Source organism: Pyrus communis, chromosome 7 (genome assembly GCF_963583255.1).
Source record: "Pyrus communis chromosome 7, drPyrComm1.1, whole genome shotgun sequence".
In the NCBI taxonomy this organism is placed as follows: Eukaryota; Viridiplantae; Streptophyta; class Magnoliopsida; order Rosales; family Rosaceae; genus Pyrus; species Pyrus communis.
Genome location: NC_084809.1, coordinates 27850253 through 27994240, shown reverse-complemented (window position 1 = coordinate 27994240; position 143988 = coordinate 27850253). Strand labels below are relative to the sequence as shown.

The 143988-nt window shown below is 37.3% G+C and overlaps 10 protein-coding genes and 2 pseudogenes across 11 annotated transcripts; 4 read left to right on the top strand and 8 right to left on the bottom strand.

The window, feature by feature from the left end:
- The first annotated feature begins 2710 nt into the window (after positions 1–2710).
- LOC137739475 (proline-rich receptor-like protein kinase PERK3) lies at positions 2711–8522 on the top strand. Its single transcript, XM_068479049.1, has 8 exons — positions 2711–3073; positions 3531–3974; positions 5106–5477; positions 5842–6051; positions 6583–6954; positions 7134–7377; positions 7459–7606; positions 7838–8522. Exons 1-8 carry the CDS (start codon positions 3058–3060, stop codon positions 8213–8215), a joined length of 2184 nt encoding a protein of 727 aa, XP_068335150.1. The 5' UTR covers positions 2711–3057; the 3' UTR covers positions 8216–8522.
- An 18096-nt stretch (positions 8523–26618) lies between these two features.
- LOC137740804 (2-methylpropanoate--CoA ligase CCL4-like) lies at positions 26619–28711 on the bottom strand. The gene is made up of 2 exons (XM_068480606.1): positions 26984–28711; positions 26619–26888 (listed from the first exon to the last, which is right to left on the bottom strand). The coding sequence occupies exons 1-2, from the start codon at positions 28672–28674 to the stop codon at positions 26876–26878; spliced, it is 1704 nt and encodes a 567-aa protein (XP_068336707.1). The 5' UTR covers positions 28675–28711; the 3' UTR covers positions 26619–26875.
- A 23201-nt stretch (positions 28712–51912) lies between these two features.
- LOC137739515 (2-methylpropanoate--CoA ligase CCL4-like) lies at positions 51913–53723 on the bottom strand. The gene has a single exon (XM_068479109.1). The coding sequence runs from the start codon at positions 53641–53643 to the stop codon at positions 51985–51987; it is 1659 nt and encodes a 552-aa protein (XP_068335210.1). The 5' UTR covers positions 53644–53723; the 3' UTR covers positions 51913–51984.
- Positions 53724–68719: 14996 nt separating this feature from the next.
- Positions 68720–77143, top strand: LOC137740078 (protein LEAD-SENSITIVE 1-like). The gene is made up of 2 exons (XM_068479878.1): positions 68720–68969; positions 76296–77143. Exons 1-2 carry the CDS (start codon positions 68876–68878, stop codon positions 76964–76966), a joined length of 765 nt encoding a protein of 254 aa, XP_068335979.1. The 5' UTR covers positions 68720–68875; the 3' UTR covers positions 76967–77143.
- A 156-nt stretch (positions 77144–77299) lies between these two features.
- On the bottom strand, positions 77300–79545 carry LOC137740079 (uncharacterized). Its single transcript, XM_068479879.1, has 2 exons — positions 79313–79545; positions 77300–77536 (listed from the first exon to the last, which is right to left on the bottom strand). Exons 1-2 carry the CDS (start codon positions 79535–79537, stop codon positions 77468–77470), a joined length of 294 nt encoding a protein of 97 aa, XP_068335980.1. The 5' UTR covers positions 79538–79545; the 3' UTR covers positions 77300–77467.
- A 1445-nt stretch (positions 79546–80990) lies between these two features.
- LOC137739715 (uncharacterized) lies at positions 80991–81936 on the top strand. The gene has a single exon (XM_068479394.1). It carries the CDS (start codon positions 81072–81074, stop codon positions 81672–81674), a length of 603 nt encoding a protein of 200 aa, XP_068335495.1. The 5' UTR covers positions 80991–81071; the 3' UTR covers positions 81675–81936.
- A 3799-nt stretch (positions 81937–85735) lies between these two features.
- LOC137739061 (geraniol 8-hydroxylase-like) lies at positions 85736–88122 on the bottom strand. The gene is made up of 3 exons (XM_068478540.1): positions 87655–88122; positions 86525–86980; positions 85736–86350 (listed from the first exon to the last, which is right to left on the bottom strand). Exons 1-3 carry the CDS (start codon positions 88120–88122, stop codon positions 85736–85738), a joined length of 1539 nt encoding a protein of 512 aa, XP_068334641.1.
- Positions 88123–88705: 583 nt separating this feature from the next.
- Positions 88706–89293, bottom strand: LOC137740779 (lipid phosphate phosphatase 2-like; annotated as a pseudogene).
- Positions 89294–94479: 5186 nt separating this feature from the next.
- Positions 94480–98061, bottom strand: LOC137739039 (7-ethoxycoumarin O-deethylase-like; annotated as a pseudogene).
- Positions 98062–106670: 8609 nt separating this feature from the next.
- LOC137740778 (ferruginol synthase-like) lies at positions 106671–108798 on the bottom strand. Its single transcript, XM_068480585.1, has 2 exons — positions 108439–108798; positions 106671–106952 (listed from the first exon to the last, which is right to left on the bottom strand). Exons 1-2 carry the CDS (start codon positions 108796–108798, stop codon positions 106671–106673), a joined length of 642 nt encoding a protein of 213 aa, XP_068336686.1.
- A 1186-nt stretch (positions 108799–109984) lies between these two features.
- Positions 109985–121289, bottom strand: LOC137739093 (auxin response factor 8-like). 2 transcript variants are annotated; one of them, XM_068478580.1, is made up of 13 exons: positions 120769–121289; positions 120378–120610; positions 120191–120247; positions 119935–120090; positions 119741–119825; positions 116319–116409; positions 116069–116233; positions 115870–115992; positions 115412–115487; positions 114425–114572; positions 111205–112196; positions 110918–111108; positions 109985–110517 (listed from the first exon to the last, which is right to left on the bottom strand). In XM_068478580.1, the coding sequence occupies exons 1-13, from the start codon at positions 120809–120811 to the stop codon at positions 110343–110345; spliced, it is 2535 nt and encodes an 844-aa protein (XP_068334681.1). In that variant the 5' UTR covers positions 120812–121289; the 3' UTR covers positions 109985–110342. The 2 variants fall into 2 exon arrangements, with proteins under 2 accessions (XP_068334681.1, XP_068334682.1); XM_068478581.1 differs by having other exon boundaries at positions 120378–120601.
- Positions 121290–125064: 3775 nt separating this feature from the next.
- LOC137738813 (psbQ-like protein 3, chloroplastic) lies at positions 125065–126030 on the top strand. The gene is made up of 2 exons (XM_068478284.1): positions 125065–125549; positions 125796–126030. Exons 1-2 carry the CDS (start codon positions 125085–125087, stop codon positions 125889–125891), a joined length of 561 nt encoding a protein of 186 aa, XP_068334385.1. The 5' UTR covers positions 125065–125084; the 3' UTR covers positions 125892–126030.
- Positions 126031–143988: the final 17958 nt, after the last annotated feature.

The window sequence follows — 143988 nt, the reverse complement described above, 5'->3', positions numbered from 1 at the left end:
TAGAAGAGGCTCAAATGTCTCAATCTGAAACACTCTCCTTATCTTACAAAATTACTTTATTGTGTGGTGAACAACTGACTAACAACGTTTAGCTCTGGTATGGTATCGTCCTTATCATTCTATTCCTTAAACCAAACCCTAAGCCTCTCTAAATTTCTTCCTCTCTTCCTCCGCTAATCCCCAAACGAAAGTTCTCCTCATAGTTCACAAACAATGGATTGTCTGAACTCCATAAAAAAGACCATGATTGTCCTTAAAAGTAGATTTATTCCTCTATGGAATCTCATAACGACCCATAATAGCTCTTCTTTCGCAAAAATACCCTCAACTCATAAGCTTTGCACTGAAAAATATCGAGGACATCTGGACAGCCCTCGTTTTAGTTTTGCTGCCCCTCTCGCTCTCTCAACTCTCCTTATGTATGTATGCTCTGTCAAATTAGGGCTACAAAAGCCCACAAATCATCATATATCTTAAATATAAATGTGTTGTTCCTCTTTTACATGGATTAAATTCTTGTATGTATCTCAGTGCTCACCGATGAGAATGTCGATGTTCTCTTGAATCAAAGTCAATCAAGTTATTGGTTGGACATTTTATAGTCTCTCTTTATGCGGTGTTTATTTTGTATTGACAACATTGGTTATTGTAAAATATATTTGGTTTCTCCATTGGTATTATTTTAATATCTTCGTGCCATTTTGGTGTCGGTAGTTTCATCAATGGCTCAACATGGCATCGATATACCATCCATATTATTCACACTAAGTTTATATTCTGTTGTCACAAGATGTTAATATCATTTTTATTTTTTGTCAATATGGTGTCGATATTCGATGTATTGTTGATTTGAGTTTTAACTTCAATTAGCAATCAAAACCCATAATACCCAAGTGAAGCAATCTTTAATAGTTCCCCACAAGTGAAAAATAGAGACAATAATGCATAAACCTAGAAAAAAAAATAGCACCGACATTTACACAAATTGACACTAATGGGACTAGTGGTGGAGGGGTTGCGGTGGGTTGGTTGTGTATGTGGAAAACAGGGTGAATTTATTTATAGTAGAGAGTGCAGCGAAGAGGAAGAGAACCAGTCGATACGACGGAAAGGGGTTCAAAGAGAAATGGTCAACAAATATGATATGGGGACTATTGATCTCCTCAATATTTTTCATCATGACAGTGTTTTAGTCATAATGGACTGGTAGTGATTGTATTTCGAGAGCAAGGCTGTTTCTACGTGTTTCCTCTAGATAACACAACCAACCATATAAGATTACGTTCTTATCTATGGTAAAAACACATTTTGTTGTGAAATATAGTGTGAATGCTGCACATACAAATGCATGAAGAAGCAAACCAACGTACCACTAAAATTGACTTTGGTGACAATAATTAAAAGCTTTGGGTGGAAAAGTGATGACTTTTCACTCATGCTATTGTTTCCTACGAGTGCAAGGCTTCCCTATATGAAGGGCGTTTGCAATGTAAAGATCGGACTAGAATTCTCTCATCTTCTCTTTCCATCCACTTCCATCCCCTCCTCTCACATTCTTTTATTTTGTCTTTTTTTTGTTATAAAAAAATTAATATAAGATGTTGACGTGGTTTAATTGTGACCGTTCAAATAGGAGAGGAGGGAAGGGAAGGGAAAAAAGAGAGGAGAAAATCCTACTCCGTAAAGATCATCCCGTCTTTCTATCTGCCTATCTCAGTAAACAATTTGTAACAATACTTTCTCTTACACAAAGATCAAAAGTAAAAAGTAATATAACCAATCTTCCTCCCCTCACTTTATCGGCATTTATTGTCTAGTATAGTTACACAAATAAATAATGTAATACATTATTCTCTCTTTCAACTTCGGTTTCGTTCTCCCTTACTTTAGCCTATTTATAACATATAGGCCTATTTTTAGCTAAGCCTCTTAGAATTTGATTTCACTTTGCTCCATGTAACTCAAAAGTCACCACTTTTACTCCATGAAACTCAAAGTTCGCCTCACTTTGCCTCTTGTAACTCGATTTTGATCCCATTTTGACCCTAAAACTTGAAAGTCGTCTCCATAAAACTCAAAATTCGCTCAACGTTACCTTAAATCTCTTAATTTCTTATGTGAGTTTGATTTGGGTGCGCCAGACTAATTAATTTTTTTTTTCTTTTCATCTCTTCAATTTCTTTAAAATTTAATATTTTTGATGGTTGAATGTTTTTACTAGAAGATTATAATAAAATTAATTGTAAATGTGACATAGTCTTATTGAGTGTTGGTTCGTAAATATGTTTTAAGATGCGACCGTTCTGGGAGAAGAGAGACTCCACAAGTAAAAGTGGAACGAACTCTGAGCTTCAGATAATAAAATGATAACTTTTAAATGATAAAAGATAAAGTAAAATTAAAATAATGTTCCATAAAACTCGACTAAAAATAAGCTTAACGTATACACATTTGTCTAATTTTGCGAGTCCCTTCTCATAACATCACAAGGTTCATACTCGATGGGCGTGCATTCCCGCCACCCAATATCCCAATCAACTTCTTCCTGCCCAGAGGAGACAACAACCCAGACGACCTTTTTTTCACCGTTAATTTTGTTTGTTAACACTTTTTCCCCTAACAGTCAGCAGCCCACGTTAATACTGGATCAAAAGCAGGTGCGCCTCCCCATACCCAAAATATATAAAAAGAATGAAAAAAGAAAAGCAAAAAGCTTATGCAGCACTGATAACAGAGTGAACTCAACGACTCCTCCACCAAACAGTTAACCACTCTCTCTCTCTCCTCTCTCTCTCTCTCTCTCTCTCTCTCTCGTGAACTCAGCTCACTCTGTCCCAACGATTCAACTCGGCGATGGCGATTACGACTGCTCCGAGTTCACTTCTCCGAGTTCCCATCTTCACGACTTCTCCGCCGTTGGATCATCCTCGTTTGAGCTCTTTTAGGGATTGTTTCACCTCCTAGTATTGCTTCGTGTTCAAGGCTGTGCTCGTCAAGGGTGTGATCTCGCTTTTGGTTTCAGATCTGAATCGTTTCCTAGTAATCGAGGCGTCGGTGATGTCTGAGCTCACAGGTACTATCCCAACTGCTAATTCTATTTCTTTTAGGTCATTTTCGATTATCTCGGTGATTAGGTCAAGTGCTGAAGTGAGGACTCAGTTGAATAATTGATTAGTTGAAGCTTAATTGTTTTTTATTATTTTATATAATTGTCGTATATTTTATCGAATTTTCCATTACATTTTAGTAGTAGAAGGCGACGAGGGTATTCCTAGAGTGTAACTTTTGTAATTCTTTGTTTGGATGCCGAGAAAAGTAATGAAAACAAGGCTTAGTGTGCGTTTGCCCCTTCATAGAAAAGACATTCAATTAGGGCTCAGTTAGTGAGGGATGTTTTAATCTCTTCGTTCATTCCATTCTCAGTAAAATTTGCGTTAGTCAATTACAAGTTTAGAGCTTTTCGTATTCTGCGAGCATGAGTTGTTTATTGATAGGTGCATTTAAACTCTATTTTGGAATGAACAATGCAGGAATATTGAACAAGGTTCAATGGTTGGTGATGAATCAATTGCTTTTGTTCTGTTATGTGATATCCGTCACTGAAGCCAGTGAAACCTATGGTTTACTCAAAGCACCATCAGTATCTCTATCGAGTGCACCTTTGGCTGCACCAGCTATGCCAAATCTTCCCCTGCCAGCCACTTTGCCAGTGTCCCACTACCATAGACGCTGGCAAAAACATTTCTTGCCACATGCTGCGTCAGTTGCTCTATCTCCCGCACACCCTCCTTTTTATGGACCCTTGATAACTGCTGGTCACCCCCCTACAGCTTCTCGATTGTCAAAGCCATCAATGAAGAGGAGTGGCTTGGCACCTCCACTTGCTAGCTTTAAGAATATCGCCCCAACACAGTCGAGTGCTGGTACAATTCCTTCTGGTTTAGCACAGCCCCCGCTCACTCCTTCCATTTCCAGTAAGTTACACTCTGGACTGCAATCTTATACCCCCCCCCCCTCCCTCTCTCTCTCTCCCTCTCTCTGTCTGCAAATTCAGTCATTTTAGATCACTACTTTACCATGAAGAAGTGATATAATCACTAATATGCTTGACACGCACACATACAGACATATAGTGCCCTTCTCATAAGGGATCCATAGTTCTAAGAACAGTAAGGGACCACATTCAATCTGCTGCAATTATTCCATGATTTCAGCTGTCCATATGTTTTATGGCTTCCTTCAATGATCATCCATACTAAAATGAGCAAAATAAAAAATGATTGGACGACTGATTACCATCATGATAATTTTGGTTTGTGTATTTTTTTTTTTTTTTAAATCACTGTAAACATGGCTTAAATGGTATCTGATTTGGCTAATTTTTTTGTAAGAATGATCCTTAAATGAGGCCTTAAAAAAATAGACCAGGTTATTAAATTGAATTACAGGATCACATTGAGAGTGTGCCGCACATGTGGTCCTTTTCTTTTCTTAGAAATGGGGATGTGCTTGCGTGTGTAGAGTAGACTGTTTCAAGTGTTTTGGAGTGGTGTGGAATCTGGCCAAGAAACTATGACAGTGTCACTCTTTGTTGATTGCGAACATATTTGGAATGGGGGAAAAGAAGAAGGCTATTACACTTTGATGATGTGCAGTTTTGGCTTCTATTTAATCTATTTGGATAGAAAGGAATAAATTGATATTTGAAAAGAGGATGGACAATACGGTTCTATTTGGTAGAGTCAAATATATGGTCTCTTTGAACCTCTTTGTCCAAGCATTTTCGGGTGATTCCTATTGGTGTAATACATCTTAATTGGTTGGGAGTCTTGATTTGATGTAATAAAATTTTATTAGGCACTGGTTGTTGTGTTTCCTTGATGGATTTCTTTTCCATCTTTCGTAGTATTATTTACTTTCTTTTTTTTCCCAAAAATTTAAATGTATGTTTTGAAGTTATGTACCTGTGATGATGCACTAAAATTCTTACTTAATTTCATATTAAAATTTAATGTATTAACTACCCAGTTCTTGTTTATACTGTGCAATGTTGTGTAATGTAAGAGTGCTGAGACTGACAAGGGTGTTTTTTTCACTCCTTCCAGACTGTTGCAAACCAGACATGGTACTGAGACGAGGAAGTCAGGGTTGCCACTGTGCTTATCCCATAAAGCTTGATATTCTTCTCCTAAATGTTTCACAAAATCCTAACTGGAATATTTTTCTTGAAGAACTAGCTTCCGAGCTTCATTTGCAAGTTTCTCAAATAGAGCTGATTAACTTTTATGTACTCGGATTATCAAGATTAAATATTTCGATGGATATTACTCCCAATTCAGGATCCAGTTTCTCAGTGAGTGATGCGTCCGCAATAAACTCTTCTCTTGTCATGCACAAGGTTAAATTGAACCCTGCATTAGTGGGCGATTACAAACTCCTCAATATAACTTGGTTTAAGCCTCCACCTCCTTCTCATGGTAATTCTGACTTGTTACCCTAATGTTTTAGAATCATCTATACTTGTATATGGTTGCAATATGATGTCAATCTTTATATTGATATGACTGTAATGTTTTACGTCCTAAATAGGTATATCTTCATTCTTTTAATTGATGGTAACAGTTTCGAAATAGTTAATTTGGCAATCTGCATCAAGGTAGATGTCTGCTTGCTTTTACCATACAATATATTGGGTGTGTGTTCGTGTGTTGTTCAAACTGTGAAAGGGTAGAGCAATAATTTATTTGCACTACCGAAAATGTTGCATGCTTGATTTTGATGGTTGGAAGTTAAATCTCTTATATGAATTTTAACATGGTCTTCTTTCTTTTCTTTTTTAAGCTCCTATTGCTGCATCACCAGTGGAAGGCCAAGCAAATCCACCCCCTACTCTTACATCCTTAAGTGCTTCAGATAAAGGGAGGCATTCAAATTGGAGTCTTATTATTGGTATTGGCGTCGGCATATTGTTCATTGCCATTATATCTGTGCTCATACTTTGTTTGGGCACATTCCGTCGAGAGAAGACTAAAGCATCTCTTATAGAAACAGGTATGTGTTTCAATTGTCAGATTTGTACATTTTCTTGTTTTTTTTTCCTCCCCATTTGCCCATAATCTATGGTATTATCCTGTTCATAACTTACTGCTGGGAAACATTTTACAGACCAACTTTTAGTTACACTTTCATAGTATGCAATCATCAAGATGATGAAGATATTGTCACCTAGATAATATTCCTATAAATTCTTGCTGCTTAAAAATAAAAGTATATGTAAATCATGCCTAAAAATATGAGTAAATGGTTGCATTTGTGCGAGTATGTCTGTATAAATTAAGTTAAAGCTTGTAACTAGTTGTATTTCCAATGATCTAAATCCAGTTAACCAGCTGAAGTACATTTGGGATCTGATGAAAAACGTTGCTTGAAACACCAAAGCAGAAAGTTGAAATAGATTTTATCCCAAAAACAAAGAACTTATATAAATTTGAATATGACCGTTCTGCATGATACAGTATAGGTTTCCTTTTGCACGTTGTTTATCTCATGCCTTTTGCCTTCCTTTTTCCTTGACTTTTTCAGCCCCTGAAAAGCAGAGGACTGTTGATACAGTGCAAGCGGTAGGATCTTTACCTCACCCAAGCAGCACTCGATTTCTGGCATATGAAGAACTTAAACAAGCAACAAACAACTTTGAAAGCATACTCGGAGAGGGTGGTTTTGGCAGGGTGTTCAAGGGTGTCTTAAGTGATGGTACAGCTGTAGCAATTAAAAGACTTACCAATGGAGGCCAACAGGGGGATAAGGAGTTCTTGGTTGAGGTTGAAATGCTGAGCAGGCTGCATCATCGTAATCTGGTGAAACTTGTGGGGTACTATAGCAATCGTGACTCCTCACAAAACTTACTTTGCTATGAGCTTGTACCAAATGGAAGCTTGGAGGCCTGGCTCCATGGTAATTTCTTGAATCACGTACTGCCATGTTCCATCTAAAAAATAACTGTTTCTATTAAATTTATGCATTTAATTGTTTAGTTTGGGTGTAGCAGTTGAAAATGGAAAACATTTTACATCATAATTATACTTTTTCTTTTTGATGTGCCTTACTGACACCTCTCTCTCTCCCCGTCTCAGGTCCCCTGGGAGTAAATTGTCCTTTGGATTGGGACACCCGAATGAAAATTGCACTTGATGCTGCCAGAGGACTCGCTTACCTGCATGAAGACTCACAACCTTGTGTCATCCACAGAGATTTTAAAGCATCCAATATATTGCTTGAGAATAACTTTCATGCTAAAGTTGCTGATTTTGGCCTGGCCAAACAGGCACCTGAAGGCAGAGCAAATTATCTTTCTACCCGTGTGATGGGAACATTTGGGTTGGTCTCGATTTCTCCCCTCCTTAAGTTTTTCACTTCCACGATTTGGAATGCACTAAGACGTAACTATTTGATTTGCAGGTATGTGGCTCCAGAGTACGCCATGACTGGACACCTACTTGTTAAAAGTGATGTTTACAGTTATGGAGTTGTCCTTCTTGAGTTACTCACTGGAAGAAAGCCTGTAGATATGTCACAGCCAGCCGGACAGGAGAATCTAGTAACTTGGGTTAGTATTATTCATACATTGCTCCCCTCATTCTTCTGTTTCAAAATGACCATTTTCTCTTGAAAAGATTTAACGTAAGAAGCATGGTATTCTTTAGGGGAAAAAAGAACAAAAAAAACAAGCGATAAATGTATAACCTTTTTTTTCATATTAAAAATGATACTTGATTGGTATTTTGCCATTATAATTTTGGATTGGAAAGTGATACATGTGGGTTTTTCTATTATCCAGTCGAGGCCAATTCTTAGAGACAAGGATAGACTGGATGAGCTCGCTGACCCTAGTCTTGAAGGAAAGTACCCGACGGAGGATTTTGTACGAGTTTGCACAATTGCAGCGGCTTGTGTTGCTTCTGAGGCAAGCCAACGCCCTACAATGGGTGAAGTGGTACAATCACTGAAGATGGTGCAACGAATCACAGAATATCAGGATTCCATGTTAACCTCTTCCACTGCCAGACCCAATAACAGGGAGTCTTCAATAACCTTTGAATCCGATGTGTCATCTTCGATGTTCTCTTCTGGTCCTTACTCTGGTCTAAGTGCCTTTGATAATGACAACGTCTCTCGAGCAGCTGTTTTCTCTGAAGATCTTCACGAAGGACGATGATTACTTGTTCTGTTCAAAGGATCCCTGATATAGCAACTTAGGAGCAGTCCCCTTTTGTGATGGGGAGATACAAGTTGATTTTTGAGTCTGGGTCAGGTGTTGTGATTGTGATTTTTGTTGGGGGGAAAGGGGCGAGTGTCCTTTTGTAGTCCCTTGTGTGGGGGAACCGCTGTTTAGTATTCCTCCACAGTGCCCCGCTGTTTAATATTCCTCCGGGCAGTGGTTCTCGGCACTGTGGATGAAATTTTGTATATTACTTGTAAGCTTGGTTCATGAAATTGGCGTTCAAGGGTTTCGTGTTTATTTATTTTCCTCGTTCTTTCAAATCCATGTTATCGAGTAGGTACTGAAATTGGAATGAGAAATGATGGCTAAACGACTGTAGCTAGCAGTTGCTGCCTTACTGCCTTCTACGTGTTTGGATGGCCAAACAGAAGTCTTTAGCCTTCCTCTTCCTCTTTCCCCTTACCCTTTCTCTCCACCCTCACAAGCATGGCGGCCGAATCCGTGGAGGTACAATGACACAGCAGACGGTGCCTCGGATTGTAATGCAGAAAACATTTCACAAATGCCTAATATAAGCTGGTTAAAAGGAAAGGGAAGGAAAAGAAGACGGCAAGGCTTAGAGCAGGAAGACCACGGATCAAGAGAATATAAAAAAAGGAAAATTAATGAAAAAGGTTTAAAAACTTTGAGCTTTAACGATAAGGATAAAATAAAGGGTAAAGTGAATAGTACCAAGATCACTAGCGGATCCATATAGGGACCCGGGACCCTTCGGAAGCCCAAAGAAACACTTGTGATCGACCTTCAGGACCTTCCAACAATTTGGGTAGGTGCAGTGGAGAGGCTTGTTGCCTCCATGGATGTGCAGGCAACAATGCTGATAACAAAGAAGAAGAATAAGTTTTTAATTTTTGTTTTAAAAGACCTAGTCAAATCGACAGCGTTTTTGAGTCAGGTCGTTATAAAAAATTTAAAAACTAAAATATCTTTGTTTTCTTTATAGAGCCCGAGAACCCCGGTCTTTCCTAGTATCTCCAAATTATATTTAAGAACTCTCAGCCCCAATCGTCGCGACCTTCCAACTTTAAACCCAGGTTACCCTATTCCCCACCACCATTTGCCCTTCCACCGCCTTTAGGTGCCTAATTTTATTTCTTCCAAATTCATATAAGTTTTTTAATCCTAGACTCTAGTCGTAACTCCCAATTAATAATGTATATGTTACATTAACAAATTTTATCTTTGTAGAGTCACTAATTTGCGTTATGTGGCTGAGGAGAATTTGTTCGTTGTATTACCTTTGAGATTAATCTTGATTTATTCAATGAACCAAATTCAGTAGAAAATAGTGATACGGAACCAAATTAGTCTAATTCTTTTTTTTTCTTTTTTTGAGCTTTTATGTTTGGACCCCCCGAGTTTGAAATCCTAAATCCGCCACTGATCAAGATTGACATTTTAGTGTAAAAATATGGTTTTTCATTAAAATGAACAGTTAAGAAACTTTTTGTTAAAGTTCCCATATAAAAAAAGTGGGAAATGAGATAATTAAAATCTTGATTACTGACGTTTTTCAAGGCCTGAACCTCATCTCCCTCGCTTATTACAAGTTCGAATTTGAGACCTACTTTATAAGGACAAGGATTGTCTGTCCTCCCACTTTCGGTGCCCTCCCATGCCTTCCTATTTTTGTGGTCACGGTTAAGCCACGTCAACATTTTATATTGTTTTTTTATAGAGATAATAAGACAAAAATGAATAGTAATATAAAATGTTGATATGGCTTAACCGTAACCACACAAACAGAAGGACACGAGAGGGCAGCGGAAGTAAGAGGGCAAACAATCCTTGTCCACTTTATAATTCGAAAAGAATACTATTAGACTGCACTGAGTACAGTGACCTTAAAATACAGAAAAATTGAAATACAAGAAAGAGGGTAAATATTAGTCTGTCTTTGCATGGCTCCTACCAAGCATTTTGCATCGAAATATACGACGCTAGTGCTTAACAAAATGGGGCTACAATGGTTTTATTTTTTTATTTTTTTTTAATATTAATTAATAGATTTAGCCCCATTTTTTTTAAATATTAATTATAATAGATTTAGCATGGGAAAATATATTTTGAAGAACATGAATATGATAGTTTGTACTTATGGTAAGAGAAATAAAAAAAATAAAAAAATTGAAAAGACGGGGATCGGTATGAAACTAGAGACTTTATTTCAGTTAAATTGCTAGTTAGCTAGCGACCTTGCTTCTATTTGATCGCTAGCTTACTAGCAACTCCCTTCAAGGACAGTAGGAAGAAAAGTACCGATCGTAACATTTTTACCCCTCCTTTTTTTCTTTTTCTTTTTCCATTGAATTTCTTTTCCATTGAATTTTTTTTTCCTAAAACTATTTTTTATTGATTTTTAAAGTTGAAAATATGAGAATATCTTTAAATTTAGGTTTTAAATCGTTAATTTCAATTGTTTAAATATTAATTATAATAGATTTAGCATGGGAAAATATATTTTGAAGAACATGAATATGATAGTTTGTAGTTATGGTAAGAGAAATAAAAAAAATAAAAAAATTAAAAAGAGAGGGATCGGTATGAAATTAGCGACTTTATTTCAGTTAAATTGCTAGTCAGCTAACGATCGTAATTCTATATGATCGCTATCTGACTAGCAACTCTCTTCAAGGACAATAGGAAGAAAAGTACCGATCGTAACATTTTTACCCCTCCTTTTTTTCTTTTTCTTTTTTCATTGAATTTCTTTTCCATTGAATTTTTTTTCCTAAAACTATTTTTTATTGATTTTTAAAGTTGAAAATATGAGAATATCTTTAAATTTAGGTTTTAAATCATTCATTTCAATTTTTTTAAATATTAATTATAATAGATTTAGCATGGGAAAATATATTTTGAAGAACATGAATATGATAGTTTGTAGTTATGGTAAGAGAAATAAAAAAAATAAAAAAATTGAAAAGACGGGGATCGGTATGAAACTAGAGACTTTATTTCAGTTAAATTGCTAGTTAGCTAGCAACCTTGCTTCTATATGATCGCTAGCTTACCAGCAACTCCCTTCAAGGACAATAGGAAGAAAAGTACCGATCATAACATTTTTACCCCACCTTTTTTTCTTTTTCTTTTTCCATTGAATTTCTTCTCCAATGAATTTTTTTTCCTAAAACTATTTTTTATTGATTTTTAAAGTTTAAAATATGAGAATATCTTTAAATTTAGGTTTTAAATCATTAATTTCAATTGTTTAAATATTAATTATAAAAGATTTAGCATGGGAAAATATATTTTGAAGAACATGAATATGATAGTTTGTAGTTATGGAAAGAGAAATAAAAAAAATAATAAAATTGAAAAGAGGGGGATCGGTATGAAATTAGCGACTTTATATCTGTTAAATTGCTAGTTAGCTAGCGACCTTACTTCTATTAGATAGCTAACATACTAGCAACTCTCTTCAACGACAATAGGAAGAAAAGTACCGATCGTAACATTTTTACCCCTCCTTTTTTTCTTTTTCTTTTTCCATTGAATTTCTTTTCCATTGAATTTTTTTTCCTAAAACTATTTTTTATTGATTTTTAAAATTGAAAATATGAGAATATCTTTAAACTTAGGTTTTAAATCATTAATTTCAATTGTTTAAATATTAATTATAATAGATTTAGCATGGGAAAATATATTTTGAAGAACATGAATATGATAGTTCGTAGTTATGGTAAGAGAAATAAAAAAAATAAAAAAATTGAAAAGAGGGGGATCGGTATGAAATTAGCGACTTTATGTCAGTTAAATTGCTAGTTAGCTAGCGATCGTAATTCAATATGATCGCTATCTTACTAGCAACTCTCTTCAAGGACAATAGGAAAAGTACCTATCGTAACATTTTTACCCCTCCTTTTTTTCTTTTTCTTTTTTCATTGAATTTCTTTTCCATTGAATTTTTTTTCCTAAAACTATTTTTTATTGATTTTTAAAGTTGAAAATATGAGAATATCTTTAAATTTAGGTTTTAAATCATTAATTTCAATTGTTTAAATATTAATTATAATAGATTTAGCATGGGAAAATATATTTTGAAGAACATGAATATGATAGTTCGTAGTTATGGTAAGAGAAATAAAAAAAATAAAAAAATTGAAAAGAGGGGGATCGGTATGAACCTAGCGACTTTATTTCAGCTAAATTGCTAGTTAGCTAGCGATCGTATTTCAATATGATCGCTATCTTACTAGCAACTCTCTTCAAGGACAATAGGAAGAAAAGTACCGATCGTAACATTTTTACCCCTCCTTTTTTTCTTTTTCTTTTTTCATTGAATTTCTTTTCCTAAAACTATTTTTTATTGATTTTTAAAGTTGAAAATATGAGAATATCTTTAAATTTAGGTTTTAAATCATTAATTTCAATTGTTTAAATATTAATTATAATAGATTTAGCATGGGAAAATATATTTTGAAGAACATGAATATGATAGTTCGTAGTTATGGTAAGAGAAATAAAAAAAATAAAAAAATTGAAAAGACGGGGATCAGTATGAAACTAGAGACTTTATTTCAGTTAAATTGCTAGTTAGCTAGCGACCTTGCTTCTATTCGATCGCTAGCTTACTAGCAACTCCCTTCAAGGACAATAGGAAGAAAAGTACCGATCGTAACATTTTTACCCCTCCTTTTTTTCTTTTTCTTTTTCCATTGAATTTCTTTTCCATTGAATTTTTTTTCCTAAAACTATTTTTATTGATTTTTAAAGTTGAAAATATGAGAATATCTTTAAATTTAGGTTTTAGGAAAAAAAATCAATAAGAAAATATTCTCATATTTTCAACTTTAAAAATCAATAAAAAATAGTTTTGGGAAAAAAAAATTCAATGGAAAAGAAATTCAATGGAAAAAGAAAAAGAAAAAAAAGGAGGGGTAAAAATGTTACGATCGGTACTTTCTTCCTATTGTCCTTGAAAAGAGTTGCTAGTAAGCTAGCGATCCAATAGAAGCAAGGTCGCTAGCTAACTAGCAATTTAACTCAAATAAAGTCACTAGCTTCATACCGATCCCCGTCTTTTCAATTTTTTTATTTCTCTTACCATAACTACGAACTATCATATTCATGTTCTTCAAAATATATTTTCCCATGCTAAATCTATTATAATTAATATTTAAACAATTGAAATTAATGATTTAAAACCTAAATTTAAAGATATTCTCATATTTTCAACTTTCAAAATCAATAAAAAATAGTTTTAGGAAAAAAAATTCAATGGAAACGAAATTCAATGAAAAAAGAAAAAGAAAAAAAGGAGGGGTAAAAATGTTACGATCGGTACTTTTCTTCCTATTGTCCTTGAAGAGAGTTGCTAGCAAGATAGCGATCGTATAGAATTACGATCGCTAGCTCACTAGCAATTTAACTGACATAAAGTCGCTAATTTCATACCCATCCTTCTCATTTCAATTTTTTTATTTTTTTTATTTCTCTTACCATAACTACAAACTATCATATTCATGTTCTTCAAAATATATTTTCCCATGCTAAATCTATTATAATTAATATTTAAACAATTGAAATGAATGATTTAAAACCTAAATTTAAAGATATTCTCATATTTTCAACTTTAAAAATCAATAAAAAATAGTTTTAGGAAAAAAAATTCAATGAAAAAAGAAAAAGAAAAAAAGGAGGGGTAAAAATGTTACGATCGGTACTTTTCTTCCTATTGTCCTTGAAGAGAGTTGCTAGTCAGATAGCGATCATATAGAATTACGATCGCTAGGTGACTAGCAATTTAACTGAAATAAAGTCGCTAATATCATACTGATCCCTCTCTTTTCAATTTTTTTTATTTTTTTATTTCTCTTACCATAACTACAAACTATCATATTCATGTTCTTCAAAATATATTTTCCCATGCTAAATCTATTATAATTAATATTTAAACAATTGAAATTAACGATTTAAAACCTAAATTTAAAGATATTCTCATATTTTCAACTTTAAAAATCAATAAAAAATAGTTTTAGGAAAAAAAATTCAATGGAAAAGAAATTCAATGGAAAAAGAAAAAGAAAAAAAGGAGGGGTAAAAATATTACGATCGGTACTTTTCTTCCTATTGTCCTTGAAAAGAATTGCTAGTAACCTAGCGATCGATTATAACCAAGGTCGCTAGCTAACTAGCAATTTAACAGAAATAAGGTCGGTAATTTCGTACCGATCCCCCTCTTTTCAATTTTTTTATTTTTTTTATTTCTCTTACCATAACTACAAACTATCATATTCATGTTCTTCAAAATATATTTTCCCATGCTAAATCTATTATAATTAATATTTAAACAATTGAAATGAATGATTTAAAACCTAAATTTAAAGATATTCTCATATTTTAAACTTTAAAAATCAATAAAAAATAGTTTTAGGAAAAAAGATTCAATGGAAAAGAAATTCAATGGAAAAAGAAAAAGAAAAAAAGGTGGGGTAAAAATGTTATGATCGGTACTTTTCTTCCTATTGTCCTTGAAGGGAGTTGCTAGTAAGCTAGCGATCATATAGAAGCAAGGTCGCTAGCTAACTAGCAATTTAACTAAAATAAAGTCTCTAGTTTCATACCGATCCCCGTCTTTTCAATTTTTTTATTTTTTTTATTTCTCTTACCATAACTACAAACTATCATATTCATGTTCTTCAAAATATATTTTCCCATGCTAAATCTATTATAATTAATATTTAAACAATTGAAATGAATGATTTAAAACCTAAATTTAAAGATATTCTCATATTTTCAACTTTAAAAATCAATAAAAAATAGTTTTAGGAAAAAAAATTCAATGGAAAAGAAATTCAATGGAAAAAGAAAAAGAAAAAAAGGTGGGGTAAAAATGTTATGATCGGTACTTTTCTTCCTATTGTCCTTGAAGGGAGTTGCTAGTAAGCTAGCGATCATATAGAAGCAAGGTCGCTAGCTAACTAGCAATTTAACTAAAATAAAGTCTCTAGTTTCATACCGATCCCCGTCTTTTCAATTTTTTTTATTTTTTTTATTTCTCTTACCATAACTACAAACTATCATATTCATGTTCTTCAAAATATATTTTCCCATGCTAAATCTATTATAATTAATATTTAAACAATTGAAATGAATGATTTAAAACCTAAATTTAAAGATATTCTCATATTTTCAACTTTAAAAATCAATAAAAAATAGTTTTTGGAAAAAAAATTCAATGGAAAAGAAATTCAATGGAAAAAGAAAAAGAAAAAAAGGTGGGGTAAAAATGTTATGATCGGTACTTTTCTTCCTATTGTCCTTGAAGGGAGTTGCTAGTAAGCTAGCGATCATATAGAAGCAAGGTCGCTAGCTAACTAGCAATTTAACTGAAATAAAGTCTCTAGTTTCATACCGATCCCCGTCTTGTCAATTTTTTTATTTTGTTTATTTCTCTTACCATAACTACAAACTATTATATTCATGTTCTTCAAAATATATTTTCCCATGCTAAATCTATTATAATTAATATTTAAACAATTGAAATTAACGATTTAAAACCTAAATTTAAAGATATTCTCATATTTTAAACTTTAAAAATCAATAAAAAATAGTTTTAGGAAAAAAAATTCAATGGAAAAGAAATTCAATGGAAAAAGAAAAAGAAAAAAAGGTGGGGTAAAAATGTTATGATCGGTACTTTTCTTCCTATTGTCCATGAAGGGAGTTGCTAGTAAGCTAGCGATCATATAGAAGCAAGGTCGCTAGCTAACTAGCAATTTAACTGAAATAAAGTCTCTAGTTTCATACCGATCCCCGTCTTTTCAATTTTTTTATTTTTTTTATTTCTCTTACCATAACTACAAACTATTATATTCATGTTCTTCAAAATATATTTTCCCATGCTAAATCTATTATAATTAATATTTAAACAATTGAAATGAATGATTTAAAACCTAAATTTAAAGATATTCTCATATTTTCAACTTTAAAAATCAATAAAAAATAGTTTTAGGAAAAAAAATTCAATGGAAAAGAAATTCAATGAAAAAAGAAAAAGAAAAAAAGGAGGGGTAAAAATGTTATGATCGGTACTTTTCTTCCTATTGTCCATGAAGGGAGTTGCTAGTAAGCTAGCGATCATATAGAAGCAAGGTCGGTAGCTAACTAGCAATTTAACTGAAGTAAAGTCGCTAATTTCATATCGATCCCTCTCTTTTCAATTTTTTTATTTTTTTTATTTCTCTTACCATAACTACAAACTATCATATTAATGTTCTTCAAAATATATTTTCCCATGCTAAATCTATTTTAATTAATATTTAAACAATTGAAATGAATGATTTAAAACCTAAATTTAAAGATATTCTCATATTTTCAATTCTAGTAGCATAGCGATCGAATAGAAGCAAAGCCGCTAGCTAACTAGCAATTTATCTGAGATATAGTCGCTAATTTCATACCGATCCCCCTCTTTTCAATTTTTTTATTTTTTTAATTTCTCTTACCATAACTACAAACTATCATATTCATGTTCTTCAAAATATATTTTCCCATGCTAAATCTATTATAATTAATATTTAAACAATTGAAATGAATGATTTAAAACCTAAATTTAAAGATATTCTCATATTTTAAACTTTAAAAATCAATAAAAAATAGTTTTAGGAAAAAAGATTCAATGGAAAAGAAATTCAATGGAAAAAGAAAAAGAAAAAAAGGTGGGGTAAAAATGTTATGATCGGTACTTTTCTTCCTATTGTCCTTGAAGGGAGTTGCTAGTAAGCTAGCGATCATATAGAAGCAAGGTCGCTAGCTAACTAGCAATTTAACTAAAATAAAGTCTCTAGTTTCATACCGATCCCCGTCTTTTCAATTTTTTTATTTTTTTTATTTCTCTTACCATAACTACAAACTATCATATTCATGTTCTTCAAAATATATTTTCCCATGCTAAATCTATTATAATTAATATTTAAACAATTGAAATGAATGATTTAAAACCTAAATTTAAAGATATTCTCATATTTTCAACTTTAAAAATCAATAAAAAATAGTTTTAGGAAAAAAAATTCAATGGAAAAGAAATTCAATGGAAAAAGAAAAAGAAAAAAAGGTGGGGTAAAAATGTTATGATCGGTACTTTTCTTCCTATTGTCCTTGAAGGGAGTTGCTAGTAAGCTAGCGATCATATAGAAGCAAGGTCGCTAGCTAACTAGCAATTTAACTAAAATAAAGTCTCTAGTTTCATACCGATCCCCGTCTTTTCAATTTTTTTTATTTTTTTTATTTCTCTTACCATAACTACAAACTATCATATTCATGTTCTTCAAAATATATTTTCCCATGCTAAATCTATTATAATTAATATTTAAACAATTGAAATGAATGATTTAAAACCTAAATTTAAAGATATTCTCATATTTTCAACTTTAAAAATCAATAAAAAATAGTTTTTGGAAAAAAAATTCAATGGAAAAGAAATTCAATGGAAAAAGAAAAAGAAAAAAAGGTGGGGTAAAAATGTTATGATCGGTACTTTTCTTCCTATTGTCCTTGAAGGGAGTTGCTAGTAAGCTAGCGATCATATAGAAGCAAGGTCGCTAGCTAACTAGCAATTTAACTGAAATAAAGTCTCTAGTTTCATACCGATCCCCGTCTTGTCAATTTTTTTATTTTGTTTATTTCTCTTACCATAACTACAAACTATTATATTCATGTTCTTCAAAATATATTTTCCCATGCTAAATCTATTATAATTAATATTTAAACAATTGAAATTAACGATTTAAAACCTAAATTTAAAGATATTCTCATATTTTAAACTTTAAAAATCAATAAAAAATAGTTTTAGGAAAAAAAATTCAATGGAAAAGAAATTCAATGGAAAAAGAAAAAGAAAAAAAGGTGGGGTAAAAATGTTATGATCGGTACTTTTCTTCCTATTGTCCATGAAGGGAGTTGCTAGTAAGCTAGCGATCATATAGAAGCAAGGTCGCTAGCTAACTAGCAATTTAACTGAAATAAAGTCTCTAGTTTCATACCGATCCCCGTCTTTTCAATTTTTTTATTTTTTTTATTTCTCTTACCATAACTACAAACTATTATATTCATGTTCTTCAAAATATATTTTCCCATGCTAAATCTATTATAATTAATATTTAAACAATTGAAATGAATGATTTAAAACCTAAATTTAAAGATATTCTCATATTTTCAACTTTAAAAATCAATAAAAAATAGTTTTAGGAAAAAAAATTCAATGGAAAAGAAATTCAATGAAAAAAGAAAAAGAAAAAAAGGAGGGGTAAAAATGTTATGATCGGTACTTTTCTTCCTATTGTCCATGAAGGGAGTTGCTAGTAAGCTAGCGATCATATAGAAGCAAGGTCGGTAGCTAACTAGCAATTTAACTGAAGTAAAGTCGCTAATTTCATATCGATCCCTCTCTTTTCAATTTTTTTATTTTTTTTATTTCTCTTACCATAACTACAAACTATCATATTAATGTTCTTCAAAATATATTTTCCCATGCTAAATCTATTTTAATTAATATTTAAACAATTGAAATGAATGATTTAAAACCTAAATTTAAAGATATTCTCATATTTTCAATTCTAGTAGCATAGCGATCGAATAGAAGCAAAGCCGCTAGCTAACTAGCAATTTATCTGAGATATAGTCGCTAATTTCATACCGATCCCCCTCTTTTCAATTTTTTTATTTTTTTAATTTCTCTTACCATAACTACAAACTATCATATTCATGTTCTTCAAAATATATTTTCCCATGCTAAATCTATTATAATTAATATTTAAACAATTGAAATTAACGATTTAAAACCTAAATTTAAAGATATTCTCATATTTTCAACTTGAAAAATCAATAAAAAATAGTTTTAGGAAAAAAAATTCAATGGAAAAAGAAAAAGAAAAAAAGGAGGGGTAAAAATGTTACGATCGGTACTTTTCTTCCTATCGTCCTTGAAAGGCGTTGCTAGTAAGCTAGCGATCGAGTGGAATTAAGGTCGGTCGTTAACTAGCAATTTAACTGAGATAGAGTCGCTAATTTCATACCGATCCCCCTCTTTTCAATTTTTTTATTTTTTTTATTTCTCTTACCATAACTACAAACTATCATATTCATGTTCTTCAAAATATATTTTCCCATGCTAAATCTATTTTAATTAATATTTAAACAATTGAAATGAATGATTTAAAACCTAAATTTAAAGATATTATCATATTTTCAATTTTGAAAATCAATAAAAAATAGTTTTAGGAAAAGAATTTCAATGGAAAAAGAAAAAGAAAAAAAGGAGGGGTAAAAATGTTACGATCGGTACTTTTCTTCCTATTGTCCTTGAAAGGAGTTGCTAGTAAGCTAGCGATCGATTAGAATCAAGGTCGCTAGCTAACTAGCAATTTAGCAGAAATAAGGTTGCTAATTTCATACCGATCCCCCTCTTTTCAATTTTTTTATTTTTTTTAGTTCTCTTACCATAACTACAAACTATCATATTCATGTTCTTCAAAATATATTTTCCCATGCTAAATCTATTATAATTAATATTTAAACAATTGAAATTAATGATTTAAAACCTAAATTTAAAGATATTCTCATATTTTAAACTTTAAAAATCAATAAAAAATAGTTTTAGGAAAAAAAATTCAATGGAAAAGAAATTCAATGGAAAAAGAAAAAGAAAAAAAGGTGGGGTAAAAATGTTACGATCGGTACTTTTCTACCTATTGTCCTTGAAGGGAGTTGGTAGTAAGCTAGCGATCATATAGAAGTAAGGTCGCTAGCTAACTAGCAATTTAACTGAAATAAAGTCTCTAGTTTCATACCGATCCCCGTCTTTTCAATTTTTTTATTTTTTTTATTTCTCTTACCATAACTACAAACTATTATATTCATGTTCTTCAAAATATATTTTCCCATGCTAAATCTATTATAATTAATATTTAAACAATTGAAATGAATGATTTAAAACCTAAATTTAAAGATATTCTCATATTTTCAACTTTAAAAATCAATAAAAAATAGTTTTAGGAAAAAAAATTCAATGAAAAAAGAAAAAGAAAAAAAGGAGGGGTAAAAATGTTACGATCGGTACTTTTCTTCCTATTGTCTGTGAAGAGAGTTGCTAGTCAGATAGCGATCATATAGCATTACGATCGCTAGCTGACTAGCAATTTAACTGAAATAAAGTCGCTAATTTCATACCGATCCCTCTCTTTTCAATTTTGTTACTTTTTTTATTTCTCTTACCATAACTACAAACTATCATATTCATGTTCTTCAAAATATATTTTCCCATGCTAAATCTATTATAATTAATATTTAAACAATTGAAATTAACGATTTAAAACCCAAATTTAAAGATATTCTCATATTTTCAACTTTAAAAATCAATAAAAAATAGTTTTAGGAAAAAAAATTCAATGGAAAAGAAATTCAATGGAAAAAGAAAAAGAAAAAAAGGAGGGGTAAAAATGTTACAATCGGTACTTTTCTTCCTATTGTCCTTGAAGGGAGTTGCTAGTAAGCTAGTGATCAAATAGAAGCAAGGTCGCTAGCTAACTAGCAATTTAACTAAAATAAAGTCTCTAGTTTCATACCGATCCCCGTCTTTTCAATTTTTTTATTTTTTTTATTTCTCTTACCATAACTACAAACTATCATATTCATGTTCTTCAAAATATATGTTCCCATGCTAAATCTATTATAATTAATATTGAAAAAAAATGGGGCTAGATCTATTATTTTTTTTGAAAACTTTGAATTTTAACGAAAATGACAAAATAAAGGGTAAATGAATAGTACCGTGATTGACATTTTAGTGTAAAAATGTGATTTTTCGTTAAAATGAACAGTACCATGAGCTTTTCCTTAAAGTTCTCTTTTTTTATTTACTCGATTAGTTTTTGTTATCTCTAATATACATGTTATATTTACCGTTTGCTCATAGTTTGTGCAATTTGTACTTCAACTTGTATTAACAAGGATGGCCTTAAGGGTAGCTTGAGTAGGCGGGCGGTCTAGAGTTCCTGCTTCGGAGGGGCTTTCAATTTTTATTTTGTTATATATATATTCTTACTATTATAAATTTTGTGTTTGTTCAAATAATAAGTTTAGACTTTGCGGCTTTGTCTAAATACAATAATTTTTTGGGTTGAGCTGCTCACCCAACATTTGTAAGATTTAATTGTTTTATATAAGTAATTGAATAAAAACAACAAAATTATTTTGTACGTGAAATGTTAAACGTCAAACGACTCAAACTTGTTCTTATTAACTTGAAAAACAAACCTGTTTACTTCTTTTGTCGCATTTCTCGAACAAACACCAAATTCTATATACCCTCGTTTATTCTAGGCAGGGGCGAAGGAACCATAGGACCGCAGTAGTCCTAGGTCCACACTGCTTTTGTTTATAAAAAAAAAAAAAAATTAGTACTACTTATTTTTTTATTTTTTTTATCACTTGTCCGTGACTCTTTCACTTAAACCATTCCAATTTGCTAGACAAAAGATCCGGCCCTCTTTAAATATTTTAAGGATATTTATGTACTCTAGTCTAACCCTAAAGCCTACCTATTCCAACTTCCAACACTTCTATTCCCTTTCCCAGTACTACAAATTAGTATTTTATTATTCTCCAAGTTTCTAGCCGATTGCAGTCTGGATTAGGGTAGATATCTGTGTATTGTTTTTTTATCAGTCTTCAATTTCCATGATCCTCAAAGGTATGAACTTCAAATCTCCAAAGTTGTTATTTTCAAGTTTTTTGCAATTTGCTAATTCATATATGTTGTCATCTACAATTGTAAATTAATTTAACAAAAAAAAGTATATATATATATTTTTTTTTTTTGCAGTTTAAAGAATTCCATTATTCCATCATTCCATCAAAGAAAAGACATTGAAGTTTAGTTAATTGGTCAGCAACCCAAAGTATGTATTTTACTCTCAATTCCTCTTACAATTTTTTGTTTATAAATTATGATTAAATTGATGTCTTGCAATTTCTCTTAACTATTGCCTAATTTGTTTTAGTTTGTAATATTAGCATATATACACTATGCAACGGTTTCAAAATATGAAAACTCGCCGAGGACAATTATTTTAATTATTGGGAATATGTAATATCATCAATGCTATGTTATTTTGAATTTTGGTTACTTTTCATATATATACCATGATGTTTTCGTTAACTATTTTGTAACTACTATTGATTTTTTTTTTTTAATATTTGTGAGATGCCCCTCCTAACCCGAAATCCTGGCTCCACCACTGATTCTAGGGCCTCATTTGCTCCCAAGTTCTGACGGCTGGCCTGTGTATTAATGTTGTTTGCATAGACTAACCTCTGTTGGGGTTTCATTTTTAAGAAAACTAATAAAAATGGTTTGAAAATTTTGAGTTTTAACGATAAAGACAAAATAAAGGGTAAAAAGAATAGTACCATAATTGATTTTTTAGTATAAAAATATGATTTTTTGTTAAAATGAACAGTACTAGAAGTTTTTCGTTAAAACTCTCTTGATTTTTCTAACCAAAGCCTGTATTTGGCTCCTCATCTGTTACAAAAATTCCCCTTTTTCACACACAAATATTATTTTTTTTCCCAAAAAAAAAAGGAAAAAGGGTCAAACGACTCAAATTTGTACTTATTAGCTTGAAAAACAAATCTATTTACTTCTTTTGTCGCATTTCCCGAGCACGCACCAAATTCTGAGGGGCCGCCTGTATATTAATGTTGCTTGCATAGACCGACCTCTGTTGGGGTTTGATTTTTCTACCCACAGCCTGTATCTAGCCCCTTATCCGTTACAAAAGTTTCCCTTTTAACAAATATTTTTTTTTTCCAAAAAAAAAAAATAATAAGTTCACACACAAATGAAATTTCCCTTTTTCACACACAGAAAAAAAAAAAAAAAAAAACGGTGCTATTAGTTATAAACTTTTAGGCTATGTGTTGGATGAGATATTTATAAGTATCAAGGGTCGAGGCTAAACTATTAAAAAATATATATGCTACAAATTGTTGGAAGAGGAGGATTAAAAAGCATTGCAAAAACATGTAAGAGCGATTTATAAATCACTACTTGAAAAATGACATTTACAATCTACATGCATTTACAATGCTCATGAATGACATTTCTAATTCACCCTATCTAACATTTTGCAGTTAGTTCTTTATTAATTTGATCTCAAATTCATTGTGACTCGGAAATCCCTCACTTAAACATAGCCCTAATGAATTCCTTATTGTAAAAGCGTTTCTTTTTCACACAATTCCTCCCCAAAAAAGAAAATTCTTTTATTTGTTACAATGTTTTATATCTTTATTTTCTACGCTTAACTTACTATCTACAAAGACATTCTGTTTGATTTATCTATAATTATCTCCGTATACTGAAAATTATTTTTTGACTACCCTCTCATATGAAAATCCTACCCAATGTTTTAAACTTCTTTTTACACCCACCTAAATCAATTAATGATAAATAATAAAAAAAATAAATAAATAAATAAAACCTAAGTAGAACACTAAGAAATAAAAAACAAAATCTAAAGGTCGCTATACCTCACATTGTAACACTAAAGAATTTTCGTGTTCTCTCTCAAACTATTCTCCTCCATATATAACAAAATTTAACTTTTCTAAAAACACCACCTTTGTTACCAAATTGACCTTAACACCCACCAACCCACTTATAAAATATATAAATTGGTACTTTATTAGCAAAGAGTTGAATCTCACGTTTCATCTTGTTGACAACTTCCTTCACTCACTTACTTCTGTAGTAATGTTAGAAAAATTAAATTTATAGACCAAATTTAGAAACTAAATTATGTGTCATCAATATGAAATAATCACGTTAATTAATAGGTAAGTAATAATTCAATCATCAACTTTCATATCATTTAGTTTATAAAATTTAGTGTACGAATTTAGTTCATGGCATGGGGATATTTTTTAACGGATAATGCTATAAGGAGACTAATTTTTTAAGGGTAATGTTAGGGAGCCTAAATTTTGGAAAGTAACAGATATGAAAGCTGATGATTGATTTATTACTTAAACGTTGATTAATGTGCTCAATTCTATTAGTGATACATCGTTTAGTTTGCAAATTTATTTTTCCTAGCATTACCTTTATAATGTAAATGTTGATGATTAAATTATTGCATAAGTGTTGTTCAACGTATTTATTCATTACTTATAACATATCATTTGATTTGCAAATTTAATTTAAAATTTTGATCCCGTTAAAAAATATCCCCATGCCATGAAGCAAAATCTCTCATACGGTCTTATACGTTTCTTTTATTAAATTCAAGTTTGACATTTCAATTCACAAATTATTGAAATGAAGTGACAGTGCAAAGTGACTGCGACAAGAAATCTACTTCAAATGAAATAGTCGTGACCGTCATGCTTGACGACGACTCGTACAAGTTACAACTACCAACCCAGGTATATTCAAACTGCTCGCCGGTCATCAAACGTCGACGTTCGATGCCGGGAGACGGATTTTCTATTTTTCTAGTCAAGATGTCAAACAATAATCAAACTTAAATTATATTTAAATTTATTGAAAATATGACTTTGTCCCTAAAACTCAAAATTTTCCACATAATATCCTACATAAACCGACATAAGTGTTTTTTACTACAATAAAACTTATAGACTAGACTCCACATAAGTAATTCATTAATTATGTTTGACTTTACATATTTAAAATTTTCAAATGTCTAAAATAACCCTTATTTTTGTTTGATGTACACAATTAATTCCATGCTGATTGTACTTTGTAAGGGAGAATTAATGATTTTACAAAATCAATATTTACACACACACACATATATATATGTAGGGACTTGTTGGTTTGGATCAATTAATATCAATTTGATAATCATTTTTTTAAACAAACGATATTATCTACATTGGGGGAGGGGTGGACTTAGCCTTACAATGGGCTGGTAATAATATGGTTCAAACTCGCCTTTGGCAACAATCTGACCTAAGACCTCTCACTTACAAGTGAAGAAGAATACAACTAAACCGTAGTGCTAAATGGTAACTTGATAATCATTTCTCAATTGGCACACTTTGAGGGATTTGTTGGTTCAATCTTTCCTTTTCTTACCCAATTTAAAAAGGAGAAAAGCCTAAAGTTTTGGCACACTTCGAACTCCAATTTACCATTACAATGTGTCCATGTTATATATAGGTAAACTATTGTACCTTAAATATAATATAAATTAATGGACATAAAAATATACAAAATGTAGGTAAATTGGTAATTACGTACAGAATTTACCTCCTTTCTCTTAATGTACCTACTATTATATTATAGGTAAATTACCAGCAAAATATGAGAATATTATTAGAATATATCATAGGTAAATGTTCAAAGAAGAAATTATCATAGGTAAATTGCCAAAAGAAATATTATTTCTTTGTATATACGCCAATATTGTTTATATACATAAATTAGTAGAGACGTTTTACTATTATATATAAGGAGAATAATTTATCCTGAAAAATAATGTAGTCAAGATTTAGGGTTGGTTTGGTATTGTTGTGCTTTAAAAAAAAAAAACTATTTCTGCTGTGCTGTGATAATAAACAGCTGTAAAATAAAGTTGTTAAGTGTTTGGTAAACTTTTTTTTTTTGTAAAAGTGCTTTTAATAAAAAAAAAAATTACAAAAAAAAAAAAGCAGTGTTTGGTAAACTTTTATATATTGTTTTGAATATGTTAAATGACTAAAAATGATATAGTATTTATTGTGATCTAATAATTGTCAAAGACAGTAATGTAGGGGCAAAGGTTGTACTTTTGTAAAACATATGAGGGTATATTTGTCATTTGAAAAGTTATTAAATGAGCATTGATTACTATGCTTTGAAGAAGAAAAAAAAGCACTTTTTTTAGAAACATGATAGACCATGCTTCTGCTTTTCTATGCTTTTCTACTTTCATTGATAGCAATTTTTTTTTAAGTTTTTTTTTTTGTTTTATCAAACACATTTAATGTTCTAGATTTTTTAGTAAGCTACTTTTTTTTTAAAGCACCACAATCTCAAACCAACTCTTAAGGTAATGCATTAGATTGTATAGAGATTAAAAAAATTATTAAAAAAACATTAGGATGATTAATAAGATTTTAATGCCCTTGATTGAAGCTAAAATTCAAGTGCGTGAGAAAAGGATAAAGGGGTTGTGGTAAAAATTGTAAATAATTTGTAATAGTAGGTTATTCTTAGTGGCAATTTATTTGACATTTGGGTTTTTGTTGGATGTTTAATTATATGCGGGTTTATGTTTAGAAAACATAAGTTGTGAGGATCAATATTTAAAGAACCCTTAAATTTATTAAAAAATGAGATTCGTACTTGAAATTTATTTTAACAACAGATATAAAATTAAAAAACAAAAATTATATATACATACATATGTATGTATATGTATAAGGTTACATAGTCAGAGATGGCAAACTACAACTGATATGACCATTTCCGCCGCCAAAAGCATGCACGTAATTTTCCTAGCAAATATCATAAGCATGTACGTAGTCCAAACTTCCCGCCATCTCAAATCCGGCAAACCAAAATGCTTCCAACGTCCAACGTCATCATGCGATGCACCTGCAAAATAAATTAACCACCATAATTTAGAATCTTTGCTAATTTTAGTCAACTTTATAAAACAAAATACGAAACTCGTCCGAGGTTTCCCTTACATCCTATTTGTCGTCCGCGACGCCGCCACTGCCGCCAGCGGCGGAAATAACGAAGACAGCGCAATACCTCTGGCAATCTCCCTCAGCAAAAACTTCTGAATCTTCCCGGTGGAAGTCTTGGGAAGCTCGTCCTTAATCACTACCGTCTTTGGCACCATGAAGCTCGGCAGCTTCCCCCTGCAATACTCAATGATCTCCTTCTCCGTTGGCTTTGGGCTGACGCCACTCTTGAAGCTCACGAATGCGCACGGCGTCTCCCCCCAAAACTCGTCGGGCCTTGCCACGACCGCCGCCTCGTTGACAGCTGGGTTCCCATACAGCACGGACTCGACCTCTATGCTGCTCATGTTCTCACCCCCGCTTATAATAACGTCCTTGGATCTGTCCTTGATTTCCAAATAGCCATCCGGATGCATCACCCCCACGTCACCTGTATAAAACCAGCCGTCTTTCATACAGCTGGCAGTTCCCGCTGCATCCTTCAGATACCCGAGCATCAGGCACCCGCCTCTCAAAACTATCTCCCCGATTTCCGACCCGTCCCGATTCACACTCAAACCCGAATCCGGATTCACCACATCCGCCTCCGTCATGCCGATCGTCATCACCCCCTGCCTCGCTTTCAGCCTCGCCTGCTCCATCGCCGGGAGTTTGTTCCACTCCGGCTTCCATGCGCATGACAGCACAACCCCCGCTGTCTCGGTCATCCCGTACCCGTGACCCACTACGAACCCGATCGACTCGGCCTTGAGCAAGACGCTCGAAGGCGGCGGAGCCCCACCGGTAAGAATGTTAACTGGATTTCGGAGCGGGTCGGACCTCCGGGTGTTGATGAGCATGTTGAGCACGACGGGCGCGGCGCACATGTGGGTGACGCCGTTAGCTTCGATTAACTCGTAGATTTTTGGGCCATCGAATTTGCGGACGCAAATGTTGGTCCCGCCGACGGCGGCCATGGCCCACGGGAAGCACCACCCGTTTGCGTGGAACATCGGTAGAGTCCACAGGTAGACGCAGTTTTTGGGCACGGACCAGTCCGTGAGGGAACTCAGGGCCACGTTGTAAACGGCTCTGTGGCAATGCACAACCCCCTTCGGAGCCGACGTCGTTCCGGACGTGTAGTTTAAAACGATTGGGTCCCACTCGGAAACCGGCCGGACCCACTTAAACAGCGGATCCCCCTTTCCCACTAGACTCTCGTAAGTGTCGATGAAATGATCGACGGTTGGGATTGATCCGTCCCTTGGATGATCAGTGATGAGGACGAGTTGGGGACGAGGGAGCTGAGGTGGGAAGAGCGAGAGGGCTTCCAGTACGAGAGAGGCAAAGAGGTGGTCGACGAAGATGAGTTTTGATTCGCTGTGGCGGAGGATGACGGAGACGGTGCGGGCGTCGAGGCGGGTGTTGATGGTGTTGAGGATGGCTCCTGCCATGGGGACGGCGAAGTGGAGCTCGTACATGGCAAGGGTGTTGGGGGAGAATACAGAGACGACTTGGGATTTTTTGATGCCGAGGTGGGATGAGAGGGAGGAGGCCAGCTGGAGGCATCGGCGGTGTGTTTGGGACCACGTGTAGGTGGTGGTGGTGTAGACGATGGAGGGGCAATTGCCGTAGACGATGGCTGCCCTTTCTAGCAGGGTGAGAGGAGTGAGAGGGCAGAGATTTGCAGGGTTTGGTTTGAGCTGCTCCATTGCGAGTTTAACGTAACTGACAATGAGAGAGAGAGAGAGAGAGGAAGCAAGGAAGTGGTTTTGGTGTTGCGGTTGGGGTTCGTTATATAACATATATATATACATTCGGATTACAGAAAAGGACAATAAGTGTATACTCGGTGTTTGACAAGTGGACCATGTTGCGATGACTTTTGGCCCAACAACAGATATTTTTCAGTGAAAGAGGACGAGATACATCAAAGATTTCCCCAACAAAAAAAAATTATCACCGATATCATGATACTTGATGTATAAAATAGTATTTGGGCACATTAAACAATTTTCCCAACAAAAACACTTGTGGACAAGATAATCAACTATTTAAATCAGTTCAAAGAGAGTTTTTTTCAATATGTTCGGAACATCAGGTAAAACATTATATGTCATTATACAATCGGAATTTTTTTTAAGTCTCCATTCAATTGTGTAACATTATGTGGTGTTCCGAGCCTACCAAAAATCTCTCAAGTTGAAAACATCATATTAATACAAGGAATTTTTTTTTTTTTCAATTAACATGAGTAAAAGATGTTGGAGCTTTCCAACGAAGAGACATAAATTTAGGGATGTGCTATCCATACACCTTATTTTACTTCTCATACTCCTCTTGATAATTTATGTCCGTTAATTTTCTTCAATTCATTTAATCAAACGACTAAAAATTAAAAAGGTGTGTGAGAAATAAAATTAGGTGTGTGGATATCACACCCCTAAATTTAAAATATAATTTATAATTCATTTTATATATTTGGAAGATGTAAAAATCAAAGATGTGATTTGAAATTTCGTTTACTTTTCTTTTCTTTCTTTTTTTCTTTTATATTTTTATTTAATTAGGATAATGTTATTTACCCTTCTCTTTTTACATTTCATACACCATGTTAATTTTTATCCACTAATCTTCATCAATTTATTTGATCGGATAACCAAAAATTTAGAGAGGTGTGTAAAAAAAAAAAATTGGGTTCGTGGATAAGCTACCATTTACTTATATCCTTTTTGTTAGAACTGTCCAACCAATGAGAAATGTAAAATGCATATTTAAAGTAGGTTTTTTAGCTAAAATGGTTCCTGAGATTTGCATAACTCCTCACTTTAGTTCATGAGATTTGAAATCGATAGTATTGGTCATTAAGTTTGTCCACCATCAATCATTTTGGTTCTTTGATGAAAAATCTCCATTAAATAAGAATAAAATGACAAAATACCCTCAATTTTTGTCAAATCATTTTGGCCTATTGTTTACCAAAATGAGGGTAGTTTTGTTATTTAAATTTTTATTTAACATAACTATTCATGGAAGGACCAAAATGATTGATGATGGACAATCTCAGGGACCAGTTATATTGATTTCAAATCTTAGGAACCAAAATAAGGAGTTAAGCAAATTTCATGGACCATTTTGGCTAAAAAGCCTCTAAAATATTTTGTATCTTCCATTGAAGACGCTCTAATTTACAGTTGACGAATACTAAACCAAATTAAGCAAATCTCATAAACCATTTTAACTAAAAAATCTCTAAAATATTTTGTATCTTCTATTAAAAATGCTCTAATTTACGATCGACGAATACTAAACCAAGCTTCATTTTTCTTCTTTTTTTTCACTGTTGATTAATACTAAATCATTTATTCTGTGGGCCCCATCTCTTTTTGATAGACGAGTTAGATGTGAAATGTGATTCTCATAACATCACTCATTTTTTGGTAATTAAGAATCTTACCAACAACTACGGGCACTTTATAAACAAAAATATTATTTTTATCACATTTTTTATATCATACTTGTATCATTTTTCTAATAAAGATAAGATTCACATGTGTTGATGATCCCTATATCTATTATATCAATTCCCATGGTTGGGTTAAAACTCAAAATTCAAGTGTTAAACTCGCCTAAAGCTTCTTCAATAATTGAGCTAAAAAAATGTTTTGGATAAAAAAATTTTGGGCTAAATTTAGCTAAAAAATGAGGTAAGATTAGTGTCTGGACCAAGCGCTGAGACCTAGTTGCCGACTCTGTCGTCCAATTGTGGAAAGACCAAAGATTATTTTTTTATCGAATGACCCACGTGGTTGAAAGTTGTTGAGATCGAATATGAGCAAATCTAATGGTAAAAGAAAAAAAAATTCAACAACCAAAAGTTAAATCCAAAGGCTAAAACAATTAAAACAATTGTTCGATCAAAATTCACCTAAAAACTCTATAAATACATATGTATTTGTTCAAACATACATACAAAATTCACTTTTTCATCAAACAATTCTTACTTTTTTTTTTCCTACCCATCTATGTATTTGTTTTTAAAATATTCATAAAAATAAATTAGGATAATCTACAAAAATTTTATTTTTAAAGAAGTTACCCAAAAAAAAAAAGGCTAAAATCATTTTTTAATAATTTTATGTTAAATCTTTAAGCCAAAACCATTGGAAGAGAAAAACTGTTTATAAGTTAAAACCTAAGGGCATATTTGGTATCCTACTTGAGTTCAACTTTTTAAATTCAAAAACACATTTTGAGTTTTAGACTTTGAATTTTTGTTTAGAAGGACTCCTTTTAAAAATTGTATTCAAAACAAATTTAAAAACATTAAAAGTGAGCTTTTAGAGTTTTTATGTCTTTTTCTGCTCCCTCTCCTCAACATTTTTTTCTTGCTCTTTCTCTCTCCTAACCCTCGTTGTCTTATCTCTCTCCTCACATCATCACCCTTTGTGTAATCTCTCTCCTCACCCTCTGTCTTATCTCTCTCTACTGTATTTTGGGGTGTGATATACACACACTCATTTTTATTTCTCACACACCCTTTGCTAATTTTTGTCAATTAATCTTCTTCAATTTAACCGATCCAACGGTCAAAAATTAAAAATTTGTTTGAGAAGTAAAAAGGGATGTGTGGATATCACACCCCTATTTTTATGCTCTCTCATCACCCTCTCTTTCTTCCCTCCCCTCACCTCCTCGCGTACTTCCTATCTTTCTCTTTGCTTGCCAACCGTTTCCTTTCTTCTCTCTTTCCCACTTGTGTCTCTCCTCCAATTTCTATAAGGTAGTTTGAATTTAAATTAAGAAAAACTTTTTTTTTTTTAAATTTAACCAAGTAGATTTTTTTAATTTTGAGATTTAAAAGGAAAATTGATCTTAAGGGATGTCTTTTGAAAAAAATTTTAGGAACAATCAAAGTTTTTGGATAAAATACTAAACAAGTCTTGAATTTTTTGAGCTAAAATTAAGATTTTAACCTCGATTATTGGAGTTGGTTTTAGAAAAATAGTACCAATAGGGTATAAAAAAATATGACAAGTATATCATTACTCCTTTATAATTGTTATTGATGAAATGTGCTATCTGATAAATTATTTAATCATAAGGGTCGTATTGTTACGTTTTCATTTGTTTAAACGAAGTTGAGAAAATTGATTGATATTAGGGAAAGACCGAATCGCTAACCTGGCCCCAAGGGGTAGGACTGGGACGATAAACAACTGATTTCCTAGATGGGGCCATTGGAGGCTACTTGCTATAGCCCATCGTCATATCTATTTAGTTTGTTGTCTGGAAAATTGAATTTTCCTTTTTCAAGTTACATTAGAGGTCTCCGGTTACAATGGAGGTCCTTCTTTTGCTTCTGTGGTTTATGTATTTGGGTCTCTGTTATGTAATTTTGTTGTGTTTTAGTAATAAGGTAACCCGTTTTTCAAAATCAATAAATAAGTTACTCATTTTTTTTTCCTCCGTATTTTACTCAAATTAAGAGTTAAAAGAGAGAAGTCCTGAATACAATCAATACCGCTCTAGTCACATAAGAAAGCGGGATAGGTAACAACGGGAAGGGATCTAAGAGCATCCTCAATGGGGGCTCTATCCTCCATGAGGCTACTACATTTCAAGTCTTATCGAGAAATTTCATCCCCAATGAGATAGAAAACAGGGCTAGATCCACCACTGAGGTTAGCAACTAAAATCGGGCTACATCCAGCCCCAAAAAACAGTGGATCCCACAAAAAAAGTAGCAACTCATGTGAGCAAAACTCTATCACTCTTCCTCCACTTGCGAATACACTTATACTCTCCTTTTATTATTATTTTTTAATTCTTTTTTCTTACTTATTTTTCTTGCAATTTAGGTAAGTAATAATTCTTTTAAATTCCATAAGAATTAAAATTTCAAATTGATTTAACGTTCATGGGCATTGGTGGGTGAAATTTTCAAATAATTTTTTTTTCAAAATTGTATGATCCTAATTTACCAATTGGTCCTAGGTAAATTGTTGTGTTATATGTGAAAATCAAATAATTTTGGAGGGCGAAATTGGGGTTTGTTTGTTTCAACGGATGAGATTGAGATAAGAGAATCTAATCTAACATAACACTAATGGCGTCAATTCAAAATTTTGTCTTTAAAAACATGCTTGTTTCCAAGCGGAAAATTCTCCATTGTCACCTTCAAACGCCGTGATGTTATTTGAAATATGTCAATGAACTTAAGCTACTCTTACCCACAGCACTCAATCTACTGTGAACAAATTTACCAACAAATGATTTACTTGTGACCAAATGTAAAGGACCAATGGTTTTTGTCTATCTTTCAAAATTTCCATGTATAACGTGAGCAGCAAGATTTTGTGAAACATCCTGAAACACCTAAGATGCCCTTCTATAAAAAAAAATCCCGCAAAAAAGGCCAAATAGATTAGGGATAGCTTAGTAAATGACACAAATCAGAAAATAAAGAAATTAAATAAAAGAATCTGAAGTCACTCACCTACAGATCATGTTTGTGCAAGTCTTTAGATGGACTATTTTAGTCGGTCGGATGAAAAACATCCGCAGTTGAGATAAACCCTAAACGTCATGTCGCCTTGTTCAAGAACCCTCACACAATCCAAAAACGATTATTTTAAGGATAATATTAGAGAGATCAAAATTTTTTAATTAAATTTACAAGCCAAATGATGTGGTTATTGATGATTGAATTATTACTTAGCATTCATTAACATGCTTATTTTCTATGGATGACACGTCATTTGGTTTGCAAAATTATTTTTTAAAATTTTGATATCCCTAACATTACTGTAATTTTAAAGTCCTTGTTCAATAAAACGATTATTTTTAGGATAATGATGAGGATACCAAATTATGTAAACCAAATGATGTAGTTGTTGGTGATTAGATTATTATCTAAGTGTTCATTAACGTGATTATTTTTTATTTTTTATTAGTCACACACATGCAAATTTGATTTAAAAATTTAGTTTACCCAATATTATCTTCTTTTTTTTTTTTAACAGTTAAAAGGAAAACAATTTTGAGCTGAGGAGGGGCAGGTAGGTAAATTCCAAACGAAACACCACCACCAGTCTGGAGTGTTGTGAGGAAATATTGATCATCACCACTTCCACTGCCCAGAAAATCCGGGGATATGAACATTGCAGATCGCCTGAAATTTGACAGTGCAACCATTAAATAATTAAATTTATTGATATTCCCCAATAAAAATTACATCCGCCGCATCCTCGACCAACCCAAAACGACGACAATATAGACCCACCAACCCAAGTCTAATAAAATCAAACTGATCGTCGCCGGCATCGCAGGGTGATGACGCATTTTCTATTTTCCAGTCAAGATGGCGAACAGTAATCAAACTTAAACTATGTATAAAATTATTTTGGAGAAAGAATATCGGACTGAAACTTATTTTAACAATAGATATGAAAATGACAAGAATAAATAGTCAGAGATGGCAAACGACAACTCATCTGGCAATTTCGGTCAGCAACACATGCATGCAATTTTCCTAATATCATAAGCATGTAGTCCAAACGTCCCGCCATTTCAAGCCCGGCAACCCAAAAGCTTCCAACGTCCAACGTCATCATGCGATGCACCTGTACAATAAATTAACCACCAAAATTTACAATCTTTTTAATTGTCAAAGGAGTAGTGCTACATCACTATATATTTGTGCAATCATTTATATTATCTCTTTAATAGAGATAAGACTCACCATCACATGTTGGTTCATCTGTATTAGAGATGTTCGACCTTGGATGCACTCCATCAAAACTAGATGAATGCTAAGCGTGCCACTGTTGGCCAAGACCAACATATTGTGAGTTAGTCGGGCATAACTAAATTGATTACTTGCGCCACAAGTAAAATGACTTCTTTTATCAAGGGATTGTTTATAGAAAGGTTAAGTCTATAAAAGGTCATTTTTACTGCCTTGAGATCAAGGACTATGTTAATGTTATTTAGCAAGTTTTAATTAGGTCAAGATTACCAAGTTTAGTCCATGATTGCATTAGAATTGATAGGGAACAACCAAAAGTAGAGTGATAGCGAAGGTTTCAAGTAATAAATGAGCATAACAGTCCATGTTAGAACTTAATAAATTAACTCAAGAGTAAACATGAAGTAAATAAAGACAGTTTTTAATGCATCAAAAGGTAAACAAGTGAATTCGGGCATGTTATAAACCTTGTCGGGCTTGAGTCCCTGCCTCTCGGGCACTTCTTTTGCAAACTTACAGAGTATGGGCCAGCTTTTGGAAATGAAAAAGGGTGTAGTAGTGGCTACAAATTAAATCGATAATGTGAAAAGGCTGCAACAGAGCTATAACTTAAAGGGAATGAATGGGGGTGCAAAGAGAATATAAAGAAAGCGTCAAAGCTTTTAAGTGTTTTTTTTTAGAGTTAAGTTGAGTGTCATTTTCTTTGTGTTCTCTCGTAGCTTTTATAAGACTTTCATCCTTTTGGGTTAAACCCCCTTGGATTGATGTGACATGCAACTGGTGATTTCACATTTAACCCTCTCCAAATTAAGGGGGTTTTACCCCTGAAAGGGTGCTTTTGCCTTATGCAAAACCCTTTGTTAATGACCCTTATGCCTGCCCAGTTGCATGCGTTTGCCGTCCAGTTTTGTCACGTTAGCCAATATCTTGAATTCTGGGTCGAACTTTCGTCCTCATCCTTCTTTGCTTTGATGGTGTAGTGTTTTCCTAGGGCTTTGTGTGCAATTGGGCCGCACTCTAGGCCTAATGTCCAATTTGGGTCTAAATAAGAGAAATGTACAAATGATGGTACAAATAGATAGTAAGAATAAGATTTTTGTTATCAAAGAATCTTTCCAAGTTTTAGTCAACTTCGTAAAACACAATACGAAACTCAGCCGAGCTGATTAAACTCCTAATTTTTTTCTCTAGTTTTTTTCTTTCTTTGTTGTCTAGTTTCTCTTACATCCTATATGTTGTTTGCGATGCCACCGCTGCAGAAAAACTAACGAGGGCAATGCGATCCCTTATCAATCTCCCTCAGCAAAAACTTTTGAATCTTCCCGGTGGAAGTCTTAGGAAGCTCGTCCTTAATCACCACCGTCGTGGGTACCATGTGTTGATGAATAAGCATTGTTACTATAATCATTGATGCAGAAGTTCAATGAAAAATTGAAGCTCGGATTGCTGGATTTCTTCTAAAGTTGAAGTGGTATAGCTTATGTAATCAACGATTGCGATTATAATAAGTGATAAATTATTTAATCGTAAAGGTCGTTTGGTTATGTCATTTGTGTTTTTCTTTATGGTAAAAGGTAAAATTTATTACCAACCCAACGACGAATGTCCAATCACAAATAAAGCACAAAGCAAAATAATGAACCTCCAAAATAACACAAAAACAGCCCAACACAAGAGTTGGAGCCCAAAGCAGAAAAACCAAAACAAAGAAACCAAAGCAAAATTGATTTTTCTTTTCTTTCTATGAGTCAGGTGTAAAATGCTTCGACTTCGTGTGCCCCAACTTTAAGACTCAACGTTTTGGGCGGTTGCTTAGGGACAGTGCTCTACTGTGGTGGAACCCAGGACCATGATGTGTCATGCAAGTGCGGGTGCACTCAACCTTAAGACTCAATGTTGACATTAGCCTATTAGGGAAAGACTGATTCGGTAACCCGGCCCGAAAGGGTTGGACCGGGACGGTCCACAAATAATTTCCTAGATGGGGGGCTACTTGTTAGCCCATAGTCTTATCTATTTCGTTTTTTTTTTTTTTTTTTTTTAATTTTAATTTTAAATGAGACAACTGATGGTAAGCCACGGTTATCTTTGGCTGGGTTCGGTTGGAAAATTGTGCCAAATTCCTTGTGCCACCTGCCTGCCACATACACATAATTACCGAAAATCAATTACTGTTGGCCAACCGTCTTTTTACGGTTGCCAAAAATTGGTTCAGCCGAAATTATTGGCTGGTTCGGTTGGTAAATGGCACAACCGATGGTTTGCAAATAAGCTAAAAAAAAAAAAACAACTCAAGACCATGCACCGACCCATAAATAGCAAACCAGAAAAGAGAAGAAGAAGTTGTTGCTGCATTTTTCAATTGATGATACGCCAACATAATCATGACTTAACAAATTAAAATGAAAATCAAATCAAAACTTAACAAGCCAGCATCAATGTCAGCAAATATAATCCAAATAGTCATAAGTTCACAAACTCAAAAGTTTAACTAATATAGTTGTCTAAATTCAATTGTAGCAACTAATGCATAAACAAAAAACTCAAAACTCAAAAGTATGGTTCTGGTTATAAGATCCCCTTATTATAATCCCAAAACAAATAACTTGTTGTTTTGATAATGCAATATCACTTAAGTAGTAGCAACCAATGCATGTGAAATCTTCCATGAATCAATTCTTTGAAGCACTTGGAATTGATGTTCCTGCTTGAGATGTAGAACCATCAACTATTTCAATTCAAATGTTACATAAAAATATATATATATATGATTAGAACAAAAGTAATATTGAATAATAATTAAATTAAAAATATCAATAAACATTGGATTGAAGTACTATAATTAAAATTAGAAAAAAATATAGCAATACTTACATTTTTCCAAATCTTCACACACACACACACACACATATATATATATATTGGTAGGTATGGAATACTGCTAGTATACAAAATCCAATACCAAAGCCAAACCATTAATTGTTAGTTCGGTATAATGCCAACCGATTATGAAAAAAATGCCAAAACTATACCATACCATTATGAACCGACTGGTATGGTTCAGTCGGTAAATCGGTTTATGGAAAAATTTCCCACCTGATGTAAAACGTTTAGTGGAGGAATTTGAAGCACATCTTGATAGGTGCAAGGTGAAGACGAATAGGTCATGAGTATTGAGCCGTGATTTAAATAGCATTCAATATGTATAATTAATCATGCGAATTACAAATAGAATAAATAGGCAATGTCAGCGTTGCCTTAAGGATCAACTTTGTATTTCAGAGTAATCAATATAGTCTTTAAGAATTCTCTCACTTTTCCAGTGGATTCTAGATGAATCATTAAGGGTGAACGTGAGGATCCCTATGTGTATCTTCTTGCTTCGACACACACCTACGGTTATCCACCCATTTCGGGATCAATGAGGTTATGAAAAATTTTACCCTGCTCATAATTTTATCTTTTTAGTTGAAATTGAAATTCTTTTTCCAAGTTACATTAGAGGTCTCCAACCCTAAACTTAAGCTACTATTTTTTTTCACCCGTATTTTATTCAAATTAAGAGTTAAAAAGGAGAAGCCCCAAATACAATCAATATCAGCCCGGTCACAAAGAAAAGCGGGATAGATAACAACGGGCAATGATCTATCTCAAATATGAGTATATGTGACCTAATGACCAACACTAGTGATGGTTGTAACAACCCGTCCAGGAATTTACGTAAGAAAATAGGTATTTTTGTATTTTCACTAAGTTTGGGGATACCTTCCTTTTAAAAGTGAGCCCAAGGGGCCCACCCCCTTGTTTTTGTTCCCCGGTTCTTTCCCTATCCCTTTCTTTTATTTTTTTTTCTGAAAAGTCTTCTCTTCTCTCTTTTCTCTTTCTTCCTCTGTGCTCTCTCTTTCCCCCCTCCTCTCGGTGCTCTTTCCTCCGACAAGAACACACACACACACACACACACCCATGCCCACACCTATAGCTCTTTTCTAACCCCGTGGTTGTCTTTTGGACGTCAAACCATGAAGAAACCACATCGGAGACATTTCCCAGTTTTCCGGCGAGCACCGCCCCTTTCGAGGACATTTCCGGCCAAAACACGGCGATTTGGCCGGCGTGTGAGGTATCAATCTCTTCGTCTCGCTGAGTACTACAACTTTCCTTTTTGTTTCACCCAATTTCATTGAGTATTGAAGAAGTTATACTCATTTAAATCTTACCCAGTTTCCGGCGACCTCAGTGACTTTCGAGGCAATTTCTGGCCAAACCACGGCGATTTGGCCGGTGTGCGATGTATCAATCTCTTCGTCTCGCTGAGTACTACAACTTTCCTTTTTGTTTCACCTAATTTCATTGAGTATTGAAGAAGTTATACTCATTTGAATCTTACCCAGTTTCCGGCGGACACCCGTGGCTTCCAGGCTGTTTTCCGGCCAACTCCGACCACGATGACGGGAACCAAGGGTATATTTCGATTCCTTACCTTTGGGGCTTCAATTTGGTATATTGAATGACATGTTTTGGTTGAGTTTTGAGCTCCAACGGAGCTTGGGAATTCTCCGACCGAAAACCGGCCTTCCCCCCTCCTTGGAATCCGGCGACCACCAAACCCAAAGGCCTTAGGGCCCTGGTTGCAAGCCCAAACCCATTACCCTTTTAATTGGGCCATTGGGCCATGAGGTTTCAAACCCAAACCCACTTTCCTTCTAACCCAAACCCAACCCACCTAACACCTAAACCCAATTACCCTAACCCAAAACCCTAAAGCCCAAAACCCGTGACCCGTTGACCCGTGACCCGTTGATCGTTGACCCGGTCAACGGTCAACGTTGACTTCGAGCGTTGACTTTTTGGGTTTTCGTGCGGGACCCCTCCTAGGCTAATTTCGACGTCCTGAACCTGTTTCCGATGTCTGTTTTCCCAAATTCAATCATTTGAGTAGAGTTTGACTAAGTGTACCCTTTATGTGCTTAGGGGTGTTTATCTGCAGCGTTTCCTTCTTCGCTAGATGACGTGGCTTTTCGAAGGCAAAGTACTGTGAGTGGACCCCTTCTGAAAATACATGTTTTGATAGTAGAAATGCATACATGAAAGCATGATTTGATGATTATGATTTATGAACGTTTTACGAGATAACATGCTTACTGAGGTTAGTTTGAATTATTACTATTTTTCCTATAACCCATGTTCTTATAGAATATCTGATGGATGACGATATGATATTTAGAACATGTTTAGAACACTTCTTTATAGTATAGATGATGGATGACTTTATACTATGAAGTTGATTTTCAATATATGTATGTTCATTGATTTTGTACTTACCTAGTGGTCCTTTCCGCTACGGGACGTAGGGATAGATCCGGTCCGTCCCGGGCGACGGTTTGGTGTTGGCATAGGGCCTGGAGTGTGTTTTCCTCTGACTGTCTGCTCAGAGACGGGGAGCCGACAAGGGGCCTGAAGTGTATTTTCCTCTGACTGTCTACTCAGAGGCGGGGAGCCGGCATGGGGCCTGAAGTGTTATATCGGACATTCACTAGTGTTTATTATTTATGCGAATTATGATTTGAGACATTGCACGACATGCTAGGTTTCGGAAAACCTATGTTTATCATTATATATATGTGTTTTCATAAAACCTAGGGGTTAGTATGTTGATAACTGTTTTATTATATATATATATATATATGTCAACTTGGTCCACTCATGTTTGTTTTGCGCCCCCTTCAGGACTTAGAATCGAGGCATACAATCCCGACGTCCAGGCACTTCCGCATCGGCATCTTCGAGTCCTCGTGGTGTAGGACCCACTCCTTTGTCTCATTTAATTTTATATTATTTTCTTTTAGTGTTCTAGATTAGTGGTGTGCTCTGAACACGGTCCTTATTTGCATATTCATTATTCTTTTATATTTATAAGCCTTATTTATCATTTGTTTTCAGCATTTACACTCAATAAATGGCTTTCGTCACCTTCGGGTGTCGGCCAGCACGTGCCTATCCTGGTATTCGGGGAATATCGGGGTCGGGCCGTGTCAGATTGGTACAGAGCGTGGTTTTGTTCAGAGCATACTTAGGACCTTCTGCTATTGTAGTAGTATGTCTGTTATGACATCATTTGGATGTCATGACTTCCGGATTTAGTGTCTTTCGGCCTAGTTGTTCGAATCTTTCTCTGTTTGAATTGTCACCTTCTGGTTGAAATACAAGAATTCGTGTCGGGATTGTGCCTCAGTGGTGATGAAGTGGATTGTTGAATGACTTTCAACATCGGATCGATACTCTACATCGTGCATTCCCTGGGAATTTCGGACATAATTGGATTTACCTAGGAGCGTTGGGAAACGGAAAAACCCTAAGTGAGTTGAATTTGGAAGATATGAAGCAGTTTTGTACTTTACGACGTGCATTCTCAGGGAATGGCGGGCATAGTTAGTGTTACTTGGAAGCGACGTGTTCTAGAAATCTTAGTTTGAGGAAGTCTGGTTGAGACCAGCTGTAGATACGAAATGGCGATGCCACTCTGCGACATGCGTTCCCTAGGAATTGCGGGCAGAGTCGGCTCTACATCGAAATCTTGGGAAACAGAAAAATCTTGACGGTACGAGTTGGTTGAGATCAACTAGAACCCTGAAACGATGGCATCATTCTGTGACATGCGTACCCTAGGAATGGCGGGCAGAGTCATATTGCAGTGGCAACTACTTGAAATATTCGAAGTGCGTGTTTGAGAAAGCAAGTAAGCGCTAGTGGTGACGACGATTAGTAAATGGTAGTTGACGAGAGCAAATCAATGTTCTCAGGCTCATTACCACTGAAGAAACTCGTGTGAATCGGTAGAATGAATCTTCAATGATTGTTCTATCAGTAACCTTCTTGCTTACCTTAACAACGAAGTCAAGTTCTTTAACCTTTGACCGTTAGCTCTACACCAAATTCTTCGGGTGTTGCCTTCATTCAAATTAGATAATTTCTTAAGTGACTCTTTGGTAGCAGACGCTATTCCCACCAATTTTCCAAAAGGAGTTGCGATTCTTTTTCTTGTTGTAGTTGGTTTTGGTTGATGAAGATCCATACATGTTTGGATAAACAGACTTCTTGAACTTCACTGGGTTTGGCACTAGGCGGTAAATCCTAGCACCTTGTCCACATACTTTTCAGTAGAAGTGAACTTAGCCTCTTGCGTGTAGCCCAACTGACCAATGCTCTTATCCACTAATTGTTCAGCTTTGTAACTTTTCAATGTAATGGCTTGAGACTTCTATAGTCATCATTATACGAAGATCGAGCTTTACTTTGAACTTCTCTGGACTCATTGAGCTTTGGTTTGCTCAAGAGCATCACTTTGAGTTAGCCAATCGTGTCACTGCATGCTTACACAGACTGCTTTGTATCTTTCTTCTTCGTCATTCTGTTGGTTCAGAGGTTCTATGTTTAATTTTTCAACTTTGAAACAGCTTACAACGTATTGTGAATTTCGAAATGTCTTTGGCCTCGTCAAATCTTATTAACAGTTCTTAACCATTCTTGAGCTTATACCTATTTCCTTTTTGGCTAAGGAACCAGTCAACCTTACCGTGTTGATTAACCAAATAATCATAAACAGTGATTTCTATTTTTGCATCTTTACCTTCTTTCGCTCGTTTGTTCTTGGCATGATTTCTCACTCATCCAGATATCTTGTACTCTAGTTTTAATAAACTTGTTTTGATCCTCAAATTCTTGAGTGTTCTTTTAGCCTTATCTACATGGTTTCTCGCTCAATCAGTGAAGAATTCACGATCGATCAATTCGGCGGAAGTATGCGCCCAATTCTTATCTTTTCAGACAGAAATGTTGGGAGCATAATCTTTTCACAAGCTTACCCTACTTACCAGAAAGAGTTCCACGTGGGTGTGAGGTTGGAGTCGTCTTGTGGTAAGAGGCTGGTGAAGATTATGGTGCAGGTGAGTAGTAGATTGCATCATTATCTTCACGCTGAATTGAATGGTCACCACTCATTATCTTACTACAATTCATAACCATCATATCGCACTTTGGTAGACCTTTTCGATGATGTGATGTGTTCGCCTCAACGCAGCTTTCCATTACTTGGCACTAAGATCCTTTGGTTTGTGAGCACGTGAGCGTGATGTTTGTGCGATCTTTTAGTAAGAGTTGGATGAAGGTCTGAGTACAGAAGGTCAGCGGATTGTATCACCATCTTACTATAATTCATAGGCATCACATCGGTTCTTTTCCAATTTTATGTGCCGTCTCAACTCATCTTTTCACTGTTTCACTTCAAGACTCTTTTGTTGTGAGTACGTGGTTATTGAAACACTTCTAGTAGATCTGTTTAGTGCACTCTGGGTTGGCACCCCAGCGCGGTCGAGGCGAGAATCGAAAAATCTTTACACTTCTCTCGAAAGGTGTGTACTCTCATTTATTTTTTTTGGTCGATCACTTGAGAGTCCTTCTTTCCATCAACGTTGACCTTGTTTTACTAGAAATCTGCAACTAAGCAAAATTGGAGAGGTGGTTTGAGCACTACAATGATTCCCAAGAGATACTGCTTGTTGGGAAAGGTGACTTTTCGTTTTCTGCTTGCTTGGCTGGTGCTTTTGGGTCTACTATTAACATGGTAGCCACTTCCTTTGAATCCCAAGGTACAGTTTTCAAATGGGTTCTTTGTTGGCAAAACACTGGTGTAGTTGGTCACTTTTGGAAGAATTGAGGAGGTTAGTATGCTTGATACTAGATAGAGTTTTATGACGACAATTTCTGTTTTGTTCGGTTTGAGTACGCCATTTTTGCGACATGGTACGAGAGTTCTACAGGGAATACTGGTTAGCTGAGGAGTATTGTGAACTAGTATTCGAAAGATTGAATTTACGATGCGTGAAATTGTGCACCCTCAGCATATTACTGCTTGCTTATCAAGACAACAAATGTGTGATCGATATCACGGGCGGCCGACTGTGGTATTGAAAACTTATTCGTTGGGTTCGTTAAGCAAGTGGGCAGGAAGATTCGTCTTCAGCAGTTGGTACGGATTTGCTATTGTTAGGACTTAACTTAGAGACGCATCTTTTCTTGGAGTACGTGACGTTTCGTATGCTTAGGCGAGACCCACTCTTATTTTTCAGTTTTGAGTTTCAGTTTTGATTTTCAGTGTAAGTATTTTAACTTCCTTTTCTTTAATTATTTGTTTTTGTCGTTAAAATGTTTTGGGGGAGGTATTCTCGTTTTCAGTTTTAAGTTTAGCACGAATTTTTGACCTATATGTTAGTACATATCTATTTTGACGCTATAGTATTTTGCGTACTTATTTTTGAACTTACGTCTATATATGTTTTCGACTTTATATCTTATTAAAGTATGTTTCTACTTTTACACTGATGGGGAAGAAAGTAAGAGCTTGGAGGCATGATAGAGGATTTGGCAACCGCTCGCGACGGTGTGGCATATTCTCTTTGATGCACCCACTCTGACTTGAATTCTCTTTATACATATATTCTTTTTCCTATTTTCGAGTATTTCGTTTTAAGTTGTGATTTTAAATTTCGGGACGAAATTCTTTTAAGGGGGGTAGATTGTAACAACCCGTCCCGGAATTTATGTAAGAAAATGGGTATTTTTGTATTTTCACTATGTTTGGGGGATACATTCCTTTTAAAAATTGTTTTTGAGTCTTAATTGGTGAGCCCAAGGGGCCCACCCCCCTGTTTTTGTTCCCCGGTTCTTTCCCTTTCCTTTTCTTTTATTTTTTTTTCTGAAAAGTCTTCTCTTCTCTCTTCTCTCTTTCTTCCTCTGTGCTCTCTCTTTCCCCCCTCCTCTCGGTGCTCTTTCCTCCGACAAGAACACACACACACACACACACACACACACACACACCCATGCCCACACCTATAGCTCTTTTCTAACCCCGTGGTTGTCTTTTGGACGTCAAACCATGAAGAAACCACATCGGAGACATTTCCCAGTTTTCCGGCGAGCACCGCCCCTTTCGAGGCAATTTCTGGCCAAACCAAGGCGAGTTGGCCGGCGTGTGAGGTATCAATCTCTTCGTCTCGCTGAGTACTACAACTTTCCTTTTTGTTTCACCCAATTTCATTGAGTATTGAAGAAGTTATACTCATTTGAATCTTACCCAGTTTCCGGCGACCTCAGTGACTTTCGAGGCAATTTCTGGCCCAACCACGGTGAGTTGGCCGGCGTGCGAGGTATCAATCTCTTCGTCTCGCTGAGTACTACAACTTTCCGTTTTGTTTCACCTAATTTCATTGAGTATTGAAGAAGTTATACTCATTTGAATCTTACCCAGTTTCCGGCGGACACCCGTGGCTTCCAGGCTGTTTTCCGGCCAACTCCGACCATGATGACGGGAACCAAGGGTATATTTCGATTCCTTACCTTTGGAGCTTCAATTTGGTATATTGAATGACATGTTTTGGTTGAGTTTTGAGCTCCAACGGAGCATGGGAATTCTCCGGCCGAAAACCGGCCTTCCCCCTTCCTTGGAATCCGGCGACCACCAAACCCAAAGGCCTTAGGGCCCTGGTTGCAAGCCCAAACCCATTACCCTTTTAATTGGGCCATTGGGCCATGAGGTTTCAAACCCAAACTCACTTTCCTTCTAACCCAAACCCAACCCACCTAACACCTAAACCCAATTACCCTAACCCAAAACCCGTGACCCGTGACCCTTGACCCGTTGACCGTTGACCCGGTCAACGGTCAACGTTGACTTTGAGCGTTGACTTTTTGGGTTTTCGTGCGGGACCGCTCCTAGGCTAATTTCGACGTCCTGAACTTGTTTTCCAATGTTCGTTTTCCCAAATGCAATCATTTGAGTAGAGTTTGACTAAGTGTACCCTTTATGTGCTTAGGGGTGTTTATCTGCGGCGTTTCCTTCTTCGCTAGATGGCATGGCTTTTCGAAGGCAAAATACTGTGAGTGGACCCCTTCTGAAAATACATGTTTTGATAGTAGAAATGCATACATGAAAGCATGATTTGATGATTATGATTTATGAACGTTTTACGAGATAACATGCTTACTGAGGCTAGTTTGAATTATCACTATTTTTCCTATAACCCATGTTCTTATAGAATATCTGATGGATGACGATATGATATTTAGAACATGTTTAGAACACTTCTTTATAGTATAGATGATGGATGACTTTATACTATGAAGTTGATTTTCAATATATGTATGTTCACTGATTTTGTACTTACCTAGTGGTCATTTCCGCTACGGGACGTAGGGATAGATCCGGTCCGTCCCGGGCGACGATTTGGTGTTGGCATAGGGCCTGAAGTGTGTTTTCCTCTGACTTTCTGCTCAGAGACGGGGAGCCGGCAAGGGGCCTGAAGTGTATTTTCCTCTGACTGTCTGCTCAGAGATGGGGAGCCGGCATGGGGCCTGAAGTGTTATATCGGACATTCACTAGTGTTTATTATTTATGCGAATTATGATTTGAGACATTGCACGACATGCTAGGTTTCAGAAAACCTATGTTTATCATTATATATATGTGTTTTCATAAAACCTGGGGGTTAGTATGTTGATAACTGTTTTATTATATTTATATATATATATATGTCAACTTGGTCCACTCATGTTTGTTTTGCGCCCCCTTCAGGACTTAGAATCGAGGCATACAATCCCGACGTCCAGGCACTTCCGCATCGGCATCTTCGAGTCCTCGTGGTATAGGACCCACTCCTTTGTCTCATTCAATTTTATATTATTTTCTTTTAGTGTTCTAGATTAGTGGTGTGCTCTGAACACGGTCCTTATTTGCATATTCATTATTCTTTTATATTTATAAGCCTTATTTATCATTTGTTTTCAGCATTTGCACTCAATAAATGGCTTTCGTCACCTTCGGGTGTCGGCCAGCACGTGCCTATCCTGGTATTCGGGGAATATCGGGGTCGGGCCGTGTCAATGGTTGTCAATTAGAAAATTTATCTCTGTAAAAACATGTTTCCAAGTAGAAAATTCCCTATAATCGCCTTCAACGCCATTGTGTTGTTTAGAATAACGTCGATGAACTTAACTACTCTTACCCACAGACTTAATCTATTGTGATATTTACAAAAAATGATGTAAAGGGCCGACGGTTTTTATCTGTATCTTTTAGATTCTCTATATGTAAAGTGAGCACCTACATTTGGTAAAACATTCTGAAATACCTAAAATACCCTTCTCTAAGAAAAAAATTCAACAAAAAATAGCCAAATATATTACGGATAGCTTAGTAAGATGACACAAATAAGAGAATAAAGAAATTAAGTAAAAAAAAATCGGCGTCACTCACGTACAGACCATGTTTGGGGGAATGTTTAGAATGATTATCCATTGGATAAAACACACCCGCAGTTGAGATAAATAATGGGAATAAAAGTCATAGACTCAACTTGGGAATATACGAAGGAGGACTACTCGAAATATTTGAAGGAGGATTTAAGCATTGTTTCTTATTATATCATTTCATTACGTAACTATATAATGGGAATAAAAGTCTTAGACTCAGTAATCCTAGAGTAGAGTCTAGTATGACTAACAACTAAGTAAACCAACTATTCAATTAATCATATCAATAACTATATAAATTATTCAACAATCAACAATTCAATTATTCAGTAATTAACAATTTCATTCATCAATAATCAACAATTTCATTCATTAATAATCATATTGTGGATGCAAATTTCCACCTTCCTTTGATTGACGAATCTCTTGACATAGTCCCGGAGTGACTCATTTGGATTCTTCTTGATGTTGAAGAGATGATCAGACTTCTCCTTGATCGAGTGGTCGGATGAGTACTCTTTAGTGAAAACTACGGAAAACTCATCAAAACTCCGAATGGACTATAGAGGCAGGGTATGAAACTAATCATGTGCCTCGTCCTGCAAAGTAGTGGCGAATATCTTGCACATTAAGGCGCGTTGGCACTGTAAAGGATCATCATGTTGCGATAGTGCTTCAAGTGCCTTTTCGAGTCTCCATCTCCCTTGAATAGGTGAAATACGGCGTATTGAACTTACGTGGAGGTTCTGTCTGCTCGACCTTGTCCGTGAGAGGTGATTTACCCATGTGTGCCACATCCCTGTGAAGGGCTTTGTCTGTGGTCTCGATGTGCTGGAATCCGTGCAATCGCTCAGTCAGGAGCTTCTCTACTTCTTCTTGAATTTTCTTCTATCGAGACATCAGGGCTTCCGATTGCCCCAATCATGACCTGCTAGTCTCGGATATTCTTCCTTATGCTTGGCTTATCTATGTCGTGGCTGCTGTGCATATAGTACATTCATGGCAGGCTAGCAGATTACTCGTAGGCTGCTGGTTGAACTTGAGTCGGATTGTGTGACTGCTTCTCCCTGTCTGCCAAGCTGCCTACTCTGATGTGAGGTGGAAAATTCTCATTGCGGGCCTAGCCGTGTATGAATACTTTGCCTGGAAGGTTGCCCATGTCGATTATTGGAGTGTGGCCCCAACCGTAAATGTTTACTCGTCCAGTGGCCTAACTGAGAGTGCACGATCCTCCGCTCGCTAAGACGAGAGTCTAAGCTATCTCGGGGGCCGAGGTGGAAGTGTACACTGCCATAACGCTCGGTTTGTGGTTGGTCGAAGGGTTGTTTGTCAGGACGTCGGTTGAGAGAAATGTCATCGTCTACCCTTATCCTACTTCTAGACACCTTATTCGGGGTACAATGTATCTCGGTACGCTGCAAGAACTGACTTACTAAGGTAGTTTGCTGCACGAGGGCGTTTGTCAGCTTGCGGGACTTGTCGGGATAGGTGTTATTTGCCATTTAGAGTGGAAAAGTCGGGACGGTAGACGTCTGCTTGAGTTGTGGAAGTGTAAGGGAGTCCAGGTGCAAAGCTTGACCCATCATGAATCAAATCTATAGTAAAGTAGGGTGAAAATACCATTGGTTCAATCGTTGGCCTTGGGATATAGATCTATGGTGGTTGAACTGATTTGAGACCATGCTGAACCTTTTAAAGGGTTGTGGGAACAGGTTAGGCGCATGGGCGTTGGGCCACCTCGGTTGGCGTGGCTTGGGCTGCCTCGGTGTGGGCAGCTCACATCCAAGTAAAGGTGGCAGACGCTAAAGGCTGTTGGCGAGGGCAAGAAACCTTTAAACATAACATTTACATTGCCTGCTGGCTGCTTGCGTCGTGGGCCTCCTGCACTAGGATTTCTTTGCATTGAGCGGAGGTTACCCCTTGGGCAACTACAGCGGCGGTTACCGCTGCTGGTATAACCACGGTACCTTATGGTGGTAAATGTGCAGTCTTTACCATGGCAAGCCTCAATGAGCAATGGCGTAGAGCCACGTCACGATCTCCATCGGTTAGTCCATGTCCTTCAACGTATAGGGTCCCATTGGTTGTAGTTTTTGAATTTTCTGCCATCATAGTCGTGGATCTATGAACGAAAGAAATTGAAAACGGGAGTTTTCTTCGAGTTTTCGGATCAGAGCTCTCAATAAAAGTACCAATTTGTGGATGCAAATTTTCGTCTTCATTTGATTGACGAATCTGCACCTGCAAAATAATAACACCTAAGAGCAACTCCACCGAGAACATTAGCTCGATGGACTGGTGATTTCCCCATCCCAATAGCCCTAGCTGCAAGCTCCAACCCATGCGGACGTGTGGGCTGAGGGGGGCCCGAGCGAGAGGCCCAGCTCGAATTGGTGGCCTGAGAGCCTAAGGGTTGTGTGATGTGTGGCTGACGTCAGGGTGGCCCGGCTCGAATTCATCTGTTTTCCTTTGTTGAAATCTGGAAAAAGAATGGGATGCATGTAGGGAATTAAGCCCTCAAATTAAACCACAAGAATTGCAACACAACAAGATTTAAAGCTCAAGAACAAAAGATAGTGATAGAAACATCACCTGGGTTCGAGATTGAGAGCTCAAGCTCTCGGCTTCAATGGTAAGACCTCGCACCATGCACCGATGCCGCATGCAATGCCATGGTTGGGTTCCTTGAGTTCTAAGGATTCCAAAAATATTATTTTTGAGCTTGATTTGTTGAAGGTTTGAAGGGGAAGGAGGAAAAGAGTTCACGAGAGTGAGCTGGAAAAGAGGGAGAGAAAGAAAGAAAAAAGGAAGAGAGAGATAGAAAGAAGAGAGAGAGAGAGAGAGAGAGAGAGGAAGAACCAGTCAAATGAGGGTAAAAAGGGAAAATGTGATAGGGATGCCTGATGGATTGGGTGAGGAAAAAATACTAATATTTTATTGCTTATTGCATGGCTATTCAGTTTAGAGGTGGAGATGCAAAAGACAATTACTGTTCATTAAAGACAGTTACTGTTCATTGAGTGGATTCAATAGTGAGTTACTCTAAGGGGCCTTTGCAACGCTGGAGTTGCTCTAAGATTAAGGGCAAAAGTCTCACGCGCCCACGATGAATAGAGAGGCTTTGGCTGAAGAATCTTCAATGTCAAAGTTAGAATTTTAAGAAGAATGTGTTCGAGTGTTTGTGGGAAGCAAAGAACCTCTTTAGGGGTAGCTAAAGCTTATTGGATTTTGGAGATAAAGTGTGTATTTATAGGAGAAATGGAGGAAATGGGCCGGCCTTCTAGGGTTTAAGGGTGGCCAGGCCTTGGGTCGATGTTGGATGAGAATATTCAAAGATATTTGTGTAAATAAATATCTTAAAGTAATTATGTAAATATTCTAAATAAATGAGATTAAGATTACTTACTTGAAAGATGTTTTCTTTGATAAGGATTACTTAAGCAGTCGTTGATCTCTGTCTACTCTACCTTAGCTGCGCGTGGTGAATGAGGTTGCTCCGGTTCATTTAATAAGGACTGTTTTGTCTTTCTTAAGAAATAATTCACGTGTCAACAAAATGATTTTTGAAATTATTTTTAACTCTACGCATATAATTCATATCAATAATCAATAAGCATATAACGCTATAATTCCTTATTAACATCACAAAATTTCATATTAAATTATCAATTAAGTTTAGAGATTTAAATTTGAAAATTAGGTACTTACCTTGTTATAGGCTTGGCTTGGAACTTTGATGTTGTTGGCTTGAAAGCTAGAAAGTGAAGGTTGTATGTGACGGAAGGGGCCTAATGGCAAAAGTGTTGTCTCCTCTGTCTTCTTCTGCTCTCTTCGTCGGTGGCCGTGTGTGCGAGCTGGGTGGGAGGATTGGGGGACGCGTGGTTCCCCTAATGATATTTTTTTTTTGGGTTTTTAATCAACCAAAACCACGCCGTTTGGCGTCTGATACGGTTAATTATCAAAACACCGCCGCGCGCAGTGCCGGCTGCGCAGCAGCAGAACCGTTCCAGATTTTCGGACGAAACCAGAGGGGCGACTACTCGCTCCTGAGCGATATTTCCGGCAAGAGGAGGAGTGGCCCTATGTAGTTTCGCTTCTGCCCTGTTTAGTATGATTTTGAACCGCATTCAAGTCAGTGCCTTGTCCGTGTTCTCTGATGTGATTTCATAATAATATAAAATTTGTAAAACTATATTCAATTTAGAATTTAAGATATTTTAAATGGATTTACAAATTTATAGATTTTTATAGAGTTTAATTGATTTGTAGAGATTTTATGTAAAATGTTGATTGAATTCTCTCGAAATCTCATGAAAAAATGGGACATTTGTGGATGCTTAAAATAAATTACAAGATCTCTCCAATTCCTTCTAATTCTTTAACATTTTCAATTTTTTTAAAATTAAATTCTAATTAAATATATCTGGATGTCTAAGGATTTTAATAAACTATCTTAAAATCTTGATTGAATACATATTGAATTTTAGTGAATCACTTAAAATCCTGATTAAATACACTAGATTTATTAAAAAAATTAAAATTCATCAAAATTCCAATTAAATACACTTCCTTACGGGTAATAGAAAGCAACAACATTACTAGCCGTTCAAATTATTCCCATTTTCTACATAAATTCCACTCGAATAATTTTGAAATATGCTTAAAAAGGCACTGTCCAATGAAACGTATACATTCATAATGAAATGCCACTTCCACTACGCATTACTATCCGTTCAAATTATTCCCATTTTCTACATAAATTCCACTCGAATAATTTTTGAAATATGCTTAAAAAGGCACTGTCCAATGAAACGTATACATTCATAATGAAATGCCACTTCCACTACGCAGTGTCGCGAGCAAACATTGATCATCACCACTGCCCAGAAAAATCACATACATGAACATCATAAATGGGCTGAAATTTGACAATGCAATCATTATTTAATTATTTGATTGATATTTAAAATTACATCCGACTCAGCCTCGACGAACCCAAACCCTTAGCCATCTGTCTGAGCACAAACTTCTGAATCTTCCCGGTCGAAGTCTTGGGAAGCTCGTCCTTAAACACCACCGTTTTTGGCACCATGTATTTCGGCAGCTTCTTCCTGCAATACTCCATGATCTCATTCTCGGTCGGCTTCGCCGTCACATCACTCTTCAAGCTCACAAACGCGCACGGCGTCTCCCCCCAAAACTCGTCAGGCCTCGCCACAACCGCCGCCTCGTCGACAGCCGGGTTAGTATACAGCACTGACTCCACCTCCACGCTGCTCAGGTTCTCGCCCCCGCTTATAATAACGTCCTTGGATCTGTCCTTGATTTCCAAATAGCCATCGGGATGAATTACCCCCACGTCACCAGTATAAAACCTCCCGTCTTTCATGCACTTGGCCGTTCCCGATGGGTCCTTCAGATACCCGAGCATCACGCACCCGCCTCTCAGAACGATCTCGCCGAGCGACATTCCGTCGTGTTTTACGCTGAGTCCCGAGTCCGGGTCAACCACGTCGACTCGGGTCATTCCGACCGTCCTCACTCCTTGCCTCGACTTCAGCCTCGCTCTCTCCGTCGCCGGCAACAAATTCCACTTCCCCTTCCACGCGCACGACACCACCACCCCTGCCGTTTCGGTCAGCCCGTACCCGTGACTCACCACGAAACCCATGGACTCGGTCCGGATGAGAACCTGTGCCGGCGGCGGCGCTCCGCCGGTTAGGATGTGTACCGGGTACTCGAGTTTCTCGGTTCCGGACCGGACGTTTGTGAGCATGTTCAGCACCACGGGCGCACCGCACATGTGGGTGACATGGTGTCGTTTGATCAAGGCGTAGATGATTTGGCCGTCGAACTTACGGACGCAGATGTTCGTCCCACCGACGGCTGCCATCCCGTATGGGAAGTTCCACCCGTTAGAGTGGAACATTGGTAGGGTCCACAGGTACACGGGTTGTTTGGGTACGCCCCAGTCGATCAGGGAATCGACGGTGATGATGAAAGCCCCTCTGTGGCAGTGAACTACTCCCTTGGGAGACGATGTGGTACCCGACGTGTAATTCAGCGTTATTGGGTCCCACTCGTTCGACGGCGGGACCCACTCGAACCCCTCGTCGCCTTTCTCCACGAGGTTCTCGTACGTGCAGAGGAAGTGGTCGAGTTGTGCTGCGCGTGACGGCTCGCCGGAATCGTTGGCAATGAGGACGAGTCTAGGGGAGGGGGTGTTTGGCGGGAAGAGAGAGATGGCTTCAAGGATTAGGGATTGCAATTCGTAGTCGACGAAGACTAGTTTTGATTCGCTGTGGCGCAGGAGTAGGGAGACGGTGCGGGTGTCGAGGCGGATGTTGATGGTGTTGAGGATGGCGCCGGACATGGGCACGGCGAAGTGTAGCTCGTACATGGCGGGGACGTTTGGGGAGAGGACAGACACCACGTGGCCTCTGTCGATGCCAAGGGATGATATGGAGGAAGCGACGCGGAGACAGCGACGGTGGGTCTGCGTCCACGTGTAGGTGGTGTCTTCGTAGACAACGGAGGGGCAGTCGCCGTAAACGGTGGCTGCTCTTTCCAGAAATCCCAAGGGGGTTAGAGGAGATGAGTTGACTGACGTGGGCTTCAGGTCTTCCATTATTTCTGTATGGAGTTGTTCACGGATGGTCTGAGCTAGCTGTGTTGTTCTGATGTGGGTTCTGTCAACGGAGAGTGCCTTCTTTAATATATAGAACGGAATAGATACTCTTCGGATGGAATCTGGAACATCAATTAATCATATTCGTTTATTATAAATATAAAAAATTATTTTAAATTTAAAATTAAATATAAATAATATTTAACAAAAACTTACTATATGATAAAATTTTCACAAAAAAATCCGAAGAGAATTCTTGTTCACATAGAACGACCTACTTTGGCCATAGAACGACCTACTTTGGCCATAGAACGACCTACTTTGGCCAAGGACAAAAATAATAACAAAAGAAGGACCACAAAGTACTGACAAATTTTGGTAAATTTTTTTTTAAAATTAATCATTTCGTCGTGCACGTTGTGTGTACATGGCGGAACTTGTTTTGTTCTTATAAAGAGTTGAAGTATTGCTAAAATATTCAGTGTCAATTGTTTTTTTACAACTGTTAGATTAAAAGGTCTTTCTTGAGTTTTAGTTCGTCTGCGGTGTCTTCATCCCTCTATTCTTTTTTTTTTTTTTTTTTTTTCCAAGATACTGGCCACTTGAAAAGTTTTCTTTGTTATGAGTTATAACCTAAATTACATATTAATAAAATTTTGTTCGTCATTAAAAATTCTATCAAATTACCACTTTAACTCTCTTATCAGAATTGAACAAAAATAAAAAAAACATAGACAATTTAGCAATTACGCCAAACTCAAATTTTACTGTTATTTATACTAACATCACAGCTATGTAAATATAACATATCCTATTTAAAATTTAAAAAGTAAATAAATAAAGGGTAAATTACATTTTCATACATCAGGTTTGGGGCTTATTTCAATTCCTTACAGCATCTTCAAAACATTTCACTTTTATACCTGAAGTACTATTTTATTTCAAAATAATACATCCGTTACATTTTCCATCCATGGATCCGTTAAGTGCTGACGTAGCTGCTAAATGTGTGCCACGTGGCAAATTTTTTTTTTTTAATTTTATTTTAAAATCTGACTTTTCTTAAAAAAAAAAAAAAAAAAAAATTAAAACCCATCCCATCTCCCCGCAACCACCCCCCACATCCCTAAACCTGCAACATCAACAACAAGAAGGAATAAGGAAACACAGATCCCATTTGAATCTTCAACCAGGAAAGAACAAATAAAAAAAAAAAACTTACAAAACCCAAAACCACCCCCCACCACCCCCCCCCCCCCCCCCCCCCACCATGTTTCCCATCTGTAACCCATAAAAGAAGGGGAACAAAAAAATAAAAAAAACCCATCCCATCCGCAACCCAGAAAAGAAGGGGAACCAGAAAAAAAGAAGGAAAAAAAAACAAAAAAAACCCATCTCCTTTTCCCTGCAATCCAGATCCCGTCTTCCTAATGAGTGTGAATTTAAGGAGTGGGGTGTGTAGAGGAGGTGCGAGGGTGGGTGCGGAACAAGATGGCTTTTTTTTTTTTTTTTTCCTAATTCTTCTTCTTCTGGGGTGGGGTGGGGTGGGGGTGGGGGAAGGAAGATAAAGTGGGGGTTGCGTTTGTTTTTGGTTTTTTTTTTTTATTATTATTTATTTTTATAAGAAGATTTAGGTTTTAAAAAAAAAAAAATTATTTTTTTACCACGTGGCATGTATGTAGCAGCCACGTTAGCACTTAACGGATTCATGGATGGAAAATGTAACGCATGTACTATTTTGAAATAAAATAGTACTTAAGGTATGAAAGTGAAATGTTTTAAAAATGTTGTAAGGAATTGAAATATACCTCAAACCTAAGGTATGAAAATGTAATTTACTCATAAATAAACCTCACCTTTCTCCCTCTCTTCCTCACTCTTCCGTTTTTGTATTTATTTATTTTTTTTTTTTGAGTTGTCATCCGTTCACTAATAATAAGTTGTAATAAAATAAAAAACAAATTTAGTTGAACATGTGAAGTGTGTGTGCCAATTGCTAGTAATTATGAGGTGAATAGACACTAATAACTTAAAAAGTAAAAGACTATATTTAGCATTCAATATTTAATTATTTTGTAGGGATAGAAAAATGGGATAGAAAATACTCTTCTGAGTAATGATATTCATACTATATTTTTATACTACATTTCTATGCCACCTTAGGTGGCATCTGATATGAATAGCCACATCATTTGAAAAATTTGTAAAACCCAAGAAAAGGAAGAAGAAAGACTCATCGTATATCACAATTATCATTTAATTAACTAGTTTTTCTTAATTATTAGTTTATTAAATAATGAACTAAATTTAAAAATCTGATTAATTCAAATTATGTAGTTGTCCACATCAAATACCACCTAAGATGATATGAAAATATGGTACAAAAATATGGATGAATAGCATTATTCAAATTTTTTTTTTAAGACAGAAGATGGCGCCTGGTAGGGCCAAATTAAGTAAAAGGTGGATAGAGAAAAGGGCAAGCATGATACACGAACACAATCCATCTTCTTCATTTTGACGGCAGCGCTGCAACTCAAAATTCCAGACTCCAGCAAATAAAACCTTACTGGGATAATAGTGGGGATACTTGTTTATTCGGTATCAGGCCATCCCCCTGACTCGTCTAGCGCCCCCCACCCATATACCCCAAAAAAAAAAATGTGAGGCGACCAGACGGACCTCCCCCCCAACCCCCCAAAAAAACACAAAAAAAGAAATGTGAAGTGACCAGCACCCACCCCCCCCCCCCCCCCTAATATACCCAAAAAAAAAAAAAAAAATGTGAGGTGACCAGACCTCCCCCAACCCCCCAAAAAAATGTTTTAGGACACATATTTGGGCTCTTAATCATGTTTTAGGAAAGAATTCTTGATATGATTAATGGTTATCCACCCCACCCTCAAATCACAAACATACACACCTTCCCCACCCCAAACTTAGTCCCCACACACCACATATCTTCTAGACTGATTAGTTATAAGATCCTTACAATAAGCAACAAGAATAGTTGAAATTGTTATTCTACAAGGAGCATCATAATGCAGCTACAAAACAGTAGATAAAATATCAACCAAATAAATCACGAACAAAAAGTCATCTTTGTCAAGATATCAACCAATTAGCAACCCTGATATACATAACGATCGATATATCTCAACCAAATAAATCACAAACAAAAAGTCATCTTCATCTGTCAATCATGTTTCTCTTTAACAAAATGTATATTAACAGCCTTAATATACATAACAATATCGTTGAAATCACCAAGAAAATGAAAACATAGAAAATTTTATGTCATGTGAAGCCTTCAAACATACATTTTTTTATCAACGTGTTTTCTACTTTTATTAGTTAAAGTTTTGTTCTACGATAGTAGATAAGAGTGACATGGAAAACTTGAAAAAAGAAATCATCTTAGTTCATAGCTCTTTTGATGGATTTAAAGGGTTTGTAGAGTTCGTATTTAGGAATATATTTTATTTTTGAATAGTGCTATATTTACCATTTATTTGTATTATCTATCTAATAGAGGTAGGACCTACTAACGTATATAAGTCTCATCTCTCTTAATGAGATGATACAAATGATGGTACAAAAATTAAAAATGAGTTATATTATATAGGAATTATAAGGTAATGCTAGAGAGACCAAAATTTTAAACAAAAATTGCAAACCAAATGATGTGTCACAAATAGGAAATAAGCATGTTAATCAACGCTTAAGTAATAATCCAATCATCAACAACAACATCATTTAGTTTGCAATTTTGGTTTCAAAAAATTTGATCTTTCTAGCATTATCAAAATCATGTGACTTTGGCAAGTCATTTTATCTCAAACCACAGGGAAAAAAAAAACACAAGCTCTAAAACCGAAAGATCTACAAAATTGTAGTTTAGACAATCTCTAAAGGAAATGTCAAATTATAAGAGTTAAATTACAATTGATGACTGATATAGTTGTCACATCCCCGCCCGGGGCGGATCACTTCCCAGGCCCGCTCCACCATCGTAGCACGATATTGTCCGCTTTGGGCTTATCATTCCCTCACGATTTTGTTTTTGGGAACTCACGAGCAACTTCCCAATGGGTCACCCATCATGGGATTGCTCTCGCACGCTACTCGCTTAACTTCGGAGTTCCCATGGAACCCGAAGTCAAATGAGCTCCCAAAAGGCCTCGTGCTAGGTAGGGATGAGAATATACATATAAGGATCACTCCCCTGGGCGATGTGGGATGTCACAATCCACCCCCCTTAGGGGCCCGACGTCCTCATCGGCACACCACGACCAGGGTTAGGCTTTGATACCAAATTGTCACATCCCGTCCCGGGGCAGATCACTTCCTGGGCCCGCTCCACCATCGTAGCACGATATTGTCCGCTTTGGGCTTACCATTCCCTCACGGTTTTGTTTTTGAGAACTCACGAGCAACTTCCCAGTGGATCACCCATCATGAGATTGCTCTCGCACGCTACTCGCTTAACTTCGGAGTTCCCATGGAACCCAAAGCCAAATGAGCTCCCAAAAGGCCTCGTGCTAGGTAGGGATGGGAATATACATATAAGGATCACTCCCCTGGGCGATGTGGGATGTCACATAGTAACTGAAGCCTTATGTCAAATTTGTATTTCTCCAACTGAAAATGTTATTTTATTATTTAACTAGAGCTTTAAATGGTTGTAGTTATTAAAAAAATGCTAAAACAAATTTTTTATTGGTTGATATGTTAGTAGAACAAGGGACTCACCATTAAAATGAATTAAAAATAAATTTGACATTGATGTCAAATTTGACTCTAAATCACAAAGCCTTCAAATCCAGTTAGCAAATAACAATTCGGTTGGAGAGACTTTTGATGTCAAATATGCACAATGACATTCCACCTAAGATTTTGATATCTCCTTTAGAGATGCTCTTACAAGTGACCAAACTCAAATTATAAGTTATTCAGTCAGTCAAACCTCCCTCAATTTCATTTGTTTCCTACAAACTGCATCGAAACGTACTTCCAAATTCAATTGATCAAGAAATTCACATGTTTTATAATAATAAATTATATCCTTAATCAGCATCCCTACATGAAAATAAGTCCAACAAATCCATATATTTCACTCATAAAAGTTAAAACATCCAAATCATTTAATGTAGAGATGCTCTTACAAGTGACTAAACTCATTTGCTTTAGAGATGCTCAACCCTCCCTCGATTTCATTTGTTTCCTCCAAACTGCATCAAAACGTACTTCCAAATTCAATCGATCAAGAAATTCACATGTTTTATAATGATAAATTATGTCCTTAATCAGCGTCCCTACATGAAAATAAGTCCAACAAATCCATATATTTCACTCATAAAAGTTAAAACATCCAAATCATTTAATGTTTTGGAGCATTTTTAATACAGAAATACAAATATAAAGAGAATTGGTATTAACACTTCAAAAATTTCATCTTGTAATCTAAATTTTCTATAATTAAAAAAAATACACTTACAAAAAATGTTAAATGAAAACTTGAAAGTTTTAATAATAGTTTTCAATATAAAAAATAAAAATTAAATTTCTTTATGTATCGAAAGTGGCACAGTAATAAAAAGCAAAGGGAAAACTTTAATAAATCAGATCAATTCCTTTATACGTACAAGTCATCATTCAGTTTCAGGAGGGGTCAATTTTCCGTTACTTCTTGTTATCTGTTATTGTAATTACTCAATAAAATATTAACCGAATCAGTTGCTACCATATCTTATAACAGGATTTGGATTCCATTTGGGTTTAAATTGTGAAAATCTTAAGAATCCTCAAATCCTAATCATTCATCGTAAATCATGCGGTTAGAAATTATTTTAATTTTTTTATTTAAAATTAAACACAAATAGTACCAAACGAAAACTGATCATACGATATATGATGAACAATTAAGATATAAGGATCCTTAGGATCCTCACAAAGAGGATCCGGAAAGGATCCTCATCCCTTATTACATATCTAAACTGTTACAACGTGACAATATGATTTTTACAGTAAAATATTTATCGTCAATATGGTTCCCACGTATTATTTTTCCTACAAATGTAATAGATAATATTAGGTTGACCAAAATTTTAGATCAAAATTACAAATCATGTGATGCATCATCAATAAAAAAAAATACGTTAATTAATATTTAAATAATAATTTAATTGTTCAAAAAAAAATTTAATTCAATCATCAACAACAATTACGTGATTCATAAAATTTAGTCTTTAGCATTACCAATAATAAATGATTTGACAGATGTGGCCTGTGGATCGCATTTGGTGAGATAAAGATGGACTAAATAAATAGAAGCATGCAATAGGAAAGAAACATGTTATCCACGCTTTAGAACTTGGACACAGTTGTTGACTGTCAAATTGTTTGAATTCGATCACTGATTGGTTGTTAACTAATTATAACAACATATTGTTTGTCTTTTATTCACATAAATTTTGAAGGTGGTGCATATAACTTTTTTCTTTTCTAAAAGGAGATTTTTTTTGGAGATTAGGAAGACCCATAAAGATATTTCAAAATCATAAATCGAATCTAGAATATGCCGTATGAAATATAGGTCTGAAATTCGCCTTTAACTATTAAGTGTAATAGTTTGGTGATGCATATTACTTAATTAAACTTTATTTTTCATAATACAATTGTATAACATATAAACTCACCATGATATTGTAGATCTTCTAGTCCATGATGGGACTATGTTATTTTTTGGTACGGGACATTTTTTTTGCTTTCTATCAGATTGAAATCTTCGGAAACAATTTTATGGAAGCTCAAATAAAAGAACTCCTTTGTACTCATTTAATAACCTCATCAATGAATATTATGCTGGTTCAAAAAATCAATGTTATTATTTTATAATACATTAAGAAGAGGATGATTATTTAAATACGAGACACCATAGGTAAAAAAGAAAGATCATATTCAACGAAGCAATCAACCAATTGCAAATCCCTCATCCTTGCATGACTTTTGATTTAGTACTCTATTTTGCGTGATCGTGTAGTTGGTGTCTGTGTTGCGAAAACTAGATAATCAAAATTAGCCTCATTAAGCTTTGAATTTTTGTGCTTACAAGTATATGAATGAGGTGATCTTATGGCATATAAGCACGGATATTGTCTCACAAAGATTGAATTGATTCTAAAAATATTAAGGTAAATTACACAAAACTACCTAAAATATGGGTCGAACTACAATCTCATACCTCATGTTTTAAACATTGCAATATCATACCTCAACTTATGATTTCGTTACAATGTTAGACCTTCGTTAAATTTTCTGTCAATTTTGTTGTTAAATGATGATGTGGCAGGAGTAAAACCCGCTCATTTGCCAACTGGAATAAAAATTAATTAATTATTGATTTATTTATTAATTTTTTATTTAACCATTAAAATTAATTTAAAAAAAACTTTCTCATCAAGACCGTCTGTTTTCTCTTGCCCTTTTTTCTCGATCGATTCTTGGCCCTCTGATTCCTCTTGAGAACCGACGACGATGATGAGGAAAGAAGACATAAACAGGGCCTCAAGGCTCTCTTCGCCGCACTCTGTCGCATGCAGACCAACGCCCTTGCCTGGGTTGACTCTACCTATAATACATTCTCAGGTCCAGAAGGTCAGCGGCGAGAACCCGACGAGGAACGATCGGTTCATCTTCAATGTCCCGTATGATTTCTCTCAAGCAAGATCTCCCAGGTCTCCGTCCAGATCTACGCCGTGGGCTGCTTCAGCGATCACCTCGTCGGCACCGTTCGATTTCTTATCAACGACTTTCTCGACGTCGCGTCCAAAAGTTCCGTCGTTTACCGATATCTAGATTCGGAGACCTTCTGGAAGATTCCGTTAGTTCTACTTAATTCCATTGAAATTACTCTAGATACTTGAAATTGTCATTTTCTTCTCAATTTTCATGTAATTCCCCTATCGGATGCCTAAAGATCAAAACAATATTATTTAGTACATTTAACCTCATCAAATATACAAAATTCAAATGAAATATATGATAAAAATATGTGAAATATGACCAGACCAGTTTGCATGCCTGTTGCTTTAAAAAAAAAAAAAAAGGAGTCTGCATGCTCCCTTTTTTTTTTTTTTAAATTTTTTTTTGTTGTAGTAGCTAGCTGTGTTTTTTTATATTTAAAAGTGCTTTCAATCTTTTAAAATTTCATACCAAACGAACTATTTACATACTTGTCAATTAAAGGCCTCCTAGTCCACGATAAGGCCACCGATAAAAATATTGGCAAACTGTCACAAAAATGAAATAAAATACTGGAACCTTGACAGCGAGGAAGATTCCATTATTGGACTTTTGACTTCTTCCAAGTCATATATTAAGTAGGTCTCAACTGATCTAGGTGTTATTTTGGAAGTTAATACTTTATTTACACTAGAAAGAAGGGAGAAAGGTTTCAACTTTGGTTGAAGAAAACCCCTTACCTACCGAGAAGAGGATGATGCTTGCATCTCCTTTTAGGGGATGAGCTTATTTTCCTATTTACTAGTAATGTATTTTTACCGTAAATTTTTTTATAATTAAAATTGTCAATCTTCTAATTTTTATATGAAGATCATTCTTATAATGTATCTTCACCGTAAAACTTTTATAAGAAAAACTGTTCAATCTTCTAATCTTGATGTATGAAATAATAAGAGATTGATGACTAAACGATCTCCGATTAGATTTTTTTTTTTTTTGTTTGCAGGAATGATCTTCAAATGAAGAATAAGAAATTGAACAGTTCCGATTATGAATATTAGTTTTTCTTTTATACTTTACTTGGATCGTTCAATTCAACTGCTGCTCACTCTTTGACAAAGATATGTTATTTACAAGTGGCATGGGAGTGAGCTCATCTCACCAAAAGAATGCAAGTATTATTTCGAAAAGAAAAAAAAATTGTGTAGGGCTCATCTTGTCATCAAACTTTGTTGAATGACATTTAAAACTCGCATTGTGATAAGTTTTCAATATAATTTATTATCATTTTTCTATATTTTAAATTATCTTAATTTTTCTAATAATTAATACACCTCAGGGATGGACACTTAGAACTGAAAACCGAAGTACGAACCAAATCAACCGCACCGAGCGGTTCGTTTTTTGCAATTTGGAAACAGTTCCAGTTTTAAACCGAACTGTAGTGTAGAGAAACCATTTGATTTTAGTTTCGAACATCGAAAACCGCACCAAAACGCAAACCATTAACATTAGGATTCCGAGCTGCATGTGATGGGAACTTCTACAGTCTACTTGTGTGAGAAATTATTAAGCGACGATTGACATACCTACTTGTGTGATGACAACTTTTACAGTCTATTCGTTATCCCAACAAATCCAATTTTTTTGGGGATGCAGGGTCCCTTTTTAAATTATTAAGAGGTCATTCAAGCTTTCATATACTTCCAAAGGTGTCGATTTAATTTCTTAGCTTTTAAGAACGTAAAAAATGGCAACTTTTTGGAGAAAATGAAAGCTGCCCAATAAATGGCAAAAAGAACTAAAGAAGGAAAGATCCAGGAAATGGGAAGTGAGAAATACCAAGACCACTTTCCTATGTAATATACTAATGTTGTTGAGAGAGGAAGACAGATAATTTTTTTCATGTTGTATGTAAATGATTTGAAATCAAACCAAAATCGTTTGAAATGGTACCAAATAAAAACCAAATGGTTTGGTTCTATTTCGGTTTTAACTTCAAAATTGTACCGGACCGAACGACAAAAATTTCAAGCTTTAATTTCATTCAAAACCGCATCAAACCTAACCGTACCTATACACAATGATATTATCTAATGGTTCATTTTTTTTCTCTTTCTCCTCCCTCCATTTTATCTTACCAAATTGTCTCTGTCGTGTGCAGTCTTCTTCCCCACCCTGTCTTTCCTTTCTTCATAATTTTGTTAGATAGATATTAGAGAAGTTGTAATTGTTTGCTTCTGGATTCTTTGTGATAAACCAGCACAGACTTCATTGCATTTCCAATCCATATTTTCATCAATTACATCTTCCCGTTAAATTTTCCAATGACTCTTAGAATTCCCTATACATGAAACTCTACCTATTATCACCAAGCTTAAAACGCCCATGAACGAATGTCGCGTCTAAGAAGAACAAAAACTGGATGAAAAGAGGGAAAAAACAGGGGTCATTAGATGAATATGTGTATATTATTTACGTGAAAAATTAATTATAATGATTTTAAAAATAAAAAGGTGATAAAAATTACACCAAGTTTATCACGTGGCAAATTTTATGTGGTTTTTAGTGCTGTTCCGTAAAACACAGCCACATGTTGAACTCTGCATAAGTTTTTCTCAATGACTATGACAATCCAACACTTCCTATAAATAATTATGTTAATTAACTTAAGCCTTAACTTAATTTTTTTTCTCTATTTACCCCCAATCTATCCTCTTTACTAATTCACTTTTTTTCTTTGGTCAAGATAACTAATCACATTAACACTATATTATGCGGGAATTGGATCCTCTCATGAACAAAGGTCTGAGATCCTCTTGATCCAATAATACGTGCTGTTGAATTTTGATCCAACGACTATAATTATTATAATTTAAAAAAAATCCAATGTTTATAATCATTTGATTAAAATCCAACAGTCCGTTCTATTGGGTCAGAGAATTATGAGCCTTTTCTTATGAGGGGATCCAATTCCTATTACGCGGAGTAAGACATCACCTACACATTATAATAGTGTGACATCGCAAGTCGCAATCCCACTCACAAGAATGGTCTAACTTGTCTTTTCAAATATTTAAATAAATAATTTCCAATACATGGCTCCACCTTTCAATCGCTTTCTCCCGAGTTGTTGAAGAGATGATGGTGGATTAAATATCAAAAATCATTAAATGGTTGTTAAAGTAGTGATAAAGTTTAAAGGATTTTTTATCGTTAAAGAGGCTGTTTTTGGGTTAGTATCCATCACCAAAAATTTATTGTATTATATAAAAAAAAAATGTAAAAGAAAATGAGGATAATTGATATGATTGCTTGGTGGTAAAGCTTTATAAAAAAAAGTAAAATTATTTTGTGTTTGACAATTAATTTTCTATGTTGCCTATGACTTTTATTTTGATTATTTTTTTTAAGTTTTGTTGACAGAGTTTATTTGATTTTCTCACTTGGTTTTTGTTCATAAAGGAGATTTTATTAATAGATAGTTTAGATAATATGAGTTCAACTCTATTATATAGCAATTTAGTCCGATAATATGTTGGTATATGAAAGAATAATTAAATAATAATAGTGTGTGATTAAACTGAAATACCATATTTAATCATAAATCAGTTTTATGTAAATTTTTCTCTAATATAGAAAATCTCCTTTATAAAAACTTGAAAACCAAAATGTTTGAATGCGGTCCATGGTTGTTAGCAACAATATTTTGTTTGTCCTTTTTATTCGCATTTTGCAGTTGGTAAAATTAACTAAAGGACTAAACACCCATCTCTTTCTTTCAAGCATGTACATTTCCGTAGAATATTCTCAATTAGATAAGTTCACACAAACTTGTCAGGGAGTTACAAATACTTGTCTTTGAATTGAAAAATATTCAAACAATGATAGCATAGTCTTATTCCATTAAGTAGGGGTCGTTGTATGAATTTTAGAATGCCACTGCACTCAATTTTCCTCTTATCTAATTTGACTTCTTCCAGCCCATCCTCTAATTCGTGTACCTGCAAAATTTAGTTAGAGAGAGCTTAAAAAGCTCAGTACAGATTTTAGGCCATCACAATAAGTAATTGACAAAATTCGATTATCAAGGAAACAATTAAAAACACATAGGACTTTTGGATGCAACGTAAAACACCTCGTCTATTCCTGTTGGTTCTTTTGATAGAACACGAAGACATGTATGTTTCATACCATACATTTACCACTACAGTGGTGGTATGGAAGTTCTATTATATAAACCAACTCCTGTAAAGGCATGCGCACTTTGGGCTAATCTGAAACTTTGTTAGTCGTCTTGCTTGACACTTTGTTGCTAGTATTGAATTATTTGATAAAGATCCTGTACATATTCGACTGACCTGAGACTTGGTGCCACCAAGAGTCGAATCCGGATCTTCTCTGGATCCTCTTTATAAGGATTCCAGAGATTTGCGAATTGTGTCCTTTCATCGTTTATTCATACATCATGCGGTCAGAAATCATTTTAATTTTTTATTATTTAAAATTGAACACAAACAGTACCTGACGAAAACTAACCGTATGATGTACGATAAACGAACACGATTCGCATATTCCCGAAATCCTAATAAAGAGGAATAGGAGAGGATCCTAATAGCCAAGGGTCAAGCTTAACTACACAAAAGTTCCTATCCACTACCCCAAATTTCATGATTTTTCTTAATAAGCCAACTCATTTTCACACACCTTTCTTTTTCCACAAAGCATCGACAATCAGAAATGAATTCTCAAAACCAAACCATATACAGAAACACAATCATATTCAATTAACATTCATAATCATTAGCGACGGCGGCGCCGGATTCTGACGAGATGGGAGATACACAATCGGTGAGAAGGAAACCTCAGACAGAGAGAAAAAAAGGGTCTAATATAACTAAACTTTGTTTTAAATGAGAATCCCCTTTGCATAAAGGGCTTGTCACAAAAAAAAATTCTTATCTATTTCATTTAGCTGGAGGTGGCCTAAACTTTAACTCCCTATGATTGAGTTTGCATGAGCTGTTGAGTTGTGGGAAACAATGATCTGAATTTGTAGTGTCCAACTTCAATTTTACGTAACACTTAATGTCACATTTTCGTCCGGGGTCCCATCACATCCTGGGCTCGACTCTACCGTAGCAAGATATTGTCCGCTTTGGGCCCCGACCACACCCTCACGGTTTTATTTTTGGGAACTCACACGAGAACTTCCCAGTGGGTTACCCATCCTGGGATTGCTCTCGTGCGAACTCGCTTAACTTCGGAGTTCCGATGAACTTCGAAGCCAATGAGCTCCCTAAAGGCCTCGTGCTAGGTAGAGATGAGAATATACATATAAGGCTTACAGGATCCACTTCCCTGGGCGATGTGGGATGTTACAATCCCCCACTTTTGAGGCCTGACGTCCTAGTCGGCACATATCCGGCCAGGGATTGGCTCTGATACCAAATTGTCACATCCCAGCTCGAGCCCCCACCACATCCTGGGCTCGACTTCACCGTAGCACGATATTGTCCGCTTTGGGCCCCGACCATGCCCTCACAGTTTTGTTTTTGGGAACTCAGACAAGAACTTCCCAGTGGATCACCCATCATGGGATTGCTTTCGCGCAAACTCGCTTAACTTCGGAGTTTCAAGCCAGTGAGCTCCCAAAAGGCCTTGTGCTAGGTAGAGATGAGAATATACATATAAGACTTATAGGATCCACTCCCCTAGACGATGTGAGATGTTACACTCAATGCCACGTGCGTTTTAATTTCTAAATTGATATATATATATATATATATAGGGAATTGTTATTGGCACTCCAAAAATCTCATTCTACACTTGTAAGAAGTGTAGAATGAGATTTTTGGAGTGCTAATAATATTTCCCTGTATTATTAATTTTTTTTTAAATATTTCCCTATATATAATAATACTTCCCTATATATATAATTGTTAAATCCTTTATTTTAAAATTTTTTTTTTGTATCTTTTAGCGTCTGCCAAGCTACTACTATTGAAAATATTATTGATTTTTTTTTATTATTTTATAAATAAGGAGATATTGTTTTATTCATAACTTTTTTGGTTGTACAAAACATATTATCTACACTAAGGGGTGAGAGTAGACTAAATCTCACACTAGGCTAACCATTGTAAAATGGTTCAAATTCGTCTTTAGTGAAAACCGAACTTAAGACCTTTCACATTACAAAAAAGGGATCTTTTGATATAGACGTCTCAATTTTGAATTTTCTAGATCAAACATCCATGCCTTTTAGTGATTTGATTAAATTTTTTTTTTTTTTTTGTCATAATTTTGGTGCTATATGCACATTATATTGTAACAAATTTCCTATAATCTAACCTTTTGATTACACTCTCCTCTATTAGAGATAATTGTAAAAAAAAAAAAAAAAGTTGGTTAGATTCAATTTATTTTCACAATAATGCTACAATTTAACAATAATTATCTACGATTGAAGATATTTTATTTCCAAAATAGTTTAAAATATTTTTAAATCCCCCAAAATCAAGCGTACCGAAATGAGTTTTTCTTTTCGTACGTTAAGAGAAAATAGGATTGAAAATAGTATAAATGTACCAATGCACAATGTGTACAAAATAAAACATACCAAAATAAAAATAATGTACCAATATTAATAATATATATCAAATCAAACGTAGCAAAATTGCAAATAAACGTACCAATTAATGATTTTTGTAAATTCAAACGTACCCGCAAATAATATATACGTAATATATTATATCTAATAATAATTCGTCAACAACTATACTTAAAAAAACAACAAAAAAAATATATACATAATTTCACAAAAAAATTGAAAAATTACATGAGCTTTTATGTTGATCACCAACTATTTGAAAAAGAAAAAACCATTTGAAAAAAAAATAATATTAAATGTTTGCATAAAAAAAGCATATTTTTAAGAAGAGAAAAAATAGTTTAACTACTAAAATCTCCACTAAATAAAGAAAAGTGCATCCTGCAGATAAAATGATAAATTCAAAATTTATTTTAATTTTAAAAAATAAATGTGACTATTGGTTAAAACACTTTAATCAAAATTTAAAAAGACACAAATGTTTAATTTAAATGATATAGAAAAAACGTAAAAAATTCCAATTTTCTTAAAAAAAAATATCGATAAACTGTAGTATAAAGCGGCGTATTCATGACTTAAACATACTAAAGGATATCGAAATCTAGAAAAACCGAAAAAACCGAAAACAAAAAAGTTTGGAAAAAAAAAAAAAAAGAACTGAAAAATAACGCAACGTTGCCTTTATGATTACGTCGGGAGAATTAAATCAACGGAAAAAGAAAGGGAATTGTTAATAGGCCAATAACAGTTCCCAAAAAAAAGACTGGGGTTTTCGCCGTTTCAGTTTTCTTCTTCCGAATTGGGGATAAATTGAGTTTTCGCCATTTCGTATCCAGTTCCAGATCTTTACAGTATCGATCGATCCAGAGAGAAGGAATGGGAGTGCTGTCGAACAAGATTGAGAGGGATCTTCTGAAACCTGGAGATCACATCTATTCATGGCGCCACGCGTACCTCTATTCCCACCACGGTTCTCCTTTTCTCCTTTCCCTCCTTTTAATTATTTTAATTTTTATGTGTTTATTCATTTATTTGCATATCAGGAATTACTTGTTGATGCTTTTCCGCTTTTTATTTCTGGGTCTGTTTTCCTTCACTTAAGTATCAAAAGATTGGATTTTTATTGTTAGTTTCTGGGTCTGTTTTTCGTACTAGATCTTTCTGTCTGATCAGTGATCACAGTAAGATTAGTTCCTGAATCCACAGTTCAATAGCCTACTAGTACTATCTGAAAATTTCAATCATTTCTACTGCTTTTTGTTGTTGTTAATTAGTGGGATCGTATAATTTGCGGAAACTGTTGTGTGCGTGTGGACATGGCTGCAGGCGACAATGGGTTGCTGTTTATATATATTTGTATGTGAATGTTGCTAGTAAGTATTGTTCAAGTAGGGGTATTGGTTTTTTTTTTTTTGAAACCAAGAACCATATCATAAAAAGGCCTACAGAGAGGCAAACATAATAACAATACAAATCAGTGTCAAGGGAAACCACAACGACCCCTCCACCAAGTAGAGGCGTCATCCCCATCATCACCATAACCCATTAATGAGGGCACGGTAATCCGTCATTGTTCAATACATAGACCAACGAAGATGGGGGCCTAACGACCCAAACGACATCACTCATCTCCGAAAAACCAATCGATGCAATCTTGTGAGCCACACCATTAGCAGACCGTGGCACCCAAGACCATCGGCAATCAATGAATTCCCCCCCCCCCCCCAACTGTTTAACCCGAGCCAGCACCGGGTATGCCTCCCAACTTCCCATAGACAGCGAGCTAGAAAGACAATTAATCGCATCCAAGGAGTCCGATTCCAGAATTACATACCTTACACCCAACTCTGCACCTAGCCTGCACCCGTGCAACAACGCATAAGCCTCCGCTGCTGCAGCAGAAGGAGCAGTAATAGGATGCCGCGCAGCAGCCACGAACTTACTCTCCAAGTCCCTCACAATCAATCCAACAAAACCCATCTTTGATGCCTTGGACCAGCTAGCATCCACATTAATCTTCACAAAAGGGTAGGCCGGAGCACACCATCTCGTAACCTGAAAGTTCCTCCTGCCGTCGCCCCCTCCTCTATCCCCAGTCTTTGCCTTTGCACCAAAAAACGAGCTCACCGCCGCAGAGACAGCAGCCAGGACCTTTAACGGGTTAATGGGCACCCCTTTGAAAACAAAATCACAACGAGCCTTCCATATGCACCAACATGTAAAAACAATATAAGATTGTCTCCACATTATATCTCCAGAGTTGCATAAATTCGGAGAGAAAACCCCCTGAATCCAGTCCGACCAAGAAGGGAGAGAAAGACGATCCATTTTATAACCCAATGCCCCTCCAAACCAAATTGGCTCAACCCAAGAGCAGGAAAGGAAAATGTGCACAATGGTTTCATCATGGCAGCAGCAAATAGGACAAGTAGAGGTTTGAGAGGACCTTCGTCGGAACAGTGCATCCCGAGTAGGAAGACAATTGTGAACAGTAAGCCACAAGAAATGCCGCAACTTGGGGGGCACCTCCAGCTTCCAAATCCCCTTCCAAAACGCTTTGGGAACCCCACGAACAGAAGGCCGACGCAAATCCCTTCTCGCCAGCGATCTTTCTTGCAGCCATCTGTATCCCGACTTGACCGAATAAGAACCGTTCTTACTCATATCCCATATAAGCCTATCTTTACGACTTAACTCTCCAAGAGGCGTCTCCTCAATAGCCTGCATAGCCTCCCCCGATATGAAAGGCTGTAAAAAGCTAATATTCCATCGCCCCGACTCTGGACAGATAAGTGCACTGACCCTTAAACTGGGAGTAACCGCAACCTGGCCAACCGGCACCGGGTGTCCAAGGGGCAAGGATGGAAGCCACCTATCCTGCCACACCCGCACCTCCTGACCGCCCAAAATCTGCCAATGGGAGCCCTCCCTAATCAAGTCCTTGCCACAGATGAGGCTGCTCCACGCCCAAGAGGCTCGCCCACCCTTCTTCGCATCCCAGATCGAGCTATGTGGAAAATACCGAGCCTTAATCACCTTAGCCCACAGCGAATCCGGATCCGTGATTAAACGCCAGCACTGTTTAGCAAGCAGAGCATCATTAAATTCCTGAAAATTTCTGAAGCCTAAACCACCCATGTCTTTTGGCAAACCCAAAACCTCCTTTGAAACCCAGTGAATCTTGTGGGCTCCCTCCTTGCATCCCCACCAAAACCCAGCCACCAACGCATCTAATTCCTTACAAACAGCGGCTGGGAATTTGAAAATGCACATTGGGTATGCCGGGATAGCTTGGATAACAGCCTTAATTAAAACCTCTTTACCGGCACGGGAAAAAGTATTTTGTTTCCACCCTTGTAGCTTTTCCATAACTCTTCCTTTCACATAAGCAAGACCACGCTTTTTCGACCGACCCCATATGGTAGGGACCCCCAAATATGTTCCCGGATTGATTACTACCTTCATACCAAGGGCGTTCCCCATCTGATCAGCATTTACCTTCGGAACGTTAGCCCCAAAAAATACACTGGATTTCTCCAAATTTACCTTCTGTCCCGACGCCACACAAAAATTGTCCAGCAGATTTCTCAAATTCCGGCAGTTTTTCATATCAGCCCGCAAAAACAGGAGGGTATCATCCGCAAAGAAGAGGTGAGAAATCACGGGTCCTGATCCACCAATCTTAACACCCTCCAACCTACCTTGGTCCACCGCACCCTGAATCAGTTTGGATAGAACTTCCCCCACCAAAATAAATAAATAAGGAGAAAGAGGATCCCCCTGACGGAGACCCCGCGAGGGAGCAAAAGACTTTCCAGCCTGCCCATTTAGGAGAACAACGAACTTCACAGACGAAACACAACCACTAATTAACGATCTCCAGCTACTGCAAAAACCCATTCTTTCCATTACCGCATCCAGAAAATCCCATTCAACCCTATCATACGCCTTCTGCATATCAAGTTTAATCCCCATTTCAAATCTATTCCGAGCTTTCCTTCCTTTCAGATAATGAAACATCTCATGGGCTATGCCAATACAATCCTGAATTTGTCTACCTACCACAAAAGCATTCTGAGAAGGAGAGATGAGTTTAGGTAATAATACCTTCAACCGGTTAGCAAGAATCTTTGACAGAATTTTGTACGAGTAGTTGCACAGGCTAATCGGTCTGAATTGCGACACAACTTCCGGATTCGAGACTTTGGGAATCAGCACCACATGAGTCTGATTTATCAAACTCGAACCCGCAGCATCCTGAATCAAATCTCTAACCAAAGCAGAAACACCCTCCCTCACAATCTCCCAGTATGTCTGATAAAAGATCCCCTGGAAACCATCGGGGCCAGGAGCCTTAAGCCCTCCCATATTCCCAGCCGCCGCCTTTATCTCCTCCTCCGTGACTGGTGCAATTAGCGCCTCATTCATTTCTGGCGAAACCGAGGGATTAATGCAATCTAGCAGCGACCCCCAGTTACGATCCCCTGCCGAGCTAAAAACTGATGTGAAATGATTATCCACCAATTGGCGCACCTGAGACGGACTCTCCACCCAGTTCCCATTCTCATCCCTAAGCTTCACTATCTTATTTCTCCTCCGCCTCTGAAGGGTTGAAGAATGAAAAAACTGAGTGTTAGCATCCCCCTCCCTCAACCATTTTACCCTCGATCGCTGGCACCAATAACTCTCCTCTTGGAGTCTTAACTCATCAATCCGCCTAGATATCTCCCTTATCTCATCATAGTTTGGACCCCAGTCCCGCTGGAGCAAATCTAACTGGGAAAGAAGATCATGGATCCTGCTACCTCGCCCCATAAACTTAGTGCGATTCCACCTGCTTAAACGATAACGGCAATCGTTTAGAGATCTCACCCACCTATTCACAGGGCTGCCATTATGCCGTCGATCCCAGCACTTTGCCACCAAATTCTTACACTCTTCCTCCGAGACCCAATACGCCTCAAACCTGAACATCTTCCTTCCTTTCTGCATAACTTGGGAGTTCGGCCAGAGTTGCTGCCACTTCTCATTCGCCATGACCCTGTCTAACCTCTCCTCCACCCAATCCCCTTTTCTCATCCCTCTCCACGTAAAGGCCGGCCCATTGAAACCAAAGTCCATCAACTGAGAGGAAGACAGAAACTCTTCTAAGAACCTTGGCCTGTTGTACAAAACCTCAACTCCACCAGACTTCTCATGATCCCACAGGAATTCGTTGAAGTCCCCGCCACAAATCCAAGGAATGTCCGTGGGGGTAAAGTGGTTAACCATCCATTCCCAAAACAGATGTTTCTCAACTCTATACGGCGTTCCGTACACACCCGTAATCCGACTCCAAAGCGTTTGCCCTTTAATTCTCATCACAACATCAATAATATGCTTGGACGAAAAGATAATATTAACCTCCAGATTGTCCTCCCACCACAAGCTCAATCCTCCAGCGCTTCTAACTAGCGAAACATCAAAGCCATGAACATAACCCAATCTCCTCCTCACCCCTAGAATTCTATGATCTTTCATCTTAGTCTCTGATAAAAAGATCATAGAGGGTCTCTTTTTGCGAATAAGCCCATGGAGAGCCCTGACTGTCGTGTTCGACCCTAGCCCACGACAGTTCCAGAAGATATAACTCATGGCTGGCCTGCGGCTGTTGAAGGCCAGCCGCCACCGCCCCGAGCCCCCTTGCCCACCTTCCGTGTCGCCATCCTACCTTTATCAAAGTCCGACCCCCCTTCCATTACATCCTGTCTTCCAGTATTCTCCCTTATTTCTTCCTTTTTTTCCTCCGCCGTACGGTTTGCGCTTTCCATCATTAGCCCTCCATCCTTGCTGTTTAACCTCCTTCCTATCTCGGCCGCCCTACCTTGGCAGTTCTCCTCCGTAACCGGGCCCTTGAGTTTCTTCTGTGGAGCTTGAGCTAGCACCAAATCCTGTGCTTCCCCACTTCTTTTGCTGCCCCAGAGTGAGTCATCACCCTGGGCGGCCAGAATATCATTGCCCCCCTGGACATCGCCCGATTGTCCTTCGCCCACTGTTTTGATGCTTTCCATTTCAGAGCAAGAAGACGAATCCTCTCCCTCCACCCACATTCTTCTACGCCATTTTTTATTACCTGTGCCACGACTCTTAGATGCTCCCCCAATCTCAATGGTTTGATTACGCTCCATTCTTTGTAAATTTGACATCCGTAATCTACCTTGATTTTGTGCAGACGTGAAGCCCGGTCCGCGCACCGCCCCGGCCTGCCGGCGTTCCCCCCTGCCGGCGTTCCCCCCTGCCCACACACTCCACTCTCGTTGGCATCACCACCTCTCTTATCGGCGGCGCCTTAATCCACTCTCCATACGCTACCTCCCCTTCTCCAGACATCTCAGCGGAGCATTCTGTATTGATATGCCCAATCCGTCCACACTTGTAGCAGAAATCTTGAAGCCGTTCATACCGAAATTCCACCCAGGTTTCCTTATTTGACTCCCTTCAAATCCAGCATCCCTTGAATAATGGCTTCTCCGTATCAACTAAGATTCTTACTCGTACAAATCCACGAGCGTGTCCGGTATCCTCCATGGCTATAAATTGCCCAGCCTCTTTGATTACACGCTGAACGTTCTCAACAGAGGCTAAGCCCAGCGGAATTCCCCTTATTTGAGTCCAAAATGGAACAGCATTTAACTCCAACTCCTCTAAGGCGAGCTCCGGAGGCCATTTCACGACTGAGAACACCTTCTTCATCACTGCCCAGGGGACCTGCTCAATGATCTTTGAAGCCACATTTTCATCTTTGACCGAAATAATAAAGACATTCTCCCTTACCCATTTTATTTCCACCTCACCCAATTCTTTCCAAGCCGCTCTAAGAATATTCCTGACTCCCCATTTGTTTACTGGTTTCTGCGTAAAGACTTTCCCAACCAATTTAACTCCCTGCTCCATAGATGATATCTCCAATGCTTGGTTCAGTTGAACCACCAGTTCATCCACCCCACTAGTCGCCATCACCCTGTAACACCGCTGCCCCACTCGCCCAGCCTGAGACGTAGAGAAACCTTTACTTTCTGTAAACAACCTCAGCCCACACTTCTAAGCCACCCAGTATACCAGCTGATTTCTTTCTTTCACTCGGCCAATTAGTCATCACATCGTTAGTATCCTCATAAATGCAACCAATCGACCAAACTTAATGCTGGTACACCACTCCTCCCCATCGCTGAAGCCCCCACCCCCCAAACAGAGTGGATCGGAGTTATCACCCCCGCTATAATCAAAAGTCTCAAAAGATCGATGGCATCGAAAGTCTCAAAAGCATTGTATAACCTTTCTACCGAACCTACTCTTCCCTCGGCCTCATTCTTCTCTCCGAGGCTTAGCCCTCATCCATACGCCGGAGAACCCAGCACTCTTTTTAGACCCCAAAACCAAAAACCACCCACGCACACACACCCTCAAATGGACCACCCAGGTATTGGTTTAAATTCAGCTTAAGTGGAAGAGGAAAATTCGAATAGCAAGTCAGGCGAAAATGAAGGACATAAAAAAAATAATGATTCTTTAACCTTGAGGAAGTTAAGTTTTGTTATCAGACTGAAATGGTTTGAGACAACATTGAGTTTACAGTCAAGCAATTTGCACGGTTAGTCACTGGATCAGCATATTCACCACTACTTAGAAATTGTGATTAGAAGAATGTCGACTGAAATAATTTTTCTTTAACTTTGAAGCAGTTATTTTGGTTATTGGTGACTGCAATGAGTTTACAGTAGAGCAATTTGTATAGTTATTCAATTGTCAGTGGATCAGCGGCTTTTACAGATTATGAAATCCCTAGTTCTAATCGTCAATTGATTGCATTGCTGGTATGAGTCGTGATTAAAAGAATGTTATTGATCAATGTGGACGTATGGTATGCATTATTTTTTTTGGGTCAGTCTCCCTCTGGCACACTTATACACAAGAATACTCTGGGGTTGGACTTTTGGAATATGATTCCATTATTTAGATTGAGATGGCGAATTAGGAGAATTGAGTGGTTTTGTTGAAGTTATATATTCCATTTGGAGCATGTACTGGAGGAGTCCTCACATCTTAGTTCTCTACCTATGTGTCTGTATTTTTGATGATTTTTTTGAAAACTTGCGCAGTTTAGTTTTCTTTCATCCATAGTTTTTCTTCTTTGTACTTCCATCAGTTTTCGTTATTGTGTGAGGACAACTTTTGTGTATTTTACTTTTAAATCCTGCATTTAATTCACCTTGGAAGGCATGGCATTGCTGATCGTTTATCTGCTATGTGATCTCAGGGATATACGTTGGTGAAGGAAAGGTTATTCACTTCACTCGAGGAGCTGGCCAGGAAACTGGCACCGGAACTGTGTTAGATCGCTTCCTTCTAAGCAGCTCTCCATCCCATTCTTCGGACAATCCCTGCCCAAACTGCGGAGACCAATCGACACTTGATGGTGTCATCTCTTCTTGCATAGATTGTTTTCTATCAGGCGGTGATCTTTACCTCTTTGAATATGGTGTCAATCCAGTTTTCTTTATTGCCAAAGCTAGAGGGGGTACCTGTACCCTTGCCCGGTCTGACCCACCCGAAGATGTCCTTCATCGCGCTTCTTTCCTTCTGCAGAATGGTTTTGGTAGTTATGACATTTTCAAAAACAACTGTGAAGACTTTGCTATATATTGCAAAACAGGTTTGCTCGTGTTCACAAGCATTAGTGTGGGCAGGAGTGGACAGACAGCCTCCATTGTAGCTGCCGCAACAGCTGTTGTTTCTTCACCGCTTCGCTTTTTGACTACCAGTTTTACTGGTCTGGGTGTTGTAGGCTGTGGCATGTATTGCATTAGTAGATTTGTTTCTGATATCGGAATACGCCGAGATGTTAAGAAAGTACCGGTGGAGAGACTGATTACCCCCTGTGCCCTAGATGAGTCAGTGGTTGCAACTGAATTGCTCAAGAAAGAATAATTTGTGTGCATAAACCGAATTCGTATGGCTTCAAAAGTTGAATATTTTGGTTGTATTATACATTGATTGTTGAGTGTTGGTATTAGTAGTTTATAATTGCTTTGTATTTTTCGCGGTTGTGACGATAACGGTGAATGATATATTCATTCGTTGGTTTATGTATTTTGCTTTGATTTGTTCACTTGGTGTACTTTGTTCATCCCTCTGTTTTTTGCTACATTTATATCATGCCCATGAAATGCCCTGTAAATTTGGTGCGAAAATCACTGATGCGAGAAACGAAACAAGTTCGCTACTCTTGCAGCAAACTTAAGAACTTTCACAACCAACCTCTTACCGTCGACAAATATTGTAAGCTGTTAATTAATCATATAATTACATGTACAGATACAAATACAGGGATGACAAGAAAATCTGTTGTGTTACAAGAAAGTACACAATCAATCAACATCCAAAAACTGAATGATATACCAAATGTTAATCCAACAATGAAATGTCCAGCTAGTAAGGCCAAATACTACCGCCGCCTGGCTTTTTCACGAGAATCTGACTGTATTCCGGCCTCGATGTCTGCAGTTTACACATTCAAATGTTAAGATCTAAAACTTTTAACCATTTAAATTGAACATTTACCAGGCCCTCTTGAAATGTGTAATATAGAAGAGATTAAGGAATGAACTCCAAGATCATTACATAGGTACATAAGAAGGATTTGCAAGTGACACTTTCCAAGTAGGGATTTCAAATCCCTCTCACATGCCTTTGTAATGGTCATGGAGGGTTTTTTGTAATGCTGTCATCCCTCCTATTCAACTTTTTTGATCAATTAATAAATTCCCATCAATCCCTTGGAACTTGGAAATCCCTTAACCCGAAAATCGCCTAAAGTGAATCTTTATATCAACAAATCATAATATTGTTGGTATGTGATAGTCTTTATCAAGGGTTTCTCACCCCAAATTTATTTATGTTGTCCAAATAATGCAAGGTGGTAACCCAGCAAACATCAACTGCAATCAATTACTCTAGCAGCTTAATCATCATCCATTGAGGAAATTAAGGATTAATCATCATCCATTACTGAAATTAAGGATTAATTTCAAATTTCTAGAAAAAGGTGATTAGCGTAAACAATCTTAGACTTAGCATGAATAGACAAAAAACCACTCACAAAGGAATCAAAAGGGTTGGCCAATCAGTGGTAGGGCAACTGGAGGTTTCTTTCCATAGTTCTTATTTAGCCTTTCAATTTGTTATGAAGCTTCTATTCAATGGGATGTTTGGGCCTTAAATGCATCCTTGGTTTCAGATTAATGCAATGTAATTGGCATATACTGATATTTAGTTCTATCTGTGGAGGGTCTTTCCTTCTACTTGTTAACTAATGGAACTAGAAGGCATTTTGCGCCACAACGTGAAGGGGTAAATGAGTATGTTGTGTGAACTTCGGAATGGAGAATTCTTCTCTGGGTTTTGTTTACTCCTATTTAACTGCAATGATTCTATGACCAAATCAGATTTTGGCTAAGCGGTATTAGGTACAGGTTTTGACTATGCACTTGCAATTAACTTTTGGCACTAAACCAAAACCATTTTTTTGGTTCTTTCTTTTACTACTTAGCTTCCTAGAAATGCATAAACCTTAGATTCCTTTCTTACTTATGTTAAACCTTCATTTCAGCTACATTCATGAGAGGCTTGCTATTTCTAAACTACATAACCCCCATATAACAGACTGCGACTGCAATCCCTCGAAACAAGAGTGCTGGGGGTCAAAAGATTGATTCGGGGGTAAGTCCCGCAGAAATAAGCAAAAGCTGAACCTTTCTTTTTAAAAGTTACTTAATCTGTTATACAAGCGATGTCGGGGCAGGGGGACTTGAACATAGGAACTCAGGTGCAAGGGTAAACGCTCTTAACCACTTTGAGCTACAAACCCTTGCCCTTTAGTAGCACTTCTCTCTCCGAATAGGTCCCAAATTCGAATACCCCTATCCCTATTGATTATAAAAAACTACTAGCAAACCCTTGGTTAATAATTTAAACGTTTTCGGTTCTATAATTATGTGCTCTTACATTACATCAAATATCCAGAACAGTTTTGCCCTATTCAATCAGCAAGAGTTAAAAAAATTCAAGGATCTGCATAATTTGTTCGTCCCTAAAATTAACATATCACATGAGGTGATTAATTATATGAACCGAATCAATTTCAAGAAAATTAAAATTGCATAATTAACGAAATTAACATAATATAATGATAATTAGGAAATCAAAATCCAAAAATAAAGAATCCAAGGAAAGAATCAGAAGAAAAATTGAGAAAAAGACGAATTGGGAACTTACGAGATCTTTGAAAATGATGAAAGCGATTACGAAGAAAAGAACAAAGAGGATTTCGAACTCGGCGAATCGAAAGAACCGAAAGACCGACTTGACGCCCCCAGTCAATGCGGCCTCGTTCGAATTCCGGCTGCTGACTCGTTTCGCCATCGTTGCAGTGGTGGCTCTGTATCGTGTGCCTTCGTTTACCTTGGTAGTTGGTAGTAAAGGGGTTCGCGAGGATGGCATTGATTTTGTCCAGTTTCCTTTTAAATTAATAAAAGAAAAATACAGAAAAGTCAGATTCAGATAAAAAGTAAAACAGAATATTAGTCAATGTGCAAATTTAGCTTATTCTTACATTTTTGCCACATAACTAAATTTATTAAGGCATTCTACACTAAATTATATTAAACCTAAGTTTGATTTCTATAAGGCTCTCATAGTATCTCGGAAAAAGTTAGTGTTATACCAATGCATTGAATGGAAATTACATTTTTACAGAGGGTCGGCAAATTTGAACGTGATATAATTTATTGAACTCATGAGTTCAATATATCAAATTCATGATTGTGGTATCAACATATTGAACTCACATTAATGTAGCATTTCTGTTACTTAGGAAGTCTGATTCTAATATATAGGTACCACATTCACTTGAACCATTGTGGAAAACCTAATATTATTATTGCAAGTTTGTTAGGCCTTCTATGTATATTAAACGTATATAGGAATCACACTTTTATAGTAAGCCAAAAAACTTGAGTGTGATGCTAATATATTGAAATCACACTAGCGTAGCATTGTTAGAAGTATCAAACTCAATCTGACTAATTCATATACAAATATCACACTCATGCAAATTACTATAATATAACCTTTCAACGAGTCGTGCTTGTGTTAATATGTTATCATAATATGTTATGTTGTATCAACTTGTTAAGCTATCGACTGAAGAAATTCAAACTCGAACATGACTTTGTAACACATGTTAACAACTTCTTACTTTTGCCAAATAAAACTTGAAATTTCATCTCAAAGGAGGGAAAGATTGATAAAACCAAAAGATCCAATTATAATCTTCTAAAATGGTATTTTTGCTAGAGCTAGGTACCCCTATTTTTTATTTTTATTTTTTTTTATTGTTGAAAGCGACTCAAAATTTGTTACAATTGGTTCTTGTCTCAATTGATTTGTTGAATGCATATCTCGCGAGGCGAATTTTCACAAACACTCAAGTTCTGGAGAGACTTTTCATTATAAGAGAACACGATTCAGTAGATAAGTGTTACAAACTAATTTGTTAGAAACTTGAAAATTTTTTTTTAATTAATTGTTTTGTCATACTTCATCCAAACTGTGTTTCCGATGTTCTTCAAGTTTTGAGAACTCTATCAACAGGCTCCAAAATATAATTATGTTTTTGATGAAATCTCACATTTACATATAAGTATTTTTCATTGCACATTTACATATAAGTATGATAAAGACTTAACATAACAGATACAAGTAAGTTTTTCAACACATTTCAATATTTTAGAGGATCAGACATCATTTGGGGTGTGACTATTATGTTGCTTTTGGAAATGTGCAATGAAAAATACTTATATGTAACTGAAAAGAAATTAATCAAATTTTTAATATGATGTAATTATTTGGACTTGTTGAGGGCAATATAAGTTAGGTAATTTGGTGCTACAGAGACCTGCTCAAAATCCCTAAATTGCCGGTTGAAACTTGAACGAACGAGACGCTCTCCCTTTTCCTCTGTGCAGGTAAATCCATGGCGTCAACGAGTCAACGATCCCTCCTCCTCATCGCCCTCATCACCCTCTCCCTCTTCGCCATCTCCGCCACCGCATCAAGGCCCTGCAAAACCCTCTTCGTTTCCTCCTACTCCTTCTCCCTCCGCCGTCTCCCCTCCTCCTCTTCCTCCTCCGGCTTCGTCACCGTCGTCACCGAAATCGGCCAGCTCCGCCCTGTACACATCCACCCTGCCCGCTCAGAAGACGTCTTCGTCCCACACCACCACCACGACAGCGAGAAGCGGACTCAGACAGCACCGCTCTTTCCCTTCATCGGAACGGCTTCTTCGTCGTCGTCCTACGACCTCAGCTCCCTGCGCGATCGCACCAAGGACATCCTTAGCGTCGTCGTTTCGCTGCTTTTCGGCGTTGGCTGCGGCGCGCTCACCGCCGCCACTATGTACCTGGCTTGGTCCGTCTTCATCAGTCGCCACGACGACAGCGGCTCCAGCTCTTTCGATGACGATTTCAAAGACTTCAGCCCGAAGAAGGTGGGTTATGTCAAGATTCCGGAGGTGACCGCTGACTCCGTTTCCCCACCACCGTCTACGGTCAAGGAAGCCGCCGCCGCCGCAGTGTGAATAGCGTCATGATGATGGCAAGTTGGTAATTCCATAAATACCTTATAATTAAAAAAATGTGGCCTGTGGATGATGAGAAGTTTGTGACTGTGTTGTGGTTTGGTGATAAAATAAGCTTAAATCGTACGCCGTGGTCTGTATTTATCGAATTACTACTTAATTATTGTCCTCTCGCTCTTTTCCTATATAGTTTATCCAGATAGGACGCATTTGAAATGTTGTTGTATTTCGTATTCGTTATATACGCAAGCAATTGTGTTGATGCTGCCGATGGATGGACACTGAACATGCATATGCATAATGCAAATACACTGAAGATGTTGAGCATTAAACCCTTACTGCTAGAACATAACTTATTCTTGGGGGTTTTGTTAACTGTTTTAGCCTTCTACGGAATTGGCATTCTTCATAAGAATTGGGGATGGTCGGTTTTATGCGAAGTCCCTAAGTTTCAATTTCCCGCCCATGTATGTGTTCCTGGTTTATTGTCTTTCCTTCAGCTTCATATTGCTACACCACTGCGTAATTGTTTTTCATGGTGTAAATGTTGTGGGTTCTCTCTATTGATACCCATTGGGTAGTTGCTGTGATGAGTTTAGTTGTTCTTGAGCATTTTGTTGTTACAACTTGCATGATTGGGTTTTTGCCTTTGTTTTTGGTGGCAAATGTGCATTTTCTTTCTCGGCTATGTTTTCTATCTTTGTTTCGTATGAAAAATTACATTATATTTGAAACATATGATCTATAACTGGCTGGGTTATTTAGTGGTTGTTAGTACTATGATTGGGAAGATCTGGATGAGTCAGATAGCATAATTCAAATTGCGAAGAATATGTTACCGCAATAGCTTGGATTGTTTGATTTATCAATTCGTAGGCGATAGATGAGCGTCTTAATGTGTTTGCAGTGAGCCTTCACTTAGTGATAGAGAATGAACTAGGGAGTTATAGGATGTGAGGGCAGTTTAATAATGGGAGGTGGTGGTTCATAACTATGAATGCTTATGGTTATTTAAGTTGTAGCAAATATTGAACAAATTAGAGTCTTATATAGGTTGGAACACGGTAATTGATTGGTGGTATGTGGTAGATCGTTGTTGGGTTAGTTGGGTTATGGTGTCGAATGTGAAATATGAAGGCAGAGAGAATGAACAACAGATTGTTGGGTCATTAGAGATGGGTTATGGGTTGCAGGTGAATTATAATTGGAGAGGTTGAGTTGTGACCGTTGTGAAGGCAGATGATAGCTCTAATAATCGACGATTGTGGAAGGTACTTGTTAGCTAGACTGGTGTAATCGGTTAGCCTTCCTCTTGCAAGTAATCACGGTGTCCGTGAGTTTCACTCTTCCAGGTGATATTTCTGATATGAATTCGTGTCACATCCCTATCAAACCAATGAGACTTCAAATGCTTATCAATCGGAAGCGACACCAACATGATATCGTCCATGAACACATGCGACCTATCTCCAGCGACAAACTCAAAATCATCGCCATAGGCTTCGACTGAGCTACATCCCGGTACCTTTCTCACCATTTTCTCCTCCATTTACTTAGCATTGTGATAGACCCTATAAAAGAAGACGAGTCATAAGGGCAAATATCATAACAATTTCAGGGGGCACATCCTAACTGAATGGCACTCGCAGGTTCTCTTTTCCATATGTTCTTCCCGATGCCCTATCCCACAGCCGCATCCGAAGTAGTGATTCCCTTCCTCGCTCAGGAAAGTAAGAAGGAAAGGCATAAAAGCAAGTACTGCGAACCATATCGTCCCACTGGTTGGTGGAGGCGTACATGTTTGGAAGAAGAACATGCACTCCACTGTGCTCTAAACTTTTCCCAGACAAATGCTCGACCATTTCTTTTTATAACTCAACATATCCATGAACTCCACAGGCATTGAGCAATGCAACCAAGACTTATGAGTCTGGTTCCATCGGCATCTTCCTCACTACTTTCTTTGCCTCTTCTAGCATACCAGCTTGTCCTAGTAACTCCACCAAACAACCACACTGCTGTACCTCGGGCTGTATCAGTGTTATACTTTCAAAGACTCGCAGTCCCGAATTCACCAAACCCATCCGACTGCAAGCACTCAATACGCATATGAACGTAACCATGGACTGCATGAGTGATGAAAGAATTGTTGGAAAATAATAAATTTGGGCATAGACTCAGCCCGTTTGAATTAGGTTTTGTTAGAGATTAAGATTTAGTTTATCATAAATAGAATGCCTGTTATTTACTTAGAACAAGCCGTCAAGATGTAGTTGTTCAATTATAGCCGTCTCGGCAGTCTCGTTTAATCAATAATATTCATAGTATATTTCGTTTGTTAGTCGCCTTGGCTCCACGTGGTATCCCATATTGACTGTATCTCTAAGAAAAAAAAAGAGTTTAAATATCCTAACCCAACGTCATCAAACACTGAGGCATTTTGTGATAAAACCTCGCACTTGACGGACTGTGCAGTTGATAATTCATTACCAAGTTGAGAACAATATCGATGTTGTTGGAAGTAGGCATTTGGCCCATCTCTCTGATAATTATATAATTTTACATGGTATCAGAGCCAGGGAGTGGGTCGTATTGCCACGTGATGAGTGGGTTTCATTGGCCTCGTGCGATGATGGTGGGTCCCTTGGCCTTGTGTGTAGGTGAATCTCCTTTGGCCTCGTGCGATGATGGTGGGTCCCTTGGCCCCGTGTGTAAGGGTAAGTCTCCTTTGCTCCGCGTGGTTGCCGATGTGTGGATCTCCCACGTGTGACCCACTAATTGGGTTCCATGTGAGGGAACGTGTTGAAATATCCTATGTCGCTCTTTTATGAGAAAATAAGAGTTTAAATATCTTAACCCCAATCAAACTAATACCGAGGCCTTTTATGATAAAGCCCTATACTTGACGGATCGTGCATGTGGTAATTAATAAGTTGGGACAATATCGGTGTTGTTGGAAGTGGGCGTTGCCGTCTCTATGATAATTCTACATATGCAAAAACCGACGACGATATAGCTGCAAGAAGTAGTACTGCAATGTTGGTAATGCAGAGAGGGAAGGTTGAAGGTGCTGCTGCTGAAATTGAAGTAAAATGCAGGTAATTCATGGTCTTATTTCTCTATCTCCTCTGATTCTTCTCCTCTCTGAGTATATGTATATAATTGTTTATCGTTTTCTCCTTGAAAATCGTAACGGGGAAAGGAAAAAAACAAACCAAACATCACATGTATGTGCTTACATTTTTGTTTGACAGTTTTTCTCCGTTGTCTTTATCTGGTGCATGCGTTTCGAAGGTTTAAGCCCTAATTAAGTAAATTAAGGAATCTTTTAAACACAATCGTTATGCTCAGTGATAACATTATCTAAGTATATCCTAGTATAAGAGAATCACAAACTCAACTACTTCGTGTTTTGCTACGAATTGACAATTTACACGAACAAGCTAACAATATATACGACACATGAAGACACTATGACCAAAGACGATTAACTATGAACATATTTTTAACAATCAAGGACACAGTCTATTGCTTGAGGTTGAGGGATATAAACTGAACCCTATAGATGTTATATTTGCATTGCAGATAGTGTTGCCCCGATCACCAAACCATGTTTGGTTAACATTCACTTTTATTTTTCAATGAAAAGATGGAGAGATTAGAAGGTTATTTCTTATAACACTTGTACAGGATTTTAGAGGGAAGTAAGTGAGTAAAAACTCTAAAGCTTGTCCTCTATTTATAGAGGTTTAATTGCCCCATTCTGAAGAGGTTAAACAACCCTTCAAAAACGTCACCCTTTGTTAAGAGGCATCACTTTCAAAAAGACATATCTAGTCACTTGAATTTAACTTCTTTTTCTTTTTTAAAAAAGGAGGACAACCGGTGGCAAGTCACGGTTATTCACCCATTTCTAACCCCGAAGAGGCTATGGGGAATTTCACCCTGCCTTGGAACTCGTCAAATCCCTTGTTTATTTTGAAATTTTTTTTCTAACATTATACGTCCAACAACATTTATTTAATTTGACAGGCTAATGATACAACACTAGCTTTCACAGATTACAGGTAAACAGAAGTTGACAGTCTAGGTTTGGGAATGGCGATGATACTCTTGGCCTTTTGAATTGTAATCCCAACAAATTCTTCCATATTGTCCACGACTTCAGGAGGGCATTCCCACTCAAAGGCATGGAGAAATGCTGCCAAGTAAAATTGCACCGTGCGATGAGCAAGCGGCCATCCTACACAGATCCTTTTCCCACACCCAAATGGCAGTAGATTGAAGTCTTGGCCTTTCACATCAATCTTCAAACCAATAAACCTTTCTGGTTTGAATTTGCAAGGCTCTTCCCAAATGCTTGGATCTCTAGCCATCCCCCAAATGTTCACCACCGCAACGCAATCCTTAGGAAAATGATACCCAGAAACCTCACAAGCCTTGTATGAGCGACGAGTAATGAGTGGGACTGCTGGGTGGAGTCGGAAAACTTCTTTCACTACTGCTTGAAGGTAAGGCAAATTTGCAATGTCGCTTTCTTCAACAAACCTGTCCTTTCCAACAACTTGGTCCAATTCCAGAACTATTTTCTTGTGTACATCAGGGTTTTTCAGGATCTCTGCCATTCCCCACTCGACAGTGCTTGTGCTTGTCTCCGTGCTTGCAATGAACATGTCCTGCAAAATCAAAATCAAGACAATTCTTAATTTCTTAAAATGAATCGATTTCAAGTAGGTTTGATTTGTTACACAATCAGTAGTCCCAAAAGCCTAACAGCCACCGGAGTCAAAAGCTAAAACTGTTTTAAACAATGGACCAACAATGTATATCAAGCTTATATATTGACTTACCGAAAGCAAGCTTTTGATCATGTTTCTAGAAAGCGTTCTCAGGTCATCATCTTTATCACTTCTATAGTTCAACAATGCATCTAACATGTCCCCTTTCTCCTTCTTAGTAGTATTGTTGATTCCAATTTCCCTCTCCTTCAACCTCTCGTCGATAAGTTTCTCATACAAAGCATCATATTTCCAAAAGATCGCCAACGTTCTCCGTTTGAGCCCTTGAGGATCAAAAGGCTTGAATAATGAGAATAAATCAGCAACATTGCCCGTGCCAAGAAGTTTTATTAATTCTCTTAATGATTCTTTCATGTCTCTCCCTTCCATTGTTGTGTACTCAAAAAGGCTCTTACTGCATGTAAGGTTGCTTGTAATGTTGGCTACGGTGATGAAAACCCACTCTCCAATGTTCACCGGATTCTTTGACGAAGAAGCTGAGTAGAGCTGCTTCAGTAATCCATGGACCTACAAACAATTGAAAGAATAAACCATATTTAGAGTATCAATATCAATATAAAAATGAAAATCTTTGTTCCAATATTTGAAAATTTCTTTCTCCGATATTTAAGAACATATCCCCAATATATAGGAGAGGACTTTATTATAAGAATGAACTGAACTCACAATCTCATTACGTGGTGTCACTAATACACTCATGTATTTCACCACTATTAGTTATAGCACATAAATTAGTATCAAAACGAGGCAATGAAACTGCCTAAATAAAAAATTTCTTGCCAACAGCGTTCAATGTAAAGAACAGTTCTTTTCGTAAGTGGTTTTACTGGAAGCACATCAAAAATGTTAATGCTTGCCTTAATTTTTTCTGCTAAATATAGTCAAAAGTACTTTTGGTCTTCTGAAAATATTCTTAGTTATTTCAAAAGCACTTCTTAAAACTCTCAATCGCTCGATCTAGAGAAAAAAGGACAAAAAAAAAAAAAAAAAACCCAGTCTAGTAAGTGTGTATCTCTTATCAAATCAACAGATACTACTGCAATTACTTCATGGACTTATTGATCAAATCAAGATATGCCGAGATGCTTGAATGATTTCAAATGTGATCTTACAAATTATTTCAATTACGTAATCTAACATGATCCATCGGCAAAAGTTAAAACGGACGGAAATTAACGAACCTTTTGCTTGCGAAGTGGTGTAAAATTGTCAAGGGCTCTAGTAGAGAAGACATTTTCATTCAATATTCTTCTGAGCACTCTCCATCGTGTACCCATCGGAGAATATACAAGGGAGGTGGCATCATATGACATGACTAGGGAGGTCTCGTTGGCGACATGATTGGAGAAAACAGCCTCCTGTTCCTTGAGGATAATGCGTGCCATTTCCGGCGAAGCTGCCACAATGACCGGCTTTGGACCCAATTTCAGGCTAAAGAGCGGGCCATGAATTTTGGATAACTTAAACAAGTGTTCATGCATTTGGCTGCTGCTCAGTTGAAGAAGGTTTCCGAGTATCGGCCATCCAACAGGTCCTGGCGGGGAGTTCTTCCAATTCTCATATTTGCCGCCGTGGACAAGACGAGTGATGAAAAAATATGCAGCAACTGATAACAATGCAATGATCATGCAGAGAGGGAAGGCTTCCATTTTTGCTACGTTTTTTTTCTTTCTCTCTAGGTCCTCTTGTTGCAATCAAACTCTCAAAAAGAGAGAACAAAACAAACAAACTATGCATCTTTCTTTGGACAGTTGTCCAATGCATGCTGTTTTTCTCTGATACATGACACGCTTTCTGGTAGAAATTGTGGTGGTGATGACAAGTTTACAATATGCATGCAATAAAGTGATTTCGGATAAAAAAAAGAAGACAAAAAGGAGCGTTTGTTCCACCGTACTATATCGGACTGAACTAGTTTAAAAGTCTAAATTGGACCAGCTTAGATTAGCTTAAGTTGGACCAAATTAGTAAAGCATAATTGGTGTAGTGTTGGACTCAAGAGTAGGATAACGAAAAACCATATCACATTCATCATTACCAACAAGACCAACAAAGCAATTCATAACAAAAATCATACTATTTTTTTTTTAAATTTATAAAATTTTCATTGAATAAAGAATGATGTTAGGAGCTACACATACGATATGAAGTCATCAAATGAAGTACTCCATCGCGTATACAAAAAATATATATACCTTCTGCATAATTTTTATTTGACATACAAACTCAAACTCAGGATCTTCTCCCTTCTTCCAGTAACTGGTGGACTTGTGGACTCGAATCTGGAATCTTAATATCTGTTCTTCGCATATGAGAGAGCTTAACCTCGTGGCCGGAGATAAGAACACGCCAACATTCTTCTCTGCACCCAGCATGTGGAAATACACTTGAGGTGCCCACCCATCCCGCTGGTTTGGGAGAGGGAAGGACTGCAATTAACAAGTCGAAGCTATGACAATTCCTATAAGACCTCCAGCGAAGACGTCCTGCCAATGATCTAGTAATCATCCACACGAGAGATTCCCAATAGAGCAGCACATAGAAATGGAAGGAATACAATGCAGAGCTTTGCGAAGGTCTGTGACCAAACACTTTCATCTTCCAAGACAAATGCCATGCAAGAAAACCAAGACCTGCAAGTAAAACTAAAGTATTACACTAGGAAAGTTTTTATGTCCTTCCTTTACAATCTTCTTCTCTCCAGTGCAGATAGCATTGTTAGTATCAGGATTGTATATATCTATTCCATCAGGGAAAAACCACCACAAGAGTTAAGAGAGCAGAATAGAAGAGGCCCAATATGGCATGTTGCAAATCATGAGAAAAAATTTAAACATACATTATTTGATTTACATCAAGTTTGACAGCAAATTCTCTGCACAATTGTAAAAGAAACATAAGCAAATTACCAAAACCGATATGAAAGAGGGTCAGATATTGCTTAAAAGCCCTTCCAATCTTCCTTATGGAACATATAGGTAATAACTAAATGTGAATTCATTAGTCAAGAAGCACCTTAGAGGACATTAAACATATAAATATTCTTCTTAATCTGAAAAAATTCACCATATAGTATTTAAGGTTTTTATCACAAATGGTCTCTGAAATTAACAATCACCATCAAGATGGTACTTGAAATTTAAAATCAATCAATGTAGTTCTTGAAAATAGGTGTTGCAAATCAATGTAATTATTCCGTCACAATTATGTTAAAAATTCTGTTAAGTGCTGATGTGGCACATAAATGAGTCCCATAAATCCTTTTTTCTCACAAGTGTTCCTTGAAATTGACCCGAGACATCAAAATGATCACTGAAATTGAAAATCGATCAATGTAGTCTCGCAAGTAAGTGCCCCAAAACAATGTAGTCCTTCCGTCACAATTCTATCAAAAATTCTGTTATATGCTGATGTGACACATAAATAGATCATACAAGTCTAATTAAATTAAAAAAAATTACAAATAGATATAATAATTTAATAGTTAATAAAAAGTTGTGAAACCAAAAACCCAGTCTTGCAATCAACTTTTTAAATTAATTATTAAACCCACATCAGCACATAACAAATTTTTTTACAGAATTATGGTGGAATGATCATATTGATGTGCGACACCTATTTTGAAGGACTACATTCATTGATTTTTAATTTTAAGGATCATTTTGATGCAGCGGGTCAATTTCAGGGGCCATCTTGGTGGTGTGAGTCAATTTCAGGGACCATGTGTGATAAAAACCCGTAAATTTTATGGGGCTCATTTATGTACCACATCAGCACTTAACGGAATTTTTAATAGAATTGTGACGGAATGACCACATTGATTTGTGACACCTATTTTCAAGGACTACATTGATTGATTTTCAATTTCAGGGACCATCTTGATGGTGAGAGTAAATTTCAAGGACCATTTGTAATAAAAACCCTAGGGTTCATATTCCCTAAGTAATTTAGAACCCACTATGCCTGAACTAAGTCAGTGCGTAATTGAAAACAAGGAGCACGAGTGAGCTGCATGTGTGTTTCCAAAGCCAGGAATATGAGCATATTGAATATATAGCCTCCCATATATAATATTTAGGAAAACTAACGAAAAGAGCTTGAAAACTTTGAGTTTTAACGATAAAGACAAAATAAAGGGTAAAGTGAATAGTATCATGATTGACTTTTTAGTGTAAAATGTGGTTTTTCGGTAAAATGAACAGTACCGCGGGATTTTAGTTAAAACTCCCTATATATTTTGATGTAAGTATCAAATTTACACGCATATCTCATATTCAATACACATGATTGATAGTTTTCACCACAATAACACCATTAAATTCTTAAATTTTTTAAAAAAAATTCTCTTAGTATAGTTTTCTTGTAGGCTTCAGGGTTAGGAACAGAGTGTCCATATATGAGGAAAGGAAAGTGGATACAAGAGCGGATACAAAACAAGAATTAAAGTACGACAATATCAAATGAAGCCTTGGCTTAGTTACCTTCTAAATGTCATTTCTACGATGAAGTCATAAAATCCTCATTGGTGTTTACAAATTCACATCGTTTTTGGTAATTACTTTTTCTTATAGCTGTGCTATTGTTTCACTCACTTCATTAACAAGCACAAAGAATTTGCTATTAAGAACTGGCATCCACTGAAAAATTATTAAGATTTTTCTATACTATTCAACTGTTGTAAATGGATGTTTAATTGAAGGAACCAAACCAGCACAAAAAATTCTATGGATTCGGCACAAGTGGTAGCAGGATCCTATCATCTCCACAAATTTATCTCCAGATTAAGTTAATTTAGTAAGTTGATAGGATTCCGCTGACTCTTTATTTTTCATCAAGGCTCTAAAATCATTTTTCTCCTACTTTATGTTGATGATATTGCTGTCACTGGCACTGACTCTTGCTACTCCAAAGTTTCATTGATGCCCTTGGTCGTGGATTTGACATTAAAGCTCTTAGCCCCGTGCACTATTTTTTGGGCTTACAGGTTCTCTCCCATGGTGGTTCTTTGCACATAAATCAGTTGAAGTATGCTCATGATTTGTTACAAAGACACAATCTCCTTCACTGCAAACCGGCATCGACCCCCTTGGCTGCCAAAGTCCTTCTTTCACAGTTAGTCGGTTCCTTGCTTTCCTCTCCTACTGAATTCTACGAGATTGTTGGCTGTCTCTAATATCTCACTTTAACTTGTCCAGACATCAGCTATGCTGTAAGTACTGTTGCCCAATTTATGAGTTCACCTTGGGTTCCTCATCTTGTTATAGCCAAGCATATTCTTAGGTATGTCTAAGGTGTTAGTGTTTCTGTTTTCTTAGATTTTCAATGGTTATATGAAAAATGGAGAAGAAGAAAGAGGTTTTATGAATGTTCTCTTCTCTGCCATGAAATGTAGCAGAGGAATATATTTCTCTTACTCTAATCCAATCACACTTACATCGTGCAATATACTGTTAGAGAGAAGTGCCCTACATCACAAAATGATCTCAACCATACATTGAGCTATTTACTAAGATCATTACACATGGCATTATATGCCTTACATCTTTTGACCTCACACTTGGCAGTAATATACTCAAGTGAATACACAAATAAGCTCATCTTATTTCACTAATACTAATCAGCTATAGATTTATAATTCAACAAAAGGCACTCTTAATCACGACCTTGTCTTCTGTACTCAAACTCATTTTGCCCGCCTGTGTGCCTATTTCGATGCGGATTAAGCTGGTTGTCCAAATACTCGCCGTTCCACCAGTGGGTATCTTATATATTTGGGTTCAAATCTCATGTCTTGGTGCTCAAAAAAGCAACCTATTATTGCAAGGTCTAGTGCTGAATTCGAATATCGCTTTTTAGCTCACTCATGTGCTGAGACTACATGGTTGTCTTATCTGTTTTATGAGCTTGGAGTCCCACTCCACTTTTGGTGTTTCTCTACTGTGATAATCTTAGTGCTACATACATGGCCGCCAATCGGCCTTATGTGCTCGTACTCGCCATATTGAGCTTGACTATCACTTTGTTCATGAAAAATTAGCATTAGGCAGTCACCATGTCTGTTTCGTTCCCTCTATTTACCAACCAACTGATGTACTCACCAAGCCTTTTCATCAGCCGCGTCATCACTACTTTGCTCCAAACTTGTCCACCCAAGGCCGTCCAGTTTTCCAGGGGGTTTGTGTTAGTGGAATCCTATCATCTCCACAAATCTCTAGATTAATGTGGTTGTTGATCATTGGATTATTACTTAAGCGTTGATTAACGTGCTTATTTCTTATTGGTGATACATCATTTGGTGTAATATTTTGGTATCCGAAACATTACACATGAATTAATTGTAATTACTCCACAATTCTCTAGAATAAGTTAAATTTAGTAAATTGTATAGGGAAATGAATCAATTGTAATTAATTGATTCATCAAATGTAACTCTGAAATGAATCAATATCCACAACTGAAGTTGAGTACATTAGTGCTTTAGAAGCCACTGCACATGCAACATGGTTAAAGTTTGTTCTGGAAGACTTAGGTGAGTTTCAGACATAAGCAACTCCTCTGCATTGTGATAATACATCTGCACTAGCAATCACCAAGAATCCCATCTTTCACCAGAAAATCAAACACATTAACATGTGATATCACTTCATCAAAGAAGCATTGCAGCAAGGGACAATTGATTTGAAGTAATATCCAACCAAGGAGCAATTGGTAGACATTTTTACCAAGGCTTTGGCAAATGGTCAGTTCAACAAGCTTAGAGAGATATTTGGAGTGAAATTAGTTCATCAATTAAAGGGGAGTGTTGAATTATAATTGTATGAATTGATTCTGGTTCAATACCTTGGCTTATATGCAAAGTAGTAGAAAATCTGTCATGTTTAAGTTGTTAAATAGAACTGCAAATGTCTAAACATAGTAGGCTGATTAGGTAGATGGCTAGGATGGCACGATATAAATAGATTCTCTCTCTCTCTCTCTCTCTCTCTTTCTCTCTCTATGTAACCGTTGGAGAACAAAGCCAGTGATTGGCTCATTCACACAAATGTATTCGGTGGGAAAGATTGAATGAAATAGTTAAGTCATAGCCTCTGTAACTTTTATGAAATTCTCTCTTCATTCTCTGCTGCTTCTCTTTCATTTTTGTCACTCTTTTTCTTGATTCTGAGTACCTCAATCTCTTTAAAACACCATTCCATTTTCAATATATTCTTCAATATTCTTCTGAGCACTCTCCAAACTGTACCCATCGGAGAAAATGTAATGGAGGTGGCTTCATATGACTTGACCAGGGAGGTCTCGGTTGCGATATTATTGGAGAAAACAGGCTCTTGTTGCTTAAGGATAACGCGTGCCATTTTGGGCGTAGTTGCCATAATGACTGGCTTTGAAACGATTTTCAGGCTAAAGAGTGGGCCACGGATTTTGGATAGCTTAAACAAGAATTCAATTCATTTATGCCGCTGCTTCTGAGTTGAGGAAGGTTGCCGAGTATCCGCCATCCAACGGGCCCTGGAGTTTTTTCCAACTTTCATTTTTGCAACCACGGACCAGACGAGAGATGAAAAAATATGCAGCAACTAGTAACAAAGCAATGATCATGCAGAGAGGGAAGGCTTCCATTTTTGCTACTTTTTTTTTCTTCTCTTTCTAGGTATTTTCTCCTCTCTTATTGCAATCAAACTCTCAGAAGGGAGAGGGAAAAAAAAAAAAAACTAGTGCTTCCCATGACCAAACTCTGCCTGGTTTTAATTCTAAATACATCATCCATTCTAACCAAAGAAGAATCTGAACCAAATTATTATAGCTAACCAATTGTGAAGCCTAGCCAGCCCACTCCCCACCTTCATGTAGATAATATCATGTGATTTAAAAAAAAAAAAAAAAAAGAACAAAGTACACCATCCATTCTCTAAATTAGAGTAACATTCACTACAAAATCGCTATAACATTTGTTGATTAACAGTTGTTACATTGATCTTATTTCCAACACTAGGTATCACAGAACATTACAGGTAAACAGAAGTTGAGAGTCTAGGTTTGGGGATGGCGATGATACTCTTGGCTTTTTGAATTGTAGTCCCAACAAATTCTTCCATATTGTCCACGACTCTTGGAGGGCATTCCCACTCAAAGGCATGGAGAAATGCTGCCAAGTAAAATTGCACCGTGCGATGAGCAAGCGGCCATCCTACACAAATCCTTTTCCCACACCCAAATGGCAGTAGATTGAAGTCTGGGCCTTTCACATCAAACTTCGAACCAATAAACCTTTCGGGTTTAAATTTGCAAGGTTCTTCCCAAATGCTTGGATCTCTACCAATCCCCCAAATGTTCACCACTGTAACCCAATCCTTAGGAATATGATACCCAGCAACCTCACAAGCCTCGTTTGGGCGACGACCAATGAGTGGGGCTGCTGGGTGGAGTTGGAAAACTTCTTTCACTGCTCTTGAAGGTAAGGCAAATTCGCAATGTCGCCTTCTTCAACAAACATGTCCTTTCCAACAACTTGGTCCAGCTCCAGAACTATTTTCTTGTGTACACCAGGATTTCTGAGGATCTCTGCCATTCCCCACTCGACAATGCTTGTAGTTGTGTCCGTGCTTGCAATGAACATGCATGTCCTACAAAATCAAAATCAAGACCAATTCTTAATTTCTTAAAATGAATCTATTTCAAATTGGTTTGATTTGTTACACAATCACTAGTTCCAAAAGCCTAACGGCCACCGGACCCAAAAGCTAAAACTGTTAAAAACAATGGACCAGCAATGTATATCAAGCTCATGTATTGACTTACGGAAATCAAGCTTTTGATCATGTTTCTAGAAAGGGTTCTCATGTCATCATCTTTATCACTTCTATAGTTCAATAATGCATCTAACATGTCCCATTTCTCCTTTTTAGTAGTATTGTTGATTCTGATTTCCCTCTCTTGCAACCTCTCGTCGATAAGTTTCTCATACAAAGCATCATATTTCTGAAAGATCGTCAATGTTCCCCGTTTGAGCCCTTGAGGATCAAAAAGCTTGAATAATGGGAAGAATCAGCAATATTGCCCATGCCGAGAAGTTTTATTAATTATTTTAATGATTGTTTCATTTCTCTCCCTTCCCTTGTTGTGTATTCAAAAAGGCTCTTACTGCATGTAAGGTTACTTATAATGTTGGCTACGGTGATGAAAACCCATTCTGCAATGTTCACCGGATTCTTTGACAAAGAAGCTGAGTAGAGCTGCTTCAGTAATCCATGGACCTACAAACAATTGAAAGAATAAACAAATTCAGATTTCTAATTTTCTGCGAGTATCAATATAAATTGAAAATTTCTTTTTCCAATATTTAAAAATTTCTTACTCCAATATTTGTTTGTGTATTAAATTTGACAATTATTTACAAAAAAAATTAAATTTGACAATTGTCCCAAATACTTAAGAACATATCCTCAACATATAGGAGAGTACTTTATTATAAGACTGAATTGAACTCTAAGTCTAGTTACGTGGTGTCACTCATACATTCGTGTATTTTACTACTATTAATTATAGCACATAGATTAATATCAAAACACGGCAATGAAACGGTCAAAATAAAAAATTTCTCTTGTCAACAACGTTTGATATAGTCAGAAGTGTTGCGACACTGTTTTTAGCAAAGTTCAAAAAGACGCTAGGCGTTAGTCAGACACTTAGGTGGACTAGGCGGATTTAAGTAAATCCATTTTATTTTGTGTAAGTAAGTATTTGTTTATACTTAAAATATATATAATTTCATCATAAACTACAAAATAGAATGACATATGTTTTATGAAGTATTGGAACATAATGAAAACATGGGGAACAAGCATATAGTGTGTGCTCATTTAAGTATTCAACAAGTCTCTTACAATTTATTGAAAAAAATTAAATGCAAATTGAAAGTTATCTATTTTCTGTCTAAGTGAGTTGCAACCTAGGCAGGTGCCTAGATGGGTTTGGACGGGCTAGGCGCAATTTCTTAATTTTCAAACGGCTAGGTATTAATCGGGGCGGTGACTAGTTGCCTAGCACCTAGGCGGGGTCTCGGCATCTCTAGGCAGAGATTTTTATTACATTTTAGTTAGGGGAGTGTTATTGGCACTAGAAAAATCTCATTCTACACTTCTCACAAGTATATTTTTGTTTCCAAATATAGAAAGTTTGGAGTGTAGAATGAAAATTTTGAAGTGCCAATAACAATTCTCTTTAGTTATTTCAAAAACACTTATCAGCGGCCCCAATCACTAGAAACAGAAACGGAATTAAAAATCCAGTCTAATTAGTGTACCTCATATATCAAATCAACAGATACTACTGCAACTAGTTATGTGCCAAGATGCTTGAATGGTTTCAATAAAGTAATATAACATGATCGAGCAGGCAAAAGTTAAGATGACGCAAATTAACGAACCTTTTGCTTGCGAAGTGGTGTAAAATTGTCAAGGGCTCTAGAAGAGAAGACATTTTCATTCAATATTCTTCTGAACACTCTCAGGGACAGAGCTAGAGATTTTTTTAAATAGGGGCATCCTAACACAACCAAGTAAAATAATGGGTTTTAGGTTGTTGAGAACAAGGTACAATAAAAAATCTCTAAATTAAAAAGCTAAATTCTAAATTGTAAAGTAAATTCATATAAATACATTGTGAAGTAAAATTGCTGTGTCATTGTGATGCTTGATCAATTGAATCTTATGATACTTGATCATTTGAATTCAATGTACCAAAAGCCTAACAGCCACCGGACCCAAAAGCTAAAACTGTTAAAAACAATGGACTAGTAATGTATATCAAGCTTATGTATTGACTTACGGAAATCAAGCTTTTGATGATGTTTCTAGAAAGGGTTCTCAGGTCATCATCTTTATCACTTCTATAGTTCAATAATGCATCTAACATGTCCCCTTTCTCCTTCTTAGTAGTATTGTTGATTCCGATTTCCCTCTCTTGCAACCTCTCGTCGATAAGTTTCTCATACAAAGCATCATATTTCTGAAAGATCGCCAATGTACCACCCCCACCCCACCCCCCAACAATTGAGCTTGGTTTAGGTTAGGAAACGTGGAATGTTTGGAACCAAACTCAAACTTTTAATTGTCATATTACATTTTTTTCCATTCACCCAAAAAACTGAGTGGGGGCGGATGCCTCCCCTGGGCCTTTTGTAGCTCCGTCTGTGAACACTCTCCATCTTGTACCCATGGGAGAATATACAAGAGAGGTGTCATCATATGACACGACTTGGGTGATCTTGTTGGAGATATGACTGGAGAAAATAGCTTCCCGTTCCTTGAGGATAAGGCGTGCCATTTCTGGCGAAGTTGCCACAATGATCGATTTTGGACCCAATTTCAGGCTAAAGAGCGGGCCATGAATTTTGGATGGCTTAAACAAGTGTTCATGTATTTTGCTGCTGCTCAATTGAAGAAGGTTGCCGAGTATCGGCCATCCAACAGGTCCTAGAGGTGAGTTTTTCCAATTTTCATATTTGCCGCCATGGACGAGATGGGTGATGAAAAATATGCAGCAACTGATAACAAAGCAATGATCATGCAGAGAGGGAAGGCTTCCATTTTTGCTATACGTTTTTTTCGTTCTCTCTAGGTCCTCTTATTGCAATCAACTCCCAAAAAGGAAAGAAAACAAAACAAAAACAAACAAACGAAGCATCTTTCTTTGTGCAGTTGTCCGATGCATGCTCTCTTTCTCTGATGCGTGTAACGCTTTCAGGTAGAAATTGTATTGGTGATGACAAGTTTACAGTATGCATGCAATAAGGTGATTCTGGATAAACAAGGCAAATAGGGTGTAGAAGCCTACACCTAGGAGGACTTACGTGGTTCACCTCCACGTGACCTCCTCATTTTTTTAATTTATTACTAGCAAATGCCTACACATTTGTGTGTATGAACACATTTTTTTAGAAAATGAGAAGGAGAGAGGGAGAGAGAGAGAGAACGTTGAGGGAGTGGGGAGGTTTTTGTTTTTGGTTTTTATTTTTTTAATTTTTAATTTTTAATATTAGAGATATTTTAATTTTTAACATCACCTATGAGGTTTCAATAAAAAACAGTAAAATTTGAACATATGAAATTACATTATTGGACCTGTGAAATTATATTTGTCACTCTTGTTGACAAAGAGGGTTTTATTAATTAATAAAGATTAGCAAAGGTCACACACTTCATGTGTGAGAAATATTACTTTTATTTTTATTTTTCTCAAATATTGTTTTAATTTTTATTTATTTATTTATTTGGTAGGAGTTATGTAGGCATAGACAAAAAAAGGTGTTGACAGTTATGGAGAGTGAAAGAGAAAGAGAGAGAGAGAGAATTTAGAGGGTTATGATACGGTGACATGATTGTGAGGTTTAGAAAGAAAAAAAAAATTGTTTGCTTTAAATTACTTTAATGCCCCTATTTTGTTTCTTTTCTCCCATTTTTTTTATGTATTAAAGGTTATAATTGTAATTTCATTATTTATTTATTTTTTTTCTGTTGACAAAGTTAGTTCTATTATTATGTAGTTTAGATTATTTTATACATTTATCGGCCTTTTGGCTATGATCAAGTTTAATTTAGATTATTAAGGGGTGGGGAAGTGGAAAAATTTGAAATTGTTACATTAATTTAAGGGATGATGAGTTTTAAACTTGGGATGTATGGGTTGACCTCCCGGTTAAATAATGCACTGTCATTTGTAAGTTTTTAGCCACGTGGACAATGATGGTGAATGCGTTCCATGTTAGAGGGGATAGAGGAAGTGATATATGTGAATTTTGTTCACAAAAGAATCTGGCCAGATACAACCTCAACATCCTGGATCAAAGGAATAATCTTGACGACATACACTTAACCTCAACCCCAAATTCAAATAGAATCTCAAGCCCACACAAATTGATATAATTAATAAACCTCAGAAGTGAGAGAAGGAATAATTAAGCATGGGTGTAGGCATAGACATTGCACTCATGAGCTCTCCGACGTTGCCTCTTGCTATTTGAAAACACCAAAACATCAAGTTGATCGATGTTAAAAAATAGTGCATGGCTAAATTTTTCTATCTTTAACAGTTAGCATCACGATTTAGTGATATTTCTCGCAATTAGTAATTTCATGTTGTGAGCCACTAGGGGGCCACATGTTCCCTTGTTCCTAGCTTCCCTTCCCCGTAACTCTCTTCCCTTAGCTCTCTCATATCTCCTCCCTATCTCACTTTGCAAATGCAAAGGCTAGCACATACACCACCATCATCGTCCCATATGAGTCTCAATCACATACCACCATCACCACTCATTCTTCATTCCTTCTCGAGTTTAAGATCCTTAAACAGAGTGCTAGGCTCCAATTGAGACCTAGGCACCATGGAAGCCGGCGAGTTCCACCATCTCTGATTAGGTGAGCCTCAGAGTCACTTTTCTCCGTCTCAAATTGATGTTTGGTGCGATTGCTAAGTCTGTATACTCATTTTGGTGAAGGATTAGCATGAAATCAACTTGGGGTAACAAACCCATTTTCCAGCGAGGAATGCCGCGGGTTGCAGACCATTTTTTGACCAACTCCGACCACGGGATGGGTATAATATTCTTCCTTGTTCCTTGGGCTTCAATTTGATATATTGAATTACTAGTTTTAGATGAGATTTGGGGATGAACGGAGCTCTCCAAGCTCTAACTTTCTTCTTTGTGGAGATCGGCCAATCCATGGCCTGAAACCAAGTCAACCCGACCCATAACCTAGAACTGAATCCAAAACCCTGTTCTGACTTGACTTGGATCCAGATGGAATACTCCGTTATATTCTTAGGAATATTCCTAGAATATTCCTTGTGTTGACTTTTACGAAATTTGCATGGGACCCCACTTAGGGTATTTCATTCGTTCCTCTTGGTAACAAATAGCTATTTGTTTATTGATACTCCAAACCTCATTCTGAGTATTGTAACTCACCTTAAGTTGCTCATATTCATTGGACAAAGAGTAAAAACCCATATGAACAAGGAAATGATCATTGATTCCAATGTCCATTGCACTCAATTTATTGTCCATGATAACCAATTTCAAAAAATGCTCTTGAACACTGCTAGAACCATCATGTTTAGTGTTTATTAATGCTGACAAATAAACCCCTGTAGTCTCAGCTTTGTTTGACCTTTTAAACTTTTCTTCGACCTTGTCGATGTAACTCTTGGCCAAATCACAGCTAGGATTCCTTCTTCTGATATGTTAATCCATGGAATTTTGCATGATGAGTAGGGACATTTGGTTTGCCCTATCCCACTTTGCAAAATATTCCCTCTCTTGTGCAGTACTTTCATCTGTTAATGTAGAAGGTTGAGGAGCCTTGAATGTTATGTTGAACTCCAACATTCCATGATTCATTTTGATTTGTTGCTTCCATGTTTTGAAGTTGTTGCTTCAACTTCTCACATTTACCAAACTCATCATATTGAAACCTACCATAATTTGAAAAGAATTTGGAAAAACGTCATAAATACATGACCAAGAATGAATACTAAACTTCTTGTCATACTTAAATTATGGTTTCAGTCACACCTATAATTTGGGCAAGAAACTGTCCATACATAATAATGTGTTCCAAAATTTTTGCTAGCCAAGTCATAGGACACTAAAACCATTTATATAACATTACCTCTGGGTAAGTTGAAGTATAAATATAGCCTGTGTTCCAGCACTCTCAATACAGTGATCACATAAATGAACCCAACATAGTCACTTCTTTGGAAGTATATTACTTGTTAATATTTGTAAACCACTACCAAAATGATCATTATGGGGTTCTGAAAGATTACATTTAGTCCTACACTTTTGGTGTTATACTAAAGTTATTCCATAATCCATTAGTCTGCCTTAAGCGCTAGATCAATTACAATTATTCCATAATCCATTAGTGTACTCCTTGCAAATTTAGACATCAGTAAAATAGCATAAGAGAAATAATGATGATAGCATCATATATTTCAAATAATTGCCTAGAAAACTTGATATTGAGTGGCAGCAATTATAAGAACAGCAAGATACGTAAGATATGTAAGGAGAATAATTATGCTATCAAAATTTGAGAATATCGTATGAATAAATGTGCAAACAAAAAATCACAAAGCCAATGGAATTCAACATCATTTCGCACCGCGGAACATTATAATCAACTATCATATGTATAAGGTTTAATTGGTGTGGCTCTGATACGTACCACATGTTGGCCATATTATAGATTGAACACAACTAAAACCTAAATGATGTTAAAGACAATAATGCATGAACTATTACATACTGCATTTATTACAGTAAATATCCATGCTTAAGGTTACCATAGTTAATTAAGTATACTCACTAGGTGTAGAAGACGTTAAAGCCATGCTAATACTTGTCTTCTCTTCTCTTGGTTACAGATTTGATCCAAGAACACTCAATGGGAAGAGTTCCTTTCTAGAGAGGACCACACAGACCTGAGAAAGGAGACCAAAGTATATATATTAGTTGTAATTGATCCACCCATAACATTCATTCTCACCTAAGACAAATTCGAACCAAATTATTATGGTTAGCCCATTGTGAGCTTATTCCATTCCCCCACCCTTCATGTAGATAAGATCGCGTGATTTAAAAAAATAAAATAAAATAAAAACGTACACCATCCATTCTCTAAATTACAGTAGCTTCACTACACAAATGCTATAAAGAAGCAGCAAAGCGAGGCTTTGTGCTTGAACGGATACTTACTCCCATTTTCACCTTTCACCCTGGAACCCCTTTCACTAAAAAAATGCAATGATCTACGACCATCTTCTCTGAATCAAGAGGTATCAGATCGAACTAAGATAAGTCATGTATTATAATCTTGCTTGCTTCTAGCGAAGCTTATAGCACTAGATAATAGGCATATCTGTTGAATAACAATTGTTATATTGATCTTATTATTTCCAACACTAGGTATCACAGAACATTACAGGTAAACAGAAGTTGAGAGTCTAGGTTTGGGGATGGTAATGACACTCTTGGCCTTTTCAATTGAAACCTCACAAGCCTCATATGAGCAAAGAGTAATGAGTGGGACTGATGGGTGGAGTCAGAAAACTTCTTTCACTGCTGCTTGAAGGTAAGGCAAATTCGCAATGTCGCTTTCTTCGATGAACATGTCCTTTCCAACAACTTCATCCAATTCCATAATTATTTTCTTGTGTACATCAGGGTTTTTTTAGGATCTCTGCCATTCCCCACTCGACAGTGCTTGTGCTTGTCTTCGTGCTTGCAATGAACATGTCCTGCAAAATCAAAATCAAGACAATTCTTAATTTCTCAAAATGAATCGATTTCAAATAGGTTTGATTTGTTAAACGATCACTAGTCCTAAAAGCCTAACAGCGACCGGACTCAAAAGCTAAAACTAATTTAAACAATGGGCCAACAATATATATCAATTTTATATATTGACTTACCGAAAGTATTAAAGTTAATCCTTTGCTTTAAAGTTAATCCTTTGATTTATAATTTGAAATGTTTTGGATCTCTAATCTATTGCCACATGTATGGCATAGATCTTTTGTAAAAAGGCTGACCATTTGCCTTATTACCTGTCTAATGTACCAGGACATTCAATGAATATCAAAAAAATCTCTCTTTGTGAAAAAAGTTCTCTGCCCTCTGTTTCCCCGTTTGCTCTTTGCCCTCTGTTTTCCCTCAACAAGCTGCTTCTCATATTTGTCATATGTTGCTTCATCTTTCTAGCCTGTGTTTAGTTTATTGAGATGAAGGATTGTTTGAATATCAACATGGTATCAGAGCTAATTTGATAAAAAAGTGGAGGCCTTTTTTTATTCTCAAAAGGGGGAAAATTCTAAGTGAAACCCTAGAATAAAAAATTTCAAATTCATGGTTGGTTCAAGTATCAGTGGAGTGATTCGAACTCCTATCTTCAGTGGAGAGAATTATGACTTCTGGAGGACAAAGTTGAGAACAATTTTTGTATCTCATGATTTGTAGAGCTTGATTGAAGATGGCTATGTGGTAACTCTATATAATGTGGTTTTGATAAACTCTCAAACAAGGGAACTGAATTTAAACATCAAGAGAGATGCAAAAGCAATTGGGGGTCATCCAAAGTGCTATCTCAGATGAAATATTTCCGAAAATTTTGAACGAGACAAATGCCAAATCAGCTTGGGATGTGCTGGAGAAAGTTTACAGATGCTCTACTAAGGTAAAGGCAGTCAAACTCCAATCTTTGAGAAGAGATTTTGAGTACAAAAGAATGAAAGATGATGAATTGTTAGATGATTACCTGAGTCGATTTTCTAAGATTATTAATCAAATGAAAAGTTATGGTGAAACCTTGTCTGATGAGAGAATAGTTCAGAAGTATCTAATTAACTTGCCAAGAAAGTATGACAACATAGTTTCAATCATAGAGGAGACTAGGGATTTGTCAACTTTGAGTGTTGAAGAATTGATTGGTGCACTTAAGGGTTTTGCTCAAAGACTATCCAGGCATGACAATAATGATGTAGAAAATGTTTTCCAAACACTTACAGTGAATCCAAAAACTGAAGCTAGTTCAAGTTAAAGCAAAGCCAAGTCCAACAAGAATTGGAAAGGCAAAAACAAAGTGTGGGAAGGAAAGGGTAATTTGAAGAGAAGAAAAAGGTTGAGAAGAGTTTGTATGTTTCGAAATGCAAAATTTGTGACAAAGCTCATTCCGGTGAATGTTAGTTCAAGGGAAAAGTGAAATGCCACAAGTGTAGTAGATTCGGGCATATGCCAAAGGATTGTACCTACAGAGATAATCAGCTAGCTCACTACACCAAAGCAGAAGGTGAAGATACCAATATGTTTTATGTTGGTCATGATACAACTGTCCAAGAAAAAGCTAAAGTTTGGTTTGTGGACGGCGGCTATAGCAATCAAATGACGGTGAACAAGAACATTCTCCATAATATTGACACTACAAACCCAACCCGAGTGAAGATGGGAAATGGGCAGCTATTTGATACATTGGGAAAAGGTACTATTTCCGTGCATACGAAGAATGGAAAGATGGTCATCAAGGATGTCATGTTAGTACCTGATTTGAAGAAAAATTTGCTAAGTCTTGGACAACTCATTGAGCATGGCTACTACTTGTATTTTGGAGACAATACTTGCAAGATATATGATGGGAGGAATCGTGAACAACTCTTGGCTAAGATTGAGATGAGGAAGAGTAGAAGCTTTCCTCTTACAATTGAGTATGCAACTCAATCTATACTCAAGATGGAAGTGCAAGAAGATTCAAAGCTATGGCATAAAAGGCTTGGCCACTTGAATTTTCAAAGTCTCAAGAAGCTACAAGAAAAAGAAATGGTGCATGGGTTGCCGAGTATCCAAGAAAATGAAGAAATCTATGAAGGTTGTGCACTTGGGAAGCATCATAGAGATTCATTTCCACATGGTAAAGCTGGGAGAGCAAAAGCTCTATTGGAATTGATTCATACAGATGTTTGCAGACCCATGAAGACCTCTACCCAAGTGGGAAGCAAGTATTTCCTAATCTTCATGGATGATTATTCCAGAATGACTTGGGTATACTTTCTAAGACATAAATTAGAAGTATTCTCAATCTTCAAGAAGTTTCAAGCTATGGTTGAGCGACAATCTGGTTATCTAATCAAAGCTCTTCGAAGTGTCAGAGTACACAATCACGGAATTTGATAAATTTTGTCAAGATATTGACTTGGAAAGGCAGCTTACTGTCAGCTACACTCCATAACAAAATGGAGTAGCTAAGTGAAAAAACAGAACCATAGTCGAAATGGCTAAGGCAATGTTGCATGACAAGGGAATGCCTCAATATTTGTGGGGTGAGGCAGTTAATACAGTGGTCTACTTGATGAATAGGCATTCGATAGTGGCGGTTGAAGGCAAGACACCATTTAAGGCATGTAGTGGAACAAAACCTTCCGTGAATCACTTGAGAATGTTTGGGTCAATCTGCTTTGCTTATGTTCCGAAAGAACTAAGACAAAAACTTGATGAGTCAAGTGAAAGATGCATTTTCATAGGCTATCTTCACACACAAAAGGGTATAGACTCTATAACTTAAAAAAGAAGAAAGTTGTGGTTTGTAGAGATGTTCCCTTTAGTGAGAAATCTTCGTGGGATTAGAATCAAGCAACCATCCGAGAGGAATTTGCACTAATCAAAATTGAAGAAGAAAATTAGCCAAATGAAGAGGAAATTGAGCTGGAAATTCCAAAATTGTCACCTGAAAACAATCCTCAAGTTCACTCTCCCACACCTTCGAGTCCAAGTTCAACATTGGTTCAGTTAAGGAGCTTAAATGAAGTCTATGAAAGGTGCAATTTCTGTGTTGTAGAACCGAAAAACTTTGATGATGCAGTGAAAAAAGATACATGGAAGGCTGCAATGCAAGAGGAGATTAATGTCATTGTGAAAAACAAGACATGGGAACTAGTGGACAAACCTTGTGACAACTCCGTCATTGGAGTGAAATGGATTTATAAGACTAAGCTTGATCAAGATGGTTCCATTCAAAGGAACAAAACTAGATTGGTAACAAAGGGTTATTCTCAGAAACTTGGGATTGATTTCCAAGAAACCTTTGCACCGGTAGCTAGGCATGAAACAATTAGAGGCCTTATTTCTGAAGCTGCTCATAAGGGGTGGTTTCTACACCAACTTGACGTCAAGTCTTCTTTCCTAAATGGGGTCCTAAAAGAAGAGGCGTTCGTTGATTAACCTCAAGGATTTGTTCTTAATGGACAAGAGCACAAGGTGTACAAGCTTAATAAGGCACTTTATGGCCTGAAACAAGCTCTGAGAGCATGGTATGGAGAGATCGACTCATATTTCAATGAAAGGGGATTTCAAAGAAGTGAGAATGAACATGCCATCCATGTCAAAACTGAAGGTATTTCAGATATCCTTATTGTTTCCTTATATGTTGATGATTTGGTTTATACTGGAAGTAGTGATAAAATGATCTTGAATTTCAAGAATGACATGATGAGGGAAAATGAGATGAGTGATCTAGGCATGTTGCATTATGTTTTGGAAATTAGTATCATTCAATCAAATGACGGTATCTTTATTACTCAAAAGAAATAAGCAAAAACACTTCTACAAAAATTCAAAATGGTTGGTTGCAAGCCTGTTGCAACACCTCTAGTTGTGAATGAAAAGTTTCCGAAAGATCGCCAATGTTCTCCTCTTGAGCCCTTGAGGATCAAAAGGCTTGAATAATGAGAAGAAATCAGCAACATTGCCTAAGCCGAGAGCTTTTACTAATTCTCTTAATGATCGTTTCATTTCTCCCCCTTCCTTTGTTGTGTATTCAAAAAGGCTCTTACTGCATGCAAGGTTACTTGTAATGTTGGCTATGGTGATGAAAACCCTCAGATTCTTTGCCGAAGAAGCTGAATAGAGCTGCTTCAGTAATCCATGGACCTATAAACAATTGAAAGAATAAACCATATTCAGATTTCTAATTTTTTGCGAGTATCAATATCAATATAAAAATGAAAATTTCTTTTTCAATATCTGAAAAAAAAATTTCTCCGATATTTCATGTGTGTATTAAGTTTGACAATTTTCCCAAATACTTAAGCATATCCTCAATGTATAGGAGAGGATTTTATTATAAGAATGAACTAAACTCGCAATCTAGTTAAGCGGTGTCACTAATACAGTCATATATTTCACTATTATTAATTATAGCATGTAGATTAGTATCAAAACGCAACAATGAAATTGCCCAAATAAAAAATTTCGTGCCAACAACGTTCAATGGTTTCTTAAAGAAGAATTCTTTTCATAAGTGTTTTTACCGGAAGCACATAAAAATTTAAATGCTTGCCATTTTTTGAAGTATTTTAACTTTTTCTGCTAAATATAGTCAAAGTGCATTTGGTCTTCTGGAAGTGTTCTTAGGGCTCATTCAAAAGTGTTTTTAAAATAACTAAAAGCGTTTTTAATGAAAATGTTTTTTAAACCAATTCTTCGTAAAAATTCAAGAGGATCCTAGAAAAGCACTAAAGTGCTGATTCCAAAAAGCACTTAAAAGTGCTTTTGGAACCTAAAATTAAGGAAAAGTTAGGGTCCCATCCCTATTTTTCTTACTCTTGATTTCCTTATTGCTTTTCAATTTTTGATCAAAGTCCTTAGATTTTAATAAATGTCATTAATTATTTCAATAATAAAATAATTTTTATTTCTAAATAATTCATTTAGTGTTCAAAACGTTATATTTGGTATATTTATATTTATGGCTAAATATTTTTATCATATATTTTTATTTTTACTTTGTACTCATTTTTAATTTGCAACCTTTTTTTTTAAATTTGCAACCCCTTTATTAATTCTTTTCTGTGCCTATATTTTTAAACTTTATTTGTATTTGTATCCATATTTTGCAAAATGTACCCATGCTAATTATATATATATATATATATATATATTTTTTTTTTAAATATGTTAATATTTATGTGGGTACATTATTGTTTTGCTATAATTTTTGTGAAGAACAATATTACGCCAAAATTGATTTTTAAGTATTTATTTATATTTAAAAAGTATTATTTGAATTTGTCTGAATTTCATAATTTGTGGGACATTAAATGCATGAATTAAATTTCTTAAATGAGGCTAAGGACCTTAATCAAAATATGACAATTAAGGTTTTAGTCTTAGGGCTGAAACTAAAATGACCCTAAAATTAATTTCAACAAAAGCATTTTTAGTCATTTTAAAAGCACTTTCAAATGAGCTCTTAGTAATTTCAAAATCACTTGTCAACAGCCCCAATCATTTGAAATAGAATCGAAAAAAAAAAAAAAACCAGTCTAGCATGTATGTACCTCTTATCAAATTAACAGATATTTTTATTAAATATTCTTCTGAACACTCTCCATCGTGTACCCATGGGAGAATATACAAGAGAGGTGTCATCATATGACACGACTTGGGCGATCTTGTTGGCGATATGACTGGAGAAAACAGCCTCCTGTTCCTTGAGGATAAGGCGTGCCATTTCCGGCGAAGCTGCCACAATGACCGGCTTTGGACCCAATTTCAGGCTAAAGAGCGGGCCATGAATTTTGGATAGCTTAAACAAGTGTTCATGTATTTCGCTGCTGCTGAGTTGAAGAAGGTTGCCGAGTATCGGCCATCCAACAGGTCCTGGCGGGGAGTTTTTCCAATTCTCATATTTGCCGCGGTGGACGAGACGAGTGATGAAAAAATATTCAGCAACTGATAACAAAGCAATGATCATGCAGAGAGGGAAGGCTTCCATTTTTGCTACGTTTTTTTTCTCTCACTAGGTCCTCTTATTGCAAAACAAACAAACAAACAAACAAAGCATCTTTCTTTGTACAGTTGTCCGATGCATGCTATCTTTTGGTAGAAATTGTGGTGGTCATGACAAGTTTACAATATGCATGCAATTAAGTGCTTCTGGACACCTAGGAGGACTTGCGTGGTTCATCGCTACGTACCCTTCCGGTTTTTATTTTTTTATTTTTTGATTTATTTTATTAAGCGGTGGGGGAGGAGGAGGATTCAAAACTGCTACATTAATTTAAGGGATGATGAGTTTTGAACTTGGGATGTAGGGGTTGACCTCCTAGTTCACTAATGCATTGTCATTTGTAAGTTTTTTGCCACATGATAATGTATTATTAAATTGGAAAATCATTATAACTGAAAACCCATTCCATATTAATTGCCCTTGGAAGGGTAGAGGGGATGGAGGAAGTGGTGAATTTGTTCACAAAGGAATCTCAAGCCCTCACAAATTGATATAATTTATAAACCTCACATGTGAGATTGGGCCTACTCTGTCCCCAAACTTCTATACTCGGATGAAGACTTGAGACGTTTACATCGGATGAGACATCGTCTTTTCCTTTGTTTAATAAGATGAGGTCCAAGAGGTCAACCCTACTTGACATAAACTTCAAACCCTAAGGTCGTCTCAGTTTCTCGCCCCACCAAACTTACAAGCGCCAATGCAAACTCAATGGGTCAAATTGATGAGTCCTTGAGGATGTTTGATTCCACGTTCGACTAAGGACCTTGGTGAACTTTTTGGTTCAATTGTTTACAAGTACAAGGTTCAGTACCTCCGAGCATTTACATGCAACTGCGAGACGAGGCTTCCCTAGAATGATAGGATTACACTACAACTAAAAGAAACACACACACACGTATGCATGCATCACATAATCGTTAAGAAATGGTAGAGCGCGCGCGCGCACACACACACATGTATGTATGCATCACATAATCGTTAAGAAATGGTAGAGCAAGAATAATGCTGCTGCACCCACAAAAAGTGCACTTCATAATCACACACACACACACACACATATACATATGTATGTATGTGTATACATATACATATATATATATATATATATATATATATATATATATATGTATATATGCATCACATAATCGTTCAGAAATGGAAGAGCAAGAATAATGCTGCTGCACCCACAAAAAGTGCACTTCATAATCAATAATTTCTGGATGCTAAATTGGCTGCTGGAAACAAGAAAAATCCTTCTAAGGATGCAATGCTACAAATCTTTAACGTTGAATGATTTTCCCAAACTTCAAATATATTTAACCATAAACATCTTTTTCATCAGAGCTTAACGGTCTCTAAAAGATAAGCCATACAATACCCATGAAAATGCACGCCAAAAGAGGGGGCAGGAGAGAGAACACCAGATTGAGCTTCATATCGCATGCTAATGCATTCAACTGGAAGTGTCTCCCATAGTAAGAGGACTAGAAGCAAAACATGGAACGGTTTCACACAACCAACAAGTTTCAATATTCAAGTGAGCCAAGAGACGGTAGCCCTGAAACATCTTGCCCTTCACAGCCACTGCTGTTCAACCTTTGACCCGTATTTGGGCTAAAGGATTCAACTGCTCGGTGCCCCATTTTGTGCACATCCTCGGGAGAAAGTATCTTGATATACCAAACATTGTTCACAAATGACCTGAATATGATTTCATATATTAGTGAGACCTCAAAAATGTCTTATTACTTGTTGCTCCCTCATATAATGCATGGTTAAATATACTTCAGTAACTGCCTAAAAGGAAATGTTCAAGAGAAGACTAAAGAAACTATTCCTTACGGGTCAAAATGCCTTTTCGATATTATTTTCAATAATAAAACACCTCGTATCATGCATTCACATTTAACACTTCAATAATTCAACTTAAAACCTCTCACTCTGATACCATGATAACATTTGCTTGTTCCCCAAAAATGTAAACCATATTCCTTTTTTTTTTCTATACAATATCCAGTAGTTTAACTAGTCAAAGAATTAAATTAGTATACAGGTAATCTAATGGTAAACAGAGTAATATGTAAATGATCCGAGAACTTACTCCCATGGATCGTCTCCAAGGAGAAGCACATCATCCTCCCTGTCAACGAATACAAGCTGCCAGCCTGATCTAAGACGATATTCCAACTTCCCCTCAATTCCAAACATCTGTCCCAGCTCTTCTCGCAGCTCATGATAGCTGCTGAACCGGGAGATGTCAATTGAGCGGCCAACCGACCCTGACTTGTAAACCTGCACTAGCAACACAGTATCATCTGTCCACCAATTTTTAAAGATGAAAGCAATAAAATTGAAAAGCAAAAACACCCAATTACTTTCAGCTCACACCTTGACAAATGTACAATTGTTGGGGGTTGGTGGATCAACTTGCCCTGCACCGTGCAACAACTCAGATGAGTCTTGCATGCAACCATACAGAGAGCTCTGAAATCCTGAGTTCCCTAAAGGCATTGAAATGTCAGCATCATTTGACGAAGTCGCAAAACTGGGTGCAGTGTTTGGGAATAGAAGTCCAGAAGATTCAATATTAACACCAAACAGAGTAGGATTATGGGTATCTGAATTTAAATTCTCTTGCTCGACTGCGTTGTCTTTCTCGTTAAATGGTGGAAATGACATTGAGTTGGAAAAAGCATTGGCTTGTCCATGTGCATACTTAGAAGCCCAGGATTGTTGAGGTGACTGCTCAGTTGGCATTGAATGACCAGCACTGGACATGCTCAAAAGATTTCCGCTCCCCTCAGGACACAGTGTACCAAGCATGTTCTGTCTAGGAGTAGTAGATGCAGAGAACTTTGTGCTTGAATCACTGAAGTCTGATTTTGTAAATGATGGAGATGGCACATGACTCTGATGGAGCTGTTCATTTTGAACCTTGAGTGCATCCTGATAGGCGTTTTGCTGTTGCTGCACCTGCACATCAGTTTGATTGTTAAATTGTTGCTGGAGAAGTTGCTGAGGCATATTCTCCATCGAAACTTGTGGCTGTCCCTGCAGGATATTATGAGGGATTGACTGCTGAATTGCTTGCTGTTGCAACTGCAGCATCGGATTGTGGCTACCCGGCTGCTGAACATATTGAAAAGGCTGCTGAAAGTGCATCATCTGTTGTCTTAGTTGATCCCCACTTCCTAGATTCTGCAAACCAGCAGCCAACATGGACTGGTACTGCTGATTGTGATCATTTCCAATCAATGTCGAATCCAATCTCTGTTGCATCCATGGAAACATACCAACATTTTGAAAGTTCATTGACTGAAGACCTTGCTCCCCAGCTCCCCCCCTTAGCCACATTAAGCTATTAGCTTCATCTCTATTATCTGCAGTAACAATGAACCAAGAAGAACAATTAAGCTATTTGGACTTTCTAATGCCCCTACGAAGCGAGTTTTTGTGGGTAAAGGAAACATTACGTCTGCCTTTATAGTGAATTATATAGTATGCAATGAAATACCATGATTTCGAGTCTTGACCAGAACAATACAAATTCCATGGTCTCGACTGAAAGCATGGAAAGTAGAATTTTAAATGGGTCATGCTGTCTCAATGGAAAACGGAACCTTTTGCATGTTATGTTGACATAAACAAAACCAATATGATGTATATAAATGATTCACCGATTCTTAACATGAGTATTAACAATTTAAAGGCAATGACATTAGTATTATTACAATTTAGAAGGCAAGAGCAACTTAGGAACTTTGTAGTGAATTTCATAAGGTCCAAAGCCCCATAATACACCAGAGGTTTAAGTCTAAATATGCAAGGCCTAATAAAAATAGAAATCAATACCCCTATGGCTGAAGACTCCAGTAATAACACTTTTTTCTTTCATCAGAGTACAGAGGTCCTTTAGAGCATCTCCAAAGGGGCTAGGTATCCCATGAGGCACCTTGCCACACCGCCATTTTGGGTCTCCGAGGAATTAGTTAGTAATAAGGTAACTTTACCTCATCCCTCACATAAGGCAAATATACCTTGTTGAAAAGCATGAGGTAAATGGGTAGGAATAAAAGAAATATTTAGTGACTCAACATGCTCCTACTTGTTCCTAGTTTCCAGTATACAATATATTTCGTGACTCTACTTGTTCCTACTTTCCACCATCCACACAAATTTATAATAATGGTTTCTACTGTGCCTCATCACTTGCTGGGGGGCAAAATATTGATAAGGTAAATGGGTAGGAATAAAAGAAATATTTAGTGACTCAACATGCTCCTACTTGTTCCTAGTTTCCAGTATACAATATATTTCGTGACTCTACTTGTTCCTACTTTCCACCATCCACACAAATTTATAATAATGGTTTCTACCGTGCCTCATCACTTGCTGGGGGGCAAAATATTGATAAGGTAAATGGGTAGGAATAAAAGAAATATTTAGTGACTCAACATGCTCCTACTTGTTCCTAGTTTCCAGTATACAATATATTTCATGACTCTACTTGTTCCTACTTTCCACCATCCACACAAATTTATAATAATGGTTTCTACCGTGCCTCATCACTTGCTGGGGGGCAAAATATTGATAAGGTAAATGGGTAAGAATAAAGGAAATGTCACTTTTTGCAACAAGTAATGAAGAAATGGTATTATACTGCACCCCTTGGTGAAATGTTATTATACTTCAACTAGGTTGTTAAACTTCAATTTTGCCTCAAAATTATACCTCACCCCTTGGAGATGCTCTAAGGCATAAGGAAATGTTACTTTTTGCAACTAATAATGAAAAACTGAATTTAGCAATGCGGTTTTGCTTAACGGGTCCTTTTGGGTGCAATGCTCAACAGCCCTGGGGTCTGGCTTATTGTCTCTCTCAGTACTATTGTCAGCTGGGTCATGTTTCCTGAACCTTCCTATACTGCTGCCACCTAGGTTGTTAAAATTTGTACACCTTTGCCTCAAAACTATACCTCTACCCTTGGAGAAGCTCTTAGGCATACAGGAAATGTTACCTTTGGCAACTAATAGTGAAGAAATGTAACAAAAAGTTTAACTCGAGTGTCATGTATCCTCCATTTGGGTCCTAATCTCAACAGCCTTGGAACTGTCTTATTGTCTCTCTCAATATTACTCAATTTCTTAAACCTTCCCTTATGACTTCACCTAGGTACAACTCTCATTTTCTTTATGCATTCTCAACACTCAATCTTTTGTTCCTTAAGTCAGTTTCGTGCTAAAATCGTATTCAACCGACTCAAGACCTCTCCTCAATCACTTTGGTGTCATAGAGAGAGATAGAATGTCATGAAGTAGATCCAAGGAGAAAAGCTCCTCCATAACATTACCAACATTAAACAGCTTATATCATACATAAAGAAAAGTATTTTACTGGACCATTTTCAAATTCCAAACCTACACTTCTCCATACAGAAATTTACTTGAGCTCATCGATATCACTCAGAATTAGCCTATCAAACAAAAGTGTATCAAATTTTATCAACTCAATGCCAAAAGGAAAAAAGAAAAAATTGAAAATCGCATTGAATTTTTCTGAAGATAAAGGCACCAAATAATAAAACCACATTTGAACATATAGACTTTACCATGCAAAGAAGAGGCCCCAGGAATCCAAGGACGTTTCAGTCGAAGGGGAAACAGTGATGGGTACATGGGGAAAGTTGTCAAAGGCTCAATCTCCCATAACGATACCCTTGGCTGCCTCTCACCTGAAGTTGACTCATCCCAACCAACCTACACAAAGAAAAGAACAAACTGTTAAGAACAAAACTTTATGCAAGGCAGAAACAAAATGGTCCAAACTCGTAAATCATGGTACGAGTCTAGAAGGTGCACCAGTAAAAAATTACGGTATGTGGAAAAAGATTATGAAGAAGGGTTTAGGTGGTTTCAAGGTGTGAAATCTGAATTCCTTTTTTGTCTAACTTTTCATTTCTTCTTTCATATTTCATTTTCCAAATCAAATATTTTGTCTACTATTTACCACATTGACCATTTAGTGGTGAAAGAGATGGAGACTGCTCAAGGGCCTATTTTGAGCTTTTAAGAAAGAAAGAAATAGTGAAAACTCTTGATAATGGCTTTGAAATAGCATAATTCTTTGTAGAATTTTGCTGTGATTAACAATCAGAGTGGACAGATACAGATGAATGTTGAGATATTTGGATTCGTCTCAAATGCACGAGGGAGGTCCTTGAACTTTCAAGCTGAGATGAGGTTAGCACAATTTACACTTACAAAAGAAACCACGAAAAATACAATCTGGTCTTTTGATGGAAACTCAGTTTTGATGTGCTCAATTGTGATTGAACTAAATTTCCGTAAACTATTAAAAAAAAAATTAAAAAAAATTTGGTCCCATAGACAAGTTGTGTCATTGTATTACAGGCACAAACATAGGGAAGTAGGTGGAGATTTGTTCTTCCTATCAGAGGTCTTAATCTTTCATTAAACAGCATTAGATATATAATTCTTACCCACCACATTATATAGAATTATAAAAGGAGTCCAGGGCGTAAAATCACAAGAAAATGCAATTGTATAACTACAGTACACAAATTATGCATCATTACCTTGACAGATCGCCAATGAGAATTTGGCCACCGAACAGGATCCAAGTCACTTATGCCAGTTATAGTACCCATGTACCTTGACAAGCCAAACATTCAGCATGTCAATCGTGTACATTTAAGTATATCAATGCAACACAGAAAAAAATCAGTTGGTGAACACTATTAAGGAACAAATGTCCATTTTCTGCTCTAAACTAGTTTATTCGGTATGAGTAAAATACACAAATATGCCTCCATACAATGCAGTCTCGAAATAATGCCCAAGCATCATGATTAATGATCTTTTGCGTGTTTCAGTTCTAGAGAACTTAGTGCCAAAATCAATACAAGTTGTTCATTCTCTTAAGTTAAAACCAAACAATACATTATTATATGGTTGCAAGAAAAACTGTACAAATGACATAGGTGATCATTAGGTTAACAATATGAATATTGTACTTGACCATGAACAACAATACCTTCTGACACTAGACTCTTCAGTCTCAAATAGCATCCGGAATCGCATCCCAACTGAAACACGTGTGTGAAATACTGCTTTAATGTATTTTGATAGGGGTATGACAAACTCAGATGGACTAGCCCTGGACATCATAAACATATAAGCAGGTGGGGTAGTAAAAGCATTGCAAGGAAACAAATATCTGGACTCTTTGCCACCTTGGATTATAAAAAACTGTAAAACAGCTATTAGTTGAAGCTGCATGAGCCGCAGCTGCAAGAAGTCCAATATGCATGCTATCACTTGACAAAACAGAAGACGGCATCACAGTTTGTGGTCGAGTGGCATGACGAATCCCCAAAAGAAGCTGATTCTTTTCATTCCTATTATAGGATGTACCCAGGATATCAACGCATGATTTTACATGCATATAGAGAAGTCACAGGAAAAGAAAGACGAAAGATATACCAAATAAAAAGAACAGAATCTCCAGCAACAAGTCTTTTGGCACTAACAAAGACACTCCAGCCTGTAGTAAGAAGATGTCGTTTCGGCTGTCCTGCAAGAAGAGCAAGGGATGGAACAGGTCAGTTTTCAAGAATTCCCTTAATTGGTACAAGGCGACCACCAAGACAGCATTATCCAGTCAGCAGTCCAGAGCATTTTTTCTTTACAGTGGTTTCAGCAATAAAGATTCCAGCTTGTTTAATTATTAGAAGAAAGCAAGGGAGGGAGGATGCAGAAAACTAAAGCGTAGTTTATCCATCAAGGAATAATTTGAAGATATTACATTTAAAACTGTTCCACTTAAAAATAACAACAAAAAAAACTAATAAAGGAATAAGTAACAGCATTTAAATATATTAGATTTAAAACTGTTCCGCTCATGTATTTCATCCTCCTTTGGCCCTCCCTAACTTTAAAAAGATTTTATTTGATTGTATCTTTGCTCATATTCCACTAAGCAATACCATCACCGCCATCTTAACACTCGCTTAAGAGGCAAGTTTTGAGAATAGAGTAGCCTGCTTTATAAACTATAAAGCATAAATCTTGAAAAATCTTAAAAAGTTTACTTTTGAAATCTAGTTTTTGTACAATCACATAACACTGGAGGCATTGACATTGGAAGCTGGAAAAAAAAAAATTATCTTTATCTTAGGCACACAAATTTACAAAGTACGCTTATTTTTGTTATATTTTATTTACTATAATTAATAATTCATTAGTTATTTGGCCTTGTTTACAGTAATCTAGGATATTTTATTGTATGAGATTTCTATACAAAAAGATCTAACTGTGGGTTAACAAAAATAAATATAAATAAGCAAAAATGAAGATTGCGGAAACCACCAAAAAGGTTTCGGATAGCCTAGTATTTTCTCAATGGATCACATTCTTTGATTTGACAATAAAGAATTGAGTTTATCCTACTTTGCCTCTCTCTCCTTTATCCCTTTCTTTCCTTAAACCTCTACCCCCTATTTCTCTCTTACTCTCCAGGTTCTTCTATTCTCTCTGTACTTCCTGTTACACATCAATTTGGTGCCAGAGCATCTATCAAATCCCAAATTCAAATCATCCTTTTTTTCAACCATTCCAGGCATCACCTATTCAACGAAACCTAGTAATTAGCCACGTTGGATCCACCACACGTGCACAAACCACTGCATAAACTGTGTATTTTATGCATGCCACAATCTAATCATAAGTAGTTTCTTTCCCCAAGAATAAGAGACATCATAAGAATCAGAGGAAGAATATCCTCTGTTTCCTGGTTCTGTCATCTGGAAACATTGCAGCACTCCCCCACAAAACAGCAGAAGTTCTGTTGCTTGGCCTCATGCACTGACTATCACGGAACTGCTCCAACAAACAAGGGCATCACAGGTCTCAGAAAGAGCTAATCTAATTGAGCACAGTAGTGATCGTCGAACAGCTCATCCAACATGAATCAAAAGATGAAAAGCAACCACATAGCAGAAGATATGTGTTATCTAAGTGCCATAAATCTATCAGGGAACCTGGCTGTGTAGAAATACGAGAACTAAAGAATACAAAGAAAAGAAAACAAACTTAAAGCACTTGGAGCTGGCAACCAGTAGAGCTCAAAAGCTTAAGTCGTTAATGAATGGACCAGCATTGTGTGTCAAGCAAATACCGGGAACAGCAGGTCAAACTTATTAAAACACAGCTCCATTGTTTTATCGATCATCCATATAATTCAGCTTCATCCACATCTTACAGTCAACATTAGCAACCCTTTCCTTAAAAGAGCTTCAGCATGGATTAAATTTACTCTTATCCACAACAATGTTCATTACTAATTTGTAATACCTTGATATTGCTACACACCTTAAAACAATGAATGGTTGTCTCTTCACTAATTCAGGTGACTAACTCAGTGTGAAGGATCACACCAGGTAGATAAAATCTGTTCAAACAACACCCCATTGACAAAAATATTGTTCCATGAAGTCCACTTTTCATCATAGTGGCAAGTCTTGTGATCCTTAACATATTCATACGACAAAGGGTTGCTTACATCAAGTCTCCATGTTTGAGATTTTGAGTCCCTCGGAAGCAATTCCCTATTCATGCATTAATAATTGCGTCTTATCAAAATGTCTTGTTCACATTAGGAACTTGGGACTTCAATATTCAGTGGCATCAGTGGAAGGTTTATAGAAACGATTATGTATACCATGCCAAGTGGTGTAGGACAGAGTAGGGCAGCAGAAATTAGATAGTTTAGACGAAGTGAAAACACAGAAAACATAAGGTAAAACAATAGTAAAAAGATAATTGGAATCGCACCATGGGCCTCTCACCTGTTCTTGGCCTTTGCACCAAGAATTGAAATTTGAAATCACCCCAAATAAACTCCTATAGCAGGAAATTTAACTCAAGAATTTAACTTATCATAAACTTATCTGTCCTCTATGAGGTACAAAAGGGAGTTTGAAAAGAGCATTATACCTAAGATATCTTAATCCAAAATAGAATAGGAAATTAGCCGAATCCTTCTAGAAACGGGAAACTTTAAAGAAAACTAGGAAACTAATAATGAAACCCAGCCCTGAAAGTTTTAATCCAATCCTAAAAGGATTTGGATAGTATTCTCATTTTAACTCTTCCAGCAATAAATCCTTAAAACTTCTTGTTCCTCATCGCCAGGGTTATACATTGATAGCTAAACAACGTCCATCAGAAAAATTTAATGACACCGTCAACATAAAGGATACATGACAAATAAGTGGATTAGTCCACCGAGTGATCATATATGTATAACACCTGCATGTGTTATACATTAATGATTTGAACATACAAAAGTCCTACCCTAGAAGTGTACCTACTATTGAAAATATGCTTAATACCTGAATTATAATCATTAAGGCAGCATGAGCATAATTTTAAAACTTAAAATTACAGTACCATCAAGAAGTTAACTGGGCATCCACTGAACCAGGGTTTTAAGTAAACAATCAATTGATGCGACCATATTTAGCTTTCCATATAAATGTCTACATGGAAAGCAGATCAAATCCCCCAAAATACAATAACCTGACAAACTAATCAATCCTGCAGCTGCATGAATGATTCTAACCTAAAATTTCTTCCATTGCTTGAATAACAGAAGAAGAAAGAGAAACTGCACATTTGTGCTTTCCTTGCACGAATTATCTCTGATGAACAATAGTTTTATGTTGCCAATAATTAGAAGAATACTAGCATTTAAAATAATTTTTAAGTTTCAAGTATATTAATGAAGAAATTATTTTTTCGGTTACAGAAGAAATTATTTGTTAAAGCAAAATAGATGATAAACTGAGATATAAAATACCCTAAAATGCAACACAAGAAAGAAATGCTCCAAATCCAAATCATACCTCGAAAAATATGCCTAAACTTCCACTCAACATCATGGAGATCCCTAGCAATTAGTTCCTGAGCTGGAGGTTGTAGCGAAAAATCCTGCAAGACATTATAAAAATAATGGGGTTTAAATAAAAAGCAGCACTAACCAACTAGAGTCAAATAAAGAAGAAACAAATAGACAATAACAGTTTGAGGAGGGAAGTACCAGTGGAGGAAAAACTTTCTCGGCAGCACGACGAGGAACAGAGAAGCCTCCGTGTGTACTAGTATCACTCGCCGTCAATGTCTTGCAAAAGTAGTTTGTCGGTTGCTTGCTTGGAAGCCCTAACTCCATTGGAAGAAATGTTTCCTTTTGTTCTTGCTGTGTGAGAATGGGTGTGGTTTCAAATAACATTACAACTTATTACGGTAAAGCTAAAAAAACTTCAACAAATAAAACCGAAAAAAACATAAGCATTTACCGGCGTCAAAGGCTGCAGTGTCATTTGGGCATATACTTCATCTGTCTCCACATCTGCCTGAAATCCAAAGCTTAATTAATTCCAGTTTGGGTTTCAATTTTTAACTTGCGTTCTTTCTTCTATAAGAAATAAGCAAGTGAAAGTGAGGCAGCTGAATCAAAATTCAAAAAAGGCAAAGGGAACCCACATGCATGGTCACATTGTGGAGCTGACAGATCAACTGGGGTGGCAAGTTCGGGTAGTTTGGTATGTGGGCATCAACTTGCTTGTTGGTAGTGGCAGCAACCTGATCGCTGTGGCCCTGCGGAAAGTAGACCACACGAGTCCCAGGTGTCGGCAGGGACACCAGAGGTCCCGCGCACGCATGCCAAAGCTCCGAATTCAAGCACTTCTTTTCCAATCCTCCTCCTCCTGCCCCTCCTGCCATTTTTCAGTTCAATAAACAAAAAACACTAACATTGACAGCAACAATAATAGTAATCAATTACAGAAATTTCAGAAAGCTACACCTAAAACTAAAATATCAGAAATATAATAAACTAAAAGCAAAAAAAATTATTCAAAAATATGGTTTTTACCTTCATGATCCTGCTGACCCAACCCTGATGTCGACAGCTTCATATCACTAAATATATATAAATATCAACCTAAACCTTGCCCTAATTATATTTAAAAATTCACACATAGAAAACCCTAATCTGCAAAACCACCCTCACCAACAGAAGAAAGAAGATGGAGTTCCTGACTACTACTACTACTTCAAGCTATCCAATTTATCCATCCTTCTCCACGAAATTACCATCCTTTTCTACAATTTGAAGCCCCAAACGGAGGAAACTGGAAACCCCTCCCCTCCCTCCATGGAAGCATCACGCTCTCCTCTAAGAGATCGCCATGGAAGCAGAAGAAGAAGAAGAAGAAGAAGAAGCAGAAGCTCGAAGCTGATATTTGTTACTCAAAAAGCTCTTTCCTCCTCCTTTTCCGGTCTATCACCGTCCATTCGATTCAAACCCCCCAAAAGCCAAAGAGAGAGAAAAGTAGGGAGAGAGAGAGAGAGAGAGAGAGAGAGAGAGAGAGAGGGATTTTGCCTTGAAAGTTGCAACTCAGAGTGCCGAACAGAGGAGAGAGAGGAGAGAGAGGGAAAGGGAAAGGAAAGAGCAAGGGTCTTCACTCTTTCCCTTCTTATAAGGGTCCCGACCGAGCTGGACCTCAGACCACAAGAGAGTCTGGGAGCGATACGGGAACCTCTCATCATCGCCGTCCAGGGATCCGTACCTGTAAATCTTGACCGTTCAATATGGGACTGATGTGACAGTATCCATGTGCCACCATACTTCAGTGGTCCTTGTCAGAGTACGGACTATGTCTTACTTTAATAAAAGTTGTTTACGTAAGTATTTTTCAAGACAAGTTCCCATGACCGTATTATTCATTCATGCTATGAACTATCATCACGCTCTGCATTCACACATCACACGCAGGGACAACGTATGGCGTTAGCGTCATATGCAATTTGCATGTGAAATAATTCCGCTTGTAAGCACTTTTATTAATAGTAAGTCGAGATTTTTAGTAAAAATATGTAATTATCAAACATGGTTTGGAAATTCTTTTAGAGATCTACAAGCGATTTTGATAGTATTTTCAAACAGGCCATAGAATAGAAGATGAGTGAACCTTTTATTTAGAATGGTGAGTGGTGAAACCTTACAAGGTGATTTCAATGTAAAGGGGATTTGCGAAGACAAAACTATCGTAGCATTTGATGTTATGGAAGTGAAATTCAGAGAATGTTGCAGCATGGCAGAGTGAGTGATAAGAGCATCTCTAACGGGAGTTCATATTTTAGGGACTTAAAAAAAATATATGTGTTTCTAAAAGAATATTAGCTTTAATGGAACTGTCAGTATAAACCTTAAATCTAGGGACTAAAGGTGCCTTTGTTGCACCAGATTATTTCGAATTGGATTTCAACGATTAAGCTAGACTGAATTATGGTTCATTTAGAATTGCTTTTAAAATAACTATTAACTAAAAATAGTTTTTCTGTGAAAATGTATTTGGAACCGATCTTTAGTAAAAAATGAAACTGAATCCTCACAAAGTACTTGAACTAAACCTTTCACCAAGTCTTTCTTCTTCTTTGCAACTAAATCTTTCACCGAGTCTCTCTATCAACGTCACCGTATATCATTGTCGGTGACAATGCAACCGCCGTTGATGCTGTAATTTTCGGTTGCAGTGCATTTGATGATCTGGGCTTATTCTGTGCCTTCAAAATCGTCTGCGATGCCATCTTCGTGCTGCTCGACCACACCGTGTCGTTGCCGGGTTTCTCTTTCTTCGTCGAATAGGGCGGAGGAAGGTCTCTGTACAACCCACCTAGCATTTTGACGACTACCTACTTTCTATCTCCACAGTTACAGAACTCTGAAAACCCTATGGAAATTAAAGCTTACGGATTAATGTGAATGTAGGCGAGTTTGATGGGGATTTAGTGGAAAATAAGAAAAGGGTTTTTGGAGGGAATCAGTGAAATCAAGATTTTGTGGTTCAGATTTGTAGCGAGATTTATAGATTGATTGGGATTTTGGAGAGAAGGAAGGAAACAAAGCTAAGCAAGGGTTGCTCTCACCAGTTCATGGGAAATAGGCGTTTGGTTAGGTCTTTTAGCAATCCCATGGTTCAGCGGGAGACTAATTTGCTAGTCTCATTTAACTTAGTCCTCAGACATAACAAACATGGGATAGTAGTCCTAGCGAGTCCACTCCCACTTAAGAAGGTGAAACAAATTTGCCCTTGTTAAGTTTCACTAGACTCGATTGGGGTAGCTAAGCTTATTAATCCGTGTTTGGTGAGAGCACAGACAATGAATTAAGCCAGACGCGCTCCGACTAAGGGCATCAACTTAGATAAACCTACCAAAAAGCATGAGATTGCTAATCCTGTTTCCAACATCGTTTGCACGCCTTTGTCGTCTGCACCTCCTACTCCCACACCTATGCCTAGATCTGAAACCACCCCCATCCACGACCTAAATCTCAAAATTCAACCCAAAAAATTCGAAACAAAAACAATAAAACCCCCAGAAGCACCGACAGAAGAATCCTCCACACAAATTCAGAACAAAAAAGTAAAATTTCCACAAAATCCCGATATTTTCCGAAGAAAAAAAAAGTCAGAAGAGGCGTTAGGTGGAGAGCTCCGACGAACACTCAGCACAAGGAAACGAGGGAGAGGTGAGGGAGAGAGTGGCAGAGGGAAAAAAAGGGCGGTGAGGGAAGAGGGGGGAGGATTCTATAGAAAATTTGAAATGAAGAGGATTGCATTAAAAAAAATAAACAAATAAAAAATAGTTGAAACGGAGGAAAATAGTGAAAGGAAGAGGGAGAAAGTGGCACAGGATAAAGAGGGATAAGTTTAGATAGAGAGAGAGAGTATTCTAGAAAAAAGAAAAAGATAAATTAATAATTAAATATTAATAAATATGAATTAAATAATAAAAAACTTTAGTTGGTTAGTTATCAAGTTTTTGAGTTCTACATTGTACTAAATACTTCATTAATATCGTCTAATTTAGTTATTAAATTTAATCTAATCTAAAATAATTTGTTTCAACAAACACATTCTAAATGATTAAAACATCATTGTTTATTTTGTAGCCGTTAGTCTAATTAGTAAAAATACAAAAAACTAAAAAACAAAACTATCATAGTCGTTGATATCCCACCAATAAATAAAAGAAAAAGTTGTGGGACCCGCCCATTGAAAGCTGCACAGCATTCTGAGAGTTCCATCATATGCTTGGAATTTCACCTTACTCAAAATAAACTTGGGCCCCACCACATTTGAGAGTACCTACGCAGTCCACAATTGTGAGGAATTTTTTGGGGCCTTCGGCCAGTCCCTCTACTATAGGGACTGGGAATTCTAGCACATTGGAAGCCATAAAGTTCTTAAATTTAAGGACATACGGTGGTAAGAACAGATACAAGGATAAGCATTGGAGATATTCTTAGGTAACTATTTATCCTCTTCTGTATACGCAAGCCTATGAAACGAAGTTTTTATATTGTAATAAGAGTTTATTTAGAGCACATAATTGGATTGAAATGGATAACTTACTAAATTAGACGTGCGTTAAAAAAAAAACTATAAAATTATGATCACCTAGAGAATAATAGATATATTACTCATGACGAATAATTATCCATTTAAATCCTTCTTAATATGGTAAAATTAAAAGGGATGGATTTCTTTCATAGCTAATCCTCTTCTAATCTCCTCCAAATGAATAACCATTCACTTCCACCTTCAACATACTTTGGTTATCTATTTCGATTCAATCATGTGTACCAAACCAGCCGTAAGAGGACTATAAATTCAATATTTATTATTACAAAGCTCCATACCAATACCAAAAAATTTAAATTGGTGCCATGATCGAGCGCATGATAATTGGCTAGTAAATTATAGAGTACTAACAACCTCTTTAAAATTATGCAGTTTTGTCAACAAATTTTGTTTTTGGAATATTAGATTTTTATTTTATTAAAAACACCATATATAAGACAATATAATTGATGGCCAAAGAAAGACAACTCAAAAAATAAATGTGAATATTGAGAACAAAAGTTGTAGAATTAAAAAAAAATGAAATGTTGTATTAAAAAAAAAAAAAAAAACTCAAACAAAATGTGACGAAAATTCAATTGTGTGTTTGTTTGTTTGTTCTGTAGAGTGACAATGTTATATTTTTAGCCCAGGCCTAATCCAACACCAGCCCAGCCCAACCCTCCACCCCCACCCACTTCCCATAATCCCACGGGCAGGCATTTCTCTCTATCCATATCCACTGTCTGTTTGCTCTGTATTCTTGTGCAGAAGAACAACAATGGCATTTAAACCAGCCATACTGCAACACATGAATCCTACAATTTCTTGCTGTCTGAAACAACCCTCTGAGTTTCAGCAGTCGAGGGAGAAGCCACTGCCACTGAAGGGTTTTGAGTTCCATGTCAAGAGAAGAAGAATAGGAGCAACGGCAGCAATAAGCTGGGTGGCACTGCTGGCAAAAGAAGCACTTTTCACAGAAGCTGCTTATGGGTTCGAGTTGCCACTTGTAGCGCCTGATCAGACGGTTGCAGAAGCAGAGGACGAAATCAGAGGGCACGCACAAGCTTTGTTGGAAGTGAAGGATCTGATAGAGTTCGAGTCGTGGAGAGAATTACAGGCAGCTCTGAGGAAGAGCTCATCCTTGTTGAAGCAAGATTTTTACACCATAATTCAAGGGAAACCAGCAAGTGAGAGGCCCCAACTCAGGAAGCTTTATACCGACCTCTTCAACAATGTTACCAGAGTAAGTAATCCCATTCGTTTTTCTTTTGACAAACGATAAGATAATTACAAAGAATATAAAGTGATGACGTAGCTTTGTCGTGGTATTGTGGTGTGAGTGCATTGTGAAAACCTGGGTCTTTCTTTTCTCTTTACAAGCGATGTTATGGGACGGGTGAATTAAACTCGGGTCTTCGGGGGGTGAATGCTCTTAGTCTGGTGCAAAAAATGGATTCAGTGACTTGACCATGTTTTTGTGCATTTGCAGCTTGATTATGCGGCTAGGGACAAAGACGCGTCGTATATCCGACAATGCTATGACAACATTGTTGTAGTTCTGGATCAAATTTTATCAAGAATATAACTATCAAGTAATTCTTTCCTTCCTTATTTCCTTCCTGCATTTTTGTTGTGCATCAAAGGATGGCTTGTAGAGGAAATCGCAAGTAGTAGAGCTTCTTAAGCCGGTCTGTTAACATCGAGCACTTTTGATTACGAGTAAGCTTGTAGGCTTAATGAAAAAATTAAATCACTTTGCCAAAAACACACCCTTTCCGTAAGGTTCCATTTGTTTCGATGAAAAATGCATGACGTTCTTAGCGTAATTTGAGCGGAGTTCCCCCGTTAGTTTCAGTTGCCGAATTTAATTCCTGCAATTTGAGCGAAGTTCCGCCTTTAGTTTCAATTGCCGATTTTTAATTACCCTACAAGACTGATTGTAGCAATTTAAGGGCACTAACTTGATTTAAACAATTTTTTCACTGCATAATTAGCTCACGAGTGACATGAGTAAATAAACATCCTTGAAGTGCAAAATTAGTAAACTGCAAGGTTTATATCGCAACAACTGAGACTGCAACGATCAAATCATACTTTTGAGGTGTACAACACATTTTCCATGAACAAATTTCACTCTTCTTCTTAATCACACACCAGGGAAAATCTGAGCTCTTACAAATAAGACTTCAAAAAGAATGAAATATAAGAATTTTGAAACGATTTCCAAATAATAGACACCCCAGAAAAGAGATGACTACTCATGAGATTGCTAGCAGATAGATTGGAACTCAAATAAACCTATCAAACAGTGATTTCCTCCCTCAACTTGAAACTTTTTCGATAACTGAGGGTTCTGTGGCAGTGGTGTCTAACCCACAGAATGTCGTCCAGTCATTCACAACCATGCCAGCCTCTATTACTTCACTACCACGGTTCAACCAGAGGTACCTGAAGAATTGTTGAAAGTTCATCCAAGTCCTCAACTGATGAATGTGAATGAACCTGCACCGAGCATTGTCTAAGTTAGGGTTATGGAACATAATACTGGTAGTCCCTCAAAAAATATAGATGGAAGGAGACATGTTCTTACCAAGCCACCTCTATCGGACAAGGCACATTAGCTGCCCACAAGGATTTTGCCAACAATTGTCTGCCTAAAAACTTCTACCCTGAGTGTTTAGGTTAATATTTGAACATTGGACCTAGATAAAGGAAAGCCCAAGGATGCCAACTAAAAGGGGACTTGCCCGAAGCCCAGCACCAAGCCCAAAGGCCTGAAGCCTTCTTAGCTAAGATACAAGCCAAGTGCTTAACATTGAAGTGACAAGTGATGAAGATTAACCTACTACCAGTTAAAGAACACTTTCTAGTGGCATTCCAAGTAAAAAACTGATGACTCACTACCCTTTAGATGCCTTCCGGCAAAAGCAAAGTCGCAGTAGTCGGGCTAATTTACCTATAAAAGGAGGAAGAGGCACCAGAGACAAAGACATTCAACCAATCAAACAAACAAACATACAAACTTTGCTCTCAAGCCAGATTTGCATCCAAAAGCTGAAATCAACCCATATTCAGTCCTTTTTAGCGACAAGCTATCTCTTGTCCAGTTTAAAGCTCTGCTATCTCCCTAAGTGGCGTAGTATCGATTCCCTTGTGTAAACTTGTTTACCATCTATCTCTTTTTAGCATATAAACCCCTGTTAATTCAAAGAGAAGCAACTGCAAGAGGTTCAACCTTGGCATACAAGGTGAAATCTTGCCCAAAGCACTTTGTTTGTTTTCTAAGTTAATAGATCTATTACTTAATGCATTCTCCAGTTTGTATTCAAGTCATATCCACCTGCTTTCCTACTTTAAGAGTCTTATTTGTATCTGGATCTAGTTAGTTTAATGGATATGTCTTCATTAAAAGCAATCTAGGACGAAACAAATGACTTAAGGGGCTCTGGACTTCCTTCATTCGAACATACAAGACCATGAACTAAAAGTCCTTGTTTACAAGGCAAGAACAAGAACTTAATGTGGACTTAACTCATCCACGACAATCCTTTGATAACAAGAAGTCCAAGTAACTTGGGGCATAAGTAATCGACTAAAAACACATTTGTTCTACATACGCTATACTGAGATAGCAGTGGCACGCCTAACACTTAGTTAGTTTTGATTGCGAGCCTCAAGGCCTACACCTAAGGCCCCACATAGGCACATTTCAGAACTAACTATGTCCTCTTCTTGAAGTATATCAACAAGCAAGAGCCCGACTACATATCCAAAGTGTCAATCCCTTGGGGAACTGTGCTGAGGTCCGAGGATCATTCTCCAGAGAAATCTTCACCCGAACATAGTTTTGACACACACAGTGGGACATTCATAGTCTTGTATGCCAAGAAAAAAAAGGAAGGAGAAAACCTTCAGGTATAACACAGAATACAGGCCACCCCAGTGTCTACCAAGATCGAGCATGACAAATCATCCAGAAGATTTTCCTTCCCTGCAAGGACCAGCTATTCTAGAAAGCCTGATTTCATCCGAGAAGTCAGGAGGGAAGGTAACCAATGAAGATTTGCAAGCCACCATGGTACAAATGCTGAAAATCATGGAGAATATTATTCTAAAAACCAGAGGAGAAGTAAGCAGACTATGTTCCTTAACAGGGACTATGCAAAGAAGATTAGATATAGAGTACACTCCAAAGAATGGTTATGTCAGGGAAATGATGAGGGAATAGAGCCTTGAGAAAGAACCAGTTATCCCTCTATTTCCTGTGCTTAAGGAAAAAAAGGGATAAAGGAAAAAACAAGGAAGGATCTGGAGCTAGTTAGCCAATATTGGAGGAGATCTTGGAAACAGAGTTGCCCTACCCCCTATTATTTTCACTAGGTAGTAGAGGGCAGAGCGGGCAAGAAAGAAAGAAGTATGGGATGCCCCAGTTATCAGAGAATCCAGTGGAAAAGACGAGCCTACTAAAGCAGACAAGCCTTCTCTTTATAGGCCTCCACCATTGGCTAGTAAAGGAGGGGATGCAAAGGGAAGAAAGCCCGACCTAAAAAAGGAAACCTTCTCGAGTAATGATTGCAGCCCGAAATGGGGAGCCCTACATACCCCATACAATAATACAGCTAACCAGTAGCTCAGAAATGAGTTAGCTGAGTTAAGAAAGATGGTGGCCCAAAATGCTCAACCTTATGCTTGCCTGCTGTTCAGGATCACTTACCAGAAGCTATACCAAGAGTATATTAATGAGCAGAATCCTTTTCCACTCAACTTCAAGATGTATGCATTTCCCACTTTTAGTAGGGAAGATGGCAATGTATCCTCTAGAGATCACATCTTCAAGTTCTCCAATCATTGCATGGCATTTGAAGACAATTCTAATTATAAGTTAACATTGTTTGGGAACTCGTTGGTTGGCCTAGCATCTTAATGGTATTCTCTGTTGCCCCTTAATTTTATTGCTAACTAGGGGCAAATGAAGATAGCTTTCCATGAGCAATTCTATATGATGGAGCCCAAGATGTCTATCAATGACTTAGTGGAGGTGAAGCAATACGAACATGAGTTTATAGAAGACTTCGTGATGAGGTTCAGAAGGATAAGAATGAGGTGCCAATTCTTTATCAATCATGCCCAACTTATATCCATTGCTCAGAAGGCTTTGAGGCTACCTTTGAGGAAAAAGTTTTATGATGTACAATTCAATGAGTTACAAGAGTTGGTAATTGCTGCCATGAAGTACGAAAAGTTGTTGCTTTAGGAACATCAAGTGAAGCACTCATCTAAGGCTCATTCTTTCTACAAAAATAAAGCTGCAATTCACTAAGTGGAGTTTGAATGAGCTAAGCCAAAACATAATGATGGCCATGGAAGATAAGGGATGGACATGTGTGCAGCAGAGATGACTACCCCCTTCAAACCTTTAATAGTGAAGGGTTTAGTTCAACCAGTCAAGGATCAGAAAGTGGTGATGAATGATGGTGAATTTGTCCCTATGAAGCTCCCTAAATACCAGAGTTATTCTTTTGACCTAACCAAGGCCTCGGAGATCCATGAAAAGTTGGTATGGGCAAAAATGATTGTGCCCGACAGCACCAAAAAATGCCTAAACCAGAAGACCTAAGAGGAAAGAAGTATTGCAAACTGCACTATACCTTCAATCACTCCATAACCAACTGTGTCCAGTTCAGGGATTGGATACAAAACCTAATAGTGAAGGGAAAATTGCTGTCGGAAAAACCATAAGCCAATATTATGATTGACACGGATCCCTTTCCAGAAGCCCCAATAAACATGATCAACTTGACTTGGGCGGAAAAAGGGAAAGGGAAAGCCACTTGGGAAGTGAAAGTAAAAAGGAGGCAAGTTGACAAACCAACAGAAGGACAAATCAAACTGCCTAAGAAACCCAAAGCAGCCATAGTTAAAGGACTAGTGTTGTGTAGTAAGTGTCAAGGCAAATGTGAGTTAGAAGTATCAGCATCAGGAGCCATTATTGATCAAGAATTGATTAAAAGAAAGGAGAAAGAAGAACAAGAAGTCCGCAAAAGTATCCTGCAGGTAGTTGAGAAAGAGACCTCCAGAAATGTTTTCTAAAGATTGGGAGGAGATTCTCAACCAAAAGGCTTATCAGAGGTATTCAGAAATTATAAAGCCTCTGAAGAGGTGGAGGATAGAAAAGCTAAAATACCAAAATGGGTGGATGTAAGGCCTCCCCAACCAAGTTACAATGATGTCAGAATGAAGGGAAGAATAAAGAGCATTATATCCCCATTAACCAAGAAATATTTTGCCTGACTCAGGCGAAAATGGTATGTAGTAGGAAAAATAGGAGGACTATCAAAGAAATGGGAGCCTTATGATCAGAAAAGTTCAGATGCAACACAAAGCCCACATGAACTCATTAAAAGTCCCCACTGCCTCGGAAACCTCTGAAAATGTGAAGTTTGAGAAAATACCTCATAGGGGAAGAAATCAACTTCATTGGAAAAGCAAAAAGGAGGTAGAAAAGACAAATAGCAAGACTGAATGGGAAGGAGACCATGTGCCACAGAGCCCTCATCCTGGGAAGTACATAATCCTAAGGAGAGCTTAAGAGGACATGGTAATGATACCAACACCAAGATGGAGCCCCGAGCCAATATGTTTTGGAACTATCTCGCCCGAGAGATGAATGCTTCCATCATTGCTGGTTAATACTCTCTATGAAAACCTAGTGCAGGCACAGAACTTCGGCATAACTCGGGAAGAAAGGTTGCCCGAGTTGATGTTGCCAAAAGAAGCACAAGCCTAGTTAGATGAATTCATGGACCACATTGGGGACAAGAAGAAAGGCTTACCTGAACCTAGCAACTTCCATGTAAACATGACATTTGTTCTATCTGCATGCTTTGTCCCAAGCATGATCACCTACCACAATGGAGGGTGATTACTTGGCAACAGAACCTATGATGACACATGTTAGTTTTGATTGCAAGCCTTACTTATTCTACATCTGCTATACTGAGATAGCAATGGCACGCCTAACACTTAGTTAGTTTTGATTGCGAGCCTCAAGGCCTACACCTAAGGCCCTACAAAGGCATTTTTCAGAACTAACTCTGTCCTCTTCTTGAAGTAAATCAACAAGTAAGAGCTTGACTACACATCCAAAGTGCCAATCCCTTAGGGAGCTGTGCTGAGGTCCAAGGATCATTCTCCAGAGAAATATTCGCCCAAACGCTGAGTACATCTTAGTGTTTTAAAAAACTTGCAGGCATGCCTAGGCGGTTTTGGAGGTGGGGCTTCACCATTTTCGCCTTTGTTTTGTGGGAGTGGGCGAAATACTTGCCTAGGCTCATTGGGGCGCGCCTAGGCGCCTGAGGCGTTAATTGGGTGTCCTTTTTTCATTTTTAGGTTGTAGAAATTTGGATTTCTTTTAGTTGCAAGGCTGTTTTTGAGTTGCAGACCAAGAAACCAGTGAAGGAGATGAATGAGACGAAGACGAAAACTAGGGTTTTTTAAGCTGAGTCTATTTTTTAATTTTAATTTTTTGCCTTTAAAGCTTTAAATGCCCCACTTTGTTAATATTTATTACCTCGCTATATTCACTTGCTGACATTTATTGCCACCATCTCCTTACTCTTCACTTTTTGTTTTTAATATTTATTTCCTCATATACAAGATACATCTCTACTAATTAATAAAACATTCATTGTCAATCAAAACCTTATGAAATTACCAGTTTAACTCTCTAATTAAAACAAAACATGAATAAGAAATATGGGGCAGAAATGTAATTTCACATAACCAAATTTTGGTGTTTTTTTTTCCAAAGCTTCACCTACATATAATTCTAACACATATCTAATTAAAAAAAAAAAAAAAAAAACCCATCCCACTCCCACCTTCTCTATCACTTGCTTCCTCTCTCCTTCTATCTCAAAAAATAAAATAAAAAATTTTCTCACACACTTTGTGTGTTCCCATATGCTAGTATTAGATAACCGTATTATTGGTATTATTATTATTTTCCTAAATATGCTTATGATTAGCCGCTAGAAAAAAAAACATCTTTCTATTATATTTTTTAATGTTATATTATTATTATTTTTTTTAAGTCTTTATATTTATCCTTATTTCTCTTTTTCTAGTTATATAATATATTATATATATTTATAAAAATAGGCATTTACTCAAGTAGATGCTTGAATATTGATTAATTTAATTGCTTGATTAAACTTGGTCATGTGAGTTAATTATACTTGTTTATAACTTGTGCACTTTTGAATGACAATGAATGTTTGTTTTACAAAGTATTATAATATATACATATATATAATAAATAATATATAGTATAAAAATTAAGTCTCATGAGGTTTCACCTCTCACCTCAAGGCTTTCATGACACACCCCGACCGAGATCAGGGCGTGCTGGCCGTCACACGAAGGTGACGTAACCATGTGCGCGTGCGGAAGCTAATTAAGAAGGTAATATAAAAGTACGAATAGTTAAAAACCTAATAACATACAAAGTACTAGTGTATGTGAGACACAATTCAGAGCAAGTCTACAACAGTCCAAAAGGAAAAGATACGACATATGTACACCCGAAGGTGACCCTACAATGGTGAGTGTCTGTCAGAAATTGCCGGGACGCCCTCTGGGGAAAACCACCGAACCTTCTAGACCACTAGAACCTGGAGGGGCGCAAAAACAAAAGCGTGAGTGGGCAAAAACAAAGTTCTTTGAAAACTCTTTAACAAAATACGTTCTAACCCCTCGCCGTAAAACCTGTATACTTCCCAGAAAATGAACATATATACGTATGTATAGATATGTCAATCATGTCCCATGATATGCCATTCATGCTCACAATATGCCATTCATGCTTGAGAATATGCCACAATAGAATCTCATAATAAATGTAAATGCTCAAGCGTAAATCACATCACAATATATAATCTGGCAGCCGGGAGTCACCTAACGTGACATGTACCGCTGCACCTAGAGCTCCACGCTCAACTCAATCACTGAATCTGCACACGAGTCGGAACCACCTAACGTGGTCTGCACGACAAGCTGGGTGTAATATATATGTATGCTCTAGTGCTACGATCACGTGAAGCTGTGCGATAAATCGCGGGTCACCTACAAGTCGGAACCACCTAATGTGATCTCTACGACAGGCTTGCACCTAACTTGGATCCAAGACGAGCATGCGGTGCTGGTGAACATACACGTGAAGGCTGTGCCCTGGCCCTGGACGGGAGCACTAACACCGGGGGTGCAGATTATGAGCTCTCTAAGCATTTCAACTACTATTGCATAATAAACAGGAATGTATAACCACCTGAATACCGCTTACCTGGCACTTACCTGTGCATCCACAGCACCAAATACACATGTATATATGTATGTATGTCACCAATAATACATGCAATGATGCGTAAACAACATTCATATAATGCATGGCATAAAACAATAACCTTTTCTATTTAATTTCTGGGAATTAATATGTATATAGGTATATACGGAAAACAAAAGCCCACTCACTGATAATTAGAAGGGTCGTAGCCCCCCTGCCTCGAGTGTGTACGCTCGTCCTCGGAAAACGAATCACCTATACGCGACAAAGTTACGAAAACATTAATTTAAAAGCACCTAAGCAACTTCTCGTAATAACTTCTCATACATTGCTCAAATTGGACAAATGAATATACCAATGTGATCTACACAACCTCAGGATCACACCCATATTTTTAGAAAAATTTTTGGACCACGCACGCGCCCCCACGCGCCTGACCCCGCACGGACCTACGCGCCCCCACGCGCGGCCCACGTGCACTGCACACTGACGGTGTCAACAGACGCCGTCAGGAATATTCCGTTAACTGACGGAATATTCCGTCAAATCTAACCAGATTCCGTCCACTGCCGTTAGGAATATTCCGTTAGACTTAACGGAATATTCCTCTTTCTTCTCCGGCGAACCTCCGGCGCCGGCGACGGCGCCGGAAAACTGGGTAATTTTCAAACCTTGTTTTCTCCTTCGTTTTTCAACCAAATTTCACGTTCTTTATACCAAAATGAAGCCTAGGACTAGTAGAACAACGTTAGACTAGTTTTAAGGCCTAAAAATTGCTAGATCATACCTGTCTTCAACTTCAAGAATCGGCCAACTTCGTACAGGACGATCCCGACGTCCAAATTCACCCAACGAACCACTCCGAGGCTCCTTGGGACCTCACAAACACATCTACAAGCTTAGAATCTCCTAAAACAAGCTAGATTAGGTTTGCATGAACAGTGCAATAATCGGACCTCGTTGAAACGACGTGAAAACAACGATATCCTTACCTGAAAATGGCACCTTTGAACTCCTCTCAGCTCCACGAACACGATGGTGGTCTTGGTTTCTTGTTTGGTGAAGATTTGATTAGGTTTGTATGTGTGTCCGTGTGTAGAGGAAGAAGAAGAAGATGGATTCGGGGAGAGAGAGAGAGAGACTGAGAGACAGAGTGACAGGAAGTGAGGAAAAGAGGGAGGGAATCCCGGGAAGAAAAAGAAATACATGATTGTGTGTGGTCCCACAACCCACACAACACAACATTTAACGTACACAAACAAATTAGGGTAAAATTGTAATTTCAATGTACGTTAAAATGAAATTTGGGACGGGATGTTACAACCTACCCTCCTTAATAGAATTTCGTCCCGAAATTCAAAATAACTACGTATAACCCCTAATAATCGAAGAACAATCTAGGATACAAGTCCCTCATTCTATTTTCTGTCTCCCATGTCGCTTCTTCAACCGAGTGATTCCTCCACAAAACTTTCACCAAATTCACCGTTTTGTTTCTCAGAACCTTCTCTTTCCAATCTAAGATCGTTAACGGTTCCTCGTCGTACGTCAAATCTGGATTTATCTCTAACGGTTGAGGAGGTATCACATGCAACGGATCGGCAACATAGTGTCGATGCATAGACACGTGAAAAACGTTATGCACTTTAGCCAACTCCGGAGGCAACTCCAACCTGTAAGCTACCTCACCAACTCTTTCTGTGACTAGGTACGGTCCGATATACCTGGGACTCAACTTCCCTTTCTTTCCAAACCGCACAACACCTCTCCACGGTGAAAGCTTCAGAAATACCCAATCTCCGACCTCATACGTTCTGTCCGTAGCATGTCGATCTGCTAAACTTTTCTGCCTGTCCTGAGCTGCTTTCAGGTTAGACCTAATTACCTGAACATTCTGAGTAGTCTCCTCGACAATCTCCGGACCTACCAAGATTCTTTCGCCAACCTCTGACCAACATAACGGAGTGCGACAAGATCTACCATACAAAGCTTCGAATGGCGCCATGCCAATGCTCGAATGGAAACTGTTGTTGTAAGCAAATTCCATCAAATCTAACCGCTGGTGCCAAGCATCACTAAACTGTAACACCGATGCTCGCAGCATATCTTCCAAGGTCTGAATAGTTCTCTCAGACTGTCTGTCCGTTTGTGGATGATATGCTGTACTGTAAAGTAGTCTCGTACCCAAAGCTTCCTGAAAAGCTACCCAAAACTTCGATGTAAATCGTGGATCACGATCCGAGACAATACTTACAGGGACACCATGGTACTTCACAACCTTTGAAATAAACAGCTCTGCTAACCGGCTCAAAGAGTACTTCTCTCTCACTGGAATGAAATGTGCCGACTTAGTGAGCCGATCAACGATCACCCAAATGCCATCAAAGCCATTATGTGTACGCGGCAACTTATATACAAAATCCATAGTGATATTTTCCCATTTCCACTCTGGAACGGGAAGCGGCTGCGATAGCCCAAATGGCTTCTTTCTTTCTGCTTTAACCTGTTGACAAACAGCACACCTGCTCACATACTCAGCTATCTCCCTTTTCATACCCGGCCAATAGTAAAATGGTCGAATGGTATGATACATTTTAGTTGCTCCTGGGTGCATGGCATAAGCCGAGATATGTGCTTCATCTAGAATTTCCTTCTTCAACTCCGCATTACTAGGCACGAACATTCTACCTTCTAACATCAACATGCCATCAGAATCACGAACTCTGAGATCTCGCCTCTTTCCTTGATCTCGAGCTCGGATTAGTTCTTGAATCTGTTCATCAGCTACCTGAGCTTCAAGCACCCGATCAACTAAGATTGGCCTAACTTGAAAATTAGCAAGTAATGCCACTTCTCGATCTTCTGCTTCTAACCTTACTCCCGTAGTACGCAAGTCCACCAAAAGAGGAATACGACTAGCGTACAACGCATTGATACGACCATGTGACTTCCTGCTAAGTGCATCGGCTACTACGTTCGCACGACCAGGGTGATAATCAATCGTGCAATCGTAATCGCTGAGCAACTCCAACCACCTCCGTTGACGAAGATTAAGTTCCTTCTGGGTGAAGAGATACTGAAGACTCTTGTGATCTGTGAAGATCCTACACTTCTCTCCGTAAAGATAATGTCTCCACAACTTCAACGCAAAGATAATAGCAGCCAACTCCAAATCATGTGTAGGGTAATTCATCTCATGGGTTTTCAACTGCCGCGAAGCATAAGCAATCACCCTACCATGCTGCATCAATACACATCCCAGACCATTCAAGGAAGCATCGCTATAAACCTCGAAATCACTGCTATCGTCCGGGAGTGCCAAAACAGGTGCATTAGTAAGACAATGCTTCAACTGCTGGAAACTTTGCTCACACTTATCATTCCACTCAAACTTAACATCTTTCCTTGTTAACCTCGTCAGTGGCAAGGCAATTACCGAAAAATCCTTAACGAATCTCCGATAATATCCCGCCAAACCAATGAAACTTCTCACCTCAGTGACGGTTCGTGGTTGCTCCCAACTCTCTACAGCTGCAACCTTCTGAGGATCAACAAGAATACCTTGAGCAGAAATGATGTGCCCCAAAAACGCGACTTGATCTAACCAGAACTGGCACTTGCTAAACTTAGCATACAATTGGTGTTCTCTCAACCTCTTCAACACCAAAGTAAGATGTCGGACATGCTCCGCTTTTGACTTAGAATACACCAGAATATCGTCAATGAAGACAATGACAAATCTATCCAGGTAAGGTTGAAATACCCGGTTCATTAAATCCATAAAAGCTGCTGATGCATTCGTCAACCCAAACGGCATAACCAAAAACTCGTAATGACCGTAACGAGTCCTGAACGCCGTCTTAGGAACATCATCCCTACTAATCTTCAGCTGATAGTACCCAGACCTCAAGTCTATCTTAGAAAATACACAAGCACCTCTCAGCTGATCAAACAAATCATCGATACGAGGCAATGGATAACGGTTTTTAATCGTCACCCGATTCAATTGTCTGTAGTCGATACACAGCCTCAAAGTCCCATCTTTCTTTTTCACAAACAACACTGGAGCGCCCCAAGGTGAAATACTAGGCTGAATAAATCCCTTATCCACTAATTCCTGTAACTGCACTTTCAATTCCCTTAACTCAGCGGGAGCCATACGATAAGGAGTTAATGAAATAGGATTGGTACCTGGAAGTAACTCAATAGTGAAATCCACATCTCGATCTGGAGGTAAACCAGGTAAATCTTCAGGAAAAACATCAGGGAAGTGTCTAACCACTCTCACATCCTCAATTCTGTTAGGAACGGCCTCCTCTAGCACCACATGAGCTAGATACCCCTGACAACCTTTAGTCAACAACTTCTTCGCTCGTAAAGCTGAAATAACACCATGTCTTACTCCACTCTGCTCACCCACAAAAGTAACCTCAGGTAATCCAGGACGGTGAAACGTAACTAGTTTCCCGTAACAATCAATGTTGGCACGATAGAAGTGTAACCAATCGTTGCCCAAAATCACATCAAAATCGACAATATCTAACGGGATAAGATCAGCGGGCATAACAACACCCTCTACTATCACTGGACATCCTGGGTACTTACAATCTACAACACATCTCTCTCCTCTAGGCATAGCGAATTCTAAATCGTACCCTAGAGGTGTGGGGCGAGGTTGCGTTACTTGAGCAAATGTATGAGAAATAACGGAATGTGTAGCTCCACAATCAATTAAGACTCTAGCAAAATAACCAAGAATGTTTAACGTACCCATTATCAAGTCCGGGTTGTTCTGAGCATCCTGCAGGGAAATATTGTGAATACGCCCTTGGCCCTGCTGTCGTCCGCCACGACCTCTGCTCGCTTGAACACCGCGACCTTGAGCTCCACGCCCTTGACTGGGCTGACCCATTTGTCTCGAAGACCCGGCACTACTAGTAGCAATCTCACCCTGCTGATATTGTCCTCCTTGGTACCATTGAGAACCACCCGTTGGAGCTGGAGGATACGGCATGTAATTGCTGGGATACGAGGGATAACCACCTTGTGAATACGGGTCCTGGGGGTACTGATACGGTCCCGGAGCATAGGGAACAACATCACCCTGATAGTGATAGGCACCACCTCTACCTGCTTGCCCATAAGTACTCGGACCTTGGATTTGCCGAATCGGTGCAGGTGGCGGCAGAAAGGTCTGCTGCGGCTTCTGCTGCTGACCCTGGGGACAATCCATCGCTCTATGTCCCAACCGTCCACACGTGAAACAAGCACCGCTGATCTGCCTGCACTCGCCGAAGTGTCGGTTATTACACCTACGGCAAAATGGGGGTCGGTTTCGGCCACCATCACCTTGTCTCTGGCCTCGAGCACTTCCATAAAATCTACCTCCACGTCCTTGTCCAGAGGCACTGAAACCACCACTAGACGAACTCGAACTGGCACCACCCCTTTTAAAGTTCTGAGTTTGGCGAGGCCCAAGTGACACTTGACTTTTCCCCTTTTCATCTTTCTTTTCGTCACTGTCACTAGACATATTCTCTGAGTCCTCTATTCTCAACAGTATCTCATAGAACTCCTGGTAGGACTCACAGTGAGTAGTAGTGGCCATAGAACGCCATCTCTTTCTAGTGCCCAAGCGAAAACGACGAAGCATCTCCGCCGGATTACCAGCGACATCAGGATAGTAACGAGATAAATCAGTGAACTTACGATAATACTCGTTAGCCGTCATTTTTCGCTGTTTTAACTCAGTGAATTCCTGTTTCTTACGGTCGATATACTCAGGGGGTACAAATCTCCTTTGAAACACGTCTTTGAAAACATTCCAATCGGTCCTCTGAGCTGGAGTCAACCTACGAAGTTCTTGCTCCCACCAAGCTGCAGACTCCATCTCCAGAAACCAAGAGGTTGTCTCAACCCACCTATCCATAGGAAGGTTCCCCTGGTTATGCAACACACGAAAAGTCTTCTCTATGTGTTCTAACCAACGTTCTGCGCCTTCGTGACCCTCATTACCTTTAAACTTATCCAACTTCAGGTTATACATAGTCTCCAGAGGAGTCCTCTGGGGAGGGCGCATCACTGTTTGAAGGGCTGTGGCAATCACTTCCCCCAACTGAGTAAGATCAGGAAAACTAGACTCATCTGAGCGACGTGGTTCCCGACGAGGCGGCATGATTCTGACAGAAGACACCAACTATTAGAATACTCACAAAGACACAGGACTGCCAAACCTAGGCTCTGATACCAAGCTGACACACCCCGACCGAGATCAGGGCGTGCTGGCCGTCACACGAAGGTGACGTAACCATGTGCGCGTGCGGAAGCTAATTAAGAAGGTAATATAAAAGTACGAATAGTTAAAAACCTAATAACATACAAAGTACTAGTGTATGTGAGACACAATTCAGAGCAAGTCTACAACAGTCCAAAAGGAAAAGATACGACATATGTACACCCGAAGGTGACCCTACAATGGTGAGTGTCTGTCAGAAATTGCCGGGACGCCCTCTGGGGAAAACCACCGAACCTTCTAGACCACTAGAACCTGGAGGGGCGCAAAAACAAAAGCGTGAGTGGGCAAAAACAAAGTTCTTTGAAAACTCTTTAACAAAATACGTTCTAACCCCTCGCCGTAAAACCTGTATACTTCCCAGAAAATGAACATATATACGTATGTATAGATATGTCAATCATGTCCCATGATATGCCATTCATGCTCACAATATGCCATTCATGCTTGAGAATATGCCACAATAGAATCTCATAATAAATGTAAATGCTCAAGCGTAAATCACATCACAATATATAATCTGGCAGCCGGGAGTCACCTAACGTGACATGTACCGCTGCACCTAGAGCTCCACGCTCAACTCAATCACTGAATCTGCACACGAGTCGGAACCACCTAACGTGGTCTGCACGACAAGCTGGGTGTAATATATATGTATGCTCTAGTGCTACGATCACGTGAAGCTGTGCGATAAATCGCGGGTCACCTACAAGTCGGAACCACCTAATGTGATCTCTACGACAGGCTTGCACCTAACTTGGATCCAAGACGAGCATGCGGTGCTGGTGAACATACACGTGAAGGCTGTGCCCTGGCCCTGGACGGGAGCACTAACACCGGGGGTGCAGATTATGAGCTCTCTAAGCATTTCAACTACTATTGCATAATAAACAGGAATGTATAACCACCTGAATACCGCTTACCTGGCACTTACCTGTGCATCCACAGCACCAAATACACATGTATATATGTATGTATGTCACCAATAATACATGCAATGATGCGTAAACAACATTCATATAATGCATGGCATAAAACAATAACCTTTTCTATTTAATTTCTGGGAATTAATATGTATATAGGTATATACGGAAAACAAAAGCCCACTCACTGATAATTAGAAGGGTCGTAGCCCCCCTGCCTCGAGTGTGTACGCTCGTCCTCGGAAAACGAATCACCTATACGCGACAAAGTTACGAAAACATTAATTTAAAAGCACCTAAGCAACTTCTCGTAATAACTTCTCATACATTGCTCAAATTGGACAAATGAATATACCAATGTGATCTACACAACCTCAGGATCACACCCATATTTTTAGAAAAATTTTTGGACCACGCACGCGCCCCCACGCGCCTGACCCCGCACGGACCTACGCGCCCCCACGCGCGGCCCACGTGCACTGCACACTGACGGTGTCAACAGACGCCGTCAGGAATATTCCGTTAACTGACGGAATATTCCGTCAAATCTAACCAGATTCCGTCCACTGCCGTTAGGAATATTCCGTTAGACTTAACGGAATATTCCTCTTTCTTCTCCGGCGAACCTCCGGCGCCGGCGACGGCGCCGGAAAACTGGGTAATTTTCAAACCTTGTTTTCTCCTTCGTTTTTCAACCAAATTTCACGTTCTTTATACCAAAATGAAGCCTAGGACTAGTAGAACAACGTTAGACTAGTTTTAAGGCCTAAAAATTGCTAGATCATACCTGTCTTCAACTTCAAGAATCGGCCAACTTCGTACAGGACGATCCCGACGTCCAAATTCACCCAACGAACCACTCCGAGGCTCCTTGGGACCTCACAAACACATCTACAAGCTTAGAATCTCCTAAAACAAGCTAGATTAGGTTTGCATGAACAGTGCAATAATCGGACCTCGTTGAAACGACGTGAAAACAACGATATCCTTACCTGAAAATGGCACCTTTGAACTCCTCTCAGCTCCACGAACACGATGGTGGTCTTGGTTTCTTGTTTGGTGAAGATTTGATTAGGTTTGTATGTGTGTCCGTGTGTAGAGGAAGAAGAAGAAGATGGATTCGGGGAGAGAGAGAGAGAGACTGAGAGACAGAGTGACAGGAAGTGAGGAAAAGAGGGAGGGAATCCCGGGAAGAAAAAGAAATACATGATTGTGTGTGGTCCCACAACCCACACAACACAACATTTAACGTACACAAACAAATTAGGGTAAAATTGTAATTTCAATGTACGTTAAAATGAAATTTGGGACGGGATGTTACATTTCACCTAGACGGGATTATTCATCAAACGCCTTGTTCTTGTACATTGCTTAGGAAACTGAGGCCATCTCTAGCCGATCCGGCCAGAGGGCCATAGAGAGGAAAATAGCCTGAAATGACACGAAAACCATCTTTAACCGAAGGCTAGACTAAAGGGCTCGTGGGCCTCACCGGACCACAATTGCATAATCGAGCCAACCGGCTGGACCAAACCAGCCAGCCCGGGTTGGTCCAAAAATTTGAAGCCCAACGACTACTAGCTGACGCCAACTAGCCGTTGGATTTTATTTTATTATTTTATTATTTATTATTATTTTTTTTACAATTTTTTTTCCTATAACTACCTAAGCCATTAAACAACATTAAATAACATTAAGTAACATTAAACAACATTAAACAATATTAAACAACGTTAAACTTAAACAACGTTAAAACTTAAACAACATTAAAAAAAACATTTAACAACATAAAACTTAAATGTCTACTTTATACTTCTTTTGCTCCATGCTTCATCTTCTTCATTAGACTCCTCATCTCCTCGTCTCATCTGCGGCCATTTTTCTTCCAATTTGGAATTGGATGAATCCCCCAGTTGGAATTCGAAAAGGATCCAACGTTGGAATTAAATGCAAACTTGAATTGAAAGAGACTGAATTATAGCCCAATATCCACCCTATTTATGGACATTGGAAGCTGAAGATAAGAAGTGTCATGTAGATAAAAATCCTATCTAAAATTCCTACAACCAATTACATCCCTACACATGACACTCGAAATCCAAGATGTTAAATTATTGAGATTCCATATTGACAAGAAATCTGCAAAGTTATTCACTTATCGACACGTGTCAGTCGAAATCCGAGACGTAAAATTATTGAGATTCCATATCGACAAGAAATCTGCAAAGTTATTCACTTATCAACATATGTCACTCGAAATCTTATCCGAAAAATTATTGAGATTACATCTCGAAAAATTATTGTGGTAGTTTAATTTAAGTAAGCATATTAATTCAATTAAAATAATAAATCATATTTGGCCTATGGTCCTTTGGCCCTCTCAGTTGGAGATGATTTTTGTCACAGGGCTATGTTTGGCCTATGGTCCTTTGGCCTCTCAGTTGGAGATGGTAAGAAATATGGTCTACACTATTCATTAAAATATTAATTTCTTGGAAGGCTATAGGATTAAAACTAACCATTTGGTCTTCCTTCGATTGGAGATGACCCGAGGAGTAGTCTTCGTGTGCCCCACAAGGACAAGGCACAGTAGCTTTTGCCAGCAATTGCCAGCCCACAAAGACAAGGCACAGTAGCTGCCCACAAGGATGTTGCCACCTTTGTTGGACAAGGCACAGTAGCTTCGCCTCATATTGAAGTCCTTCGTCATAGTTCACACCCAATTAAATCACCATAATTATTAAATGTACAGTGTACACATACATCATTTAAGAAGGAAACTTGGACAAGAAGAAAATAAAAAGAAAGGCATACTGGCACCATGGATTAAACAAAGCTATGGACTAAAGTTTGAACTGTGAGAATTCTATCTTGTGTTTGTTGTGCAGCATTGGACCGGACTGGACTGAATAAACAGAAATTGTTAATCTTATGTGTTATGAATAGAATTGCTTTCAATGATGTGCAAATGCTGTTGGGAAGTTACGAAAAAAGGAACAAAGTTTAGGAATACAGAGCAAATTTATCCTAATTTTGACAAAAAAATTAGGACCCGAATGCATCTAAATTAAATAAAAATTACATAAATGTCATTACTTATACATCTGCCAGTCACTTTCTCATATGT

Coding starts and splice junctions, on each gene's coding strand:
- LOC137740778 (XM_068480585.1), bottom strand. CDS start 108,798: ATGGAAGCCTTCCCTCTCTGCATGATCATTGCTTTGTTATCAGTTGCT. Junction 106,953..108,438: donor CATATGATGACACCTCTCTT/GTATATTCTCCC, acceptor AATTGTTTATAG/GTCCATGGATTACTGAAGCA.
- LOC137739515 (XM_068479109.1), bottom strand. CDS start 53,643: ATGGAAGACCTGAAGCCCACGTCAGTCAACTCATCTCCTCTAACCCCC.
- LOC137738813 (XM_068478284.1), top strand. CDS start 125,085: ATGGCATTTAAACCAGCCATACTGCAACACATGAATCCTACAATTTCT. Junction 125,550..125,795: donor TCTTCAACAATGTTACCAGA/GTAAGTAATCCC, acceptor GTGCATTTGCAG/CTTGATTATGCGGCTAGGGA.
- LOC137739475 (XM_068479049.1), top strand. Junction 6,955..7,133: donor CTTGGAGGCCTGGCTCCATG/GTAATTTCTTGA, acceptor TCCCCGTCTCAG/GTCCCCTGGGAGTAAATTGT. Junction 7,607..7,837: donor AGGAGAATCTAGTAACTTGG/GTTAGTATTATT, acceptor TCTATTATCCAG/TCGAGGCCAATTCTTAGAGA.
- LOC137740078 (XM_068479878.1), top strand. CDS start 68,876: ATGGGAGTGCTGTCGAACAAGATTGAGAGGGATCTTCTGAAACCTGGA. Junction 68,970..76,295: donor GTACCTCTATTCCCACCACG/GTTCTCCTTTTC, acceptor ATGTGATCTCAG/GGATATACGTTGGTGAAGGA.
- LOC137740804 (XM_068480606.1), bottom strand. CDS start 28,674: ATGGAGCAGCTCAAACCAAACCCTGCAAATCTCTGCCCTCTCACTCCT.
- LOC137739093 (XM_068478580.1), bottom strand. CDS start 120,811: ATGAAGCTGTCGACATCAGGGTTGGGTCAGCAGGATCATGAAG. Junction 115,488..115,869: donor GAAGAGTCTAGTGTCAGAAG/GTATTGTTGTTC, acceptor TGGCTTGTCAAG/GTACATGGGTACTATAACTG. Junction 111,109..111,204: donor ACAATTGTACATTTGTCAAG/GTGTGAGCTGAA, acceptor TTGCTAGTGCAG/GTTTACAAGTCAGGGTCGGT.
- LOC137739715 (XM_068479394.1), top strand. CDS start 81,072: ATGGCGTCAACGAGTCAACGATCCCTCCTCCTCATCGCCCTCATCACC.
- LOC137740079 (XM_068479879.1), bottom strand. CDS start 79,537: ATGCCATCCTCGCGAACCCCTTTACTACCAACTACCAAGGTAAACGAA. Junction 77,537..79,312: donor TCATCATTTTCAAAGATCTC/GTAAGTTCCCAA, acceptor TGTAAACTGCAG/ACATCGAGGCCGGAATACAG.
- LOC137739061 (XM_068478540.1), bottom strand. CDS start 88,122: ATGGAAGCCTTCCCTCTCTGCATGATCATTGCATTGTTATCAGTTGCT. Junction 86,981..87,654: donor CACCACTTCGCAAGCAAAAG/GTTCGTTAATTT, acceptor AATTGTTTGTAG/GTCCATGGATTACTGAAGCA. Junction 86,351..86,524: donor TGATCAAAAGCTTGCTTTCG/GTAAGTCAATAT, acceptor TTGATTTTGCAG/GACATGTTCATTGCAAGCAC.